Source organism: Solanum verrucosum, unplaced genomic scaffold, assembly GCF_900185275.1.
Source record: "Solanum verrucosum unplaced genomic scaffold, falcon-dt-bn FXZP01000088.1, whole genome shotgun sequence".
Classification (NCBI taxonomy): Eukaryota; Viridiplantae; Streptophyta; class Magnoliopsida; order Solanales; family Solanaceae; genus Solanum; species Solanum verrucosum.
The window spans coordinates 669490-799823 of NW_026020077.1; the positions used below are offsets into that span (position 1 = coordinate 669490).

Consider the following 130334-nt stretch of genomic DNA (forward strand, 5'->3'; position numbering starts at 1 on the left):
ATATCACTTCAAATGGTAATCAGATATCCTTGGATGTTATTTCAAAAAAAAAGATATCCTTGGATGTGTTTTCTCAAGATGTTACTGTATCTAAAACTAGTGTTGTTTAAATTTCGGTGTACATGAAGCAGTGTAATGAGTAGTTTGCTTCTAGACTTAATAGGATGACTTTACTATGTAAAGGCTCATACTAACTTGTAGAAGTAGTGTCTAGTACTCAAAAATTATCAGACTGGGAAACATCATATTTTCATTTGAGCAACTTCTACATCCATTGATATGCTAAACTGATATTTCACCAGAAGCATCTAGAATCAGAAACTGCATTAAGCTATGTTTTGACAATGAGCTTGCTGGTGCGCAGGAAGACCATCTGCTGATAGCCCACCTGATTTTGTCCCCCTCCCCCTTGTGTGGCTGTAGCATATGCTATCATAACATTTTTTTTTCTGCCCCACCTTGTCCTTTCTTTTCCGTCTGCCTGACTTCCATTTGCCAATCCAGAAATCCTCCACTTTGGGGAACGATGAAGTATCTTGCCGAGAAAATCCCAAAGGACACTTCGAGCAAGGTGCGGATCAACAGGGATTTGTACTCTTATGAAAAGTAAGTTTTCTTTTTGTGGCTTTGCAGATATGATGACACTAGGCTGCAGAATCGCTTATCTGAAGTAGATTGCTAAAGTTTGATATTGATTTTGAGGAACAGCATGTTTTCCTTGTATATATTTTGAATTTGGATTGACATATTACAAGATAGCCTCTTGACTTTGATGAGGTACAGAATTGTAATAGTAAGGGAAAGCCTTTTTGCTGCACAGCAAATTAAACCAACCCCTTTGAGCCGAAATAAGAAATAAAAATTAAAGATAGACTTAACCATCCCCACCCACTTAAAAAAAAAAAAAAGCGCAGTTATGACATCCAATTACAAAGAGTAGAAATGCAGCAAGTGTTAGATATTATTGTCTCTAGGGAAGTTTTTAACGAAATAGTTAATGCATGTTTTAAGTTTAATTAATGTCCAATATAGAGTTTCCATGCTGGAAAAATACTTATACCTGAAGAGGATTGCTGTAGGATCATGGAAACGGCCCCAACGCTGCCAGACTTTGCGTTGGCTCTCAAACCTGATGAATATCAGCTTCCTCATGTGGATGCATCTTGGGATGGTGAAACTTACAGGCAGGGGACAGCTTAACCCCGAACAAGCTCAAAGGGTGACTTATTCAGCTCATCAGATTTCAGACTCTGGAAAATCCAGACTGCTTGAAAATGCAGCATGACTGTCGTCATATCTCCAAGATATCAAACTCTTGCTATTCGCCAAAGGTCCCCTCTTTGCTGCACCTCTAGTTGAATGTGATCTCTATTTCTTCCAGTAAATTTAATCTTTATTTCCTTTTTCCTATTAGATGTATAGTCAACCCTGTGAGTGAGTTCTGTACAAGTCGCTTTGCTTTTGTTTGTAATCTTTGATCAACAGGAAAAAGGATGTATTTCTTTCCCAGCCTACCAAATAATTTCTAGTTCCACTTGTCCACCAACATGAAGCCAGAACCAATTGTGCAAGTTGTTTGAAAGAAAATGCTTTTGTATAAATTCCACAATTTGTGTCTTTTGAAGAAGCTTATTAGCTAAAAGAACCTCCTCTGTATCTTTACTTTTTTCAATTCCAATTTCTGACTTGTAAGTGTATAAAATGCAAACAGTTCTCCGGAAACTATTCAAATGCTAGATCTCTTTGGCACTGAGCCTTTAATGAGAAGTTCAGCTCCTGAAGAACTAGAAATTTGTCATCCTATGCTTGAAACTAGTGAAAGCAAGAGACTGGGAAAAGGGAGAGTTCAGAAAAGTGTTTTCTTCCTTGTAAGATTTCTTTGGCAACGACTCTTAATCAGAGTTAGATTTCTCATATGGTCACTCAAATTATAGATATTATCTCAGAAAGTTGCTCCTTTTGTTGAAAAAACTGGAATAGAAAAGAAATGCGGTTTTTTGAGATAATAACTATTAATTGAGTGAGCATTTGAAAAAATGGAGAATACTCAAGTTGTTGCAGAAATAGAAAAATTTCATATGCTTGGAACTAGCGAAAACAAGAGTGGATAATGGCAATAGAGGAAAAAGGAAGGGGGAGATGAGAAAGCCATTTTCTTCCCTTTGTTTTGGTGTTGGGTGGAAACTGGAGGGCTGGAAATCACAAGTTTTTAGTACTTTTGAATAAAGATACACACTCAAAATAATTTTTCTTCAGAGCCCTTCTCCGTGAGTTAGCTCCGCTATTAAAATGTTGCATTTGAGTGATGCAGAGTTAAACACACCTTATAATATATGAACCACATCTACTGCAACAATGAGTTGATTATGTTGGACCCATAAGTTACTGAAATTTTTTTTGCTCGAAGGCTGATGACTTAGACAGTAAAGCCACAGTTGGACTAAATTTTGTAACTCTCACCAGTTAACCAGCTTTAATCACACAAGCTGTTTTCCTTTTTTTCTTGATAAAAAAAATCCCGGTGTCTACCGTGCAGTAAAAAAAAAACCTTTAAATGGCACCACTACATTGGGAACCCTGCAACTTATCAGGTTTAATGAAAACACAATTTTTTGGTGTGTTCATATCTCTAATTATTTCCCAGAAATGACTAACTTCCACCATTTTAACACGTTCTACAAACTCTATATAAGAATGAATAGTGAAAGACAAAAAAAGAGATTACAGAAGGTAGTATTGGTGACATTGCACCTTTTTGGACCGATTCATTTTTTTATCAAGGTACATTAAGAGTAGTACCCTTTTAAGGTCAAAAATCAAAACTCTGCAGAGCCGGGTGTTCGAGGGAAAGGTATTGCATCTCTGATATTGTCTATTCCAGTCGCAAATTGCACAAGCCTTTCAAAGCCTAGTCCAAATCCAGCATGAGGAACTACAGCATAAGAAAAGGAGATGTCCAATTATAATCTTATGCCGAAAATGAAAGACTATAACATGATGGAAATCTGGAAAATCAGCATTTATATCACAAAGGTATTGCAGGCTGGGTAACTACTTGAAGGCAAGTTGCAGCCAAATTTAATTTAGCAATATCAAAGTTGGATCAAGAATAAGGTGCATGCATTACAATGCAAAAGTTCTTGAACTTTATGATGTCAAATTCAAGCAAGAAAACACCAAATTTATTTAACAAACTCAAATCACCTGAACCATAACGTCGCAGATCAAGATACCACCAAAAGCTTTCTTTGTTGAGGTTCATGTTATCCAAACGTTCCTCTAAGTATTCAAGGCGTTCCTCTCTTTGACTTCCACCAATAAGTTCCCCAACCTGAAGAAGAAAACAACCTTGAGACATTGAGCTAGAACAATTTTATACATCAAACCTGTCCATCACTTCGACTGGTTCAACTTTATCAAATAAATGGAATCTGGACCTCTAAGTCACCTAGAAACAACAGTTAACAGTCTGGCAGGCATCACAAAAGAAAAATGTTAGTGGGTTCCTGGCAATCCCAACCTGTAAGACATTGACTTTGCTCAGGATTCAGATTCACACACGAGCATTTCATGCTATGAATATTATTATTGGGTTTCGCATGAATGTCCATCTCATGATAATGGGTGGGGGTGGGGAGATGGTATCCATGACCATCCTTTAAATGTAGGATTCCATGTCTCATCAGTTTCTAGACGATAAAAACAGGAAACAGCTATGCGTAAAAGAGGTGGTTTATCTGGTGTGAGATGTCTATTTTAGTGTAAATGCATAATAACTAATGAAAAAACAATTTACTCTACATTTGTTTGATTAGTAAAAGAAAAAATATCCATGACAAGTAAAGAATTGACTAAGTTTATGGACTCTACCCGAGGTACCAACATATCCATGGCTGCAACAGTCTTTCCATCATCGTTCTGCCGCATGTAAAATGCCTTGATGTCCTGAAATTATGGAACACCGTCAATTATCTGAAGTCCCCTGCAGCTTCCATAATAAATGCAGGTAGGAAGGTAAACCTTTGGATAGTCTCTAATAATCACAGGACAACCACCAAAAGCCTCCTCGGTGATAAATCGTTCATGCTCACTTTGCAAATCACATCCCCATTTCACCTACCATATGCAGAGGCAGCCATTACAATTTAAGGAAAAGTAACACAGAAGTATGGATGGAGAGAGATTGGCCAAAAACTGCATGTGAGAAAGCATGCAAATAAAAGCACACCTACCGGGAAATCGAACTTCTTTTTTGCTTTCAATAGAAGCTCAACAGCATCAGTGTAACTCAACTGCACAAAGTTCTTCTCAACAACATCCTGCGGAGCATATGATCAACAATGAGACCAACTATTAGGTGCACACTATAGATCCCCAGCGTTGTGGAGAACACGTTGAGAAGAAAACACATCAAATTCGTAGAAATTCATACGGTAAGTCTATTGATGATCCCTTTCTCAATCCAAGTGTCAAAAAAATCCATATCTTCTTTGCAATTCTCCAACACATATTGCACCTTCCAAGCAGATACATCAATGCAAAAGTCTAGTTGTGAGAACAAAGTAGTAAATATTCACTAAGGAACAGCGAGATGTGAAAAGTAACATACTACATACTGGAGATAGGCAGTAGCACAGGCCATATCATCATCCAAGTCCGCAAAAGCTAGTTCTGGTTCAATCATCTTACACAATAGAACTTAGTGTCAACATTTTATTGGTTTCTGTCCACATATATGGAAAGAAATATACAAAGAAGTTCCACTATGTTTTATCAGTTTTAGTGTATAAGCTTACCCAGAATTCGGCTAAGTGTCTGGAAGTGTTAGAATTTTCTGCTCTGAATGTAGGGCCAAAGGTGTAGATCTGAAAACCGAAAGTCGACATTGTTAGAATATGAAAGAATGAAGACAAAAGCATGAAGGATTCTGTGTCCAAAAGATTAAGTTGGGAAAAATGGTTACAAGCCAGAGAAGGCAGTAGCATATGAAACTGATAAATGAGAGGAGACTCTACATCGGAGAGCGCAGTAGCATATGTTTCACCATTGAGTTGCCCAGACACTGTTAAATATGCTCGTTTCCCAAAGAAGTCCTGCAACACGGATGCAATTTACAAGAACTAACTAGACAGTTATTACAGAAATCCAACATCAAATGCATGCACCTTTTAACTTTCAGAAATTTAAAAGTTCACATTGCTTGTAAGGATAGAAACAGACTCGAGCCTGTTTGGACGGGCTTATAACTTTTAAATTATTTTTGTTATTTTGGCTTTAAAACAAGTGTCTAAAAGCAGTGTTTATTTCACCCAAACACTAAAAAACTGCTTAAAAGCTATTCTTATGTAAATAAGCCACCAATCCAAACAGGCACTTAAACTGCTAGCTAATAGAATTCACTCTAAAATGGGCAAAGCACCCTGTTTGATGATTTGGCTTACTTGTGACCAGTCAACAGAACCAGATTCAGTAGTAGGAATAGCACTAACTGGTGAATCTCCACCTTCATTGGAGTTTGGAATCTGTTTGGCAAATAAACATCTTACTCAAGCATGATATATTTCATAAAAAAGAATATAAGGAAAGTTCCACTTAGATATTTGAATCTAACAAAGTATTGTAGGGATTTGAAAGAATTAAAAAGAGTCAAAAATAACGTTTATATTTTGCAAAGTTATATGCACAGTAGCAAGAAAAAAAACTAATCAAGAAGAAAGAGGCCAAGATAAAGTTAACCATAAGAAACCATCTATATATCTAATAGAAGACAAATAAAAGCATTATTTCCGCAAGACTAACAAGACTAGAAGTAGATTACGCTTTAAATTTTTGTGTTAACAGTCTAAACAACAATATGACAATGCAAAGTAACATGATGTAGAATTTTGATCTTTCAATGCATCATCCTCTTAACCGTCAACCAAGTTCAGAGCTTTGTTACTTGTTTCTCTTTTCCTCCCTTTCTTAGTTCTTAGAAGAGGTAATTAATGTGAAGAGAGAAGTCACAAATCGTGCTAGACCACCAATTGGGAATTTTGGAAAAGACTACATAGATGATGTGACATATTAAATCAACAATACATACCAATGTAGTAACACAGAATTGCTCGCCAGCTCCTTCACAATCAGAAGCAGTGATTATTGGACTTGAGACCCAAACAAAGCCATTTTCTTGGAAAAACTTGTGTGTGGCATAGGACAAAGCATTCCTCACCCTCGAAACCTAAAAGAAGCTGACATATCAAATTAGGGACCAGAAAAGATAAGGATATCATCTTATAATAGAAGTTTGCATCCATAGAAACAGAGAAATCTATCAAACACAGGAAATGCAATGGCTTCCAAGAATGCAGATTTTAACTCCCAAAGAATTTATATCCTATGGGTGATTTCACTAGTCAAGTTAATCACTCCTTCACGTTAAGTCTAATGCTGTAAATAGAAGACAAATTTCCCTTTCAAAATGCCAAACCCATTGTGGTTTCATTAGCAAGATCAATGCTACCCAGCGACCCTGTACTAGCTTCTCAAGAAATGCTGAGTTCCACCTAATAGTAAACCAATAATTTAACATTTCCACAAAAAGGGGATTCGGACAATGTAAGTTAATAGGTAAAATAGAGAATCGGTATTACTTGCCTCAGAAAAGGACAACTAGACAAGAACCTTGAGAATTTTAAGAACTAGAAAAATAGCTTCCCTATGTGATATATTTGCACAAGGTCTATTGTAACTATTCTACAATTCATTCCACATCACTAGTTACATTTTCTTGTCATTATTGGACTGTGATCCAAAGAAATGTTTATTTGGTACTTATATGAGATCTGAAACTGATGGCTATACAGATAAGGGAATAAGGATGAAGGGGCTAAACAGAAAAGGTAGTTTGGTTCTAGCATCAACTGATCACAGGCGGCAGCGGCAACCATAAATATAAACAGGAATGTATATAATTATCATGAAAAATGGATGTAGAGAAAGTAATTATTTTCTTTCTATCTTAAACCATTACAGGTCAAGTAGCTAATTTTTCTTATAATAGGGAATTGATTTGTAAGTATGTCAAACAGAAAGGGGTATATCGATAACCACTTGGAGGCAAGGTAAACAAACAAACTTATTGTATGGACGACCAAATAGAATACTTCCTAATTCATGCAATTAACATCATTTTACTACCAAACTAACAAACAAACTTATTGTATGGATGACCAAATAGAATACTTCCTAATGACATGCATTTAACATCATTTACCTACCAAACTACATGAATATTCCAATACCTCCCAAGAGAATACAGGTAAAACAAAATGAAAAAATTGAAAACTAGAAATGACAAAGTGCAACTATCCCAACTCATACCGCACCAAAAGTGTTTGTTCGAGGGCGAAGGTGAGCCTTTGTTCTCAAGAATTCTCTGCTGACCCTTTTCTTCTGAATGGGGAAAGAAGGATCACTTTTACCAACCTGCAAACAAACCAACAAGAGCAAACCTACTGATTAAATGGACAGTGTCATTGGGTATGTTGTTGTTGTCATAACACAGGGAACAATTAGATAAACATGAGAACTACGCAAACACTCTAATTTTCTGACTATAAATGGCACTATGTGGGCAAGATAAGCATGCTTCTTGAAATTTATCTAAATGGAGCCGCTAAAGTGTCCTTGTAGCTTCTGCCATTTGTTTCCAACAAATTTGACTCATTTTATACTTAGATAATGAAGGATTGACAGGAAATTAGTTCCAGGGTTCAAAATTCTCAAGTCAGTAAAAAACAAAAGTGCAAACTATGATATCACATTCAGCATTCATAATTTGGTAGCTCGATATAAATGATAAATTCTTCTTTGGCATCTAGCAAGCCATAAAACAATGTCATAAGCATTGAGATCTTTTAATGACTGTACCCTCCCACCCCCCACCCCCACCCGTTCTCTCTATACCATGCTCTATGTTGAATTGTTAAATCTGTTTAGGGAGTTGATCTTATTCCGAGCTAGTACAGGAAAGAATTTGGACCACCATAGCAGTTCCCCTTGAACCTTCTCAATAACTATGTCCAACAAGCTACAAATAAATTGTTGGAGTTGGCATGTGATCAGAGTAGTTATTAGCCAAGGGCAAAAAGTTGCAGCAATATTGAAATTCTTGGTGAAAGATTCAAGTAGGCATGGAGTAACTATATCACTCTACTTGCTGGTGGAGTCTCGAGATCTGCTGGAAGACCATGAATATCATCTAACTTCAAATACATTTCAACAACTTTTTTTTTTTGAAACTGGTAACTTAAATACATTTCAATAACTAATGCACATATTGTGATTTATAAAGATAATGCAATACACAAATACAACATCTAAAATAACAATATGAATAAGCTTATTTGGAGGCAGAGGATGAATTATTATGTATGTGTATAGTTCCTCTTAGGATCTTATAATCTAGTTGCTTCTCATATCCTCTCTTCCAAAAAAAACTAAGTCAAGAATTCCCTGTCATAGGTAGATGCTCTGTAAGGATTGTTATCAAAAGAAAATAAAAATACCCTTAGAAGTAAGGATCTTTAAGCAAACTCAAAAGCTTAAGCATTGACAATTAGATGAAATTGACAAAGTCCTTACCACTACAAGTTTCTGAACCTTCAACTCAATTTTCTGCTTTGACCCTTGGCTGCTGACTACAGTACCTTCAATCCATACTGATGCACCAGTTGAAATTAATCCATTCTCCACCTATGAGAAATGTGTGGAACAAAGTAAACAAGCATTATAGATTGAAACAAGCAGGTCAACCAAGTCAGATACCAAATTGAAAACCCCATGAAATTGAATCCAAGTCTCTGACTATGATTTTTCTCAAGTTAGGGAGAGACAGCCGAATATGGAGCCTTAAATGATATCTTCCTAAGAAAGAACAAAATAGAAAGAAGATGATTTGTAAAAGATATCTACATCCATGTTTTTTCATGATCTCAAGTTTTACTGGGTGCAATCTGGAACTAGCATACACAGAAAAATATCTAGAGCCTATGACAATATGTAATTAGCACATGCATCCACAACCATGTGCCACCTTATCTGGAGTACCTGTAGAACGTACCCGAGAAAACACATGCATGACACCTTCTTAACTTGCTTCCAATCACATAAAAACTAGAAATTTCCAAGAATGGCTATCCAAGGGGAATGGCATCGGTTTGACACCCACAAAAACAATACGAAAGTGACTCTCTAAGTGGATGCTTGTAGACAGTGTCCAATGTCAAGTGAGAGTAGCTAAATGGTTTCTTCAGAAAGACCTCTCCTTCAACAATGAACCCCTCATACTTGCACCAATCGATAAAAGTAATCACCTTTCCTGAGGACCAAACTACAGTTGTTTTGTTTCTTTCATATATAAATTAGTATATGCGACTCTGCAGATATCAAAATGTACCTCCAAAATTTATGCACAACTTCTCTTTTTGAAATGGACTTCATTTACCTCCAAGTTATATGCATGTGAGCTTATGATAATAAGAAATCAGCACAAAATGTAGACTAATGTAGTTTCTAACAACTTTAAGCTAGCTGGTCACTCACACAGTAAGCTATAAACAGTCAGTACCTGATCATAACCCTCAGCATCAGAACCCATAACACATTGCATATTTGAAAGACAAGAACCATCATTAATCTGCACATTAGACAAACCAGCCAAAAATTTACAATCTCAAACCATTACATATGCAAAAAAAAAAGAAGAAGAAGGGGCAACTCCTCAGTTGCAAGTTATGACATTACATCAATAAACGTCACACTACTCTGAGCCCTAACCGTGCGAACCCATCCTCTAACCACCAAAGTCTCACCAAGACGGTCCAAACCTTCTTCCGGCCCTCCCTTTATGTCCGCAACCCTCAGCCTTTTCCGAAATTCCCTAACTTGTTCAGTTTTTACACCCTCTTTTGTCTCAATATTTTCAAATTTGGGTCTTTCAACTGCTTCTCCGGATGAAATAGCGGCGGAAACAACAGAGCAAAAGCTCCGTCGACGGCTCAAGTAGGGTGCTGGATGCAGCTTTGGAGGGTACGATGAGTAGAAATTGGGGTTTAACACTTTGATTGGTCTGCGGTAATGAGTGAAGAACCGGACGGCGTAGAGGGGTTTAAGGCGGAGAGTGGTGGCCGGAGACAGAGCACCCGCCATTTTTTTCAGCAAAAGTCTCTCTGAGTAATGCTATCAGTATCACTGCCAATGGTTTTTTACTGCCCCATATCCGGATATCCGCTCAGAATTCAAACCCGGTTTATCGTATGTACAATATTTTTTCTAAAAAAAATTAAATTATTTAGTAAATGAAAGAAGAAAAACTCATGGCTCGTGTTAATTTTAATCAATTATTTAGCAGTAGTTCAACACACAAATTAATAATAATATGTTCATAGGGTATGGAGAAAATTTTGTTGGGAGTGCCACCCCTGAATGGGTCCTGCAGTGCGCGATTCGAATTTAATGGAGCTCCAATGTGGGCTCCAGACACTGGATGGAAAATCAAAAAAAATAAATATATATGTTCATAGAGAAAATATTTTAAATCTTAACCAGGTTAGAATAAAAGTTATAGTGTAGATGATATTACAGATATATGGCTAATTACGCATTTGAAATTAATATATATATCTTTATTTTTATTAAATATTTTGTGTTTAAGTAATGTAAATATATTTTTAACTTGATTGTATTCGATATTTTTTATGTATATTTTCAGCTTTGGATATGCAAGTAAAGTATTTAAACTTATATAAAATTGTGTCTATTTATTCAACTTTATATATGTTAATAATATAAATATTAGTTGAAATCAAGTTAATATGGATAAGACAAATTGGAAAAACAAAAAACAAATTTTTGTTATAAATAGTGTAGTCAAGTGGATGCACATGTGGGGCCACTCTGCTATAGCAAACTATTTTGCCCAAGTAATATGTTTTGTATCTATAAAAGACACTACAAATGTAAATGAAAGACAATCAAGAAAATTACTAGCCTTATCACTATTTTATCTTTTTCTCTTTCTCTTCCTATTTGATTTTAATTTTATCTTTATTTTATAACAATTTTGTTTATTTAAATCAAATTAAACCAAGTACAAATGACGATTAACAACAATCTTGTGGCGATTCACGGCGGAGGAAGAGAAGGCTGAACACAATGGAAAGGGACGAAGGAGCAGTGGAAGAGGGCAAGAGGAGATGTAAAGTCCTCAAAAATCGAATTGAAACCTTTACAACTACTCAACAATCCTCATGGAAGACTACCCTTTTCAGGCTAATCAATTCTGAGCTATCTTTCCTCAACCGCGTTTCCATATCCAAGAACGACTCATCTGTCAAACTCAGCACCAACATTGGGTATCTTGAAGCAGTTGTTCACATTCTTCAACACCCACTAGTAACAGCAGTTTCACGGGTCTGTAAACCCATTTCGTTATCGTCGAAACTGAGCGTTTATATCGACGTAATTTGCTCTTTTAATGGAAACCCAGTTTGGTTTATTGTATCAGATAGAAACCCCAGGTACATTTGTTGGGAAGATTTAGGGGAAATTAGGAATTGCAAGGGTTTAAGAAGCAAAATCGTAGAACTCATGTTTGCTGCCTCAGAGTCATCTGTTACGGTGAGGCCTAGTTCTATTATCCTTTTCTTCTCAAATGGACTTCAAAGTTGCATTCTTGAGAAGCTTCGAGGGGAATTTGGAGCTACTGATCTGGGGTTTGGGTTTTGTGATTTTGATTGTGAGTTTTATGATGAATTAGAGGATGAGGATTGGGTAAGTGTACTAGGGAGGTCTTTTGAAAGGGCGTGTATTTTGGAAATAAAGGTTGGTTCTTTTTCGTCTAGTAGAGATGTTAAATTGCAGGGTAAAGATGGAGAAACATTAACAGACCTTTCTGGGAGTTTAGGGAAGCTGCATAGTGATGATGCTAGTAAAGATGTAAATTTGGGTGATTCTTTCTGTGCTCTTGTCTCAGCATTGAGGAGTTGGTCCGGATTAGATGTTGAAGAAGCTGAATTGGTCAATTTTGATACAACAGCACTAGTTGCTATAGTGTCCGGGATTAGTAATGGTGGTATTGATCGAATTCTGGCTACTCCAGAGAGTGAGCTGAGAAGCCGGTTCAAGGTCAATTATGAGTTCATGATTGGACAGGTGAAACCTCTTATCTTAAAATTTCTGGAATCCTTCCATGTTAAATTTGGAGAGTTTCTTTAATGTTTCTCTTTCATTTGCTTTATAGAGCTAACATACCTCAGAGACTCGTATGAGAGATCTACTGGCTTTAAAGCCAGAGATTACTTACATGACGCTGGTTGATTTAAACAATTTTGTTATGAGAATATGTACATCAGTTGCCTCTACAGCGACTAATAACAAATTGCAGTCTCATGCCACATCATCTTATTGTTTGTAAAAAAGAAAGGCAGCTTGGTGTACTAAGATCCAGCTATGCATGGGGTCCAGGAAAGGGCCAGACAAATGGTTTATTGTATGCAGCTGTACCCGCATTTCTGCAAGAGACTGTTTCCACAACTTGAACATGTGACTCCTGCTCACATGGCAGCACGTTTACCAGTTACACCAAGGTTCCCGTTCCATCATCTTATTGTTTGTGGTTTCACAAAACCTCTCTATTGGATTGGCAGAGCACCGAGTGTGTGAACTGGTTATTGTTATGCTATGCTTCTGCTTCAATTGATGGTCCATGCAATAATTTTACCTGAAATACATAAGCATTACAAATTGCTAGTTTTGGTGTTCCTTGTTCTGCGAAGTCAATAGTGTGACTCAAAGCACTAAAATTCGTAGTGAGTTGGAAATGATCAACTGCTTATATCTGTGGTCCTTTTGTTTTCAGTCCTAAAGAAATCACTTTATATATGAACAGCGAAGACTCATATACTATTAGCTTAACCACTGTACTTTTGCATTTGGCGAACATTGTAGTAACATTCTTTGGTTTATTGTTGACTTGGCTTCCACCAGGTGAATTCTGAAATTAAGAAGCCAATCCACATGGAGCTGATGCCTTCTATATTGCAAAAGCGAGGCATAGTTTGTGAAAGTGTTTGTTCAGAATTTCAGGAGCTTGTTTCAATGTGTGGTGGGCCTAATGAGAAGTCTAGAGCAGAGCACTTTCTGAATCATCTTAGGTGAAAATTTGATAAATTTCAATATGTTTCTTACATCAAGTTTTATTTTCCTACAACTTTATTGCAACAATCGTTACATTCAACAGTACATGCTCTGCCAGTCCCTCCGCATTCTTCCCTCCAGAAAAGAAACAGGAAGAAAAATATGAATGGTTTGCCATCCTCTAATCTGACTTCTAAATAACCTACAAGATAAATTTGAAGGAGTTTTGTTTGTCTTGCTGTATGACTTCCAAATTTTAGGTCCCAGTAAACTTTTGTTAGCAACTCTGCTGCTTCTTAAACATTATTCTTATTCAGTAGTTGTTGTAGATTTGCTGGCATGGTCCTTTGGTCAGTCTGTTACAACGGCTTAGTTCTTTGAAATCTGATGCCAAATAGTAAAATAACCTGAATCTCGTGATGGTACATTGTAGTAAGCTAGTAACACTTGCCTCAGACCTGTTAAGAGTCACACTGGGAATTTTTCCATCTCCATGTTTCTTTTGTTCTTAGATTTAATTTTATAGTTTTACTGGTTACTTAAACTCCATATGCTGATCATCTGATTAACTCAAACAGGGTTGTGCCTGATTGCCCGTCAGAACGGCTAATGAGCCTTCCAACAACCAGAAAATTGGCTTTAAAAAACAAGGTAGCTTTTGGGACTGGTGATTATTGGCATGCTCCTACTATAACTGCAAACATGGCATTTGCCAGAGCTGTTTCACAGACAGGAATGTCCCTGTTTACCATAGAGCATAGACCACGAGCCTTGGTCGGTGATTAATCCCCTTGGCAAATGGCATTTGAAAACAGATGTTGATCCTAATCCTGAGGTTACATTGGCTTAATGGAACTGAAAACTTTTCTGCGAAAAGAGATGTTGAGATACACAAGTGTGACGCGTCATTTGAACTAAGAAATTGTGAAACTTGCTTGGCTATTACACATGTATATATCAGACTAGCACAATGTTCTAATGGGCATTTTGCATGTTAGCTTGTATGATGCTTCTTTGGTAATAAACTAAGGGGCCTCAGTTATCTTAATCTTCTGCCATCTGCAGTTAGTTCTTTCTTGATACAAGTGTCAAGTAGGAGCAAGTAGCAACACATAATCTACTTTGGAAGAACAAAAGCCATGCGCTATATTTTTTTCTGCAATAAATAACTTTATATTAAAGCTGCATAACCAAGTTGTAACCAACAGCCAATGGTTGGCTTATGAACATGAATAATGAAGATGAATGTAATAGAAATCTCCTAACAAGAGTAGAGATCCCAAAAATAAAATAAAATACACAACTGAACTAGAAGTCTAAATTAAATACTAACAAACATGTTGAATACAAAGCAGAAGCTTTTAGAGCTTCAATCCAAACTTGCAAGTACTGGACTTAATTCGGACCAAACTATTAGTAGAGAGGCTATCGACAATCAGCAAGCAATCTCCCAATATTTTCACCTTTCTCAACTTGAGCTTCCCAAGTTTAACGCTAACTGGGACTTGAATCTTAAGATCTAATGGGATTCTTCCAGTTTGTGCTGCCTCTTGAATTGCAGACATCAATGTATTACCATATTGTGATTGCCCAGTTAAGGCCACATCGAGTACTGTTCTGTTCTGATGACCTTGGTAGAACTTGGGAAGAGACCCTTTACAGAGCTGTGTGTTCTTGTACCACACACTCAAATGACTTCCTTTCTCATAGTAGATACCAATCTTCTTGTTTGGGTTCACAGCAGTGATTCTGACATTAAATTTTGCATAGAGGCTCATGTCGAAATTTAGCCTCAAGTCTGATATTCTGAGGTTGTCTACAGAGTACTGAGGGATTTTTGGTTTGAAAACAAGGTAAAGAATGCCAGCAATTGCTGCAATAATGATGAGTAGGAGTATGATGAGGCTAATTGTCCAGCAAATGCATTTGCAAATGCAACTTCTCTTCTTAGTGGGTGGTCTTGAATACATTACAGGTACGGTACGTCTGAATGGCTGCTTCACTGTTGGCTGCTGAAGCCGCGCTGGATCACCTTTTTCTGATTTTAACGAGCCTCCAGGCACTGAAGGACGTGTTGTTCTTGTTGGTGGTGGTGCTTCCATGTCCACAACTGGATGAATTCTTTGATTTTCTGTCATTTGTTGTCAATTGTTACTTAACACAGAACGCTATTGCTTTTGATCAACAACTTACAAATGAACCTCTCTCACGTAATGTGCAGTATACTACTATTTATAAGTTAAAATACTTATATGTTGTTTTATATATGAAGTTTAGTTAATTAAATATCCCTAGAGAAGATGGAGGTAGGAAACTTTTTGGCCTATTTCACCTAATAACAAGAAAAATGTTGAGAGGAGAAGGAAAGTAGGTCAGCTATATGAAGAGCTTTGACTATTTTCTGTTCTCACTGCTTAATGACTCGTAGCAAATCAACCATAAACAATACTATAACTTTACTCTTTTAGTTGACCTACAAGTGTCTATTTGAAGGTGGTAATATTCTTACATATTTACCTCCATCAATTTACAGAGAGAAAAAAAGAAGGTTTAAAGGTACTTTTTTTTTTTTTTAATAACAAAAGCTGGCCTTTCATTGATGAGATAAGGATACACACTTTGAAGTTTGGCATACCAAACTTGTACCTTTGGTGCTTAAGGAGCACTTAGCAAAAAATAAGCCTATACAAAGGCCAGTGGAAGTCACTGGCTACGAATCTACGGAGGTTCAAAAATAAGGTTGGCATCCTTTGTTCTTTTTTATCTGAAGGTGGGCAGATTCATTCTATCCAAATTTACAATGCCCTTAACAAAACTAGGAAGACATGGTTAGCATCAGTTGAGAAATTTAAAGGTACTGATTAGCTTTGAGATCTTTAGCTTGAAAGTAGTTAATTACAACAACATACCCTACCCTATGAAATTCCACACTAAAGAGGATAGAGTGTACGCAAACCCCAATTGTTGTAGAAATTATCTACATTGACTGGCAAAGTTGACATTGCTTTTGTTGACTGAACTTTTTGTTTAGGTTCCTGCTAGTTAAATTCGTGTTCTTGCTTAAATCAAGCGCATTTGCAACTTGTACGATTCTATATCATTGATAATTCATCCCAAGGAAGACTGGTTTGCAAGAAAGATTAAAAAGCAGACAGTTAAAACTATGCAGTAAACTAGGTCCAACACTTAACACAGAAGTTAAGAACTTGACCATCTCTAATCACCAAAAACCTTGTCACTCTTACAAATTATTTACAAAGAGAATCACTTTTCCAGCTTCATAACCTACAGAAAATAGTCAGAAGCCCCCCACCCGTAGCATAACAAAGATAAGAGGGAAGGAAATAAAGAAAAAGGCTGGAACAAGCCAAAAGGAGGCAGACAAAGGGCTCTATGAACTCTCAACATAATTAGAGTACGGGTTAGTCTTGATGACGAGTTTCAAACATTATTACATCAGATGAAATGCATCTTCTACCCCTCCGCTAACAAATTACTTTTGAGTCAATTCATCCATCTTCACTCTCCAGACTCTGCAGAAAAAAGTAACACACTATTAGTACTTCCCAATGAACTTCCTAACGACCAAAGTCATCTATCATATAGGTCCATACCATGTATTGCTTCCATATTGTCTTCCTTGTAAACACCGAGAGGAGAGCCGTGGACAGATAGAAGCATTTCCCCAGGTTTAGGCAGCCTTAAAGTTTTGGGAGTCATCCCAACAGATAATCTGTTATTATATGCCTGTAGCCAAAAATATATTACTCTATGAATATTGTCTCTAGCACAAAATACTCGTAGAGACATCAACAAGAAACTGGTGCTGAAGCTACTTCGGAACAAAATTAGTTTCATCTAAAAGTCGCTTCATTGAACCATCACAGGCGTACGTACAGTAATGCCACTATTAACATAGCATTGATCCTAAAGCGTTAATCAACTAAACAATGTTGTATATCGTAAGAGAGTACCAAGAGGTGCAGTCATCCAGATAGAGAAATAAATAAGGAAAAACAGTGCTTCATACTGCAGGGTCTATGTGTCAAATGAAATATTTCCCAACCCATCATCCCGCTGTTTAGATGCTTTAAAGGAATAAAATGAATAAAATCAATTGTTAAGTAGAGAAAAAGATATTGCAAACAAGTAATAACAACAAACCGCAAAGAAATTATATTATAGCTACGTACACCAGGTGTCTGAAGAGTATCTGGCAGATCAAGCATTTGGGAGTCAGATGGCTCTTCCAAGACCTTCAGAAAAAAAAAAAAAAAAAAAAAAGCAAAATAAGGAACAAAAATGATTAAGCAAGTATTGTTATCATCGCAAGGGCCAAGGGCACATCAATTGCTCAATCAAAAGAAGCATGAAGAAATGTCAACAACCAGACACCTCTAGAGCTACGTGATGAGCCAGTGCAAAGACATAAATGAGTCCACCCCACATCCCCACAAAAAAAAGAAGGAAAAAAGAGTCTGAAGCACAAAAAGATTAGTTGTAAAAGAGGCTTTCAGAAGTACCAACTAAATGCTTCTTACTTCCAAATCTTAAATGCAAGAATTTAACCATACAGCCAAAAAGGGATCATCATGCAACCTAAGTTACTTGAAATGTGGTATTGAATGACATAAACTGCAGGAAATAGTAAAATGAAGTGCAATGGAACATACAAATCCCTTGATCTGGAGGTTTTCGACACCATAGCATGTTGTTTTAACTGCCAAAATGTTGTTAAACTGAGTTAGCAGAAATAAACTTGAGTGTCTAGCATTTTCATAAAAGGATGGGTAAAAAGAGATTCAAAGATACCAGATTTATTTGAGAATTCAAATCCACCAAGTGATGGCATGGCACTGGAGCAATCGGGGTACACCATGGACAGGTTATGAAGAAGAGAAGCATGTAAATTCCTTCCATCAAATTGGTCGATGCTTAAATTAACAGCATTGTCTTTCCTTTGCACTTCATACTGGCCATTTTTCTCATTTCTTACAATAGCCAGGTGTGGAAACTTTTCCTCAAAAAATTGCATTACTGGAACTTGCTGCTGTTCATTACTAAAATTTGATCTCAGCAATCGCAACATATCTTTTAAGTGTTCAATCTCCACATCACGAATAGCCCTGATAGCAGCACTTTGACGTTCAGCTGAAAAGAGATAGTGATCCAGTACAATAAGGTAAAGGACATAGTCAGTGAGATTCAATCATGATGGTAATGTGAGAATCAAAATTCATCAGGAACAAACAGATAACAGCAAAAAATTAGAATAGATGGGGAAACCATGTTTAAGAACTTCATATTTACATGCTTTCGAATATCATTTGACTGTCCAAGTGATTAGTTGGAGGAACTAAGTTTTAAAAGTGTAAATTAAGTGCTGAATAGTTGAAATATTTGGAAGGGTGATGCTATTAATATCATCCAATTTCTTCTTACTTCAAAAATTCCTACTCAAACACATACTAGAAATATTTCCTTCTACATTTAACTTTCCTAGTGAAAAGCATCTTCAATCTTCATAACCTTCTCTTAAATTTCAAAAAGTATCGCATCAATGGAAGGTAATAGACCTAGCAAATTGATAATTTTACTTCTTTGTTCAGCTTGCAGGAATATATCAGAACAAATAGGTCACACAGAGAACTTATATCATACATCAACACATAAAAACTAAACGAGAATGGATAAGAGAATATAGCTTCATGCATATGAAGTGCAACCAAGCAAATCAAAATTTCCTACTTCAAGATTTCTGCACCCAATCTATATATGCAACCGTTGTCCTTGTGGTTTTCCTCTTACTATATTTTGTTTTTCAAAAATAAACAACTCACTTTTTCTTTCAAATGTTAAGACGAACAAACATTTGCACATTTAAAAGATACCTTCTTGCTTGAATATATCATCTTCCATTTCCACTTGATGTTGTTCTTCATTAGCATCCTTAACAATTTCAGTTGTTTTGCGAGGTCTTCCTCTTCGTCTTGGCATGGAGATATATAAATTTACTGAAAGCATTTTTCTCTCATCAAGTTAATAATTACTTTTACTAGACAGCATGCATACATTTATGTTGTATGAGTAATTATTATAATCAGAAAACATGTTTAAACCGAGACAGTCTGCAAAGAGAATGATCTAATTAACCCTACTCTAGAGTTGTTAGCTAGTAAATTATCTTTCTTTGTTCTTGGTAGTAGATTAAGCATAAAGTACTTTCATCAGTTTTCTTGGCACAATCGCTCCCGAGGATTATTTGGTTCATACTGATTAAGTGGGTGGAATTGCTATGGAGTAACAAGAGGAGATTATACTCTCTCTTTTTTATAATGATGCAGTCAAGGACATCTTGCTGGACTACATTATTGTACATCTCTTTTATTAATGGGATAAAAGATGAAATAAACATCCTTAACTGCTTAAAAAGAAGATGATACATTTAAGCTATTTGTAGCAATTAAAATAAATATAAAAGATGACGATATAAATCATTGTTAATCCATTCAGAGTTACGGCCCTTTTCATTTGTATGAAGAAACAACACACATTTGTACTCGGTAAATTCCATACTCTGAAATTCTTACTCTTGGACCTTGGTTGATATAATAATATTTTATTTACAGATAAATGCTGTCAAGTGAGTAGTCTAATACTACACTCTCAATAGTTCATGTAAAAAGAGGCAAGAGTGATAAGAAATTTGGAACAATTCTTACATGACACTTTACAAAATCGAAATCAGTCGCTGAGGAACTTAGAAGGATCTGTAAAATGAATTGAAGTTCATTGAGTAACAAATCCCAGTATAATAAATAATAATCTTTTATGGCTTTTTGCTCAAAATTTTCAGAAATTGATGAATAATAAAGGCAAATCGGTACAATTTCCACAAAATAAAGACAATAAAGAAAGTGATTGGGCATGTAAATATACCAACATACAGAGCATTCAAAAATGCATCAAAATCACGGCATATAATTCGAGTAACAGATAGTGCACTTGTAGAGAGATGGATCGGGATAAAAGAGTAAGAAGAACGAACTTACATCTCAAAATTAATTTTGTGAAGAGAAAGAGAGATTTCGACGAGTTCAAAGCCGACAGGGAGTTGGCCGGAAGGAGAGACGGAAAGTGGCGGAAGAGGATTCGGCGTGATTTCAAATTTGGGCTCGCACTCAACTTAGTTTTTCAAAATGGTCCCTATCTTTATAATAAGTCTGTTTGGGATTTTGATCATTGTGCTAAAAATGAACGTTCTATCAAGGATCTTCGTACCGCCACATCACACCTCAAAATTAATAATAATATTTTCTTTTTATATTTTAATATTTAACTTAACTAGCTAAATGAAATAAAAAATCTCATAATAAATCAAGGGTATAATATGAAAGAATTTTTTTGTGAGTCTTAAACTAAACACAAAATTAAGTGAGAAGCAATGAACCAAATACTTAATAAAAGTTAATTTCTATATTACTAGTTTCTGCATTATTAATTCATGTGTTACCAATTCCACGCATCTTTATACCAAAAGTCAAAGGACCACTTAAAGAACTAATCACCAAGGGACATAAAAATAACCTCACATATTCTTTGACTTAGTTTGGTTTGAAATAAATAAAATTACCACCAAGAGACTTATGATTATCTAAAACAAGAAAAATGATAGAAACATAGGGCAGTTTGTCGGCTCTTAAACATCAATTAACCATTTCTGAATCTCAAAATGAAAAATACAGTTAATTACGTTGTCAAAGAACATAACAAGCATCCTTCAATATCACCAATAATATGACACATTTACGTAAAGGATAAAGTTACTTTTCAGACGTAAATATCTGTAATCACTAGATTCAAGAGAAACATACTTAGTAGCTGCAACTTCCCATATTTCTAAGTGATACGAAACATCACACTGCTGATTAGACCCATAATATTCCAAGCTTTTATCCGATTTCGAGTTGTAAAATGAACAATAATTTTCAAGTTCAAAGCGAAAATAAAATGTACATCTAGCAAAAATGCAAGCGAGTAATCTAAAGACTGTAATCTGGTCAAGGTACAATATCACCAATATGACACATTCAAAAATAATTACGGAACAGATGGGGAGCAGCATTCGAGGCCATTGTAAATACATAGCACAAACTATTCGGAGCCAGTGGGGTCTCACCCAGACAAGCTAAGGCATATACCACCGTCTTGTTGAATGACATATTCAGTCCCCTCCGGACAGACAGTCTCCCTTAGATTTTCCCATTAATAAGGGGGTGGCCGGATGAAATGCAGAAATAATATCAGAAGAAAAGGCGAGCATTCTCCTCATAAGAAATAAGGCACTCCTGTCCTGGGCCCTCTCATCTGGTTGTTCTCCTCAGTTTCAGAGAAGAACTTTACCTCTCTCTCCTGATAAAACCAAACAATAATCAGAAAAGAAAGTGGCAAGGAAATAAAGAGCTAAAATGCCGAGATTATAACCAAATAAAGGGGGATACGATAAAGAGTAACAGTACATTCAAAAATGTACGAGACTTCGACCATAGGACAAGTCGACAACACAATTGCCTAATATGCTTCATTTCTTATCCATTTTTCCTATCACCTAGCTTGCTGTTCCAATACCACAAGCAGTTCCAGTTCTTTCATCTTAGAAATTTCATTTCCATACCTAGTGCAACAAACATGCTTCGGGAATCAAAAGTGGGCATAAACTCTTGTATATGGGTTCAAGTCCTATGAGTTTCATCTCATCTACACTTGAAGAACATAGTTGCTTGATCTTATCTGCTCTTCTATTTCTTATTCTTTCGCTCTACTCTTCATTCTGTTATCACAAAAGGATGAGAACATTTCAAGGTATCCAGATAGACTCCCAGGTAAAAGAGATCTACCAATTTTAGCCACCCTGTCCATTACTAATTTAGATGCTCTTGCTATCTAACCCGCCAATATATTATGTGGTCTTTCTTGAGTGCAAAAGTCAATCTTTTGGTTTTTCTCCTGCTGACTTCACACTTTAGCCCAATTTTCTCAATAAAGAACTCTATTGCACAAACTTGAAGGAGCTTAGATCCACAAATGTAGTTAGTCCCCAAGAGATTATACATGCCTATTCATGTTAAGGTCTTAGCTTAGTCATTCTATTAAGCTTTCCCAACAAATAAATGAGATGTGGAGACAGAAAACTAATGCAAAACTTCGTAAAAGACCTTACTTCTAAGGGGTAATCAAGATAGCACTAATCTTTCCTTCTATGAAACCAAATACAAGCTTATGCCTAGTGATCTTTTTTTTAAAATGACCATGGTGTCCGGGCCAGCTTTTGCGCACCTCGACTAATTCCACAAGATACCTGTCACCTGCCACCAGCAACAGGTACCAGGTACCAGGTAACTCCATCCACCAAGGCTAGGACAGATGGGAAGAATCACCTAGTGTTTTTTGTCTCCACTATGCCTAGTGATCCTATTTCAAAAGAGTTAATGGGAGTGAACATATTCATAGCAGTAGATGAAGAGGAAGAAATCCTAGCTCTTCAAGCTAAAGATGTTGACATTGTCACTGCTCTACCTTTGAACATGGAAAATGAAAAAAAATAAGTTCATACAGTGAGGCAAGATTTATATATGTATCATAAGATTGAATCCTTTAGTACAAAGATTACGATGGCATTACTCACTAAGAAATTGACAAAAGAAAAAAGTAGAAGTGTGAATTAGGAAAGGAATGGACCACCAATGCAAGTAAAAGAGAGACGAGCAGAAAAGGTGAAGCATTTTTAAATCCGACGGTCAATCAGAGCAGAAGTGAAGAACATTTTCACCAGGAACTCCAGTAAAAACAACTAACCATCATCATTTTTTTCTGATGAATCAGTTAACGATTACTGTGTCACATCACCTTCTCCAGCATTTCATATGCAATGTCGAACTCTAAAGTACTAAAATCCAAAAAGTGGAAAGAGGATCAACTCATGGGCTTGGCTTGGCTTTGGGACATTCTAATTACTCCCTTTTCAATTTGTGACCTATATTTCTTTTTAGACAGTTTCAACAAAAATGTCTTTCTATATTTAGTACATTTTTAATTCCACCCTTACACTCCGAATTGCATGACATGTTTAAGGCCACAAGATTCAACAAATATCTTTGGTATGTTATGCACAATTTAAGACTACAAGATTCAGAGGATATTTATGGTAAGTCATGCACACCTTTAGTTTAAAACCACAGGAGTTAAAAGTCTTGTTTACATTTTCACACTGCCAAATCAAACTAAAAATGAGACAGCAGTGTTGTCAAAGGCACACTAAAGTCCTGAAGCAAATATCAAAACATGTTTAGCGCTTTGCCTCACTTAATGTATGTTTCAGTGTCATCATCAAGGTTCTAAGGCATACTTTTTTCTTGACAATGAACCTCTTATGAAGACGCAACACTTAACAATTGATATTTCTAATTATTGTTATTATTTTTCAATTTCTTTGTCCATATATTTGTCATTCATGCTTATAAATTATTAGTCTTGGACTAAACATATATATTTGTATGTTTTCCTCCCCTTGAGTCTTTTTTCATTAAAGCCTGCGCTTTATTTGTGCTTAGAGCCCCAACATACCTTAGAGCTTTTTTGCTTCTGAAAACAGTAGGGAGTAGTAAGTTTCTCCTAATATCAGGATGAGGCATTATGTCCAAGACCAAAAATCCTCCTATGGTCACAATATAATTGCAGACTTACTGTATGCATATATAACAACAAACATCAACTTGAATAGGTCAAATCATATGAGACAAATAAAATTAGAAGGATACAACTCTCAACGCACAATGATAAGCAGAGCATCAAGCAACACAAAGGGCACCACTAAGTAATCCTGAAATTCCAATGGGCTAACTAGTAGAAGGTCAATAATGCGTGAAAATCATAGCAATACTACCATATTCTCATTGAAGCTCAATATTGAAGCAACATTTCCACATCGGTAACAATAGTTGGGAGCAGACCACACCTGCATTGTACAGAAGGCAACAGTGACATGATTCATTATATGCTACACATCAGATGACCGACGCAATAAAGAATAGATTACTTACTGTCACCAGTCCTTTATCTTGAAACATGTACTTCAAACCTTCCTGGACAAGCTGGTGAGCCCGGCAAACTAGATCTAGTTTATTAATGTGATTGAACTGCAAATCATGCACAAAATCTTTATTTGAAACAATAATCACAACTATAATTAACATTTTAAGCTTACATACCTCAGAGGTAACCCTGGATCCAAAAAGCCAACCTGCTCCTCGAGGACTTACTGCCCATGTTTCAATATCTTCGGGGTCACTCCACATAAGGTCGCAGAAAGGCCCTTCATGGGGAATTTCACAATTACGGTCAATGACTCTGATCTGCCATATCAATTACAAAGAAAGAAGAAACATTAGCTTTGCATGTGCCCACATTTTGAACAGAAGAAAGATTATGCTAAATGGAGAAAAAGATCAACTTAGCAACAAATTTTATTAAAAGCATTGACATTGGCACAATCAATTCCAGAGAATCCTCAAGTACCACGTAGAAGAGAAAAAGGACCCTATATGATCTCCAGATACACAACATGTTGTGAGATATTAAATCAATATCATTTTTTGATTGATCTAAGTTCATGTAATTTATTAATTAAAGTAATATTCTGGTCAGTCGTTGACTAAATCAATTGAAAGGGAAACCATTTCGCCATTTCTTTATATAATTTTATTCAATTACACATAACATAAACGACTTGCAAATTTTCACTTCTTCTTCATGTATATACATACATATTATATTGGAGCCCATTTGGAGTAAGAAAGGATTGATTTCTTTCTAGTACAGTGAAGACATATAGAATCCATGACACTTGGATAATTAGAAACTAGTTACGAAAAAAGAAGCAGAAGCACAAAAACATCAAAGTCCAAGTCAACATACCTGATCAATAGTTCTAACATCAGGAGAAAGTCCACCGTGGACACATAATACCTGTATGGGAAGAGAGGTGTTTATTAATAGGATTAGAAAACATGGCAAGTGGTAATGTTTATCCTGAGTGCTAGAACATACTGTTCCGTCTATGATTGCCGAGAGAGTAAGATAGTCAAAAACATCAGTGCAGTACCGCCATGCATTTGCATTTCCATACTTCCTTTGACACTCATCATAGAATCCATAGACCTATTATAACACGTAAAATGTAAAGCTGATCAGAACATAGCACATCTAGATAATGTTTCCTTCTTATAGCATGTGTGTATCTTCACTATGAGGAAAAAAGATTCCACGAATTTGAAGTGGTCCAGGTAAACAAACCATAGGCAGCAGCATTAAGCAGTGCAAACTTGATAAACCACTTGTATGTCCTCTTATCATAAAGATAGCCAGAAGTCTGAGTTGAGAATTTTTATTTTTTTTAAAAGAACAGAAAGAAACAGTGTTTCTCTTTGCAACTAACCATCCTCAAGAACCTTACTATAACTTGTAAGATAGGATTCAAAATAGCAACCAACCAGCTAATAATATGGAGACAAGTAATCATTAGAAAATCACAAATAAAAAAAATAAAAGAAACACATTCTCCAGACACCATTTATATGAGAGAAAAAACCCTCATGAAGCATGATTTAGCCTAGGACCTATCAAATGGTTAATTAAGGCACTGCAATGACAGCAAAAACAATTGCCTCTTCAAGAAAAAAATTGAGAGAGGGGGAGGCAAGTATGAGGTAAAGAATCTCGACTACATCTATGAGACCTAGGCATTTATTACCTAAACTTCACATGTAGGCATCATAAATTTAAGGTATAGTATCCATTACCTGTGTTAGTTGCCTGCTCTCGTGATTTCCACGTAAAAGAGTAATGTTGGCTGGGTATCTGATAGAAAATAAAAGGCGGGAAAGATATAGTCAGGAGTGAATGTTATTTCACCATTTAACAAAGAAACTTCCAGAGAGTAAGCAACGCGGGCATTTGATTAACTAACGCAGCACGGATAATGTGAATGTGAATCAATCTCGAACATGAGGCAACAACTTTATACAGAGCGGAAAGGTAAAGAAGGGGAACTATCAGAATATTTGGGTAAAAACATGAAATAACAAACTAGTTTCTATCAGAGTTCTCTTGGACCTGACAAATGGTATTCGGTCCTTCTTTTAATTAGTGAAAGAAACATTGAATTCTACAAGGTTCCTGGGTCGCAAGCATTTTTTTCAAGACAGCTTCAAACTGACAGTAACAGAGGCATGTCTTTTCTTATTTAGCTTTTCTAAGAAATACCAGTCAACAAAAACCTATTCATTAGTGCAGAAAGAAACATGAACCAGCTACAGACAAGTAACATAAAATTGCATTCAAATGTTCCATTACATACCTTGCTTTAAGGAGCAACAAAATTGTAAAAACTTCTAGACTATTGTATCCACGGTCAACAAAATCTCCCTGGCAAAAAACAAAAAATCTTAAAGCCTGATGATTTAAACAGAGCAGTTACTGAAGTTCGTGAAAAAGTAATCCATAACAATTCACATCTAGTGTAATTTTACCATGAAAATGTAATTTGTATCAGGTACATGACCTCCAGTCTGGAAAAGTTTCATTAGATCATGAAACTGGCCATGGATGTCTCCACAAACAGTAACTGGACTATTGACGGGCTGCACATTTGACTCCTCTATCAGGATTTCCTTAACCTGGATAAGAATAACATGTTTTAGACGTGAATAAAGGGGTCAGAGGTTTCTCAAGGAAAATGACATCAGATGCTCAACCTGAACATGATTCTCACAAATGTTAAAAAGATGGACCACATCTGCTTAGTACCCTTTTTGGAAAAACCATTTGCCATGGTACAGTACAACTTATCAATGCTAAGAACTATCATTACAACAAGTTACAATTAGTAGGCACTAGGCAGGTCGAAGATACCAAGCTAATATACCTAGAGTTATTAATCACAAATGCAATCAGAACATTTTCCTGTGAACAATGCCCATATAAGCAGAAAATTCACAAATCCTCTTTCTGCAATGAACTATACATAAGAATATATCCTATAAAAAAAAATTACATTCTAGCAACACAGAATAGTCCCACCACATATGCCAAAAAAAGGCTAGACATTACAATTCCAAAGACTTTATCAGATTTTGTTTTTGATGACCCAGATAGAAACAATAAAGAAGATATCCCAGGCTACACAAAGCTAAATCTACTCTGACCTCCCCCCACCCCACCCCACTCAGACACACACACAGGCTTAGGACCGACTGCTGACCTCCATCATCATCATGCAGCCACAAACTTTAGCCATATCATTGACTACTCGCATTTATCAATATACAAGAAAAAGAGAAATACTCAACTAGTTCAGCCACTCTAAAAGTTTTAACAAGGAAACCTAAACAACTGTGTTCTCCAACAAAGCATCGTTCTATCAGTTGACGCTAATAACATTTTTTTCCTAAATACCACACATGCAACATTTCAGGATTCCTTAAAATGTGAACGTAACTATTCATGAAACCCACTTGAGGGAACTTGGATATGAGCAAAAAGCAAAAGTAACAAACCCAGTCTGCAACCAAAGTAATATCAATTCGCAAACAATCATATGCCTCTATGATCTCCCTTAACGGTTTCCATCAAACTCCTCTTCTCCCACACAAAAAGCCCAAAATCAATAATATCCGCAACACAGAACCCGACAAAAAATTTAGGGTTTTTCTATTAACAGGTTTAGTAAATCACAAGAATTCAACTAACTCAATATTCTTATTGGCCAAACAAACCCTAGCCAATCCAACGACAAGTTTTAGAAGTAGAAAAAAAACATTACATATTCACAAAGGAGCTGAAGCTCGTCCTCCGCCAAATGCTGCCCCTCTTTCACCGTCGTAATCCACTGATCCAAATCCATCGCCCTTTGATGCCCTGCCGCCTTCTTTGTCGCAAATTAACAAATTTCTTCGTTTATGAATGCAATAATTTGCCCAAATTGCAGCGTCGACTGATTGAACAAAAGTGTTAACAGTGAATTGAATCTATCTCGCTCGCTCTCTGTCTTCCCGCTCTGTTATAAGAACACAAATGAAGAGTAAAGTGAATCTGCCTTCAGATTCACTGGATTTTGAAACCCTGGCAAACTGGAGATTTTACGAACCCCGAAAAATGATAGGACTCTTTTGCCCTTTCAGTCGTACCCCAATTTGGAAACTGCACCACTTTAGTTACGAGACTTTTGCCTAATCAATCTTTTAAGCTAGTCAATATATTTTAATTAAATATATGATTCAAATTTTAGAGAAAATTGTGTATATTTTTATTTTATTTTTTATTAGATAACTAAGGTAATCACATATGATTCAAATATATTTAATTGATATTCTATTAGTAGCTGAGATTTTTAATTGAAAGGAAACTTAATTTAATTATTTAAAATGTTGATCATGTATTGAGCCTTAAAACAATTAACTAAAAAAATAAAAGAGTACTATGAGTGTGAGGAGAACGATACTTGTATGAAGAAAATTCTACTAATAGGTTGATCGGATTGATATTGCACAATTGTAGGAAGTACCACATAAAATATTTAAATTGATGTCTAGTAATAAATTATTTAATAGAAATCGTGTTAACGGTGTGTGGGTGTGTGGAGGGGAGAACTATATGTATATATGGCACATGTTGTTTTAACTATCCCACTATTTTGTTGTTGTTATTGTTTCCTTCTTGTAGGCTTTACACTGTTTTTCTTATTAACGTCTATGCTATCTTCATCGTTTTCTTTTTCTTTTACTTGAATTTGATGCACTTGAGCCGGCATCTTTCAAAAACAACATCTCTATCTTCTCGAGATAGTGGTAAGATCTGAGTACACTATACCCTTCTAAAATCTCACTTAATGAGATTTCACTGAATATGTTGATGTTGTTGTATATATGGTTACATGCCGAAAAGCTCACCTGTTACCATCAATTTTGGAGTTCAATTACAATTTTTAAGCTATTGATCGATCTATACATACATTGTGAAATATACTCGAATAAAAAAAAGCAATTATGTTATTAATAATATTAGAGTAATTATTATTTAAAAGAAAAAGTAACACATTTGAATAACTTTTATATAATTGGGCATCAAAGAAGCAGACTTGTATTATATATTCTACCATTAATTTCAAATTCTTAACATTAGCAGTTGTTGAAAAAGAAGTGAAATAGTGAGAACATATTTTTAGATATAAAATTAAGTTGTGGCCACAAATGTTGCTTATAATAATAAAATAAAATAAAAAAACATCTACAATGAAAAGTCTAAAACATATTAGTCACATGCCTATATGAAAGAATTAGGGAGGCATCATAATAATAGTTAGAAACACGTCAACTTACCAGCTAAAAGGTTCTTAATTCTTAGAAGGAAAATACATGCACTAATATATTCTGGGAGCAACAATTCCGTAAGAACACATAATTTCTTCTCATAAAAAAGTGGTTTTTGTTTAATTTTGAATCTCACAATGCACAAATAAATCTTGCATCTCGACTGAATAAATATGAATACTTTGTCTTTCAAACGTGAATACCAAGGTTATCTGGTGATGCTTAATAAGACATCAGTAATCATATCTTAAATTTCAAATCATAGACGAAAGAAGGAATAGCAGAGTTTTCTGCTATGTAATAAAGGTTGAAGAATGGGCATCTCCGAGGTAGCAAATTATATGAATTAGAATCTGTTGTTCATTTTGGGCAATGGCGCTCAGCTGCAATTCACTTCAACAGCAAGTTTCTTTACTGTACTTGGACACAATTGCATGTTAAAGTTTGAACTGGACATTTCTAATGCACACTCATTTTGGTTCAGGCAAACCTGCGAAACAATAAATAGCAACCTCAGGTTATTACAGAAGAGAAGAAGTAGTTGGTCACATGCTAGTTGAGCTTAGAAATCACTCAGTCAACTTAAGCTAGTATGTTGCTTTCTGGTACAGTTTATTGCTCAAGGCCTTTGTTCAACCGAGAAAATTCATGATTCACGCAGAGGGTTTTGTCAGATATTATGTTACCTTTTCGACCAATGATGCAGAATTTGGATCATGGCAGTCTCCTAGCATGTAGGAGCCACATGTACCATTAGGATTTCCAAAGCTGGCAAATTTGACAGAGGAAATATTAGTATTTGTGGGGCATTTCAACCTTAGAGTTGGCCTGTTTTTATCCTTCTCAATTTCACTTCCTTGCAGATTTTCAACATCAAAGGATGGATGGTCCTCTGAAAGATGACCACAAGCTCCAGAAACCTTTCGCATTGAGAATCTAATTTGAGAGGGATCTCCACCTGTTTCCTCAAAGATAATTAAGACATTTCCTGATGGCTTGAACCAAGATCGTGGCACGTGATACCTAATTAACAAGAAAAATAAGAGAATTTCTACTTTAAAATATGGATGTATACAAAAAGAGAAAACAACAAAAACTAGCATTAAGGTTGCAAACTGATGATACTACTTCGAACACTACTGGTCTTCTATCGATAACTGGAAACAAAGACATGCTCCTTTAAAAAGTAGATAGGAGTTTTCAAATTCTTAGGCATACAACAAAGAAATGCTACTTAAAAAATAAATAGGAGTTTTTTTTCTTAGGAATTCATGCAAAAAATATATTATGGTCTATGGACGAAGTCTGAAAAAAGTATACACTCATACTACTGAAGTACTGATACTGTTCAGGCAAACATTTGGTCTTACCATCTCTGTGTAGGTTGTCCACAGCCAGTGACACATTTATCAGGGTTAAATTTGCCTCTGTAGTCACATTGAGTAACACACTTCTCATATTTAGAAGTTCTCCTTGGCCAATATCTTCCAATTTCTTGTCCATTCAACCAAGCCATTCCTTTTCCCATATGAATCATATCAAGTGCAACAGGTTCATTACCAGGAGGCGCATCTACTACTGCCTGGAAAATCGCAGAAAAGAACCAGCGGTGATGAGAAAATTGGAAGGGGTAAAACAACTTCAGAAGCAACTATAAACAGGCTCAATGTTCCGAGCATTATTTCCTTCTTACCTTATACCATGTGAGGGGTTGTTGCTTTGGTGGCTGCGAAGTCGGTGCCCAGATTTTACTGTTCAAGTTATATGACTTCTGTATCCTCAAATGTTCTCCTTGCAATCCAATCTAGACGTAAAATATTAACTGTTAAAGTGAGCAATCAAGGTTCTCAATATTTCAAACAAAATACAGTAGTGAATGAAACCTTTTGGAACAACACTGATTGGTTTTGGGGTACCGAACTGTGAATGAGCAACACCAAGATTTATTAAATACGACGCACAATATGGAGAGAAAATTTGAGTAGGGTAATGAAACATTGCACAAGACTAACAACATGTGGGCCTCATATAAATTAGAAGAAATCACAAACCTAAGGCCCCTCTAACTGAAGGCTCAAAAAGTAGCAATAGAACTAACATGTTAGCCATTTGAGGAGACAAGGTGTTCCTCTCTACAGACAATGAAGGAAAACTTTTCCAGATTTTTTACTAAACCAAAGAGTTCTGTCTTTTTGTCTAGATATATGTCAGATCTCATCTCACTCAAGAACAGTATCCTAAATTGTTGGCAGGTGAGATTTAAGCATCTTAAGAAAAAAAAAATCTACATATGTATCCAATCTGGGATAAGGCTACATTGTCCTACAATCAAAGCTTTGACGTTCACATCAGACTCCATTACCAATAGAACAGTCTAAGGTCTGAGAAGATGGTGTTTGTTGAGGAATGAGATATTATAGTTGTAGATATATTTCTTTGCTTACATTTTCATTTGGTTCTTTTGTGCAGTATCGCTGCCTTTAGGTTCATGCTATTAATGCACAAAAGGAAATACAACTAAATAGAAGTAATGAGTCCTTTCCTCCATGTACATTCCATGATCTTCAGCCTAAATCTCTTTTCCTCTTAAAAGACAAAAGAGGTAATAGCGCAAGCGCCCACTTTAACAATGTCATTACCTCGCCATGATTAATAAATGGATTTTCCCAAATATTGGAAGAGGATGTCCAAATAATTTCAATTCTGTGACAGACCTTTAAAAAGAGGAATACATGCTTCCTGGATTGACAATGATGCAAGCTGGAGCACAAACTTAACTGAAGGAAAATGCAATACCTTATAGGTCCAAGCAGATGCAGTCAAGTCCACAATCCCACTCTTGAACCCTGCAACTTTGACACTTGTTGGACCAGCTCCAATCCATTCATAAAACGCTCCAGCTGTCTTCAAAGAGAAAACCAAGTACTGTCAGTCTAAGGAAAAGCATTTGGAATAAATAAGAGCTATGCAAAATTTGAAGAGTATAAGTCTCTTTCAACATCCCAAACATTTTACCTGCAGTTAGATTAATACTGTGTGAACTTTTGCAGAGATCCAAAATGCATTACTTATCATATCTCTTTTTTGCAAGAATTGCTGAACATCATTTATCATTATAGATAAATAAATTATGCTTTCTTTTGGAGATTTCAATTTAATTCCCCCACCAAAGAAAATGTTGAAATTTTGTGCTTTGCATACTGAATCTTCATTTTACGAATTATAGGAACTAATAGATGATGCAAATAAGGAACAATAACAAATAGAAACATGATGAATACACAACTCCGAATCTAACAAACACACCAAATCCAAAGTAACCATCTTATTTTGTATCTTGGGTTGTTCAAAATTGTCCACTTTCTAATAAAGAGAAATTCATACTGAAAGCTCTATACTTTTCAGTATTATATCATAAAAAAGTGCTAGACCAACTTATGATAATAAAAGTACAATTCTTCAAACGTCAATTTTCTCTAGACTTTTGGACCCACTTCCATTTGAATACAATGAAACTGCAACTCTTACCTTAATAATCTCATCCAGACAAACTGGGATAGGGACAGAGGGAGTATAAGAACTAAATATGTCTATCGTTATCTTAAAATAATTAAAAACAAGTCCCTTATTACTCACTCTGGTGCTTATTTCTTCTTAGATAATAGTAACTATTGTTAACTTCATATACACATAACATTCTTTGTGACCACCAATTTTCTTTTTTTGACAAATGGTTAGGTCCTTACTCTCACAAAATCTAAAAATAAAGCAATAAGCTCAGTAATTTGTGTTTTTGCTTTAACCTCCACGTCTCTACTCTCTAGCATATGATTGGCGCATATTCTGCATGGATAGTACTAGCTACAATAAATTTCATATGTGCACGTCATATCATTCATGAATTTCCTAATTTCGTGAAAAATGGTTAGTTTGTAACTCTCACATAATCTGGAGCAGAGCAGTAACTACTGCTCTGTGATTTGATGATTACTTTAGATGAAGAAAGTTGTAGCCACTTACTTGTAGGCCCACAGTCATGCTTAACAAGGCAATTTCATTCTTCCCTGCCTTTAGAGCAATAGGAGTTCCAAACTTGAACTGTGGCACTGTGCCATTTCCAGATGCACTGGCTATAGAGAAATATGCACAAGTGAACAAATTACTTAAGGGACACATGCACTTTATACAAAAAGGGATATACTTCCAATTCTAGGCAAAAGAAATTTATATAAAAAGGGGTTTCCCTTTAGTTTTTTGGGTGTAAAATTTCTCTAGCATGGAAGTAAGGCATATAAAATACAGACCTTGAAGCTTTTTATTGATGAAGACATGCATAGTATGACCCTTTGATTCAACGAAAAGCATTGCAGTGCCTCTGTTTCTAAGGAAATCCTCCTCCGCATGAACAAAAATACTGCCAATAATAAAAATTTGTGAGTTTGTGTTTATAGACAAGAAAAACGATTTCAAAAGGCAATGTCACAACTTCTATAGAAAGTAAACTAGCTTCTTTCTCCCTCATGAAAGTTCATTATCACCTTTCATCCTATTGGTTATAAAAAAAATTGAATGCTCCTAATGTAAAAAATGTATGATTGAGAAATTGCTAATGATTTTGTGTTTTGGAAACCAAAGAGAGAGGAGAGTGGCATCCATCCACTCATATAGATGTGGTTCATCCATGTAGACAAGGTATTTAATATTGGTCAAATGCACGTGCTCAGGTAAAATGATGGTAAATTGGTAATGCTATCAACCGAGAGTGAGACCAACCTTGTTGTGTACCAGAGGTAGTCTGTAGCATCTTTTGTGGTGTTAATGTGATCTACAAAGCCGTTTTTAGTGAAATCAGCAACTCCCCATACTCCAGCTGTTTCCTTGAAGACTTCCCACTGAAGAGATTTGATGTCTCTCTTTGGTGAACTTGCTGTGGGATGCAAATCTATGGGTGCCATATTGACTATAGAAGTTTGACATCCAACCTGCAAACAGAAGGAATTAAACAAGGCATAGATTGTATTATGAAGCAAGTAAATGCATTCTGAAATGTGATTAATCTAAAAACTAAAATATTAATTTTAAACTTCTGTCTAGATTCACTGGGTTATAATATCTTATTAGAAATGCCTCTATATTCATTCGTTTTATTTTGGCCTAGCACAATTATTTTTTAGTGGGGGGTGTTTTCTCTGAACAATAACCTTGAAAGGTCTCTTTTTTTCAGAAAAAAATATCATTTCACCAAGGTAGTATTTTTCAGCGACTGCAGAAGAGGCCTTAGGGCCACTATGAAAAATGAGAATTAACTGTGTCATTAAACTCTGATCCAAGTTCATTTATTTATTCTTTATTTACGATGATAAGATAAATAGAGAACCTCAAGGTGACAATAGCTTTTTAAAGGTGTTGACAATTGAAGCCTTGTAACATTAGATACAATGTTAAATAATGATTTACTTCTCCAATATTTCAGAGACAAATAATCATAATCAGTACCTCTTTTAACTGATACTATTTGTTTAAAACAGACACTTACCTTTGCTGTGTTGAATGCTACATTTTTGCAGTCTGGCAAAATGCTAACAGACCATGCTGGCAAGTGGTATGATACATGCCGGAACTGTACCACCTTGTCATTTTTGTCATCCATATTCGCGAGAAAGGCAGCACAAGCACCTGAAGCATCTTCATAAACATCAGCCTGAAGAACCAATGAATAAAGAACCGATTCAGTTAGAGTGCAAAACAGTTGGTCTTATCATAAAAAAAAACAATTAGAACCCACTGCCACTAGTATCATGGTCCTTAATTCAATACACATGCGTGTGAAAGAGGAGAAAAAAGAAAAGGACATACTCTAGACACTACATCAGAGGAAAAACACTCCAAGTCGATCTGGGAATGAAAATGCTAGTTTAGATTCAGATGGTTTTGCTGCCTATTCAAATCCAGAACTATTGGGGTATCATCTTTTATTTTGGAATACTTCATAAAAAAAATAATTAAAACGGAGCATATATCATGTCTCTGAAGCATTTTGGAGCAGAATTTTCAAGTGCCTGTTCTTGCACTTAGATTCTGATGAACATAGTTCAGCAATAATCATAACAAGCTATCAGCCCCAGAATTTAGGGTGTGAAGCGTGTTCGAAGAGTTTATGAAGTAACAATTCGACCATTTCTTGTAGCTTGTGAAAGGCACTATGCATTAATTTCGAATTCTACTTATAGTAAAACATACACGGAACAGAAATGGATCCAAATGAAGGAGCTGATGAAAATAAATGGAAGGGAAGTTACCTCTTGTAGAGGACCTAAGGAAAGAAGAGTTGGATCATTGTTCAGCAGAGCATGCTCACACAATTTTATGACTTTATGAAGTTCTTTAAGGTGACCCCATTTTGGAAACCTTGCTAGACCTGGAAGCCATATTACAAGAGATTGATACTATGTTTCAATTAAACAGAACTTGTGTTTTCTAAGCAATATATTTAACATGCACAAATTATTCTTTTAGCAACAGAGAGAGATAGGCTAACCATATTCGTCAATTGGGGCATCATAGTCATAACTTGTGGTAATGAAAGGGCCACCTGCTGTCCTGCCAAAGTTCGTCCCACCATGGTACTATGAAGAAAAACAGTTAATGTGAAAAGGTAAGATATGGAAAATCCCTTAACAAGATGTTGGTAACAACTTTTATAAGCTTATATCAAACTAAAATAAGAAATGATTTACTTATAGCTGATGGCAGGTTACAAAAAATAATACGATACCATGTAATAATTCTGCACGCTTCCTCCTTTTTGGAAAAAACGAGCCACAGAATAAGCAACATCTTCTGCAGGCCTGTGAGGATCTCTGGCCCCAAATGTCTTGAACCTGAAAATTTTTTGTTCTTTTTAATTTCAGCGTTGACTAAACTTCATCACTGCCTCTCAGATAGGCCAAGAACTCATCAACAAGATGCTTTTTTCTCCAAATATTATTGAAAAACACATCTTTTGAATGGAAAATATTAAATGAGATGGTAGTCTAAGAAATGAAAAGATGAGCAAATATTTAATGGCACAATTAAATGTAAACACACATCCTGTTAAAGAAAACATAAATGCATGTTAGCTTATAAATTCAAAACAGAGACATAGAGAACGTGAAATCGTACCATCCCGGCCAGTTCTCTGTCCAAATTTTGGGCTTGTTTGGAGAGATTGGTTTAAATTGGTCACAGTAAAATGAATTGCATGTGTCAATCTGCAAAGGAAAAACAAGTATTGATGATCTGAGTTGAACCAGAATTCCCAAAAACAGTATGATAGCCTCTCAAATTTACTTATGGGTAGAAGCTGCTTAAACAATAACAATTCAAGTTACTCAAAAAGTAGGTGAATAAGTGTTTAATTGCACAAAAAACTTGGGGGCTATACAGTTATCTTTTATTAATACATTTATTGTTGCTGCCGCCAACTCTCGCACAACCACTCTTTGTCTTTGGAGTGTGTGGATGACTAAGATCAGAAGCAAAGAAAATGTAATCTCACACTAGATTACAAGAAAGTTTGAACTTGACAAGCAAACGTATTCGTCCTGTCCCAATAATGAAACATTCATCTAGACACCCTAAATCTACAATAGCTGGATAAAAGCTTCTCTGGACTCTGTTAGATAAATGCATATGGACATGAAGCATCAAAACTTATTCGGCAAAACCTAACATGAACTGGAAAGAGTAAAAAGGCCCATCCTAGAGCATGGAAACAAGTTCTCACCACAGGATCAGGAGCATCATACTGCTGGCACATTATCCAAGGTACACCAGTATTTTGAGAAAGGGCCATTTTAGCAGCCCATAAGGCATACCTTTTCCCTCCTTCTCCATATGCATTTTCATAGTTGCCGTACTCATTTTCTACCTGCAACAAAAGATTTTGAGCAAGTGAAAACCTTCATCAACAAGATGCAGTGGCAAAAGGAAGGACAACAAACATAATCTCATCAAAGGCCTAAAACTAATTGCAAAAGAGTCATCCTGCAGTTGCATAACTTTCCTAAAAGTTCCACTAGCAAGTTACAAGATAACTATAAATGCTTGATGAGGTAAGAGGATCTGCAGTTGCATGTCTACTATGTTTCCTAATAATTCTTTGACAGTGGGTAAATCCAGTTATCAATGTTTTGGAAGCAAAAAGATTAGAAGGTGAACCAACAAACTACATGAATGATTCTAGGATAAATAAAGCTACATATATGAATCCAAGGATTGAAACATAAATTAAGATGTTGTGAGGAGCAAAACCAATGCATACTGAGAGGGGTTTTTGCATAAAATTAACTTTCAGATTCCTAACTTGCCTGTGACAAGATGATTGGACCTCCTTGAGATGCAAAGAGCCTCTCTCTCTTCATTAAGTTCACTGTATATGTCATGAACTTCTGCATGTGATACTGAAATACCAAGCAGCAGATTGATCAAAAGGAATCTTTTTATTAAAATAATGCAAATTTGACTTCATAGAGTCAACATTCAAGAGTTGATTCTGTTATAGGCTAACCTTGAATGGTTCGCTATCAGTCCGAAAGGTGGTACCTGGCACATAATGCAACCACACAGGAAGTCCACTGCATGATTAATAATTTATTAGGATTTCTTTCCTGCTCTTTAGTAATGGACAGAGAGAAAAAATACTGCTAACAGAGTTACTAAAATTTCACAAATGTTGGTATGCAGTGTCTGGAAAGTCCACTGTTTACTTTGAATTATGAAGCTCTTCAGCAGGAGTGCTTGGTACTTAACTAATTGGAATCTAGAGATTAACATAAATGTGTCAAAACATACCCAAAGTTCCATTCTGCAGCTACAAATGGTCCAATACGAAGAATCATATACATTCCAGCCTGCTGAACGATCTTACAAAATTTGACTAGATCAAACCTTCCTCCAAAGTAATACTAACAAGTTCTCGCAAGAAAGAACAAAAATATCAGTTCCAAATTTGACGATTCACTAAGAAAGCTTCAATTTATAATTGAACTAGTCTTACATTGCCCGGAGAAGGTTCGTGACCATTCCAGAAAACATACGTTTCAATAACATCCACTCCTCCTTCCTTCGCCAATCGAACCAGACCAGGCCACATCTATCAATTCCCACACCATTAGAGCAATTACAAAACACAGAAATTGAAAACTAGAAGAACAATGAGTTCGCATTAATCAGGCAAGTAATTAACTCAAATAAAAGTAGTGTAGTTCCAGTAGACTCACGGCAGGGACACTGCGAGGATAGTGAATGGAAGCGGAGATGAGCAGCTTCCTCTGGCCGTTAATAATCAACGAGCGTCGATCGTAAGTCACACTACCAGTACCAATAGTAGTAACATTGGAAGCATCTACAGATGCTAACGACGACGACATTACCGTTATCCATATCACAGTCGAGGCAAGGAAAACGAACTTGAAATTAGAGGACAAACAACTCATTATCTTCATTGCAGAGGCAAAAGCTAGCTAGCTAAGCTGCTTAAATCAGTATTCAGATTCCGGTGAGTGTTGACATTGGCCGATTAGTTTACCGGTGTTATTCACAAGTCGCCGGAGTAAAGCAATGGGAGATGAGATGCGGCAGAAAGTAGCTTAAATCGCCGTTATATAAGTGTGTGGCGCACTTATTTAAAGCTCTGCGTTTAGCTTTCTTAACTGCAACAGTAGAGGTTATTTTTTCAATTAATCATACGTACAATCTTGCATGCACAATGTACAATCTTCTATGCACAATGTACAATCACCTTAACGATTGTTTAATAAATTAACCGTCATTTGCCCACTAAATCCTCCTAATGTCGTTGAAGGAAGCTCTTATTACAATACGAGAAACTACTCACGTGTATTTTATACTGCGGAGTCAATTATGTATCATTAATTATAATTTGTAGTACTTTTTAAATAATGTTAAAATATTTATATTTTAATTGTAAGTACCCACTAAGAAAGAATTAACAAAAGTTGGTACTTCGTGCATTTATTTTTAGAGAAAATTACGCGGTTAAACAAATTTATACTACTTAATTATTCATCATAGCGATAGTTTGCTATAACTATCTCTCACGACTAACATTATACATTAAATACGTGGGCTGACTTCGAATTTGTATAACTAGCCACGTTTGTATAATTCGCAGCTAATAATTCTTTGTTTGATTTGTATTTATATACGATTGTTTGTATTTGTATATGACAGTGATTTCCTTTGGTTTTTCAATTTTGTCACCATGTACTTTTTTTTGTGTATAACTTTTTAAAGTTTGTATAAACGTGTAGTTTTTGGATTTTGTATAATATAATTTATATAATGTAATTTGTATAATTGTTTAAAGTTCATACGTTTATATTTGTATCAATTTGTTATTTCAAGTTTTATTATATTTGTATAATTTCAAACTTTATATTACCCAATTATACAAAAACACGTAAATTATTCAAACGAGATGTGAATTATACATATTATTATTCCTCTCTCGCTCGCCTCTCTCCTCCTTCTCCTAATCTCGCTCGCCACTCTCCTCCCTATAACACATAGCTACGAATCGTAATTAGCAAGTTATAACTATGAAGTGTAATTAGACTATTTTTGAGTGGATATATGAGAAAGATCCCTTTTTTTTTACTCATTTATATTCAAAATGGATATATATTTTTAGTTGTTTAGCTTGAAAATTAAAAGATAATTTATATTTTATATCTATTTTATTTTTATTATTAAATATTATAATTATTTTCATTTTATGTTTTAACATATATTATTAAAAGGTAAAATATGTAATATCAAAGGAAGTTGCGGTGATTAAATGAGAAAACGTGTTGATGTCAGCATGGTGTTCGGTTGGCGGGAAAGAAGCATCGCATTCTGAATGAAAAGTTAACTGCTCGAATACTGTTGGCGAATTATCAAAATTGTCCAAATTCTCTTCACATTTCTCTTGTCCATTTTTTTTTATTGTGAATTGGAGATTAATTAATTTAAATTTGTGCCGTGTAAGATTCTATTTGAGGAGAAACTCTTTCAACTAAAGATTTTTTAATTTAGTATTCAAATTTGAGACATTTAATTAAGGGAGAAACACTCTCATCATTCACTGTACTACATACTTTGATAGTCTCTTGTTCTATTGTCCATCTTTACTAGTTTCAACGTCTAATTTAGACAAAGATAATGTTTTGAAAAGATTGTATGATTTTCTCCTTTTATATTGTCCATTTTTATTTGCTCTGTATATTATAAATAAAATAATTATTTTTACTTATTCAATTGAAAAATTAAAAGATAATTTATTACTTGATTTTAATTAATTTATCCTTATTATCCAATCATAGATATTTTACAATGTATTTGTCAAGATATTGAATTCGTTATATTCAAAAGTGATATAGTCAGGAGCGGATCCTCGTTGAGCGAAATGATATCAAGTGACACTCTTTCAATTTTTTTATTATTGATACTATGCCCAAAGAAATATATGAAATGACACTATTTGGCAAGAATTATATGTTGGTGTGTTGTTAGTTTGAAGTTGGGGGTTCAAACACCAATCAAAGCATATTTTTTGCAAAATATATCATAGTTAGGCTTTAAATTATGGTTAAGTCAAATTGAATTCAAGACCTCTTTCAATTTAAAATTAGTCTAAATCTAAAACTAGTCTAAATCAATGAGTCAATGATATAACTCACTTATATGTATAATTAAATTTTATCTTTTCTTCTGATACTACTTTTTAAATTTTTTACGTACGTCACTCAATATAGTAAAATTGTCATTCTATTTATGTTTTTTTAAGATCATGTCAGGTGAATACTAAATAAATATAAAAGAAGTAAAATGAAAAACATAACATAACTATGTGACCATCACCTAGTCAGTACTCAGCAGCTACATAAAATGAAATTTTGTACAATATAATAAAATTAAAATAATTATTTTATAATAATAATACAAATGTAATACCCCATTGGCTACATATATTTTCTCCATTTCATGTTACTTGCCTTTGACATATAATCCTTTCTCAAATTTTAATTATCATTATTTCATATAATTAATTAATTTTACATAGATAAATAAATAAATACATAATTTTTTAAATTGGACAAGTGAAATGAAATATCTTTTTTTTTTTGGTTTTCCATCCAGTGTTCAAAATCCATATTGAAGAATATTCGAGACCTTTGATCAAAGATGAAACACTTTCATCAATGCACCACAATTCATATTGATAAAATATCTATCTTATTACTGAAAGCAAAGTAATATGAGACGGAAGGAGTAACAATGACGCAAAACAAGGTGTAAAATACCACATGATATGGTACAGTAGTTAAGATAACGTTGGAAAATGTGGGGAAGGAGAGGTCCACAAGAGATAGTTTCACAGGAACAGCTAAGCCTGATTTTGTTTACTACAAAACCCAATGGGCTGAGTATGGTTCTATGTACGTGATGACACTTCACAACTCCCTGTCTTTTTTCTATTTTTACCTTCAACCAGCTGCCCACCTGTCAATTTTTCGATTAATTTGGATTTATAATTTAAAAAATAAAATACTTTAATTAAAGATGATTTTGTATTCAAGATTTGAATAAAAAAATTAATTAATATTAAAGTAATACTTATCATTTCATGACTTTACGTTTAGTGATAGCTAGCTAGCCACCTGTTATTGAGATTGGTCCATCGTATCTTGTTTTCATCGGAACTTTAAAGAAATTGCGGTATTTGTCAAACCCTATTACAATACTTACAATTTGATTCACCTGCTACCAACATATAGAGCATGTGTAAAGAGTGTCGGAGATGGGTGATCTCTCTTTATGATTTGGATAAAAAAAAATTGTTAGTTAATTTTTAACGGTAAATTAGATTCAAAATTTATTTTTAGATGTGGTACATTACCGGTAAGAAGGGACGATGGTCTTTTTATACGATTTAGATAATTCTCACATCTTAAGCTAGATTTTTTTGGGATTGTTAGGCTCAGAATTTATTTTTTTAATAATATAATATATTTTTTCTTAGGAAAAGTGCTTTAATGAGAGAAAGACACCCGAATTTGGGTTTGTCGGACAAGTAATAGCGCAAGAATCGAAATATTTCAGTATTTCCTTGGTTCTTATTTACATGTGGATTTTACTTTTAAAAGAGTATTTTTTAGTATACTGTCCTTTCATAAAATTAATGCATAAATGACATTATTATTTCTACTTTACCGTTTGAAAGTTATTAACCTTAAAAATATATATTTGACCAACGTAAAAAAACTAAGTAAATAATCCATATTTATTGATCAAATTAGTTAATCAAATAAATTTATTCATATTTATTTATTAAAAACTTAACTTTAAAAAAAACACTAAATAAATATACGATGATAAACAAGGAGTATGTCCTCAACTTTCATTATTTATCTTTTTTTTTCTTTTCTTCCGTGAACTTTAGAATGACAGAACATTCATTACAAATTTTATAGATTCTTTAGGAAATTAAGATCACGAGCGTTTAGTCAGTCCCATTCTGCCCTGTTTCAGAAAGTAAAAATGACATTTATGCTTGCCTCCAAAAAACTACCACCCAGATGCGATGCAGTCTATGCACCTGAATATTCCGGGTTTTTCGACACTGAACAAAGATTCAAAATGTGAAAACTTGCTAAACTTCAACAACAAAAAAATAATTAATCTAAATTCATAATTTCAGAATTCAGTGATGATAATGGTAAAAATCTTAGAGATTGAACCAGTCAAATTTACATTCTGAATTCGTATCTACTAATTACCTGTCAAATTTACCCAATACGTACAAAATACTCAACCAAAATGTTGATGATAAAGACACCAAGGACTATGCATGACAGAATCAATAAAAAATGTAGTTCAAGGAGCAGAAGTGGTAGAGTAGTAAGACAAGTAGGAGTTAATGGTAAGCAACCTTCATTTCCAAACTTGTAGATTATGGGGGTTCGAGTCAACATAAGAGCAAAAAGATGGAAGCTCGGTAAATGAGATTAGATATGATTAAGTAGAGTAAGTAGAGGAATAAGAATCTTCATATGTAGCTATATTATAACCTACAATTAGAAGATATCGCAACTTGGGCTAATAGAAAAATGGGCGTTTGCAGTGTATTTTTTGGCCTCGATCTTCTACAGGAAAGAAAGCTGAATGAAAGAGATCTACCTTTTTAGCTCCAGAAATCAGTGCTTGCGAAAAGTAACAGCAGAATAATATAAGTGTATGCTCATGTTTCATGTAGATTTTTCGATTTCCTTAAGAGTACACATTATAGGGTTTTTCCCCATCATACAAGTTATACGTTATACCACAATTATTGTATTTTTACAAGAGCAGTGGCAACACAGGAAGACAGATTAGAAAAGTCATTCAATTTCTATCTGTTGTGGGGTGTCCTCTGCTTGGTCATCACTGGCCTCAATTTCTTCAGCTGTAACTCCTGAGGCCTCAACTGTTCTAGAAACCCATTCCTTCAGAGGATCTTCATTCAAATCAAGTCTTAGAAGCCCAGCAAACATCCCTCCCGCGAAGGCAACAGGTTCCTGCATATTTGGGGGAAAAGTCACATCACGAGACAGCTCGACAGAAGTGTCTTCACAGGGGATTTTTCCAAGTAATTAGAGACCTGATCATCATCTGTGACATCTAAACAGACATGATTTTAAAGCATCAAATCTTAATGCATAACCTTCTTTTTATTTTTTATTTTTCGCAACATCATATTGTCCAGCTTTCCCTAGCATCCTTCCGTGAAAGAGTTCATACATGGATTTGTGCAACTAACTTTGATGTTGGAAAATGACAGTAAATTCAACTAGGGAACAAGCTGTTTAGTCCCACAATGGTCGCAGAGAAACAATCTAAGCCTCCAAAGAGACGATTTTTACAAAGTTGACTCAACTTTCTTCACCATACTCTAGCTATTCTTCCACTACATAGTCCTATTGAATTTTAATTATCAGAATAGCGATACACTAGATTCAATTTGTTCAAAAGAAAAATTTTAAGACGGAGAATTTTTATTTCTTGAACAGTCCAGGGAGATGTGGTTGTTTGCTACCATGTTTAAATGACTAAGTAATACAGAAAAAATCTTTCCTTTTTAATTTTGCTCATACGCTTTTATTTTGGTACATTTTTTCCTTCTCCCTTCGCTTATACTTGGTCAATTCAAACTAAATTCTCTTCTTTCCTCCCTGAATGCAAACAAACTACCGACCATCAGCGAGATCATGCAACTGGTCTTTTTATTTAATTTGGAACTGTTGCATAAAAATGTAAAATGGCATTCACATTATTTGCGGTGATATCATATGATGCAAAATTTACTTACATCAATAAGCACAGATGTCATTAGCTACCGAAATAGTATGATACTGAGCCTTCTAACTATGAGAAGAACGCAAAAACTTAACAGTGACGCCACAGGCATGAACTTTACTAGAGTGACATCAGATGATTTAGTTACAAGGTAGTGTGGAACTGTTCAGTAAAGTTACATGGGCATAACTCTCAAAAATGTCATTGTGGGAGAGGGCTTCTAGAATTTTTCAATAAATCTGTAATGAAAGTCAGCACGTTATCATTATCTCAACTTCTCAGCAGATGCACCTGTCAGATTTTGTAGGGGTTGCTAAGAAGAGAACTATATGAGATGGGCACAATATCAACTCAATAAGCACTGTGTCATCTCACACTAAAAAGGGCTTTAGTAGCAGAAGAAATACTTAAACAAAATTACTAATCAAATGTCTCAAAAATTTTCTGATCAAAGTTGAGCTTAAGAGAAAAAATTAAGTCTGAAATCAACATTTAAGAATTAATTTAACCTCTGTCTATTATGATTTAGAGTTTCTTTAATGAAGCGATATGTCCATCAGGATTCTCATTATACAGTTTCTAACATTCCAAGCAGGGCTAGAGATTTCAACAGTTTCTTTCATGGTTTTTGGTGTACGCACTCTGCATTGTGTTCTTAAGCACAAGTTTCTAGTTTATATCAGGACTACGGAAACAAATTGGCAATAATTACATGCTACACTTCAATGTTCCATGCCCAAAAGCATATGAGTAACTCTTTCACCTTTTCCAAAGGGAATCTCCAATAAAATTGAATAACTCTTACCTACCAGTAAATGGGATAATTGGTTCAAGCCATGTAAACAGTTTGTTGCAGAAATCAATGTAAGAGTGCGTACAATAAAACTAATGTGGTCGGTCCTTTTTTGGAGCCAGCCCATAGCGGGATCTTAATGCAGTAGCTTCCCTTTAACTAAATGAACTAGGTTTAATTTCCATCCTAAAGTTAACTAACCACAGCTTCAACTGCACAAGGCTCATTGCCAAAATCTATAGCTTCTTAAAGAAAAAAATGGGACATTCATCATCTTCTATGTGCCAGAGCTGATGTATAGTAAACTAAATAGGAGTTCTTACACACTCCTTTGACACCAACTCTAATCTTAGTCAGGTGCATCACCTATTCACCTTCATTCTCTAAGTCTGGCAGCTGATTAACAATTGAAAGACTAGTAGTACGACCAATCATTTTAGTGCAGTAACCAAGCACTTCACTAGCAAGGACTTCAATCCAGTAACCAAGCACACCAAGCCTTAGGTTTCTTTGTTGTTCAAAGGAGCTAAGCAATACACCAGCTCATCAGCATATATCTCATCTTGGAAGCAACCACACACTACACCATGTCAAATACTGTTATACTGGAGAACTATGTAACAAAGGTAAAGCAACCATGATACTCTGAAGTTTCGAGTAGAAATGAACATTAGTTAAACAGTTCACTATGAAGAATTTCAATACCCAAGAGGAAGTTTGGATGGCTCATTCTGCTACGTTCCATTAAGAATTACATAATGCTAACTGGCCCGGATGAGCTCCCATATTTTGATTACAGAAGATATTAACAGTAGGAACACCCTTCCTCCACCCCATCCCTGGCACCCAAAATATTGAGCTATACACAACTAATGGGCACCACTCACCAGTAGATATTAATTGTCTGGAAAGGTTCAAACAATACTCCCTCCGTTTTAATTTGTTTGTCCTACTTTCCTTCGCAACTTTGCTTATTTCTTCTTTTGACAACTCCTTAATTCTAAATTTCACGTGACATGTTTAACACCATAAGACTAAAAAACATTTTGGCACATTCTACGTATGATTAATTTAAGATCACAAAATTCAAAAAGTCTTTTTTACTTTCTTAAATTTTGTGTTAAGTCAAAACCATACAAACAGAAATTGAAACGGTGGGAGTAACTAGCTTGAAGGATAATTTTCTAAGAAGCAAATATGGTAGTACTTGTATGAAATGATGAAAGTGATTTAACTAAATCTTCTCTACATAATTGCAAAAAAAATAATCCCCTCCTTTTTTGTTGTTAATACACACAGCACCATTTCGTGCTCCTGGGCGGAACTGGAATTTCATGATAAGGCAGACAAAAATTAAAGTACACAGCAGTATCGTGAGATATCGAATTGAAACAACCACACCTAACTTTCTAGATTTACAGGTTTAAGGAAATTACCTTGAGAGCTTCTTTGAGAATGGGCTCCTGTATGGGATTGAAGAAAAACGCATTGACCCGAAACTTTCCATAAGGCTTAGCTGATACTGAAAACGGTGATGTTCCAGAAGGTAACTGTTTCCCAAGCACAGCAGGTTTCCATTTCCCCTGTGTACGGAAAAATAGATTTCAGTCACTGGAATTAACAAGAGCTAACAATAGCAGTACAATGGACAAGCGACAATGAAATTAACTAACTGTGGCACAAGAAGGTGATGTAGCAACACCAGCAACAGAATAATTCAGAACCATAGACATCTTCAACTATTTGGTTCTGCTTGTGGTTCTCTATTTCTGCTCCGGCACCTTCAAGAAGGAGGTGTTACAGACGAAACGGGCAGGATAAGCGTCCGGGTTCAACCCGGGATGACAGGGGCCCAAAATAGAATACAGCCCAAAAGGACAAATGGGCTAGTCTTGAATTTTTGGACTCAATAAGTAGGGATGGGCATAAGTCAACAAAAATATGTGGGCCAAGCTACATAGATAGCCAAATTTGGGATGCCATTTCATCCATGATCTAAGTTTATGCCCTTTTTTTTTTGAAAAAATTACTTGGATGAATATTTTTTAATAAATAATTATTGATTTTAACGATATTTTATTTATTTATTATCATTTATAGTACTAATATATAGCAATATTATGATAAAACTTGCACTATATATTAAAATTGAATTATGCGTGCAATATAGGTGTTTCAAAATATATTACACTTGTTTGGAAATAAATTGACACAATGTATTAGAAGAGTATTAAAATGTGTGATAAATATATTATCCATCAATAAAATTTGTATTATATGTGTTTTGTAAATTGTTCTCTGTAATATGTATTATAAATATATTATAATTGTCCAAGTGGAAAAAAAATATTATTGCTATAAATGATAAATATTTTCTTAATATAACATATTTCTCGTAAGTTTACCTTTTTTCTTTCTTTTAAGTTTAGCTATTTTAGATTGAAGTGCAAAAAATTCGTTTAAAGTTAAAATAATTATTTGAAAATCGACATATTACTTATGCACGTATGTATATACGTGTTAGAAATTTGATTTGCTAATTGCTAGTGTCTGAAGTTTCAAATATATATGCTCGAATGAAAGAATTGTATTTTTTAAAATTTGACATGTAATTTTTGAACTATCTAGAAGTCACATAAATTATTAACACAAAAGGATTGACTAGTTAAAACCAGTAACAAAATTAGAAGTGGTACATAAGTGCCAGAAATCTAGGGTAGTTGTGCTGCTTTTCTGTCCCTACTTTGACAATTATTGTGCCTCCTCTAATTTCATATACTACTTTTAAATTCATGTAATTTTATAAAGTATTCCATCCATTTCATTTTAATTTATAATAAAAATATTTCAAAATAAGTACTTCCTCTATTTCATATATTAAGTGATTTTTTGAGAATTTTTTTATTGTTCATAATAAGTAAACTGTTCAAAATCTAGATAAATATTTTGATTTTTCTTTTTCATATTTGTCCTTTCCTTTAATAAAGTTTTATATTTTGTAAAAAAAATAAATTACACTACTTACTAAGTTATATTTATGATTTCACAAAGGATAATAGTGAAAAATATCATTTAAATTATGTCGTTGAATATTTTTCTTATTATGTGTGTATTACTTCACAAATCAATTTAATATGAAATAGAGAAGTATAGTTCCTCAATTCAAGTAATTATTTATGATTATACCATTAACAAATAAAAATAGTCAGTTTTATATCACTAAGTTTTCAAGAAAACATACTTCCTTGGTTCACTTTTACTTGTCACTTATTCTTAAAATAAATATTCAATTTTACTTATCACTTTTGACATATCAAAAAAAGATAATTTTTGTTATATATTTTATTCTAAGCATTAAATACTTAGTTTTCATTTTTTTCAAGACCTAATACTAAACATCATTTAATAGAAATAAATAAGTAAACTACGTATATTAATAATTATTTTCTTAATGAATATCACAAATTAAACAGTGACAAGTAAAATAAACGGAAGGAGTAACGAAACGACTCAAGAAAATGCCTTTTTCCAATTAACGTTTGTCGGGATTGTTCCTAACAATGGAAGAACTTGTGATGAAGCATTAATATTTAATGGGAAAGCCAACAGTATTGACTAGTCCAAACCTCGAGCCTTTAAAAACAACCAAAGCTTACAAAACTTGGAGGACAATACAATATCCAAAATTGGGAATCGAAAGAAACAAAGTCAAAATCATATATTCTTGCGTTTTAATTTATTTATCTTACTTTTTGAAAAAAAAATATTTTTTTTTTCTGAGCAAATCTATAATTTAAGAACACAATATTAAAAAATAGTTTGATATATACTATATATTTTTAGCTTAAAATATCAAGGTTAATTTATTTAATTTTTAAATAATTTTATATCAAATTAAAATCAGACAAATAAATTAAAAGGAACCAAGGAGTATTTCTTAAGATTGGACGAACAAAATTAAAGGAATCATATTAGAAAACTCAAAATGGAGCATATATTATCCATCTGTCTTTTCTCCAATTAAAAGTTTTCTCACCTGATCTTCCGTTAGATCGAAAAAGTAAATCTCGGAAGACGGTAAATTAGATAACAAAAGAGAGAATATATATTTTTTTTAAATAATAACTTATTCTGATTTGGTCAATTAATTTATATTTATACACATATATGAGTATTTTATTATATAAAATATTAAAAAGATAATCTCACAAAATTTACATGGAATACAAAGAAATTTATATAAATGTCATTTGAAACACTTGTGTCTCACTATCTATCCTTAAACAAGACTCTCAAAACACTATATTGTGGATGACAAGTACCAAGTGAGAAGGCTATGATATAACTTGAAAATTTTCATCTTCTCTTGTTAAAAGAATGTAATAATATGAGTGAAAATCATGAAAATTCATATTTTAATTCTCAGGAAAGATAAATAAAATATTAGATCATTTCATCTCATCAATTCAAAGGTCGAAAAAGATTTTACAAACCCTAACCCTAGTCAACTCTTGCTAAAAGAGATATGGCTACAATAAAATATAACGCACATTTGATCATGTTTCATTGTAAAATTTGAAAAAATAATTTTTGCTTTTAAAGTGAATAAATAATATAAAAATTGAAGCTGTATTTGTTTAAATTGAAATTATTTTTGATTTTTAATGATACAAAATATAAATTTATACTTCACATTTTTTTATTAATATGAATATGAATATATATTAAAGAGCAGAACAGTAGAGACAAAAGTGTAAATGACCATCAGATTGCCCCGTTGTCCGTGTCCTCGTACTCCTCCTCTAAAAGGAAAAAAAAAATCTATTTGATATGAGAGTGAAATAATTAATTTCTGTTATTAATAAACCAATATATATTAGCATTTCCAATACAAAAAATAATGATATAAATCGACAATTATGAGATCTGCAGGCAATAAGAATTGGAAATAAAATATTCAGATTAAACTATGATAAATCACAGCTAATTTGAGTCCCAATTATTAAAATGTGACTTAAGAATTGCAAGGACAAAAAGATAATAATACAAATACCAATTGAGAAGAGATCTAGGCTGATTATTATCTAAAGTTTTAAAAAGAGAATACAAATCTGAAACTAAGATCATTATAACTGAACGAATAATATCATATCTAACAACAAAAGAATGTGAAAAATACTTTCTTTATTAACAGAACTAACTATGATGAGTTGACAAAAAAAAATATTAGAACTTTAGTTTTGTCATTCTCCAAACAATAATGTTATGTGATTTTTTATTTTATTTTTATAATCGTGGTGTTCAATCAGCTTTCTTGCATCTTGACTAATTTCACGAAATATCTGTTATCTTCCACCAATAACAAATTTTAGGTAACTCTATCCATCAAAATTAAAACAGATGAAAAAAATCCCCTAATATTTTTTTTGTCTCGATTAAGTTTTGAACCTGAGATCTTTGGTTCTCAACAAATAATGTTATGTGATTCTTTATTTTTATTTTTTTGGTTACAAATGTGAAATATATTCCCATTACTTAAGCTACAAATAATACCTCAGACGTGGGTATTACAGATCTTGGGTCAACGAACGCTTATTTGCCCTTCACACCACCCTCTTTTGTTTGCTTCTGCCTTTAATTCTCCATTAGTTATTTCATTTAAATTAATGCTCTAATATTTACAGTTGTATTCAAGTAATGAATTTTCTACGGAGAAACCAAGAATTTTAGTTTATGAATTCTGAATTATAATTATTTTTATTATTATATTTAGTAAAAGTTATTTGTATGTATTAAATGAGCTTTTAATACAAATATATGATTTAAGTCAAAATTATAGAGTTGTGTAGAACATGTAGCAGCCAATGTAGCTCCACAATTGCCAACATTTGAGGTGGTGACGAAATTAGGATTTCAATTTTATGAAGTCTGAATTTTATGATGATAATTTTAAGTTGTGTTCTAAATTTAATATTTGTACATAACTAATGAATTTATTAACATAAATATATTGTTTGAGCAAAATCTATTGAATTCGCAAATGGACTACTAGCTCCAATCCTGAATAGGGGTTGTGGCGAATTGATAAATATTTTATCATCTTTAACTGGAAGTCTCAAATTCGAGAATTAGATATGAAGTCATCTTTATTTGAAAATATTTACCTTCAATATAAGACTTTCGGACTCAAATCTAGAATTAGTTAAGCTCCAATACAAGTATCTAAAAAATCAAGTGGGACCTAAAAAAAAGAAATTCTCTGATTAGACTTACTTAGGCTAATAATTATGAATGTCAACTGTTCATTCAACTCTTCTCCTTATCATTAGCAGATGGTTCATTCTCTTCACAGTCTCATAATTCCATCTGTAATGGAAGTTTATTCAGAATATTGTGTGTTAATCATCATCACTCTGTTTTCTCTCATTTTCATCATCAAATACTACAAGAAAGCAAAATCCCAAATTGGAAATACAAAAAAATTCCCTCCTGGAAGAAGAGGCTGGCCAATTATTGGTGACAGCTTTAATTGGTATAATGCTGTTGCCAGTTCTCATCCTCCTTGTTTTGTTGAACAACAAGTTCAAAAGTAAGTCCCAAAAAAAAAAAAAAACTCTTTTTACTTGAATCTAATTATACCAAATCCTCTGTTTTTTTTTTTTTAATATAAACTTCTTAATAGGTATGGGAAGATATTTTCATGTAGTTTACATGGAAAATGGGCTGTGGTATCAGTGGACCCTGTTTTTAACAAATTTGTAATGCAAAATGAAGGGAAATTATTCCAATCAAGTTATCCAAAATCTTTCAGAGATTTAGTTGGGAAAAATGGAGTGATCACAGCACAAGGAGAACAACAGAGGAAACTTCACTCTATTGCATCTAATATGATGAGATTAGATAAACTTAAGTTTCATTTCTTGAATGATATACAAAGAGTTATTCAAGAAACATTGAATAATTTTCAAGATAATGAGGTTATTCTTCTCCAAGATGTTTGTAGAAAGGTATGTTAATTACAACCCCTTTGGTCTCGACTAATTCAGATTCGTGTTGTGTAATACTTTCTTAGCATTTTTTTTCGTTCAGAAACTTAAATTCGAGAACTCTGATTAAGGGTGACGAACCTGAGGGTTATGTATAACTTCTTGTTTAATGGAAATGACAATACATTGAATTAATTTTCAGTTGGCAATTAATTTGATGGTTAATCAATTACTGGGAGTGTCAAGTGAATCAGAGGTGAATGAGATGGCTCAGTTATTCTCAGATTTTGTGGATGGATGCCTCTCTGTTCCAATCAATATGCCTGGTTTTGCTTACCATACTGCTATGAAGGTAAAATAATTCTATTTTTTTATGAAATTCTTTTTCTAGAACACAAATCGATTTTCGATTTTCAAAAATATTTTTCATGAAAAACATTTTCCCAGAAAGGGAAAAATGAATCCTCTCACTTTCAAATGGAAGTCATTTCAAAATTATTATTTTTTCGGAAAATGACTTTCGTCATAGCAAAAACTAATGTATCAAATTTGCTATAGAAAGTAGCTCAGTTGGTTGACTAGCTGAACTTTTGCCTTACTGGTGATGATAGTTCGATTCACCTACCCATTTAAAAAAAAGAAAGATAGTTGTTAATCATGAATTATTATGTGGGAATTGAATGTTTCCTTTTAAGATATAATATATAGTTGAAAAGCCATCATAGAATTAATCATGAAGTGTATCTCATGTCTTATTATTAATTGATAATGAATAGGGAAGAGAGAATATTATAATCAAGATAAACAAGATAATTGAGACACATAGAAAGGAAGCATCCAATGGGAATGGTGTGATTTATAGATTGCTGGAGGAAGAAAGCTTACCAGATGAAGCTGTTGCTGATTTCATTATAAACCTCTTGTTTGCTGGCAATGAGACAACAGCTAAAACCATGGCATTTGCTGTTTACTTCTTGACTCAATGTCCCAAGGCCATGAAGCAACTACAGGTACATGATTCATGTGTCCTTCATTTACTAGAAAATCGACACGTTGATTTGCCTCCCTTCAAACATGTCTACATCTGGTCATGTTGACATTCAACAAATATCTACCATATAAAGCATGACAAGTATCATTATATGTTGCATGTTTGAATGTAATAATGAATATCACTCTAAGAAGAATTTAAGTTATATACGTGGACAATGTGGAATTTAAGTGACGTTACCAAGTTATAGTATATTTTTCAGGTTATACCTTATTAGGTTTATAAGTTGTCAGTGCACAGAACTTGAACGCAAAAACTTTAAAACGAACAAAGAGAAGTAAGTCAATTGCTTTTAATTTTTATCTTGTGTCCCTAAGGATAGGATGAGCAAGAGAGCTTTAGAAATGAGAAGGGTAGCAACTTTGATAATGAGGAGATGCTCTCTTGGCAAGATTACAAAGCCATGCCTTTTACTCAATGTGTAAGTACTTAATTCCTTCTTCTTTCTCATCTTTTGTCACGAGTAGAATTCATAAACTTAAAATTCTAATTTTACCTCTTCGGTCTTGTGATAAAACTTGTACATATTGACAGGTAATAGATGAAACTCTTAGGCTAGGAGGCATTGCAATATGGTTGATGAGAGAAGCCACAAACGATGTCGTATATGGAGGTATGCCTAGTTTTTTCTTTGCTCAATCCATAAAAATTCCACATCTATTATTATTAAAAATTATTACTAGTGTGAGTGGAAGTATTGCATCAAATAAATAAAAAACGTCTCAATGATTAAGCTTTTAGATGAGAAATGTTTTATGCAATTTTATGTGATTTTAGATTGCAAAGGTGAGTATTATGTTCATCGACAAATGAAAATATTCTACGTGCTTGGTTCAAGAAAAATTAAATTTAACTTGAATACATAGCAAATAAAATAAATAGCGGGCAAATATATAATATATATAGAATTAGTATATAGTATATGTATATAGTATTTTTTAGCCAAGGGGCCAAATGTGTAATTTCTCTTAAAAAAAGTCTCACATTTACATTTTCCTAGTTACTTAAACACCATTCATCTTCATAAGGTAATTAAGACTAATTAGACTGTGTTATACATCACTCTCTTCAAACCTCACTTATGAAATTACACTGATTATTTTGTTATTGTTACTCACATTGTGTTTTTATGGATGTAGATTATGTTATCCCAAAAGGATGCTTTGTTGTTCCATTTCTCTCCGCAGTTCATCTAAATGAAAACATCTATGATGAACCTAGAATTTTCAACCCTTGGAGATGGATGAATCCTGAAAATCAGGTTAACCATTTAACCAATATTTTCAACAATTTTTTTATGGTTATGTTTGTAATTATATAAATAAATGTACTGATGAAATTATTTTCCTTTAATTAAATCACAATTGAAAAAATAGGAAAAAAGAAATTGGAGAGGTAGCCCATTTTTTGCCCCATTTGGAGGAGGTGGACGCTTTTGTCCTGGCGCTGAATTGGCTCGTCTTCAAATTGCACTATTTCTTCATTACTTCGTCACTACTTATAGGTATGCGCTTTATCTAATATATGTGTCAGTGAAAAATAATCAATATCTGATGAAATAGTTAAAATATGCATAAATTGGCTCAGACATCTCGATTAGTCTTTGCTAACAAAGTGAATGCTTACTAAATTTGTAGGTGGAAACAAGTCAAGGAAGATCGTATGTCTTTTTTTCCATCTGCTCGTTTGGTCAATGGCTTTCAGATACAATTAACCAGAAGTTAAGCACTGCCCCACACAATAATTATTATGTATTATTGCTTTTATTAATGTTTCTGAATTCCAATTTGCAATTAAATCATGTACAATTATACTCTAGCTATTTGTTTTTTTTAATTTTCATGTTGTGATATAAAATGTTGTACTGATAATAATCTATTTGTTAGAATTAATTATCAGTAGTGTGATGATTTCTTTGTAAGAATTGATTATTAAGATTGTACATTTTTCTTGTATACTGGTTTTAAGTGATTCCACGTGAACAATATTTATAGTGAAAGTGAAGAGGAAACAAGCCTCCAACAGCATCATGTGACATGACCAAACTTAGAGTTAATTGTACAATTAAATTAATGCTAACAATAAATGTATGAAGTTTGTTGCCATTTTGAGCATTAATTTTGTTTGTGTACTAAGTTAGTTAAATTAAATTTCCACTCTCTAAAATAGTAAAAAGGTATTGGAACTCGCAATTTGTGTGGGGTGACATAATCAATTTATGAAATATAATGAAAATATAATTCACCTTCTTTGCCTGGATTTGGGTGGATATTTAATAATCATTATATTTTGATCCAGTCGAATTCTTTATCTAAAAGTTTTGCTAGTTTTCAAGTGGTTCATGAAATGATAAAATATGACAAAAGTTATACATATATTATTCTTTTTTATAGAAATAAACATATTGATTCATGCACATAGAATATCAAAAATTTTTTTATTCATATTTAAGTAATTTTCAATAATACCATTATCATTATTACAAATATGGAGGGTCGTGAAGTTTCTTGATTCTTTGGTACTTCAAGATTCAAAGAGCAAAATTTGTTCTTTCAATACCAAAAATGATAGTCAAGAGCTCTTCGATGACTTCCCTTGCATTATCAGACAACTTTGATCAGCAAGATGTAAAATTAATATATATTTTAAAATTTATTCGTGTTCAAGAATTTTTATTCTTCTCGACATTTATTATTTCAACGATTAACTTACCTATATAATGAACACTTAAAAATATGCACATTTTTTTTTAAAAAAAAAAGTACTACTCCCTCCATCCCATTTTATGTGGCACTTTTCGGATTTCAAGATTTAAACAAGTCTATCTTTAATCGTAAAATTTTCATAGATTTTTTAAACATTTTGAATTTTCAATTATTGTTACTTATAGTACTTTTTACGTAGTTTACAAATATATAAATTTTATTTTAGAAAAATTGAAGATTTCATGCGCAAATTTTCGATCAAACTTAAATTGTTTGACTCTCGAAAAATGAAAAATACCACACAAATTGAAACAGAGGGAGTACTAGTATATAATAAGATCACTTTGTCACGTGTGTTGTTAAAACAAACCGTAGATTTGGATTATCAAAACAAAGCTTACAGTCGGGTCAGAATAGCCAAGCAAAGGGGGCAGAAGAATAGACCCGATTGCAAGAAATAAAGCCCTAACCATCTCCGATTGGTACTCCGAGCAATTGCAGCCATGGCCGGAAGAGAAGTTCGAGAATATACAAATCTCACCGATCCTAAAGGTACTTTTCCCCATAACTCTAATGCATTTTTTTTTACTGATGATTACATTTTTTGTATTCGTTGATTTCGAGTTTCATTCAAACGAATTGCAGATAAGAAATGGGGTAAAGGTAAGGATAAAATTGATGACGAAGAAATCGCTTTCCACCGCATGGTTTCCAAGGTTAGCGAATCACGCTTCACCATTGTTATCTCATGAATTTGTTTTCAAGCTTCGAATTTACCTCCAGTTCTATTTATTTATTTGAATGGACAATTGATATGTTTCTGCTAAGATATTTGGATATGGATGAATTTCCACTGCATTGAGTGTTCTGATAACCTGCCCTGGCAGGGATCTTGGCATTTCCTACTGGGTGATTAATATGTTCAGATGCAAGATGTTACTGGGGAACGTGGAGGTTACCTTCATGGAAGAGGCGGTATTGAGTTTTGCTCTTTTGGATGCATTTTCCTTTAATTTTCTTCCTGGTTTTGGTGTGCCATTAATCATATATATGATAAAGGGAGTTGTAGTTTATTGAGCATTGTGTAAGTTTTGCAAAATGCAGCCCTGGACAGCGATGACTTGCTCTATCTTAAGGAACAGATGGAAGCTGAGGAGGATGCAGAACGTCTTCTGCGTCGTACTGAAAAACGTGCATTCCAAGCATTTAAGATATCCTTTTATTTGTTTTCTTGGATCATATCTCATCTTGCATGTGTATCGTTTGCTTGTTGGCTTTGTCCAGTGATGGAAAATTTTAAATGATGTCAAGTGAATTTCATTTACATATAGAACCGTTGAGAAGGTTCATATTGATGATTTCTCGCATGGAATTTCTTTTACCAGCACAATACAAGGCTGTGACTTTGAAAAAAAGGGCATTGGTATCTATGGTAATCATGTGATAGATTGTGGTTTCCTTAACAATTTGAAACAAAGCTGTTGCTAACTCGTCACCTGCATTACTTCCTCTGCCACTTCGTGTTGAGCCCAAACCCAAGAGTGGGATCAGGTTTCAGTTTATCTCTTTTACTCCAAGGCAGATTATTGCTTTGTGGTTTTACCCTTTTTTTTGTTCCTTTTTTATTGGGTTGTCTGCCCAAACAATCTTTTGAATTAATCCAACATTATGAGATTGATTTCTTGGCAACAGGCAGCAAGATTTACTAAAAAGAGTTGTAGAAGTCAAATCCAAGAAGCCAAAAGTTTCTAACTCATCCAATGGGAACAATTCCCCTGTACTTCCAAGTACACGGGCTATGTCAAGTGGCAAGTCTGGTGCTGATAATGAGGAGATAGAAACTTTGCTGGTCAGGTCAAATGAAGCTGGTGATAGAAAGATAGATAATCCAGTAAAAAGCTTGCTTTCAGTATATGACAGTTCTGATGATGATGATGACTGATTTTACAAGGATTTATCATGTTTATGATGTTTAGTTTAGTGTTAGAATTAAGAATCATCAGTTGCGGGTACAGTGTGCCCAAAATGCAGTGTTTGAATCACAAACATCATTAGTTGTTTTACTATGCACATTCTGATCAATGCGTCTGACTTGTTTGCTTTAACATGGGTACCGATGATTGACTTCAACGATTGACATTTGATAATGAAGCATTTCTACACCCCTGTATATGAGGGAGGAGCCTGAATCTTCATCTGTGTGCCCACAATGCAAGTGTTTGAATCAACGAACATCATTAGTTGTTTTACTATGCACATACTGATCAGTGGTTCTGACTTGTTTGCTTTAACATGCTTACCGATGATTGACTTTAACGATCGACATTTGACAATGAAGCATTTCTACACCCCCTGAATGTGAGGGAGGAGCCAGAATCTTCATCTGTGTGCTGTATATTACATGGATTGTCGGTGCTAATATGTAGCAATTTGTTCGTTATGTGAATGGTAAATTCACCATTGGATCAAACCTAAATTGTAATGCTGAGAGGACTGAAAATTGCATCAATAATAAGAAAACCGTGAGAAGCATGGCTTAAATGTAGTTAACGAATTATACTGTTCACAATAGGTAAAACTGTCGGTACATCTCGTGTCAATTATTAGGTTTAATAAAGTTGAAAAGGGTTAAAACATAATTGAAAAAGCATCTTTTAATAGCACAGATTGCACACAGGGAATTAACTTTTAGGTCGTTCTCAACTTTTTCCATTTACAGGAACACACACAACTACAATTACATTCATGATCTCATGAAGAGTTCTATTGAGTAATGAAAAGTTCATGCTTAGTTATGAAATAACGACCGATAATGTTTGCTTTCTCTACAATAAACTGCTCATGAAAGGTTCCCATCCGTTTGCTGGGTATATCAATAGAGAGATCTTTCAAGTTTGGCAGACCCTCAACTTGCATACCATCTCCACAAATGAGGAATTGATTTCCAACTATAAAAGATCCAGAGACACGAATTGCTACTCCGTCTTGACCATTAGCTCGACATTGAAGTTTCTCTACAACATGGACAAGCTTTTCTGGAGGCCATTCTCCAGCTAATGTGTTCCGTATGTTGGACAAGGTTGAAAAAATATTGTTGGGACCAATGGATTCTATGCCGCCAAAACTTAGAAGTCAAATGAACATAAATGTAAGTCAAGAAGATAAAGAGCTTTAAATTTGATAATAAATGAGTGCACAAGAGTTCTTATATTCCACAATATCTCAGTGTATATACAGATACTCTGGTCATCATGTTGGTACACCCACAACAGTTTCACGAAAATGCAATTCAAGGCATGCTGCACAAAAGGGCCTCAAGATCCTCAGATCCCACAATATTCCCAAGTAAGACCTAGCTGCTAAATATAAGAGCCTTAAATTCCTCAGATCCCATAATATCCCACAATATCCCTGTGTGTTTATATGCATGCTTGTTACGTGCGTTAATACACACAGACAACTAAAGACAGACATATGCTAAAAATCAACTCTCCTTGCAACAAACAAGTGTAGATTTAACATAGCAAATGTCATATACCTGAAAGTGGAGCATTCATTATATAATGTCTTGGTATGCTGCCAAAATTCATCAGATCCATCAAATAGTAAATAATAATGTATCGTCAGCATCTGAACAACAAACAACAAACATGAATTTAGCATTACCTACTCTAGAAATTTTGACCTGTTGTAATTTTAATTGATAGCGAGTGAACAAAATTGAGACAGCTTGATTCTTAGATTTTCACTAAATGAAAGAAATCAGAGTTACTGAAAAGGCAAATATGAAGTAGGAAAACTCACATCTGCCAAATCCTTCATCCTCTGTGTTGGATCAAAAATGTCTCTGACAAAAGTACCCAAGTCTAATGCAGAATCACTATACTTGATAATGAATGGATGTGACAGTAGCTGCAATCAAAGAGCACACTAAGCCACCAACCATTCTTAAACCAGTCTACCTTGTATATCATAATATAATGATTATATGTTGTAAAGGTCCTGAAGGTATAAGTCTATGCAGAAAACTCTATGATCATTGAAGTAACTGAACCCACCCGTTTCATACAGGTTAAATAAAATTCAATTCAAGTTCTAACAATGAAAAGCAATATGAAATAGGTAGCTCCGTGTTTCAATAAATATATATGCACACACAATATCCCTCCAGCTCCAACAATGGAAACTATATAAATAATATTAAACCCCTTGTGCCTGGCGGTTAGGCACCCCTACAAATTTTAGACAACCAATCCATCAAGAAGCACCGGTTTTCATTTAATAAGACGAAATCATATTTGTCTACAAGAAACAACCAGTGTATTATAGAGAAAAGGTCATGTTTCCCAGTTCAAGTTTTTAACAATTTATAATAGGGCATCTTACATAAATCCCACTAATTTAGATCCTAATTATTATAATTCCCAATAGTTTGTAATATTACTTTTTATACCATAATTTGACCTCGAGATACATGTATCATTAAGGGCAGAGATACAAGTATCCAATAGTTTTTAAAGCTAAGTTAAATAATTTCTCAATTTGAATTAAAGGGGTGTAACTTATTTCCTTTATTAAGGATTGATTGTTGACTAATTAACAACCCAACAGATTTACAGGATCTTGAGTATTAACTCTAACAAGTTTTCCTAAAATAACGAAATCATAAACCCAAATAATTTTGTTATTGTACTCTTCATCTTCTTCATCGGTTCCTTCCTTTGTATCCACCTGAATCCTACGCCAACTTTTTAAAACACATATAAAGGGGAATACATCGGCAGGTTGAGGTGCAATTTAAAATAGTCTAATTATGATAATGGAACTGAATAGAATGAAATTAGTACAAAGAATCATGTAGTTTTCTCCTTTCATATTGATCTCGGCTGAACGACCAAAATCCTTGTCATATGCATCAACCAGAAAGGTTCTCTATTGCCCTTTGTAATGCTATATGTATCTCGAGCATGAATCTCGTAGCTTAATTTTTAAAAGTTTATACAATCGAACTTCAGAGAAATATGAGTTTTATCTCAGATACATGTATCAATATGTATCTCAGTCTTAAAAAACTGTTAGATACATGTATCTCGCCACTAATGATACATGTATCTCATAGCCTAATTTGTAAAAGTTTATACAATAGAACTTTAGAGAAATATGAACTCTATTTCAAATACATAAATAAGATGTAAAACCAAGATACATTAGAATAATGAAAAAAAAGTAATTTACATCTTTGTATACTTGTGATTATCAAGATTTAGTTTTGAATTAGGGACATGGAATTGAGAGGATTAAGAAAGAAAGGGAGAGGGTGAAAGTGTTTGAAGATCGTGGGGGGTGGGCTGGGGGTGAGAGATACGGAAGGTAATGGGATTTGGGGAGGGAGCAACAGATCGAAGTGAGAGAAACACTTTTTGAATTGATAATTTACCATTAATTAATAAGTTTAAATTTTAAGATAATTATTTAATATCATATATAAGAGATTTGTGTATCTAATTAAATATTTTAAACTATATGGTATAAAAAATAAAAGTGGTATTGTGCGTAATTTTTTTAAACTAGAGGTAAATTAAGTATATATGGTACTAAAGTATGTCTAACTAGGTAGTTTTTCCTTTATAATATTGTAAGGGCTCGTTTGGTGTGAGGGATAAGCATAAATAGTCTTGGGATAAAAAATAGTCCTGGAATAAAATTTAGATGTCTTGTTTGGTTGACATGTTTGGGATAACTTATCCCACCATTTATAGCATAGTGATGGGATAAGTTATCTCATATACATGGTGGGATAGGTTATCCCAGGATAACTAACCCCAGGATAGTTAATCCGGGGATAACTAGTTCCCAACCAAACGACCCCTAACTATCTAATAATCAATAGTATGCACTTGACTGGAAAATGGTAAGACATATTAATAACTAAAACTGAAAATTATTCCAAGTGATTTGAGTAAAATTGACAGTCTGGTTCTGTTTCCAGCAGAATCACAGTGCCTTGGTAGGTGCTAAAAGACGGGGACCGAAATACGCACTACCTATTGATCGTTACTATCAAGCTCAAATAAACCACTCGGCTGAAAATTATTCCAGGTCACATCCCTCGGGTCAAGAAAAATACATCTAACCTATTCAACTGTAAGCAATGGTGTGATGATTCCCTCATCATACTGACATATTGACTTTTACTTTGTATCTTTCATGCTCTTACTAATATACTTTACCATACAATTCTCAGAAATGCAGTCAAACTTATATCATATAGAGTGGGAAAGAGGGCTGATATTTCTTTTTTTGTTGTTCAAGATCGGCATATAAGTGTACAAGTGATCAACAAATCATTACTAGAGGTACATCTGACTAATACTTCTTCCACAGCTCCATTGCCTATTTAGAATGTGTAGAACATCCACCCTTTCTTGTGATTTATTTCCTTGTAAAAGAAAATGTGTACTAACCTGATCTGCTGTCGGCCTGTCATCAGGATTTTTTTTGAGGCAAGCATCAACGAATGAGCAGAATTCTGGTGAATAGTCGTGTCTTGACAGTGAAGGAGACGGATCATCTAGGATCTGCCATCATAATATTGGAAAAACAAGGATGTGATGATGAGATCTTTACAGGAGTTTGAACTCAAACTTGCATATTATATATCCTGGGTGAGTGGAGGGACGTTACGTTACATATCCTGTTAAAATAATCAAGAACAGAAAGACAAGAAAGAAAGCAGTAGAAGATTGACCTGCAACATGAGATTGACAGGTCCTTCATTTGCTGTATATGGAAATTCACCTGTACCACACTCAAAGAGTGCAAGCCCAAGGCTCCAAATGTCAGCTGGATAAGAGTAATTCTCATTCCGTATTCGTTCCGGCGACATGTAAGTTACTGTTCCAACAAAAGTAGCACACTGGAAAACAAAATAAATTAGAAGAATGAATCTGAAACAAGATACACTAGAAGATTCATTATCCATTTCCTGCATAAAGAAAAGTGGTATTCAATATAACCTTCATTAACTAACCATAGCAATTGAGCTTTCTAAACCAGCACTAATTCCAAAATCAGTTATTTTGGGCTCCCCCTTGAGATTGACAAGTAAATTTGCTGGCTTTATGTCTCTGTGGACTAAATGTCGAACTCCGTGCAAATAACTGAGACCCTTAAAGAACAGCAAGCATCTATAAATAAAAATAAAGGACAATACTAAGATAACCACTAAAGAAAGATGTTGAACAAGAGTCCTTACATGCAAGAGCTTTTGAACCATTGAGGAAAGGATAGGTTCTGGAATGCTCTTCCTAATTTTTATGATATCCGCAAGAGAACCCCCATCCATGTACTCTAGAGCTATGCTTATCTGCCCAGAATCAGGAGTATAAAAAGCTCCATAGAACTCGACAAGACCTTGGTAACATGGTGCCTCACACAATGTCCTTATTTCAGTAAGTAGTTGCTGCCTTTTCTCCTAAAATGCAAGAGGAAATATTTCAGTGAACAGAAAATTGGACATTTTCCTATTTTCTTATGGCCAATTCCTTCTTAAATTATTACACGGTCACGTAACATTCAGTTATCAACACGCACAAAAATTCTTTTTAACATAAGATGATCTATTGATACTACACCCTTTATGCTTCATGGATGCATATGTTATAGTTTGCTACACCGAAATAGATGAAAAGCCCAAAATAGTCCTTATCTTTGGGCTAAGACTCAAAGTCATCCTTGTTTTTTTACATGGAGCACTAATAGTACCCATGTTTGTAATATTGATGCAGAATTATGGTCATCCCCCAAACTTTCATCTATCTTTTAACGTTGATCTTGTCCACAATTTAGTGTATGAAATGTTCAGTCGTCTTCCTCTATGTTTAGTAGAAACAATAACTCCTAAGAGAGAAGGTGAGAAGAAGAGTACTCCTTGTTCTGTACAGTCCAAACATCATTGCAGGCTTGCAGCTAAGCCAAGAGTCTAGTTTTGCTTGTTTTTGTCTACTCACTAGGGGTACTACCTTGTAGACATATTAGGGATTGGGTAAAGGAAGCAAAAATCAGAGGAAGGAGCACATTAAAATTACAGGGCTTATAAAGGAATAAGAAATTAAAGATAGATAGAGTTAAACAAACATTAATATGGAATTCACAAACCTTCTCAAAAATATTTATCTTCTTCAAAGCAATAATCCTATGAGTTGGAATATGAATTGCCCTCTGAACAACACTACTGGCACCGGCACCTATGGCACCAAAGACCCTCATCTCATGGGAAGCACATCTATATGTCTTTTCACCATGATCTGTATCATCAACAGGCCACTTTTGTAATCCCAGCTCATTGATATTGTATACTCCATATGATTGACTCAACAAATTCACAGTTCCGGCATCCGATAGCTTCACAAAAACCCCAATATCATCCCTCCGGCCATCCCTCATATAAAATTCAGTTCACAACAAAAAAGAAGAACTTACAGAGTACGAATCAAAAGGATCGGATGTAGAGGTAGGTGAAAAACCCTTGTCAGCATCAAACAAAGGCACAAGTTTCTTCTTCAATTCCTCCAGTCCAGCCATCACACACTAAAAAATCTCAACAACTAATAAGGGCTCAATTCCAAATTAGTTGGACATCAATTACACATCATGTGAACTGAATTTGTAGAATTGAAGCAATATGAAGAAATATGAACAGAAAACCAAAAGCGCCTTAACACTTAGAGATTACTTATTAGAACAAAATCAATTCAATTTTACGGCCTTCATGGACGAACCAGTTCCACTTGATGAAAACGATCTGCTCTTTAGCTTCTTCTATGGTACAACAAAAGAAGCAGAAATTACAACGACAAATATAGAACGCAAGCAAGCAATCAATCACCTGCTTAGATGATCAAAAGTACAACGATAAAGATGATGGATCGGTAGACGTTGGATTTGGAATACAAAATGAGAATATAAATAAAATTGGTTCTTAATATATATATATATTTTATTAAAAAGTTTAATATAAATAGCTGCCCACTAAAAAAATAATCATCAGATATGAAGTATACATATAAATATAATAATGGTGTACAATATATGTATATTTATGGATAAGTTAGTTTTGCAATCCTTTATAAATTTATTTTTAGTTATATGTTATTTTGAGGTATTTTTATTTTTATACAAAAGATATACTATGAAGTATGTGAATAGGATGCTTGGTAAGGAGTGCGTCGATAAATTTGAAATAATCAAATTCTAATATGAATTACCAATTACCGAATGGAAAACAAAAAGTTAACATAAGAGAGATGCTAAAATCATATTTTTTTTCAAAAATGCAAATATTTTTAAGTGAGGATCAAGTGTGTGACTTCCTTTTTTTCTTTTCCCTTTGCAATGTTGTCCCCATACATTTGTCTAGTTCAAAAAAGTCACTACTATTTATCTATTTTTATTTTTATTGGTTTTGTCATAAGAAATTTATTGGAGTACCATTGGAAAAAAAACATTTCTTCTAAGACACTATAGCACCATTGAAAAGACATTTGTTTTCACTTTTCTTTCTTGCAATTCTTTGAGAAATTTTCTTGCAAAAAAACTGGGAAAAATTGCAACTTATTTACAGGATGACTATATTTAGTTTGCTTGGATGCTGCATTAGCATTTCTTTCATCTAACTTGCCATCTTTGGGTAGAGTGATGAGCTCATTATTTACGGAGTTACGAACAGCCCTGTATGCTCATCTTGCCATCTTTAGGTGATTTTGCACAACTCCAGCTTCCCAAAAACAAAAGTGTGCATATCAAGGAATAAGAAGAACAAATAAAAATGGTTAGATTGTTTAAGAGCTATTTACATGAACATGCATCTCCAGTGAGGATAGAATTACACCATCTCCTATATAAACCATTTTATATCCAATGCAGCTCATCTAATACAACAATTATCTCCTACCAAGAGGCTCCTATCTTGTAAAGAGAAAAGAACTGCTTCAAAACAACAACCCCTCATCATCAGGTTCTCTCACTATTTGATCATTTATTCATTGCACAGACGTGCCTGCATAACATTATACTAACAAGATCTCTCATGTTGACGTAAATGCAGTCCATCTCCTTGTTTTTGGATAACTCTGCAGAACCACTTTGGACTTTGGAGGAAGCCATCAATACAGGACTCTTGGCTACAGTAGGAGATGATAAAAACAGTACCATATCTGAATGGAAAAATTCATAAACTATAGACCACCTGGGGGCTAATTTACTGTTTCCACCACATGTTGCGGATTCCATCTGCAAAAGATTTCATATTTTTCCACATGGATGGTTTGCTTTCAGCTTGTATATCAACCTTGCGCTCATTCGATAATTTCCTATATGAAGCTAGTTCATGTCAGATAAGGCGAAAACAAGACTCATGCATAAAAGATTTTAAATGAAAACCAATAAACTAAAGCAGGATTGGAGACCTCTGATTGTCTGTTGATCTGTCAAATGCAGGCACAAGTAAAAACGTAATATGAGTTGCTTTAAGATGCCCTAACCTCAGAGCAATTCCAAGTTTAACTGCATTGAACAGATACAATTTTGCACTTCTCGACAAATATCATTTGTTTTATTATTCTTAACTCTTGGGTTAGGAGGAATTCCTATATAACTGAAGTGACACAGTAAAAGCATTTTCTGTTCTTTTACTAACTGATTTATGTAGCTCTGGCCCTCTTTAGTATCACCTGGTAAGAGGCTGTTGATTGGAATAAAAATTCTCAGAAGGATTAAGCTCGAATAAATTTCCAGGGATCCTCTTCCTTTCGAACTACAAACATGGGCATCATTGACCGGTCGGGCCTATTCTTCGAAAAAAGTTTTTACAAGATCCTTATCTATCAAATTTTAACTAGATCGTAATGGTATCCCTCAAAACATCGTGTTTCACTTGTGTGTTTACAACATCCATTGCTTCTGTACTAAGTTGATTAAATGGGACTGCAAAGACAACCCACCACGTAAATCATTATTTGCCCAAATTTGTTGCTTGAAATAATCAACTTTTTCATTATTTGCTAGTCTGGTTCTGCACCTGGCAACTTATGTAATACTGTAACACATTCAAATGATACTTCAAACGGAAAGATAGCGGGGGGATTGATGGTTGTAGTGAGCCTGAGACATGACATGCATCTTTCAAAAAAATCAACATAAATGAGTTTTTTATTTTTGGGGGGGTTGATGGTTGTAGTGAGCGGTGAGCCTGAGACACGACATGCATCTTTCAAAAAATATCAACTTAAATGACCAGGTTACCTTGTAGGCTTTTCAGGTTCAGGTGAATGTATTTGCTCATCCATCTGCTTTCGGCCATCAAATTTGAAATCTTCCATAGGGGAGTCTTTCTGTTTTATGTTATTCTCAGGTTCCTCGGAATGTGAAAAAGATTTTACCTCCGCTCCAAGAACTTGTGCAGCAGCATCTTTATTATCCTGCATTAGAAACTTAATTATTTTACCACATGCAACATACAAGTGAAAAATTGGGGACTCAGAAAGGAAATAGATAGTAAGATAGCTTGCCATGTCTTTTTTCTCTTTAAAGGCCTGATTCTATGGAGTCCTCAGAAGAGGATTCAAAACCATATTCCAAAAATCAGTATAGTGGTGGATAACAATTACATCATTGAACATCTTAGGATTACTATTAATTCAAAGTCAAGAATTGTTGGTCAAAATTGTGATCAACCTTCAATATCTCAGACAAACTCAAAGAGCATTTAGTGATTTTCTAGTTTTCCTCTAATTTCAGTCCAGTTCACAAGAATCACAGCAGATAACCTTGATGGAATTTTTTCTAATCAGAAGAAATTGATGAATTCTATTTGATTAAAATCCAGAATCTTGCAGGAAACAGGTCTATAGCATACTTACACTTCCAGAAATTCTTGACACCTCATGCAACGAAATCTTCTCTGCTGCAATTGGAGTTTGTAGCTTTGCCTCTGCCTCACGGTTGCTACTAGTATCCTCACATTCATGTTCGAGACATGTTGCACTGCTTAATTGCAGCTTTACCTCGACCTTGCTCTTATCCTTCCTAATTGCAGCTTTTCTTGCGGAAACTTCTTTAACCACAGAGTCTTTATCTACTGGCATTTTAGCATTGTATTGCATTTCTTGGACAATCTTCTTGACAGTGTAATACCCGCCACCAACTTCTTTCATTGCCGCATAAGCAGATGGAAATTTTCCACCATTCATGGCTCTATATCTGCAAAATGGATAAAAGATGATTAGCTGATCTTAAAATTCAAAACTCCACTGTAAATCCTGCAAACCAAATTAAGGACCCGTTTCAATGCTTACATATTAGCTATAAACATTCACTCTTTGCTTTGGCTGGAGCCGTCTAGCTTAGTGATGTCATGTAAAGGTGGTGTAAAGGAACAGATATAGACCTAACTAGTAGTCTGATTGACATAAAAGCTCCTGGGTAGCATCCTTATTGACAGCCAGGACTACTCACAAATAAATTCCAACTCAGTTAAGACACAGGTTTGATGACTTAAAATACAGAGGATTCCGCAATCCAGAGACAACAATACCTTTAGGGAACTCCTAAAGGCCATCCAGAGGCTCTATTATGATTGTTAAATAAGAAAGGGCCAATATTCAGTAACATTGACAAAGAAAATACTATATCCAGTATTTCTTCATCTTTCTGCACTACCACTAGAGATTTTCTCCCAAGTATGAGTAAATAGAAGAAAATTTAATCAAAGGACACTCCAAGGTGATCAATAAACCTATGTATGTCTCATTTTCCATGAAAATAAGAGTAACATATTCTTGTTGATTACTGGCACACCTCCAAAAATAAAAACTCAGTTTGCACAAAAAAAAATCATTTTTAACTTCTAAAATTCTGCCCCTAGGATTACCAATTCACTTGGCCATACTCCTATATTGTAGCTTTCAAATATCAACCAAATAACCAATTCAAGAACGCTATTTTTTTTTTTGCTTATCATCAACTCCGTCAGGATGACAAAAGTTCATAGGTCCACTTACACAGAATGTACTCAAAGGTCATGAAGCAAGCTGAAGATACAATAATATGGATGATTGTTACAGCTAGCTCAAGTTTCAAAAGTAAAACAGAGGTCCCTACTTCGGTTAAGCAAATTCAAAACATAAAATGAGCCCTTTCTATGGATAGGTAGAGCAGCACCATAATCAAGTCACAAAAATATCTAATACTAGTGCATGCCTTCAGAAAGCTAAGGACACTTGATAGCTGGCTGTAGTTTTTAGGAGAAGGTAGTTCCAAGAACATGAAATATCTTGGTTATGAGCTCCCAGCTTCTGACCAAATGGAAAGTGAGAAGGGATCTCATTAGTGTGGGCCAATCAAGAGAAAAGAGCATCATACAACCATTGAAACTCTACCAAGTCATTGATATAGTATACAAAAGGGTCATATAATAGGTTTTTGCAGCCAAATTTAGAAGTAGAACTCGAAAGACATCAGGGAAATTCTTTTTATGAAGTATCAGGGGGAAAGATACAATTGAGAACAATGATTTCCAAGAAAACACACATTGACTATCCCACTGCCATATTTGGATACATGATAAGTAACAAAAAATATTCACTTATGAGGGGGACGGGAAGGGAAATTATCCATGAAGTAAAATATTATCCACTATATTCAAAAACCCTAATGTAACCTTGCCTTTTTCCTCTAAAATTAGTCAACCATCAATCACCAAATTGAACAAAACGGATTAAACTTCATGTGTAAGACATAAAGTTGAACAGCATGACTTGGCTTCCCCTAATAATGATAAAACTAAGGCAGATATATCCAATTTTATATTGCCTCCACAAATTCGCATATACGGAACTTTGTTAATCCTCCTTCACACTCGTACGAACTTGTAAATGAAATTCAGAAAATTCTTTATGCCTATTTGGTTAGCAGTAGCCCTTTGCATCAGTCTTTCAAAACTCGTCAAGGGTTGCATTTGAAAATAGAAATTGCCAGCAAAATCCCTGTCATGCGTCTTAAATAAATATATAGCACCAAACTTCATAACATATCAAATACTTGACGAATAATATGAAAAACTACTCTGGAAACTAATGGGTCCAAAGTCTAACTTGTAATGCATTTCTGTTACTTGGTATCAGGTCGTAAAACTGAAACAGTCCTCTCCACTATCCATGCTGATTAACAACAACAATTATTATGCCTCAATAACAAATTTGTTGGGATCAATATATGAATCCTCAAAATTCATGCCATTGGAAAGGTATCGACATTGCACTGCAAATAGGCTTCTCCAAAGATGTTGGCCACCTTTTTTTAATGCAGAGTTACCAGCAAACTGTGGAGAAAGTTTGTGGCAATCTTTGACATGTTCTAAATCATGCCAAATACATTATTGAGCTAATACAATGCTGGAACAGAGAGGGGACGTCCAAGAAATCACAAAAGACTTGGAATAGCATTCCTCAAGCCATTCATGTTTGGCTTGAAAGAAATGGCAGAATCTTTTAAGGTCATAAGAGCAACATACATACCCTTAACAAAGATGTCTTTTTTTTTTTGCTAGCTTTTTTATGCAACCTGGTTATGATGTAGATGCATATTAATATATAACAGGGGATCTGCATAATCTGTCATTATGTCTGGCTCAGTGCAAGCATTTATAAAATCTCTGATTACTTATATAAAAAAAACTCTCTATGGCTTCAAAATAGAAGTATTTCCTAATTAAGTGTAACCAAATTGTTCCTATTATGTTAACTTTCACTCTTTAGTCAGCTTGTGGCCTAATTTTGAATTTGTACAGTCAAACCAGTGCCACAATAGAGTTGCTCATTTGGTTGATGCAGGTCACAGGTTCAAGGATTAGAAACAACATTTTGCAGAAAATTAACAGAAAGGCGGCATACAATATATTTTACACTCCCCCTACACTTGAATAGGATTCAACAATTATTGCATCAATTAAACACAAAATAGAAGCAGAAGTCAACCTAAAAAAGAGGGAAAACGATATACTACTTGTTAACAAAACCTTCCACCATTGCTATCCTTTCTTCCATTAATACTTTTTTCGGTTTCCTTCTATCTGCCGCTGAATCAGACGGAACGGTGGCCGCAAACGACCTCCACCGGCACTGAGTCTTCGATCCACGAACTGAATTTGAAGCATCTCCAACTACTGTCATACACATCAGATTCAGCATGCATTTGAATTAACATTTTCTCAGATATTGAAGATCACATAATACTACTACTTCTTCTATACACAGATTAACAAAAAATTACTTGTAACAAACCTTGTTTGGATACAGTAATGGAGAGCCGCCGAACAATCTGCATCTCAAATCAACACAAAATTGCTGTATAATAATATTTGGTGCTATATTTGAAGTGTAAGCGTTGGCGAGGGAGGGTTTAAGAATCCAAAATTACTCGTGTTTTTCATTTTGGGGACTGAGGTTTAAGACAGCTTTTCTAAAAATTCTTTTTATTGTTATTTTTATTTCCCTCCCTCTCTTGTACTGCTTTAATTTCTAGTAAAAAAACAATTTAATAACAGATAGAGTGAAGTCCTTTTTTTAATAAGTTCTCTCGGCTATAGTTTGTCTAATTACTCTTTATAACTATACTAGATAAATTACTCGTGCTTCGCACGGGATTGAACTATTTTACTAAGCTTACATATGATCATTCGATAATATTCATATTTTCAATATATACGCTATATTGTCAAGAACATTTTATTTTAAGGCAAAACATTCCTCCAAAATCTTAAAGTGCTATATTATTTTTTTGTTATAGAAACATTATGAATCATAGAGAGATTTTAAGTATAAGAAAGAACTCTAAGAAAATCTCCATAGAAATAGTTGGTCAGAAGTAATGAAATTTGCTAAATTCAAAAAAGTTATAAAGAACAACATCAGACGTTAAAGACGAAACCAAAAAGCCTCGAACAACAACACTCCCAAGTAAAGTGGAACATCACGTCCATACAAGAACATAATTAACTAAACTCAAATGGAAGACCTTCAGCTCCTTTCTTATGAACCTCCATCAATTTGTTTTTATTATAGTATGACGTATCATGTATATGTTAAAATTGACCCTAAAATTGTTAGTATCATAACTGTTTTTCCCCATTGTCTCACAGTAGTCATTACTATTGCTTATGTTTCATATTACCGACCCCAACTTATTTTGAATTGAACCATAGTTATTTTTATGATTATAGTATGCAGTTACAAAGAATTAATGCAATTATCGACCAAGCAGTAGGTGACATCTAAATGGAACTGTTCACAACTGGATATTCTAAATCAAAATTTTGACACATAACATATTAAAATCTCATAACATAATTTTGTGAGCACTTGAACTCGCAAATATCCACAAATAATAATAAAAACAACCTTACTGTCCTAGCAATCAAGAAGAAAAAGGCATGTTGATAAAAATATTTTTCAATAACATAGTCTATCAGGTTGTATCCAAGTTTATAGTTCACAAATTTAATTGAAATAATCCAAAAGAAAGAGTTGTTACATCTTTATTTAAAAAAACATAAAACTTTATCAAAATAAAGAGTTACCACTAAAGTAAAAATGATCTTTAACAACAATTAATAGCTTAATTGTCGGTAAATATGTATTTTCAGAGGCAATTGGTACTCTTTAGAAATGTCCCTAAAGATTATAGCAATATTGAATCTAATTACAATTAATTAATGTCGGTAAAGGCTCTAGCACTCTTCGTTAATGTGCATATTTATTGTCGATAAAAAATATTTTTGTTATAGTGGATTTTGGACATTTGTTTGTTTCAAGAAAACTTGATCTTTTATTATGCCCAAAAAAGAAGAGATGAAGAAATATGACAAATTACTTAACATGCGACAAAAGAAGTGGACTAATTGTGTCTATACTAATATTCTAGGAAGAGTGCAATGACATACGAATTGTTTGTACCTAAGAAAAACAATCAAAATAATATACTAACTATGGCAAGCAAGGGAGCAATCTGTTTGGTTCTTTTAACAAACTTCATCATTGGTACCGTATCAGTTATCACATATTTGTTGTTGTGTGCTATCAAATATAGTACAATCCACAAGCAACTTTCCCAAAAAGTTTATGAAAAAACCTTTAGAAAGGGACAAAAGAGAAGATAATATTTCAACCATCCTCACTGGAATTTTTAACAGAGTTCAAAAAAAGTCACCAAAATAGCAAATAAAAATGCAATAGATACATGAATCACAATGACTTACAGTAAAAGATTAAGCTTCAAGAAATATGAGTAAGAAAACTTTAAGGAATAAAACACACTTCATAAGAAGTTTAATTAATTTATATGAATTGGACTCCCTTATGGCAAAAAAAAAAAAAAAAACTTACAAATAATAGTGGAAAAAATAAACTTTTTGTTTACTAAAGAACCAAATTTAATAAATTCAACCATTTCAATAGTGTTAAGAGTTGTGGAATGAGAGATGCAAGAGTAGTAATGTTGCATTGCAATCAAAATCAATTTTATTTGCTTATACGAAGAAACTTGTAGAAAGGGACAAAAGAGAAGATCAATTTTTATTCATCTTTGCTGAAATTTTTAACAAAGTTGAAAAAAAAGTCACCAAAATAGCAAAAAAAAATTTGTCATAATTACATGAATCGCTATGACTTATAGTAAAGATTAAGCTCCATGAAATAAGAGGAAGAAAACATTGAGGAATGAAACAAACTTCATAAGAAGCTTAATTAATGTATTTGAATTCGACTACCCTACAGCGGAAAAACACCTACAAATAATAGTGGCAGGAAATCCCTCTATTTATAGACAACAAAGGATAGTGTGAATAAATACTTATTGTGCCTTATTGAAAAGGTTACAACTCTTTGGAAAAGTTACAACCCTTCGGAAAGGTCAAAACCTTTCATAAAAGTCACAACTTTTGATGTAAAAGTCGCAACTCTTCATAAAAGTCACATTTTTTCATAAAAGATACAACTTTTGATGTAAAAGTCGCAACTCTTCATAAAAGTCATACTTTTTCATAAAAGTTACAACTTTTCCTGAAAGTCACAACTTTTCCTGAAAAGAGAAGGCTAGTATTGAAAATAAATAAATTAAAAGGGAATTCTGGTTTGTGGTAGCGCCACATAGGCGGGCCTAGGGTTCTCTTATATATATATATATATATATGATTTTTGTTTGCTATGAATATTTCTATTTATATATTTCGTTAGTCAATATACAAATAAAGTAAGTATATATAAATTTTGTATTTAGGAATTTATGATTTTTTCCAGAACTTATACAAATCAAATGTATCAACACATCATATACAAACAAGATAAATGAAACGTATACAAATAGCTACGGTAAGCATATCCAATTTTTTTATTTATACAATTAGAAATTAAATTATACAAATTATGAATTATACAATTAGGAACCGAATTATACAAATTCTAGACGTGGCCCACGTAAATATTGTTCTATGTTAGTGACAAAAAATAATTTCTTCAAACTACAACTAATTTAAATAATTAATTAGCATATGATTATTTAGTCGCGTAATTTTTCCTGTTTAATTTTCTTTTTAAGTACTCAATATGATTGGTGTTAAATTATTTTTGTGATAGTTTCAAATATATACAATAAAGTAATTAGTTTATAACAAATATAATTATAGTTTTATTTACAGAAAAAAATAGTTAAAAGTCATAGAAAGTATACATTGACTATATAATATAGTCTACAAATACATGAGGTATACACTAATTATACATTATGATACACTCAAAAAACTGAATATAACTTAATTGTACATAAAATATACAACTGACTTTTCAATCTCGATCAACTCAAAATCAACTCTAAACAGTCTCAAATTTTAGATATGAAATTTTCTGAATGTTTCTAATCTTTTGATATATAATTTCCTCAAAACGATCCGCGTTTGTCATATGTTGAAATTTTAAAAATGACAAGAAGAAGAAGGAAGAAAAGACGCAAAAGAAGGAGAAGGAAGAAGTTGCAAAATAAGGAGGAGGAGGAGGAGGATGACGACGCAGAAGAAGAAGAAAAGGTAGCGTGGTCATTTTTGGGGAAAAAATATGATTAAATGGTCATTTTAGGTAATTGTTATAAATTAGATTAAAGGATGATAAATAAAGCTTATGCGCTAACATTTGTATAATTTGTCCATTATTATTTTTCGTATCTGATCAGTTAAAGTATTTTTTATTTTTTGGTTAACTGGATAGTATTTGCAAAAAAGTTTAAGTAGCAACATAACAAAATAAGGGAGTAGTTTGGTTGCTATCAAATTACTACTATGAATCGAAATTTTATTTTAAAAAATATTTTTTTAATATTTATCCATACTGTCTTATTTGTAAACACGAAAGAAAATAACAAAATTCTTATGTAATCAAATAATTGCTTCAACCCCTTTCTTGTCTAAGAGGTCAACCACTTTATTCTGTTTTTTTATAGGTATGTGAAAGTTTTAGATCTCCTAATTATTGCATCAATGATTTATCTTCACGAATTATAAAAGCTCTAAAATTTATTATTATAATTGATAAAATTAGCTACCTTAATTGAGTTCGTGGAGATTTTTAAAGGCACCAAATTATTATCCTACGTAATCTTGAGTCCCTAAATAAGAGCAACTAATCATGTCAGAGTATTAGTACTAGTTGAAATATCCTTCATAAAGTTTATTATCCAATCACCTCGATCTATTATTACATATAATTCTTCTAATACCCTATAAACCGGAATTACCTAAGAAGAGCCATTAATATTAAATTTATAATGACCAAATAATAAAGATTTTCATTTTATGTTAATAGTATGCTTAATAACAATTCATAAGTATTGATGGAAGTAGGTACGCTCCCTCTCCCTTAGCATCTCCCGAGCAGGGGCGTAGCTATTCCATTTGGACATCCTTCGTCGGAAAATAATACCCTATATATAAGTAAAATAATACACAAAGTGATTAAATAACATATTTTGGACACCATTGACAAAAAAAGATGTTATAGCCTAGTGATTTTAGATGTCTTGAAAAGAGCCATTAAGTGTTCATGTGTTTGAATTTCACTAGCAAGAACTTTTTTCCCTTTTTTTTTGACACCCTTTGTGAATTCCGGGCTCCGCCACTGTTCCTGAGTCACCTCTACTCCTCATTTTTTGGTTTTTGCTCCATTATGTTTGACTAAATTATATAGAGTATCTTTACTAATATTTTTTTATGTACTTATTAGATATTATAAAATAAGTAAGGTAATATACTTTTTCTTAATTTTTTTTTTCTCATATCAAACACAACCTAAATAAAATTCATTTTATCGGGTACAAAGAAAAAGAAGAAAAATGATACCGTTAGAATTGTATTAATAATACTTATTATTTGAGAAACGCTGAATTAGCATTCCAGAGTCTTTACAATGGTTAGGTGACTTTGTTTTTTAAAAGAAATACTTGTTGATTGAAATAAGCTGGTTATGCAGAATTTATGTATGTTGGAAGGTCTATTAATTTATTGAATATCTTATTCAATGTTTGATATTTATTTTAAAGTTTAATCAATTTGAATTTATGTTAGAAAATTCATTTCTTATTAAACAGGATTTTATTTTTTAAAGATTAGAATTTAAATCTAAAATATTTAATTAAAAATGAACAAAAATTTATCACAACATTTAATATTAGTAAAATAAATTGATCGTCAAAAAACTTTGGTGGTCACTAAGAATCATTACAAAGATGAGAATTTCTCAACTTATTTAACCGGTCTTTACACAAGTTAATTAGTTCAGTAACCGTACCAAATGTCACAATTTAAAACTGCTTGCTATTAATTCTAATTCAATGGTTTTTGGGACAAATGTTATCGAGTTATTTGTGATATTAAAAATTTAATCTCAAAAATAAATTCAGAAATATGCCTAATAATAAACGAAACATAATAAAACACCACGAAGACTTGGATTCAAATCCCAACCAATGGAAAAAATAATAACCCAACAAATGAATAGAAGTTCACATGCTTAAAAAGTTCTAATAAGTAGAGTCAACATTCCATATGATGATGATTCGATTTGCCTAAATCATATAATAGGTAAAATTATCACACCCATATTTATAAAAAAGTAATAAATGTCTGATTAAATAATCAATTTATACTTATATTAACTTGGTACTTTCTTTTTAAATAAAATAAAATTGAGGGTAGGAGAAATGGAGAGGGGATTACAATGTGGGGAATCGAACTCTCACCAACAAGGTAGGAGTTCAGATAGCTAACCAACTGAGCTACTAAAATCCCCTCTTGAACACTACTGGTATCCCAGGAAAAAAAAACATAATAATATGATATTTTGCTAATCAAATACCAAAAATTGTATGTGGAAATGCCAACATATATGGCCACTTTTTTCAAAGGAAAATTGTGCCTATTGTACTCTAGTCTAGACCCTCAAACTAAGAATATTAGTACAAAATTCTTAGTTGCCAACCACAAAAGAAAAAAATGAACTTATTTGGTAATGGTATCATTTGACTAATTCCCCTTAAATAACGTAGATAAATGATTAATTTCATTGACACTGCAAAGTCTCAATTGGCGCACACAAAATGTCAAAAATAGGAAGGAAAATTTTCAAATTTCAACAATATTTTGTTATAATGCTGCCAACTCTAATCACTCTCATTGAAATCAACATCACACCCAATGTATTATCATATAAAAACAATATTATAATATAGTAGTATATAATACATAATATACACTATCAAAAAAAACTTCTATCTTATCTATGATTAGGACTCCCTTAAGGTGTTTTTAATATATAGTTGTCAACAACCACCAATTATGCACCTAAGTATATTGCCCAATCATCAATAAAGTGGAGGAAGATTTCAAGTTCAAATATTAGTGGAGACAAAAATAATAATAAAAATTATTTTTTCACATCGTATTATGTTTTGGTGAAAATAGTTATTCAGTACCTATATTCATCGAAGGTAACAACTAACAAGAATTTGATGGTATATTCGAAGTGTGTGTAAGCTGACCATATATCATGAAATTTCAAGTGAATTTATTTCCACTTTTCTTATGTCTTGATAAACAAAGTTACGTGTACTCTTTAAAGGTGACAAGAACCAAGTGAAATAATTGAGGTGCGAACAAACTGATCTGATACTATCTTTATAAAAAAAAAAGTAAATGGTTAAAACACACCTAAATTATCATTTTTTTGCGAGTTTCATAACTCAATTATTCATTGTTGTCTTTACCTGCCTAAAGTATCATTCCATTTGTATTAAAACACAAATCATTGCTTGAGTTACCAACTTAGTATCGAGATATGTTTTGTAATATGAAACTCGTAAAAAGATAATTTAAGTGTCTTAAAAAACCCAATTGTCATGCATAGTTCAACTCCTCGACCCAAACCACCAACTAAAAACAAGAATAAAAACTTTGACAAACATCATGTCTTGTTTAATACTAATCTACATAATAATCATATTCTTTGTTCTGTCCGCTTTCACGTCTTCCTTTGGGAATCTTTTAGCAGTTTTGTCTACAACGTCGTCAAAGCTGTCTAAAATAATAATGGAGAACACTATAACTATTTTTTCAACTTTTTGATGTGTTTGACATTGTTTGAATTATACCCCCAATGTTCAATTTTACTTCACCTACTGCATACAACTGGTAAATTCTCAATCTATTAGAGTATTACTTACTTATCTATTATTCTTCTAAGTCAAGGTTGCCACGACCAGAAATGCGTAGGACGATCCTATTTTTCGCCTTGTTTCTGGTGGTGGAATCAGCTGAATTTTTCCCAAATGAAAGAGATGCTTTGTTGCAGCTGAGAGATAGTGTAAATTCAAGTGTTCTTGATTTACATTCACATTGGACAGGGCCTCCTTGTTACAACAACCAGAGTAAATGGGCTGGTATTTCGTGTTCTAATGGGCATGTAAATCAACTTGTTTTAGAAGGAATTCAGTTAACTGGCTCACTTCCACCAACATTCTTGTTGCACATAACTTATTTGACAAAAATCAGCTTTAGGAACAATTTATTGTATGGTCCTGTTCCCAATCTCACAGGACTAATCTACCTGGAGTTTGTTTTTCTGTCAGATAATCGATTTTCGGGTTTGATTCCGTTTGGGTACACTGAGTTGAAGAAACTAACAGAATTGGAGCTCCAGGGGAATGATCTTGAAGGTTCAATTCCACCATTTGATCAACAGACTTTGATTGGTTTCAATGTGTCGTCGAATAAACTGGAAGGACCTATCCCTGAAACTCCTGTCCTGAAGAGATTTTCGAAGAGTTGTTATGAGAATAACGCGAATTTGTGTGGTGAAGTTGTAGGAATACCTTGTTCAATATCACCTGCAAGTCCACCTAAAGCACCAAGTGAAAAGAAAAAGAATGGCCTTAAAGTATGGAGTATTGCTTTGATTGCAGCAGCAGTAGCAGTGCTTGTTCTAATTTCAATCATGTTCATTTTGTTCCGTTACTTTAGAAAATCTAGAAGAATGGAAACACAAGGAGAAGACAAACAAGGTAACAGTTTTATTGTATCATCTATGTTATCCTAGCTAGTGCCAGTTATTCTGGGAGGAAAGTTATTACTACTTAGATTGAATTAGATGATGAGGTTATCTGGTGTAGGGCTGTTTTCGTGATACGGAACGAGACAGGGGAGAGGAAGTTGACTGTATTAGAGGGCTGACTGTATTTTTTTCGAAATAGTTTAACCATTTTTGTTAATCGCTAAAAGAAGGTCATTCAGAACTCGTTGGCTCCAGAATGGGGCAGCTCCAGAGGTGCTAAAGATGGTTAATTTGTGATAGGAAGAAAACCAATACATGTCCATTATGAAGTCGAATTCAATCATTTCTAGCTCAATAAGATGAGAACTAGTATCTCGCCCCTGAATTGTGGCTATACAACAACAATAACATACTAGTATAGTCCCACAAGTGAGGTCTGGGGATAGTGAAGTGTACGTAGACCTTACCCCTATGTTTGTGGGATAGAGAGACTGTTTCTGATAGATATTGTGGCTATACAACATAGAACTAGATTAGCTAATTCAATTAAACTTAAAGATCCATGTGATGATGGAGCAGTTTATATTGTTATTCTTTCCTCTTTTAACATTTCCAATTTCCATTTTGACAGGTAATATTTCAATAGAGAATGTGGTAAAGAGAAGTTATTGGTCCAAGAGTACAGAAGATCCAGAAAAAACATTGGACTTAATTTTCTTTGAAAAGGATATGTCAGTCTTTGACATGGATGACTTGTTAAGAGCATCAGCTGAAGTTTTAGGAAAAGGAAAGCTAAGCACAACATATAAAGCAATCCTGGAATCTGGTTCTGTTGTTGCTGTTAAGAGACTCAAAGAAATGAATTCTTTGAGCAAAAAGGAATTCACACAACAGGTGCAGTTGCTTGGGAAATTGAAACATGAAAACCTTGTGGAGATGTTGTCCTTCTACTATTCCAAGGAGGAGAAGCTCATTGTTTATGAATATGTTCCACAAGGAGACTTGTTTGGGCTCTTACATGGTTGGTTCATCAACTTTCTTTTACTTTTGGGAAAATGTCTAAAGTTAACCCCTCCTGAACGAAATACCTTAATTTTATCTTTCGTTATACTTTGAGGTTATTCATATCCTTATCCTTAGTAAAACGTCTCGTGTTATACTTCGAGGTCATTCATATTCATTTTGATTCTAAACTATGAACTCATGATCAAATGACTTTTGAGGTGGGCTTTCCCTTCTCTATAGTGCTACTGTGAAAATTGAAATTGCTTAGAGGTAGGTGTAAGGATTGCGGACACTCAACCCCTTGTGGGATTATACTGAACATGTTGTTGTCGTCTTATAGTAGTAATAGAGGAATATCTTTTACCATTTTCCCATCTTTTTTCCCCTTAAGATTCAACCTTGTAAAAACTTATGATTCTTGATTTCAGAAAACAGAGGAATTGGGAGACAACCACTAAACTGGACAGCAAGAATATCCATCATAAAAGATGTAGCAAAGGGTCTAAATTTCTTGCACCAGTCCTTACAATCACATAAGGTGCCACATGGGAACATCAGATCAAAAAATGTTCTAATCCAGCAAGACCAAAGCAAGAACTACCATTCTAAGCTGACAGATTATGGATTCTTTCCTTTGCTACCATCTAAAGAATCCTTAAGAAAAATAGCAGTAGGAAAATCTCCAGAGTTCTCTCAAGGGAAAAAGTTAACAAGAAAAGCTGATATCTACTGCTTTGGTATTCTTCTGTTGGAAGTTATCACTGGAAAAGTACCAGGTGAATTGTTTTCACCAGAAAATGGAGTTACTAGTTATGTTGATGATGATTTGTCAGAGTGGGTAAGGACAGTGGTGAATAATGATTGGTCAACAGACATTTTGGATATGGAAATACTTGCACAAAAAGAAGGGTATGATGAAATGTTGATGCTTACTGAATTGGCTTTGCAGTGTACAGATGAGGCACCAGAAAAAAGACCTAAGATGAGTGAAGTGCTGAGAAGAATTGAAGAGATTGAGCTTGAACCAAAGAATTTAGTCACTGATGTGGAAGATGATTCAGTCTCTTACTTGAAAACTTGAACTTTCCCTCCTAAACTGTAATCAAGCCGTAGCAGCAACAACAATATATCCAGTATAATTTCATCAGGTAGAGCCTGAACAATATATTCAGTATAATCTCATCTACTGGAGTCGGAGTCTGAAGAGAATTTCAAGTTGAGTCTGAACAATACATCCAATATAATCCCATCAAATGGAGATTACCGTAACCCAATCCTAACATGGGAGTAAAGAAAGGGTAAAATATGCACATACTTTACTCTGATTCCAACCGGTGGGATCTTTGAGAAAATAGAGTATGCGCATACCTTACCATTAGGGGTAGAGAGGTTGTTTCCTAAATTGTAATCAAGAAATTAGATTAGAAATTTAGGAACAGGCTTTTAGCAGAGTAAACTTTGTTTTATGATATTACTCATTCTTCAAGTTAATTCTTTGTAGATATTGATTTTGTTTTTTCCATTATTCATCTTTTACTTGATGAAAACACCCTTTTGAAGGAATAGCATATAGTACAGTTCTTTTTTTCATCTCTTTTGAGTCATTAATTTGATTAAATTCCATACAAAAAACTGGGAGGTGTGATTGTCCCAAGTTCGATTAAAGGTGTAGTTAGGTCACAACAACGTATAATTAATCAACTCATAATGATCCCTCGATGTGAGTATTCCTAAGTATTGGATTCAGATAAACTTAAATGAACTGATATAACCAGTAAATATTCAATAGCCAACTTTAACTTATCACTACATCCTGAAAATAATACTATACTAATATAATCTTCTGATCACAAAAAAGAAAAGAAAAGTGTAATCAACTTAAAGAGTAAACTCAAGATCATTTATAAAATTAAAAAAACTTGGAATGTGTTCCCCATTAATACATTGTACTAGTAGCCAAGAAACTCCTGAAGTGGGACCAATTGATTTTGGCTGCAAGCAAAATGGATGACGATTAGAATAAAGCCCAAACTTCTTTTCTTGCAATTTGTGGATGAAGATGAGATTTTGAGGAAATAAAATAGAAAAAACTGGAACATGGTCTTCATTTAATCCTAGTATGGATGGACTTTGAACTAAGTGTTAGGTGTAAGAAGAAAACGGTGTTTAATTGGATTTGAAATAGACACCTATGTAGTACGTGTCAATTTTCATGCAAACTTTCACCCAAGTGTCACACTTAATTCCGAACTTCATTTTTCTATAACACTATCTCCTTCTTGCTTAAGCTTGATCATCTTTATCTTCTTTCATTTCTTGTGTCACTTCATAAGTTTTATCAGATTAAGAATCTTGATTTACAGATTTGATCTGTAGTACTAATAAAAGTTTCTCAACATTGACAGCAAGTTGATTATAATTATGGCTATGCCAGCAAGAAGATATGCTTTTGGTAGGGCGGATGAAGCTACTCATCCTGATTCCATGAGAGCCACCTTGTCTGAGCTCTTATCCACCTTCATCTTCGTTTTCGCCGGTGAAGGCTCTGTTCTTGCAATTGGTAAGATATAAAAGTGAAGTTTGTTCTGTTCTAACTAAAGTTGTCAACATGCATAACATGATGCATGTTGACAACTTTTCTTTCTCTTTTGTATCATTACTATATCCGTGTGCTTGTTATCTCTCACTAGCACTGCTACCTGGTTACTCTGTCCACCAAGGTTTTGTTCGAATTTGAATGATGGTTTCTAGTGATTTTTACTCACCACAAAGTTACAATCGTTTTGACTATCACAGATGTTTTACTATGGATTTTTTGTTGTGCAGACAAGTTATATCTAGATACGGGGTTAGGGTCATCAAGACTGATAGTGATAGCGCTGGCGCATGCGTTTTCCTTCTTTGCAGCTGTAGCTTCTAGCCTGAATGTTTCTGGAGGACATATCAACCCAGCTGTTACCTTTGGTTCACTTGTGGGAGGCAGGATTTCTGTTGTTCGTGCTATCTATTATTGGGTTGCTCAGCTTTTTGGTTCTGTTTTAGCTTCTCTTTTGTTGAGGCTTGCTACAGATGGCTTGGTAATAACGAAAACAATCTTGTTTTTCTGTTTGTTGTTTTGAGATTGAGGTGTAATTGTGTTGGTGCAGCGGCCACGGGGATTCTCGGTTGCAGCAGGGGTGGGCAACTTGAATGCACTTGTGATGGAGATAGTGATGACATTTGGACTAATGTATACAGTATATGCAACTGCTGTTGATCCAAGGAGGGGAAGCTTGAGCACCATTGCCCCTCTTGCCATTGCATTCATTCTGGGGGCAAACACCCTGGTGGGAGGGCCTTTTGAGGGGGCATCCATGAACCCAGCAAGGGCATTTGGACCTGCTTTAGTGGGTTGGAGGTGGAGGAACCATTGGATCTACTGGTTGGGCCCTTTCGTTGGTGCAGCTCTGGCTGGACTTATATACGAGTATGGGATCATACAGCATGAAACCGTTCCACGCCCCACTACCCACCAGCCCTTGGCACCAGAAGATTACTAGCCCTTTCATTTGTGAATAAAAAAGGATCGTGTTTAAAAACTAATGTGATGTTTGTAGTCCAGTTTATGGTTGCTTTTTAATTCCATTTTCTGCGTTTAATACTTCTGTATGTAGCTGCACATTTCCTAAGTTACCCGAAATCAAGACGATGATCCCAGATCAGTAATAGCATGAATAAAGTCTACTTTTATCTGTCTTATTTTTTATTTATTGGAGTCTGATTACGTTACCATTCTATGTTTGCGTTTACTTGCATATATAGAGGAAAGAAACTCATGGCAGGATACATTTTTCAGCCATTTCCTACAAAAGTTCTGTACGAGTGACAATGGGAGAACTGAATGAATGTCATGACTAATTAAATCAAATTACAAAATGGTAATAGTACAAAAGAATGGGGTAGGCCTTGGAACAATTTTTTTGTTCTTTAGAGATTGCTAAAGTTTACGATAGAATCTGGCAACCCATGGGGCAAGTTCAGTTACATCAGGGGTTCTAGGATTAGAGGCATAATAATCAGACCAGTAACAGGGAGACATATTCTCTGTGAGTTCACCTTTAGAGTAAATGCAAAATGGCAGCCAATCTTCTCCTCCGTTCATTCTTCTTTTCCTCTCTCTTGGATATGCTAATGGCGCCTGCACATACCTGCATCAGATAAATAAACCTTTTAACGTTTTGAATTGGGTGTCATAGGCCCTAACGTAACAAGTTCAACTCCTAAAGTTGTGATTTCCCTCCCTCTCTCTCTTCACCTGTCCATTACTGAAGTTACTTGATCTTTGACAAAACCCGATATAAGTTATTCATAAATTTTATAACCAATATACTTTTAGTAAATTCAACCTTGAAATGCCAAGCAATAGGAGTTTCAGCTTTCTCTCATCAAAACTATTTCAAGGCAGAAAACACATCTTAGCTTATTTGATATATCGATTACATTTATGTCTTCTCGTCATCATATTCTAAGATCAAAAAACAAAAAGAACCATACACACTAAATTTTGCTTCAATTGAAAATTGGTTACAAGTAGTAGGCGTTTATGTGAATGAACAGTCTAATGCATTTAAGAACAGAACACACCTGATACCATCAAGCAGGACATCCCAGCAGAAATGGGTGTGACCAAAAATATGACAAGCATTTGTGTTCCCTCTAGCTCCGTGTATGTATCTTATACGGGCCTCAAGAAAGTCAGAACCAATCATTTTTGGAAGGTTAGGATAGAAAAGCATTCTCTTCTCTGGACAAAGCTCTAGTCTGCAAAAAAAGATGACAAATAACAGTTCCAGACAGGGTAAAACAACGTCATCATCAGCATAAGATGTTTAAGGACTCCAATCATCAACATAATCTTTCTGAACCTTGGTTATTTAGTAAGCCTGTAGTGCCAGTGAGGTGGAATGCCCACTACCGTGATGAACCATAAGTTTTTAAGTATGCATTGTGCCCTGCCCCTACCATACCCCCCACCGCCCCCACCCCAAGGCAGCCCAAAGAAAAGGTAAAATAAGTTCCTCTATCTTGATGCATGTATTGATGAAAGTAGCAATAGAGACGCTTAGCTTTTCAACACAGAGCAATCTCTGACTTGGGAAATGTGTCCCCTTCTCTCTTTGCTACACTATGCTCTTTCCAGCGAGTCCCCTCTATGGTGATACTTTATTTTATTATGGGTGACAATATTTCGTTTCAGGGGGGAAATCTTTCGAATAAATTAATATAAAGAGAATTCCTATAGATGGTTTGTGTTCATTGAGCGGGGCAGAAGATTCTCCAGCCAATTAAAGATGGACGAAAAACTTGTTGGTATGTGATGTTTTACAAAACGTTTCAAGGGGATATGGCAAACTCTATGGGGGATGGGAAGGAAATTATAGTCATATTTCTACAGAGTCTAGAAGAACTACATCACTTATGGCAGGTACATCAGAGTGGGAACATGGTTCTGTGACAGGAAAAAAGCCAACCACTGAGATATCAAACATTTTATGTTTATCTCTGAAATGTCAAATTAGGTAATCTATAATGGAGAAAAGGGGCAAATTTTCAGGACTATCTAACAAACATCAACCTCATTAAATCCTACTAGAAGTCTCTATTGTAGCGCGAAACTGAGATTTTTCAACCATAACCAATCAAATTTAGATAGCAACTCAGAAAATTTTGGAATTGTCTGAGCTACTCACTAACCTTGGAATAAAGTGTGAGAATGAAATTATCTGGTTGCAGCTTGCCAGCATTTCCTGGACTGCATCCTTATTTTTGTCATTCATGGCATCAAAATGTGTAGCAAGGGAGTTATCTCCATTTGTGAGTCCGTCGGGCCACTTGCATGCACGGAAGTCCTTACATGCCTGTGCCAGAAAAGATAAGAGTGAATTACAACAGTAATATTGCACTGTACTAGCAGTCTACCATAGAACACAGAGTCAGTAAACTACGAGTATCATATAAACCAACGTCTATTAACTGTGTAATAGATAGGAAAACTTCTTGAAAGAAAAAAAAAATTGTCCCAGAATTCCAAACTCACAAATAACACAGAGAAATGCTACAATACAAGTAGTAAAATGAACAGGCTCAGAACAGAGGAAGTGCATCCAAAGCAGCCAAAAACAGAAGAGTCACTAAGATAGTTAAATAAATAAAATGCAAAAGAAGATGAGCAAGTAGCTTGCAAATGTCAACTATTATCCCCATATACTCACCTACACACAACAGAAAGTTGAAGTCACCCCAAGGTAATAAGCACATTTTCCTTGGACTAGCCAGGAATTTTTTACTGATAAAAACAAAGTGCAAACGGATGCACATCACTTCAGAGCACTGAGTGTGATGGAAGAGCTAACAAAGCACTTCTCATTTCAGTTTCCGTTGTCAGTAAGCTAAAGATTGGCACATTCAACTTGCTCATCTTTTATCTATCTCTTTTGAAAGAAAACAAGGTCGAGGAGGGAACAACTAACATATTGTCAAACAAAAAGATTTTAAAATCCTTACAAATGAGAAAGAAAGTGAATCACCAGCTCCAAAGAAGGAATGCGGATGCCAGGTATGTCCTTTTCCTTATCAAAGCTCTGGGATAAAGCAGAAATGACATCAAGATGTGCACAGAATGACCCAGCTGCAAAAATAGTTTTGCTATTTCACAGCAAGATTTACCTCGTGATACCATGAGAATAGAGGAATAATTGCCAAACCATCAATGACACTAGGATTAGTTTCCACTCCAAGTCTCTGACATGCATCAAGCATTTTATCCAGCTTTTGAAGAGAATCAATCTGAATACAGAGATGCATCACATTAATCATGTGATATTGCTTTTAGTTTAACAAAAGCAATAATCTACTTCAGTGCATATTGAAGAGGGAAAAGGGAAGAAGAGGAGAGGAAACACCACCAATATTCATTCGTAACTTTTACTTTTTTCTGCATGGACAAAGCTTTTGAGACCTAACTTTAATAAGACTGTCTAAAAGGCAATGTTGTAGATTGAGAAACACATATGCATAATAAAATGCAGCTATAAATGCTTCAAAAGGAGAATTTCTCCTCAGCTTAAAGTCCCCATAAGCGACAGGATCCCATAATGTCACAAAAGCATTTTAACAAGACACCGCCATGACATATGAATGTAAAATAGCAACAACAACTAGTGGCATATGATGCAATTCAACGCATTACTTTTGAACTAAATTCTGCAAATAATATCGTCATGGAACAATATGAAGAAAAGACTGCTTACATAATTCTCTTTCTCCCTACGGAGCCAAAGGTCGTGGTTTCCGGGCACAAAGAACACATGCTCAAAACTAGCCTTCAAGAGGGACATAGTTAACACAAACTTCTCATAAGTCTCCGCAACATCACCTGCAACGAGAAGAACTTCCTTTTTCTTCCCCTTTTTTGGTAAGCCCTTTAACCATGCCATGTTCTCCGCGTACTCTGTATGCAAGTCTGAAACTACAAAAACCTCCAAACCAACTGTGTCTACCCTAGCAGAAGGGATAATCTTTTGCCTTGTAATATCAACATGCTTCATGAGATATCTCCCACAATTCTGGATTCTCATACATTTGTGAAGATATCTTGAACATCCAGGCTGCAGATTGAAAGTTGAGCTGGCCGTAATTAAGCATAGAACCATGATGCTGTTTTCCTCTCCTTTCCTATTTCCTCTACTATGGAATCAGCTAATCCTACATCAACACATCAAAATATTTATTCTGGAACATGAATAATAGACTATTGGTCAATGAAGTGGGTTAAGAATCATGAGGTCTCAAGTTCAAATACCAGCGGAGGCAAAAATACTAGGTGATTTTTTCCCATCTATCCTAGTCTTGATAGACCGAGGGTATCACGTATGGTGTGAAATTAGTTGAGGTGCGTGCAAGCTAACTCAAACACCATGATTATTAGAAAGAAAAAAAACACATATAAAGTTGTTCACCATTATATATGATGCACATAACATTTTTAGTTTGTGTAAATTCAACTAGTGAGTATTGCTTTCCCTAGAAAAAAAACCCTTCATATCAAAATGCAAATTTAAATTCACCCATCACATTATGAACGGGTAAAATAACAATAATGGAGGACAACAATGCCAGCAACATGGAGCGAGTGATTTTATCCACTAAGGCTTAGCTATTTTTGTCCAGGGCAGAATTTGAACTTGAGACCTCGTAATTCTCTTTTCACTTTATCCGCCACACGATGGAACAATTGCTAATTCTTAAAGCTAATAATGAAGATATCTTAATGTCGAAAAATGAAGATCTAATATAAAAAGGATATAAAACTAAAAACAAGTTTGTAAAAGACTACAAAACCAAATCTGCGGATACAAATAATGAACTGAATAGGAATTCTACGTAAACAATTATAGTGGATAAGGTAATAACTACCAAATCCTGTAGCTAAAATTCTGTAAATCAGTGAATTGAATAAGAATCGCTAATGATGATAATGGAGAATAACAATCTATAATGAAATCAGTCTAATCCATTGACCTAACAACTTGTAAATCACCAAAAGGAATATTGAAACAGAAGATAAAAGTACCATAGCATCACTGCCAAATGAGCCTCGATCGTCTGGAGACCGGAGATGGTGAAGAAACTAGTTTCAGAAGCAATTCAATTATCCTTAACCCATCGGGGAAATGGAAAAAAAAAAAAAAAAAAAACTACTTATTAGCCGTTTGGTCACAAAAAAAAAAAAAAAATCATTTAGAATTTTAGCAGAAGTATTTCAATATTAAAAAAAATTATGAAACTTTTGCTTTCTTTTTTGAAATTTTTAGTATTATTGTTATTTGAAGAGTTAAATTATAGTATATGTTTTTATACATCTTCATCCACTTTTAATTGTCATGTTACGCTTTTCAAAAATTAATTTGACTAATTTTCAAAGTTAAATTAGATTACATTAATTTAATATTTTAAACAAAAAAAAATTATATTAAAAAATTATACAATAAGTACTATAAATTGCATTGCATATCAATATGATGAAAAAACACATTGTAAAATGTTGGTCAAAATTCTTATCGTTTGACTCTAAAAAAGAAAAACATGACAATAAAAAATGGACAAGATAATAATTATAATCCGTTTAAACATTTTCAATATTGAGTTGATTAACTTTAGTACTTTGAAACAATTAGGACTAAGATTTTTTTTTTTTATATATATATTTTAAAAGTATTTAACAATGTAAATTATTTGTGGGTTTTTTTCTTTTTAATTGAGAACTTACTCAAATGAAATCATTATTGGTTACATGTGATTGATAGGATATTGCCCATTGCCACATTATTACTTAACACAAAATTCAATCAATTCTCAAAGTATGATACAAAATTTTATATTAAAAAATAAAAATATCTAATTGTACTTCTTTCGTTTAAAATACTTGACACGATGTCAAAAGTTAATTTAATTAATTTTTAAAGTCAAATTTAATTAATAATTTAAAATTAAAATTTTAAGAATATACACAAAGTACTATACGATGCGATTATTTTCAAACACAGATGAATTTCTCTTTTATTAATATTTATTATTAATAATAAAGTAAACTTGCTTAGTTTATAGAAAATTCATTGGAATATTTATGATGATAAAAGTTCAATTAATATCCACAAAAAAAGTTGGAAAATTTTAACCAAAAGTGTCTTATGAATAATTGTTCATTTTTGTTCAATTAATTTTTTTACTATAATGTTATAATAATATCAAACAAGATAACAATACTCTCACTAGTCCCTTGTATATACCTCCAACCAATTTTGTAAAAAATAAAAACTTGAGGACTGTACTCGGCTTTTTCCTCAACTTCAATGCCCAGCCTTAACGTTTGCTCCATTTCTTCACCTGACTGTCTCGTCCATCGCCGCCGACTTGAGCCCTTGAACTCTTTGAGCTCTCTTATTCCCTCGGCCTAATTTTTTTTATTCTACTTGGATATTTTGTTTCATCAGATCTGGGCGTCTCTTTTATGTATGTATCTCCTTCGTCTGCTTTTGGTTCTTCGTTTAATCTTGCCTGTTATTGGAATTTGTTTCTTTTTTGTGCATCTTCAGTATGTTTTCGTACCTGAATTTGGGGTTTTTTTTGGTTCTTTGGAAGCCCTTATTTTTTGGGGTCTAGGGTTGAGCCGCCCTTGTAAGGAACTCACCGGGATGTATAAACTTCTCAGCTTTAGGGATTAGAACTTAGTTAGAAGGAGAATCTGCTTTTAATCTGTTGTGAATCCTGAAATGAGTTTTCACCATTGGAACTTACTTGTCAGCTATGTTGGTATGTGACTCTTCAAAAAATGCAAACTGCTGTGTGTTGGATCCTGCAAGTTTCAATTGTTAGTCTGATAACTTGTTGTGCCTCTAGCAGTTAGCTAGTTCTATTCTATTCTGATAGAATCAAATTACTGTTTGTGCCTTTCTCTACTGAATTAAGGTCTAATATGCTTATGATTTCTTGCATTACCAATAAAGAGAAATGTTTAAATAAAGGAATACAAAGTATGTTTTCGTTGATGGGAGCGGATTCACTCCAGTAAGTTTCAGTCCAGTATTCTCCAATGCAGTATATGATATAGGACACGTATAGAAAAAAGTTTTAATGTTCTTGATTCAGTTTGTAATGATATTCAAATTTTATTTGAGTTTACAATTAAAAAAATTAGAACTACAATGCTTCTCCTTCCTCTGGTTTGTCTTCATTTTTACTCTCTTCAAGGTCGTCTTCTTATTTCTTCTGGCTAGTAATTTCTCAACAACAAGAACAACAAACCCCAGTGAAATTCCACAAAGTGGGGTCTGGGGAGGGTAGAGTGTATGCAGGCCTTACCGCTACATCTCCGAGGTAGTAGCTAGTAATTTCACAAAGAGCTTAATTTTAAGAGAATTGACCACCTTGATTTTTCTGCGTAAAGAAGCACCCGACATAATCATATTATGAAAAAAGGTAATATTGTGCTAACAATTACAAAAGAGAATGGGCTGAAATTTTCCAACTAATAAAGTAAAGGAGTGATCAGTGATAATTTGTCAATGTTTTCTGGGTAGTCTCAGTAGGGGATTGCAGTATATTTTGTATTGTGACCGTGCTTTTCTTTTTCTTGTTCTGTTTTGGCAGAGAAACCACTTTTGGCGCTTTGCAGAAGACATAATTGATAAATCCGAAAGAGTCATGGTCCAAGGAGATGAGAAGGAGGGTATGCTTCGTAAGCTGGAGAAGAAATCCAAGAAAAGCAAGAAGAATGCTGCCACCAGTGGTCTTGGAGGAGAGAGTGATGAGTGTGACTTTAAGAGAAAGAAAAAAAGAGAAGGTGGAAAACATTCTGGAAAACCCAACAAAGTCAGTGATGAAGATGTTGTGAAATGTGTTGAGAAAAAGAATAAGCTGAAGAAAAGCTGCTTGAATGAGCCTTTAGACACCAAAACTAGTGCAACTGAAATGCAGGACAATGACAAGGTAGTTGAGACCCTTGGTGAGGTCTCTGGTGGAGACGTTGTGGACGTGATTAGAAGGAAAAAGAAATCCAAGAAAAACATTAAGACTATCAATGGTGTAGAAGTGACAAACACTGATATTAAAGCTAAGAGTGATGACTTTGACATCAAGAGAAAGAAAGAAAGAAAACATGGAAAACGTTCTGGGAAGTTTAGTGAAGACAGCGATGAGGTTGCTTTGAGAATTGTTAAAGGGAATAAAAGTAGGAAATTGAAGAAAAGCTGTGGGGATGAGCTGGAGAAAATACATGATACTAAGGATATACAGGAAGATGCTGCTGCTGAAGTCAATGAAGGTGATATTTCTTCACCTATAGAGATGGAAGATAAAACCAAAACAGACAAAGGTAAAATCAAAAAGAGAAAAAGAATAAAATTAGGACACAGCTCTGAAGATCCTATACATGAGAAGAGTGAAAAGAGAGTGCGATTTTCTGGTCAGGTTCAAATTTTCCCTTCATTGAATGATTCAAGTGATGAGAAGCATGAGATCGAGGAAGAAAATTTAGTGCATGGCAAGCGATTCTCAAAGTTAGAAGATGAAATTATCAAAGAGGCTGTTCATAAATACATAGAGGTACACAACTTAGGTGAAGAAGGGCTGAAAAAGGTTTTAAATGCTAGATCTTATCCTGAAATTAAGGGTTGCTGGAAAGAAATAGGGAGTGCTCTACCATACAGACCTTCGAAGGCATTTTATTCTCGTGCCCAGGTCCTGTTTCGGAGGAGTGAATCACGTAAATGGACTGAAGAAGAGTATGAGATGGTACGGAAGTTCCAGAAAGAGCATGGAAACAATTGGAGGGTCTTAGCCGATGAACTTGGAAAACATCGGTGGCATGTGAAGGATACATGGCGAAGGCTAAAACTGCCCAATCAGAATAAAGGACAATGGACTCAGGAGGAGTACCAGAATTTGTTTGATTTAGTAAACACCGATCTGAGACTGAAGCTTTCTGAAGAGAAGAAATCTAAGCATGGGATGCTACGGGATAATATTGCATGGGGTGCAATAAGTGAAAACTTATCCACCAGAACTGATGCAAACTGCTGCTTAAAATGGTATGATCAATTGACATCACCCATGGTGGCCAAAGGTGAATGGGCGGATGCTGATGACTATCGCCTAGTTGATGCACTTTTTGAGCTGGATGCAAGCTGCATAGAAGATGTGGACTGGGACAATCTTCTTGACCACAGGCCTGGAGAGATATGTCGAAAGAGATGGAACCAAATGATTCTTCACATAGGTCAACTTGGAAACAAGTCATTTGCTGATCAAGTAGAAGTTCTAGCTAAGAGATACCGTCCGGATTTGGTCGAAGTAAGAGAGGCTTGGGACAGTAAACCAATCGTTCCATGATATGCCCATCACTCAGCAGTGATGTGTCTGAAGAGAGTTACTTCACAGCAACACATACTATTGGCAACCTCCCCCTCTCCATTTTAGTAATTATTAAAAGATTTTGTAGAACATTTAGTAGACATAATTCGGAGGAGGTCCAGTGTTGTGTGGTGGAAAGAAAATGGAGAGATTTTTACAGTTTGATATTGGACAGTTGTCTGTACTCTGTAGGGCAAGAGATCAATCAACTTCAACTTGAAACTGAAGGTTCTGACAATGTGTTGTAACCATGGCTTTTGTGTTTCTATCACAATTTTATTATATGTAACGCATCTTTATTTTCCCCCCAATTTCATAACATATGCATGTGTTCAGTACCTCAGCTAATCTTGAATATCATGTTACTATTAAAACTTGTGTCACTAAATCACTCAGGACACCAGATGCTCCAGCTGCTCTACTGGGGTAGAGAGATATGGCTAGCAATTATTGATAGTAGCTAATTGGAAGTTTGGTGTTGCTTACTGAATCTCGCAGGCAGTTTCTTTTATCCATATTATTATTTGTTGATACACTTGTTTTATACATTGCTATTTTGTAGTCTCTTTTCTTTTTGACTTTCCTATGTCAGTGACTTTTCTTTCGAGCCATGGTCTATCAGAAACAACATTTTTACCCGCAAAGGTAGAGGTAAGGTCCACATAAATCTTACCCTTCCCAAATCGCACCTGTGTGATTAAACTGAGTATGATGCTGTTGTATTGGTTCGCACCATAAAAAGATTGTGACATGGTGAATGATTAAAAAAAAGTTAAAATCTGACTTATGGAGTTACAGCAGAAGCTTGACACAGTTGGATTCACAACAAGAAGCATATATACATTTGTTGATTTTAGCGTTCTGCATTTGGAGCAACATTTTGCAATATCTTTACATTGTGAACAAAATCTCAGCATAAACTGTAATCTTAAAAAGTATATTGGGGACCCTTTAATTACCTATTATAACATAATCATGCAAAGAGCTGAGTATTAAAATGTAACATCATTTGGTACTTGCAATCAATTTTGATCATGTCATAAGAAATGATAAATTCCAGTACATGTAACGTCACAACGACAGAAGCATATACTGGAAAAAAGTAGAAAAAGGAGGAACCGAAGAGGAATAGCAGGGGATTAGGACGAGCAAAAATTATCTTAAAAAAGGAAAGAGAATTGTATGCATCTGCGTTTAGTTGCGTGTTCATCTTAATACAGAACTCTTGACGTAAAACATAAATTTATGTGTTTTTATTCACTAAAATTGCAACAAATAGTAGGTCTGAACTCATAAACGTATCTTTCCATATGCCTATGGTTGTAGAAGGAGGTCACATGAGAAGATATACAAGTATAATTACGTAGACTCGTATGTATACATATAGTGACATGACATACGATAATGCAAAGGACAAATGAATAATTCTAGGCGTAACAATATTGAAGACTACATTTAAATATGTATATTTAGAGTTCACATGAGGCATCATGAGCAGTGCCTTACTGTCCCCTAAACAAAACAAAACAATGCCGACACTGTCGTGCTTCAATCTGAAGCTCCACACTCGTCTTATTTCTATACTTAGATACATATTAAATTTTTACTATTTTACATATGTCCCAATAGTAAAAATTCAGTGGTGGAGATGGTAGTCTGCATGTGGATTTTGCTTATTAAATATGTATAAATATTAAATTTAGAATTCAGTTATTATCATTTAAAATCGTAATTATAAAATTCATAATACATAAAGTTAGAATCTTAATTTCACCTCTGGGTAAGATTATGATATCTTTACAACTTCCAAGGAATCAAATACACCCACTAAAATAGTTAATAATGGTTTGTTTTAAGTTGCTATCGTCCTTGCCAATTTAAAAAAAACGAATTTTGATTTGTTGAGAATTTGTGGTAATATATCAAGATAGTGGCATTCAATTTACATACTAAAAAAAATACAATGCGTCCTTGACAAGATGAGGAATTCTTTGTAACTTCCAAGGAATCAAATACACCCACTAAAATAAGTTAATAATGGTCTGTTCTAAGTTGCTATCGTCCTTGACAAGTTGAAAAATGAATTTTGATTTGTTGAGAATTTGTGGTAATATATCAAGATAGTGACATTCAATTTACATACTATAAAAATACAATGCGTGACAAGGATTTCGATCCTATCTAGGTTGTGATTTGGCAAATATAATGGAGTAAAGTGCATTTCACCATTTCATTAAATTAATATACTTATCTTAATTTTAAAAAAAAGTTGGACTTCATATTCAACAAAACAGTTACAAAAGTAATGTTGGTCTTGGTCCACCATTATGGTTAGAGGAAATGTTATAGATCACTATAGTCTATAGTAGTAAAACATTTAAAAATTTGTCTGACAATAGATAGTAAGGGCGTAAATGCTGACATAATAAGAACTACCTGTAACAATTTTCTTGAAATCTTGAAAGTTAAAGATTTGATGAGTTGTGTTTGGACCGCAGAGGCTGAGCCAGAATTTAAAGTTTATGAATTTAGAATTTATATTCTTTTAAGTTACTGTGTTTTACATTAATAATTTATACATTCAATGATTTTTTTACTATACATTCAAAATTTAAATCAAAGTTACTGAATTCGATCGAACTTATAACCAACACACTAGCTCCGCCCTGGTATAGGTAGGGGTAGGGGTGGGGTGGGGTGAGGCAAAAGTATACATTGCATTGTGGCACCACAAGTCCACAACCACAAACTAGAGTGTCACTTGTCATGATATATATCTCTATAAATAGAAAAATCTGCCCAGCCAGATTTACTTGTCCACCTCAAGCAGTAACAACCTTTCCTTATCAGCCCACACCTGATAACGACACGAATTTAAATTTTTTTAAAACTTAAAATTTACAAAAAAAAAAAAAAGATAATTATTTACATACATATATTAAAATTTCCATCTACCGACTGCCCACATAGCATTAAGAAATACTACTATATATAAATAGCTCATTCACACATTAAAACCCCAAAGTTTAGCTTCAATTTCCCCTTTCACTTAAAGGGGCTACCTCTTTCTTCACATTTAAATATTACCGTCAATTTTTGTAGTCAAAGCCAAAACCGAAGCCTACCAGAAAAACCACAGAAGGATGTCATCAACTTCACCACTTCTACTATGGTGCTGCTTGTATTTGTGTCTGGCAACAACGACGCCGACGATATATTCTCGTTTACAGCCACGAAATCTGATCGTAGATTCAAATTCCAGTGCGAAAGAGTTCAACCGCAGAAACCTCTTGGGCAATGGCCTTGGCCGAACTCCGCAAATGGGGTAAGATTTTGTTTTCAAAGTTACTTATAATCTACCGTCGGTGTACAAAACTTATAACCGTATTATTATTAGTGTAAGACATTGTTGATTTTGTTTGAATAATATAGTGTGTGTTAGTAAGACATTTATAAAAATAGTGTTAAATATGACGTGTTAGTAATACTTTTATTAATTATGGTGAAATTATTTCTTCTACTGTATCTAATTTGGTGTATTAGACATAGCATACATTGCAAAATTACCCTTCATAAATATGATGAAAAGGATATGAAAAAGATTTTGAGAGACAATAATCGTGTTAATACATGCATTAAAGCATTTTGCATTACTAATCTCATGAATTTCTATGTATTAGATGTTATACCTACCTTAATACCAGCCAAATAAAATATATTATTAATTATACATAAACTAAAAATATATATCACACAAACTACCAATAATACATAAATCTAATACATACTAAAGCAAGCTATCAAATTGGGACCCTTTATTGTTATAATGAAAGAGAAACCATGAAGAAATGCTATGTAGGTGGGAATCATAATGAAAGCTCGTGAACTTGTCAAAGTTGTCTCTACATGTTTGTTGTACCAATAAAATAATTAATTAAGCTCTATAAATTCAAAAACGTTTTACGTACAAGAAAACAAAAAAAAACTTCAGACGAGCCAGTGATTTATTAATTAGCACATAATTTTCTTGGATTTTTCATATATGTGGACCCCATCCATTCCCATAAGAAAGGCGTTCCAAAGAGGACGTTATGAAAATATTACTTATTAAAAGTCATAATAAAATTGACTTATACTCCCTCCATTTCAAATTAATTGCATTGTTGAGATATTTTTCATTTTTCAAATTAACTTAATTGTTCAGTTTTCAAAACTACATTTAGAGTGTTCTTCCAATTTTACCCTTCATTAGTTAGTATTGGAATTAGTGATTAATTAATATTTAGTTATTTTAATCATAAATTTGACAATAATTAATAAGGGTAAAAATGGAAAGTTATGCCTAATTTATGTCTTAATCTTCTTTTCTTAAAGGGTGTGAAATATCTCAACAATTCAATTAATTTGAAATGGAGGGAGTATGAAAATATAATTAATTCATTATTTTTTTTTGTTTTACGACAATATATATGTCCTCTTTGGTGTGCCTATGTGTGTAAGGAATCAAGAAAACGCCCTAAATGATTAAATTTATGATCTACATTTTAACATATTTCAATTTAGTCTATTTATTAACTCAGCCAGCTTCCATTTACGATATTCCGTTCAACTTACCCATTTAACACTTCTAAAAATAATGATTCAAACTGAAATGTCATAATAAATTATTTGTAGAAGATGTGTCTTTTCTAACCAGTAAGCACGATATAGTAGAATAACAACAAAGACTTTTAAATATATAATAGCCCTTTTTAAGTAACTTTTTACCGTTAATCATGCTCAAAGTCAAAAGTTAGTGAGCACTCGTTTGAATATGAATATTTATTTTCCTTGTTAATTTTTTACTAATATGTCTGAATTAAAATATATAATTATATTTTTATAAAAAATATTTGAAATAATGTTCATACAGATGGAGCAGCTGGAATCATTTTGGTTGCAATATAGATGAGAACATGATAAAGGGAACAGGTCAGCAAAATTATTTTCTACTTTGAAATGGAAAAGAGAAGTGTGATTAAATGAAATGAAATAAATATACATACTTGTACCATATAACATTTCCTTTGCTAGCTGCACAACAGTTGTCACTTTTTTCTCTTTTTGCGTTTTTGATGTGGCAGCTGATGCAATGGTATATACTGGACTTGCTTCTCTTGGATATGAGTACATCAATATAGGTAACATATTATATTAAAATTCAATATAAATTTATTTTATTAAAATATTAATAAATATAACATTTAATAGAATACTAGATTATTCTAGTATATATGTATCAACAAATATTTTTTAAGAATATTATTGTGGTTGGTAATGATAGTGACTGGTAATAGTGACTGCGATCGTAGATGTCGAATGCCATCGGCTAATGGTGGATAGTAGCTAGTGGTAGTCGGGGGTAACGGTTGATAGTTATAATAGATGATAGTAATAACTAATAATGGTAGTGAATAGTGATGGTGATTGACAATATATAATGTGGTAATTAATGGTGGTGAAAATTGTAAATAATGGGTAGTAATAGTGACAATTGATTATAGTGATTAATAGTGACAATAATTGTGACTAATGATGATGGATGGTGACACATAATTAATAACGGTGTGTGACAATGACAATAGTTAATGATGAATGATAATGACAGTAAAAATGAGTGAATGAAATTGATGAACTACTATTTTTGTGAAAATATTCGAATTAATGTCTTAATGATATTAGTTTTTTATTATAATAATTTCCACCGATTAAATACTTACAACCTAAAAAAACACGCACATTAAATAATTAAGGTTTAGACATAAGAAATAAACAAATTGAATGAATGAGATCTATATGATTATAATAATTAAAATATTTATTAAATGCAATAAATGAGGCTTCGAGGCCATACTGTTTAGTAAAAATTTGCTTTTTAATTTTATTCCTAATCAAATCATTTATCGTATATTATTCCTTCAGATGATTGTTGGGCCGAAGGCAATAGAGACTCGCAGGTACTCTATGGGTTGTCAGTAATTTAATAGTTTTTGTTCAAATCATAGATATTATATACGTTTAAAAAAAGTTTACTATTATGTATAAATATTTGATCGTAAACCAAATTATCATACATTTTAACAGGGAAATATGGTTGCTAAAGGTTCAACTTTTCCTTCTGGGATTAAAGCACTAGCAGATTATGTTCACAGCAAAGGATTAAAGCTTGGAGTTTATTCTGATGCTGGGTAAATCTACCAATTAACATTTTTTAAAATAATAATTAGTTACAGTTTTAGTCATAATTTTTATTTAAACTAACCATTTTATTATTATTACTATTATTGTAATGCAGGACTCAGACGTGTAGTAAACAAATGCCAGGTTCATTAGGACACGAAGAACAAGACGCAAAAACTTTTGCTTCCTGGGTATGTGTTTGCTTGGCCTACATTATACACACATTTAAAAAAAATAAAAAATCATACATAATTGTGGAGAATGGAGATTATATTTGAGTTTATTATTTTTACTTTTGCATTTAATCATCAATAGTTAACTTGTGTTATTTTTCTTAGGGTGTTGATTACTTGAAGTATGATAATTGTAACAATGAGAATCGAAGTCCAAGAGAAAGGTACTTACCATTTGCCTCTCGAAAAATAACTTATATGCATTCGATATTTACATCAAATCAATATATTTTGTTATAGTTAAGTAATAAATGAGATGAAAGATGACAATAGTTAAATAGTTAAGTGATACAAAAATTTCATGTACGCAGATAACATATGTTTTGAATATATTGATTTGATGTAAACACCATGGAGATGAATTAATTTTTTATTTATTTTTACCATTTCCTCCTTTCTCAACAAGAATATATATATATATACCTTTTGTTTCTTCTTTTACTGAGATATATTAAAATGCCCATAATTAACAATATTTGTTTCCTTAAATGAAACAGGTATCCCATAATGAGCAATGCTTTACAAAACTCTGGAAGGGCTATATTTTATTCCATGTGTGAATGGTGAGTGTATTTCTTGAATGCAAATAGCTAGTCAGTTTTATTGTTTATTTTTCTTAGTCGATATATATAAACAACTCACTAATTATACATTTATTATATATATTATATATTCATTGACTATTTTTCGTTAGTTAAGCAGTTTATAAGCGACTATTTAGGTTAATTCTTTCGGCCACATCTAAAATTATAGACTAAGAATTTCAATATGTTATTTTCCCAATTTCAGGGGAGATGATAATCCTGCCACGTGGGCTTCCTCTGTTGGAAATAGTTGGAGAACTACTGGAGATATTACTGATGATTGGAACAGGTAAAATATAGAAATTATAAAAATAAATAACTTGAAGTGTTATTCAATTATTCACAACTAGTCAACTACTAGAGACTATAAAAAATTATTTGTTTTCGTAAATTCTTCTACCCATTTTTGATCGAATCAGATTAAAGACATTTAACTTGTACGTTTTTTTTTTTAAATCCTTTCTTATAAATATTCACATTTTTATCATATTTATTCTTTAGAGTTTAAACAATTCTACGCGAAACGTTATGACAATGAATAAAATAGTGATGTTAGTGTGTTTCGCGATGCAGTATGACTTCTCGAGCAGATTTGAATGACCAGTGGGCATCTTATGCTGGTCCAGGTGGCTGGAATGGTATAAATTAATTCTCAAAAATTTATGTATTTTATTTTTCATTAATTATAAAAACTAAAATTAAATTTCTTATTAACTTTAATTGAAGTGATTTTAGTTACATGGTTTTAATTTGTTATTTCAGATCCAGATATGTTAGAAGTTGGAAATGGAGGAATGGATTTTGGAGAATATCGTTCTCATTTCAGTATTTGGGCATTAGTAAAAGTAAGTTCTAATTATTATAATTTGAATTTTTAATTTAATAAATTTTTGGAAAAAGATGGAATTTAATTTGTCATTGATATACTTGTGTTTTTTTTGTTTATAGGCACCTTTAATTATAGGTTGTGATTTAAGATCAATGGATAATACTGCCCATGACATTCTAAGCAACTCAGAGGTCATTGCAGTCAATCAAGGTAAAAGATTTTGCCTTTTTTTATTTTGATTCCGTTTGCGAGTGATAAAATTAACACATGAAAACATGATTTGTTTAAATTTGAGCGGATTAATGACCTAATCCAATTCAATTTTTAGCCGCCCCATTTAACTCATCTCATAGTTGCATATATACTCATTCATGCATAAACCATAAGGAGTCTCAAGTTCTGCTTGACAAAATGTCTGAAGTTACATATGAGTGAAGTTCAAGTATTTCTATCTTAAGTTGAAGCAAATACGGTTGGCCTTCAATCATTTTTGCCTAAACTTCAATCATGTACATTTTTGCCTAAACTTCAGTCATTTTTATTCAAATGTTAACCATATGATACTTCAGATAATGTGTTTTGAATTTTGAAGTATGTCATAAGTTATCCAAAAATGGGTGGACATATATATAAAAATAATCTTAAAAAAGGACCACAAAGTTAAATGACTATGTCAAAATCAAATACTCGTGCACTTCATCAATTATTTTTATTCTCTTCCTAGTTCAACTCAATCCGTTCATTTAACACCCCTGATTGTATTCTAATAAGATGAATAGTACGTAGTAGAAGACAAGAACATAACATGTTTTTACTTGTTAACATTGAGATCAGATAAACTTGGAGTTCAAGGTAAAAGAGTTAAGCAGTATGGAGATTTGGAGGTAAATATTTTAAATTATAATTTGTATTTCCAATTAACTCTTTTTTAAATTACAAAAACCAGTAAATATATACACTTGAAACAGGTTTGGGCAGGGCCTTTAAGTGGGAAAAGAGTAGCACTTGTGCTATGGAACAGAGGATCATCAAAGGCTGATATAACTGCTTATTGGTCTGATATTGGCCTTGATTCTTCCACTGTTGTTGATGCAAGAGACTTATGGGCTGTAAGTCTTTCATTTATTTTACTCTACTTTATTAAATTCCTCATATTTGATATTACGATCAATTAATAAATTAATATTAGGCCTAACTTAATCGTAGAAGTTAGCTTAAGAGGAAAGGGTTGTCTAAGTCATATTAAAGAGACCACACATCTTTTAAAAGGGCCAGAGTGGAACTCTTTACTCGATCACTATTGTTAGTTCTATATAGGAGAAATTCAAGTCTAATTTTTAAAAACTATCTACAATTAGTAGAAAATAGCAAAATCGAATTGAAATTTTAAGTCAAAATATTTAGTACGTACTAGTATTTGTTTTCTTAGTGCTCCTTGAACTAATGTCTTATTATTTTCGAGCATTAAGCTCAAGAATATGTTTATGCAATTATGTGTTAATATGATCGAATCTCTTATTATTATCGAGCATTAAGCTACAAAATAGTAGCAAAAAGTTTTAAAAAATTCTCATGATATTTAGTATCCCCTTTGGGTCATGAGTTGTTTATATATAGTGAGAGAAAAAGGGCAAAAAGATGATTCAACTAAATGTGTCCATATATTTGGATTTTACCCAAAATGTGTTGAGTTGAAGGTAAAGAGCATCATATCAAAGACGATTCTATTTTTAGGATTCAAACAACAAGAGATCTCTTACTACAATATATATTGACCGGTCGACTATTTGCACAAAACCACAATATTAATTAATCATATGTTGTGTAAGTTCCCAATTTTAATTTAATTGACACTTTCTAATTTATCATTTGGATTGAATTGTAGCATTCAACAAAAGGATCAGTTAAAGGACAAATATCAGCCAGTGTTGAATCACATGATTGCAGCATGTATGTTCTTACTCCCACAAAATAAGTTCAACCACATTAATCAAATGTTATAATTGATATGGAAAAACACCACATTGCTGGAGGAGTACTCATACATCATTTAGTTAGACTAAGAAAAATAAATTAAAGGGATTTTGTAATTATTATTAATTAGTATATTCTCTTTTATTTTATATAGTTAAGAGCCAGTTTCTTTGTATCGTATCGAACTTAAATAGTGAATTTTGTGTGGGGAGAATTTGATATGAGATATATATCATTATGTTTTATATCTTTTTTTGTATCTGCTTTTCGGATGTAAATTAAAATAACTAAATGGGAATTTAATCATGTTAAAATATGAAAAGATTATGACATACTCTATTATTTCCTCCGTTTATTTTTAATTGTCCAATCATTTTTTTTAAAAAAAAAACAAGAGATAAGTTATATTTTATCACTTCAGTTCTAATTTACAATTATTAATTATAATAATGTCCCAAAATAATGAAATAGATTAAGAGGGTGTTTGTATTAGCTTAAAAGTTGGTCACACCTACTTTTAAGTTAGTTTTTTACTTCTGAAAGTGTTTCGCAAATATAAAAATAACTTAAAATAAGTTAGGAAGTGTTTGACAAAGTAAAAAATGACTTAAAATAAGTCAAAAATCAAAAGTAGGTCTCTCTCTACTTTTTATTTTTCGACTTAAAAGTCATTACTTAAAGCTACTTTTTAAGTCGATCCAAACAGGCTCTAAGCCTCTTCTCAAGTATGATTGTCCAACAATGTCATAAAAAAAGCAAGAAATAGTAGTATTTGAGAGCTTAGGAGTTATTGATTATAAAACTTGAGTGTAATAGCCTGTGAATACAAATGAGGGATAGGAATACATTCAAAATTAAACCATAGGTAACACCTTGAGTGAATTTCGTTATGTATTAGACTGTATAACTAATGGAGAGAATCTTAAATTATTCAAAAATATAAATTTTTTGAGCTTACCTTGACTTGTTATCAGAATGTTTCCAACCTTATAACTCCAGAACCTATTTAATAAGAATCACAAACTGAGAACATGTATAACAACACCGGACAAACTCACATGGAAAACTAATATCACATTTGTCGTTTCATGTTTTTACTTCAATATCCACGTGTCATCATCTAATACACTCAACTACCAAGTTTGTATTTTACTTGCACCTATCAAGTTAAACCTATTTTAATTTAATTTCTACATTATTAGAGATAGCGTTCTTTTTTTAATCCGATTTAGGTTGCGCAAATTTTTACTCCATCAATTTAAATTAGAAGTGTCAAAGGGAGGATTAAATTTGAGTGAGTCAAAATGGGTTAAACTGATAAATAAACGGATTGGATTTATGACCTGCAATTTAACCTATTTCAGTCTAAGTAACTTTCAGTGGGTTATTTCAATTTTCAAGTCAATAACCTGACTATTTATCAATTCAATTCATTTTGACTTGCTCAAATTCAGAGTCAAGTCATCCATTTGACACGCACCAACTGATACTTACCACGTGTCAATTATTTTTATTTTTATTTTCATTTTCATATATGTTAATGTTATTTCTTATTCTATTTTGTTTTCTAAAAAAAATAAAAAATCTCTATTCTTCTTCTTCTTCAATGTTCAACTGCCGTTGGTGACCTCTTCTTTCACGCTGCCGGCGATTCTCCACCATAGCCACCACCCACCACACTTTAACACCATCTCAACCATTTTCTCTAGCAAATCAAAAATACAATTGAAAAATAAAAAACACTATCAAATCTCCAGCGCTTCTTCTTCGATCGTTCAATCATTTTTGTGTACTTCGCCTTTAATTTTTGCTCAAAATCAACATTTGTTGTATCTACAAAGACTGAAATTCTCTCTAACTCAGATAGGGTATTTGTTACTGGGTTTGAACGTGACCCCGACGATTCTCCCTTCGTCGTCGTCAAATCTTCGATGCTTCTCTCACCGGCCCTTTCCGATCTTCCTCCGCAACCTCACTTTGCTTTCATCTGTTTCTCTGTCAATAATCTCATTTATTAGATCTCCCTCAGCTAAAAATGAGTCCGAGAACTCTTCTGGGTAAGAGTAGATGAAGGACGGTACAAAATTAAAAAAACAAACATAAAACCAATAAAGTAAAAGGAAATAATATTTTAATTGAATAAATATTAAAATAAATAAATAACATTTCTTTTACTTTGTCTCACTCGCTAGTGGCGAGTGAATTACACTCCATGTGCCACATAGGATCATAAGGGGGTAATAAATCCACTTTGAACAAGAATAAGGGGGTAGTAGGACCATTTCAAAGATTTCGTGTCTTTTTAGAAAAAGTGTTATAGTTGAATGGGGTAATGATGTATTTTCCCTTAAAAAAACAAACTAATCAAGCTATCCACTGTAAGATAAATCACTAGGGTTTAAAAGATAAGGAATTTTCGCAAATAGCCACTTTAATAAACTTAATTACGTTCTATATAGTTTGCATATTTACGAGTTGTGGCTACAGTTTAAGTTATCTTGTTTGTATAATTCGTGGATTTGTATAATTTGCGGGTACATTTGTATAATTCAATTATTTTTGTATAAACTCAAAATAACGAATTTATACAATTACAAACATCAAAAGTGTAAACATTTATACAAATTATATTATACAAATTTTGAATTATACAAAAGTTATATAAAATCTGAATTATACAAACGTGTGAATTATACAAAACAAGTAGTTGAGCCGTGTAATTATAGCTAAAAGTAGATCGCGAATTGTAATTAAGACAAACTATAGTTATGTTAAGTAATTAACTAGTATATGTTTGCTTATACACGTAATTTTCCCTTAAAAGATAGCAAAGCCCAAGCCCAAGCCCAACGAAAGGAGCTTTTTAATGGCTCTGCGTTCCCAAAGTGTTTTCTCTCTAGCCGCAGTAAAATCCTAAAAGCAGAGGAAGCTACAGGAGAGTAACAGAGCACAACAATGGCGACGATCACACAGCAACCAGGGACATTGACGACGAAAGAGGCTGACATACAGATTATGTTGGCCGCTGAAGTCCACCTCGGCACCAAGAACTGTGATAATTCAGTAGGTATTTACATTAATCTTTCTAGTTTTTACGTGCACTTCGTCAAAGCTGATAGATTCCTAAGAATAGGATTGAAAACTAGAAAAAAGTAAATTCGAAAAGTATTTTCCGTTTTGTTTTTCTGATTTTAAAACAAATATTTTTGACTTTATACTACTAGCACTAAGGCTGGCAACGGAACCGGGAGGTACGGTACCGGTTCCGGTCCGTTACCGGTTCCGGATAGTACCGATTCGGTTCCGTCCCGTGGTGCCCAGTTCCGTTCCGGTTCCGGTCCGTCCCGGTTGCACATTCAGATAATCAATGTGCAATCCATTTTTCTCTTGATGTGTTTTCATATGCTACGATTTTTCATTTGTGGAAGAATAGCAGATGCAGAATCAGTTGACACTGAATTACTTAGTTTATTATGTCTATTTTTTGTCTCTGATGTTTATTCTATCTGTTTGTTGAAGGTAATAAAAGTAGGAAGTTGAAGAAAAGCTGCAGGGATGAGCTGGAGAAAATACATGATACTGAGGATATGCAGGAAGATGTTGCTGCTGAAGTCAATGAAGGTGATATTTCTTCACCTATAGAGATGGAAGATAAAAACAAAACAGATAGAGGTAAAATCAAAAAGAGAAAAATGGTAAAATTAGGACGCAGCTCTGAAGATCCTACACATGAGAAGAGTGAAAAGAGAGTGAGATTTTCAGGTCAAGTTCAGATTTTCCCTTCATTGAATGATCCAAGTGATGAGAAGCATGAGATTGAGAAAGAAAAGTTATTGCGTGGCAAGCGATTCTCAAAGCTAGAAGATGAAATTGTCAAAGAGGCTGTTCATAAATACATAGAGATACATAACTTAGGCAAAGAAGGGCTGAAAAAGGTTTTAAATGCTAGATCTTATACTGAAATTAAGGGTTGCTGGAAAGAAATAGGGAGGGCTATACCATACAGGCCTTCTACTGCAGTTTATTCTCGTGCGCAGATCCTGTTTCGAAGGAGTGAATCACGTAAATGGACTGAAGAAGAGTATGAGATGGTACGAAAGTTCCAGAAGGAGCATGGGAACAATTGGAGGATCTTAGCTGATGAACTTGAAAAACATCGGTGGCATGTGAAAGATACATGGCGAAGGCCAAAACTGCCCAATCAGAATAAAGGACAATGGACTCAGGAGGAGTACCAGAATTTGTTTGATTTAGTAAACACCGATCAGAGACTGAAGCTTTCTGAAGAGAAGAAATCTAACCATGGGATGCTACAGGATAATATTGCATGGGGTGTAATAAGTGAAAACTTGTCCACGAGAACTGCTGCAAATTGCTGCTTGAAATGGTATCAGGGCTGGCTGACTCAATAAGATGGGGGCCTCAAGCTCAACTTAAGAGAGGGCTTCTAATATTCATACTTTTATTTAAAATCTATAATTTCAGCTTTTTTAGATGCGAAGTTATTAGTTACTGTTTTAGAATTGATCTGTTTTAATAATTCCTTTTCAATTGATAATATAGTCAATTCATTCAATCTCTCTTGAAACATTGTTGATCTTAAATAAGATTTAATCAATATTAATTTCGAAAAACTGCTCTGGGCTAAGGTAATGGTTACAAGCACTGTTAATATTATTCTATAAGCAATATATGTATTTTGAAAAAAATCAAATCTTTTTATTTGATTGAGTACTTTTATTAGATCATTATCTTCCATTTGTATTGTTTCTCTTAACACTTTTAATTCAAAAAATAAATTTAAACCATTAATAGCAGAATAACTATTACTCTGAAACTTGGGAACAAGTCATTAGCCGATCAAGTAGAAGTTCTAGCTAACAGTAAGAGATACCGTCCTGATTTGGTTGAAGTAAGCTAAGAGAGACCTGGGACAGTAAATCAATCGTTCCATGATATGCCCATCACTCAGCATTGATGTGTCTGAAGAGAAATTCTATGATTTCGATTCTTTCTAAGTGATTAGGTCACTCCTCTTCTCTCAGATTGGGGAAGTATTTCACAGCAACACATACTATTGGCAACCCCCCTTTCCATAATTCGCAAGAGATATATAGGCTGTAAGTCTTTCATCTATTTACTCTATACTAGCTATTTGCACAAAACCACAATATTAATCATATGTTGTATAAGTTCCCAATTTTAATTTATCATTTGGATTGAATTGCAGCATTCAACAAAAGGATCAGTTAAAGGACAAATATCAGCCAGTGTTGAGTCACATGATTGCAGCATGAATGTTCTTACTCCTTGAAAATAAGTTCAACCGTTATAATTTATGTGGAAAAATACAACATTGCTGGAGTACTCATACATTATTTAGTTAGACTATGAAAAATGAATTAAAGGAATTTTATTATTTATATATTATTATTATTATTATTATATTATATTGTTAATGTGTTCCTCTGTTTTTTTTTTTGGTTTCCCACCTTGTGTCCGGAGCCCACATTGGAGTTCCAACTGAATCCGGATCGCGCACTGCAGTGCCCATTCGGGGGTGGCGCTCCCAACAAGATTTTCTACATACCCAGGGCTCAAACCCGAGACATCTGATTAAGGGTGAAACACTCCCACCAGTGCATCACAACCCATTGTTTCTTTGTTTTGTATTGAACTTATATAGTGCATTTTGTGTTTGGGAGAATTTGAAATGAGATATATATTAGTATTTTTTATATTTGGTCTTTGGACGTATATTAAAATAGCTAAATGAGGATTTAATCGTATTAAAATATAAAAAAGATTATGACATACTATATTACTCCCACCTTTCACTTTAACTTGTTAAGTTCAGAAAATTAAGAGATAATTTAAATTTATCACTTAGTTTCTAATTTATTTTTATTTTTAACTAAAGTATTTTTTTTTTCAAAAGTAATAAAATAGACTAAACCTTTCTCACGCGTGATTATCCAACAACATCATCAAAAAAGCTAGAGATAGTTGTATTTGAGAGCTTTGGGAGTAATTGGTTATAAAACTTGAGAATAATAATAGCTCCCAAGGACAAGATTCACGCAAGAATTTATCTAGCTTAAAACTAAACCTTAGATAATGCCTTGCTTATCTCAACTTGTCACCCAAATGTTCCTAGCATTATAACTCCAAAACCTGTTCAACAAGAAATATAAACTCGGACCATATGAGAACATGTATAAGGACGACATCGGACAAACTCACATGTAAAGCTAATATCACATTTTTTGTTTCATGTTGATTTATGTTCAATAACCACGTCATCATCCAATACACTCAACTATCGAATCTTATTTTACTTTATTAACTAATAAATTTAGTCGTGCTTCGCACGGTTATAAAAAATCTCATTAGATTTACAGAATTAATGCTTTCACTATATTTGAAAATTAAAAATATTTTAAAATATTCTTTTTTGAATCTCAAATTCATTTAGATTTTAAGTTTTGCTACTTCATTTTATTGTTAACACTATGTTTTATTAAAGAAAATTCTAACCTTTCATCTCCTAAAGCTTTTCCCTTACTTCCATAAAATAACATGTAATATCAATTTTAGTATTACAACTCCTAAGCATTTTTTTAAAAAAATAAATAAATTATGTGTGTTCATTGCTCGTATGTGTGTATAAATAAACGTGCTTCTCCAATCTCCATAACATAATATTTAAAAATGAAAAAAGTCAGATGATAAAAATTAGTAACTATTATTAATTTATAATTCACCAAGTGAAAGAAACTTTTGATAAAAGATGTTTATAATATTTATTGAAAGATAATTAATAAAAAAATTTAAATAATTTCTGAAATAACCTTTTATTCATCTTTCCACACGTCATAAAATCATAATTTTGTTAACTCTTATTAGTCATATAATTAATTAATTATCTTTTAGTTACGTGAATTTTTGTTTGAACTCTCCTAAGCAAGGCTTCAGGTTCAATACCTAATAAGAGTTTGTCGAGTATCTTGTTTGTATATAACTATTTATTTTAGATGTATAATATTAAATAATTATTCATATTTTACTTCACATTTTTTTAGACCAAAATAAAATACACGGACTGAAGAAGTATTTTCCTTCCAGTCTCACTAGACTGTATGTTTTAGTTTCTACCTCAATACATATCAAGAAAAATCAAATTAAAATCTAAAACAAAATTATTGTCTTTGAAAGTTTTACAGAAGCAAAGTAAAAGTTATGTACTTAGTAGATATCACTATTGATTGTGATATGGATTAGTGATATAAACACTCTTAGAATTTTTTTAGTTAGCAAAATCTGTTTGTTACTTATTGTTAAAAAAAATTGGACGGTTAGTCACGATCAGGGGTGGATCTTGGAAGGCCGGGGTGTCACGGACACGTCTTCGTCTGATAAAATTGCTATTTGTATAAAAATAAATATGTAGCACTATTATATTTAATGAGATTATTTTCAAAATGAAAATCTACCCAGAAAAAGTTAATATATATATATATATATATATATATATATATATATTAAAAGATGACATCGCTTGCAAAAAAATCTTGCGTACACCACTGATCATGACAACTAAGTATAGAATCTAATAATAAAATTATTATCATCCATTAAAGTGGAATATGAAAAGGACGTTGTAGCATTTCATAAAATATAGAATATGAGAAGATCGTAACGATTGGGCACAATCATTATTGTTTCTTTCATTAAAAATATAAATAATGAGTGAACTTTATAGTAATTTACTAACTAAAAAGTGAATAAAGAGCAAAAGAAATTAACCCAAAATAAGATACCAATAAAAAGAGAGTAAAAAAGTAAAAGAATTTGAAAAAAATAAATAGTACTGTTGCTATTCTTTTAATCCTTTAATTAGAAAATAAGATAAAAGATTAAAAAAAAAGTATAATTGATATATTGAAGAGAGACACACAAAAATGCAATAAATGACAATATTAAGATTGAAGAAATAAAATAGTGTAATTGCTAAATTTATTACATTAAATTTATTTTTAAAATAAAATTTGACCAATGATTCCCTCTATTAGTTGGAGACCATTTTTTTTGCTTTTGATATACAGAATGTAAAATTTTGTAATAGCATCTTGTCCTTGAGGATATACCTCTTCCATTTTGAGAAATAACTATCTAAATGTACTAAAATAAGCAATAATAAGTGTGTATATATATATTTGTAAATCATTTAAATTTCTACTTTATCAAACTAATTTGACTATCTCTTGAAGATCTTTGCCGCCGTCATTAAACTTTATTTGTCATATCTTGATGAATTTGAATCAAATTAATCTAACAGTTTCTCTTTGGTGAATCTTACACTGTGATCAAACTTTCTTTTCATATTGATGAACTTGTGTTTGACAATATGAATAAGATTTTTTTTGAAGAATATATCTATAATCTTCATAAAAGATATAATAAATTGTCACATCACTTTTTCTATGTCACCTCTTTTGATTATTAATCACATGATTAACGAACCAAATGAAGGAAAAAATTAAAAAGGAAGAAGATATATTGATTAAAAATAAAAATAAAAATAAAATAAAAAAGAGAAAATGAAACTGAGTAGCTAACAACTCCATAGAAGATTGTTATTTATAGATGGATTGAAAAGTTTTTGATAGAATGAAGTTGAGGAGACATGTTATTTAAGTAGAGATTGCAAATAGGTAGAGGGTTTTTTTGTAACTCATGAAATATAATTAGATATAGTAAATATGATGATTTATTTAATTATAAATATATAATTGTATAATAATAAATGAACGAAAAAAAGAAAAGAAGAGAAAAATAAATAAATATGAATGAAGGCCATAAAGAGGTGTTACATTACCTTGTTTACATCTATGTTTTATAGATATATAGATTACACCTATTAAGTTACCCTATTTTAATTTAATCTTTATGTGACTAGTGAAAGTGTTATTTTGTAAATCCGATTAAGGTTGTGCAAATATTTACTGCATCAGTTTAAATTAGAAGTGGCAAATGAATGATTTTACAAGGTGCTACAAAAAAATGTAAAAGAACAAATAAAATAATTAAATTTTTTAGGGTTAGGTTGAATATGAGTAAGTCAAAACATGTTAAGTTAGTAGATGAATGGGTTGAGTAATGACCTATATTTTAGTCCATTTCAGTTTAAGTAATTTTGTGTGGGTTATTTCAAATAAATTACCCGACTGTTTATTAACTCAATTCACTTTGTCTTGTCTAAATTCAAACTCAACCCGTCTTTTTGATACCTCTAATTATACCATCTAAATTTTTATGACTTGATTTCTCAACTATAGATAATTATCTCAAAAAGTTATTTTTCTTTGTTTTATAATAAAAATGTCATTTATTTATTATCATTTCACCTAAAAAAAATCATTCAAGATTTTTTTGGATAAATACTACTAATGTGAGATTTTTAAGTCATTTTTTTAAAAGTCTACCATTTTAATTAGTAAATTGACCCGTTCCACTTGGTTGACCCGCTAAAATTAAAATGGGTCAAACATATTACCGTAGGGCGGACCTACCCTTGGTCTTCATCGGAAAATTGTGTTGTATATAGAGGTCAAAATTTAGTTTAATAAATATAAATACATGAATTGACACCTCTTGAAACAAGTTGAAGGTTTAGTCTATTGGTTAGGAGATTGCAAAAACTCTATGAGGTCATGTGTTCAAGCCCTACAAAACCTCATTATATTTTTTTTTTACTGCGTCCACCACTGCATAGAGGACCCCTTTTTATCTTTTTTACATATATAAATTCCCCTTTCCTCGTTCTCAATTTAGGGCTATTTTTGCATCTCATTCCTTCCGATCGTAATTAAGGTTATCTCAAACTTTTTGCTTAAAGAACTTTTTTTTCCAATTGAGAGAGGTGAATATAAATTTGACTCATTTAATTTTAGCATAGCACACAAGTTTAACAAGTCAATTTACTCCTTAAAATTGATATCATTTCATGTTGTTAAAATGTTACCTTACTAAAATTAAAATAATCAAGCATTACTAATATTTTTTTTAAAAAAATTAATCATGTTTCCATTGTAAGAGCTGAATCACTAGGGTTTAAAAGGTAGCAAAGCCCAAGCCCAACATTAAAGCCCAACGAAAGGAGCTTTTTAATGGCTCTGCGTTCCCTTTAGTGTTTTCCCTCCAGCCGCAGTGAAACCCTAAAAGCAGAGGAAGCTAAGGGAGAGTAACAGAGCATAACAATGGCGGCAATCACACAGCAACCAAGGACATTGACGACGAAAGAGGCTGACATACAGCTGATGTTGGCAGCTGAAGTCCACCTCGGTACTAAGAACTGTGACTTCCAAATGGAACGTTACGTCTTCAAGCGTCGCAACGACGGTATACTCTATAGTTCACTATACTAAACTGCAAATATCCTCATTTTCATTCTGTTCCAGATCCATAATGATAATTTAGTAGGTATTTACATGATTTTCCCCTAGTATTTACGTGCTGGTATCGGAATATATGGTTATAAATATGTACTTCGTCAAAGCTACTAGATTCGTTAGAATAGGATATTGATACTTACTAGTGATTTGAAGGGGATAAAAGTGAATCCATATACCTAGTGAAAATATTTTCTTGTTTGGTCATAGGCTGCATGTTTAATTTAGTTATTATGTTTGAAAAATAATAATCTGACTCTATAGTGCTAGTACATTCAGGTAATTAATGTGCGATCCATATAGATTATGTGTTTTACTATGCTATGATTTTTTTTTATCTGTGGACGAATAGCAGATTCAAGATCACTTGACAATGAATTACTGTTTATTATGCCTATTTTTTGTCTGATATTTATACTATCTGTTTGTTGATTTATTATTAGGTAAAATGATATGTTAGTTGTGATGAATCCTGATTCTAATTAATTTGTATTCTGGCTGGGCTATATATTTGACTTCATAATCATGGTATTAGAAGAGTAATGTATCTCTTAGTTTAGCAAGAACTAACAACTATCCTTGTATCTTGATCGATCCTTTATTCCCAGGTATCTACATTATTAACGCTGGAAAGACATGGGATAAGCTGCATATGGCAGCTAGAGTTATTGTTTCTATTGAGAATCCTCAGGACATCATTGTGCAATCTGCCAGGCCCTATGGACAGAGAGCCGTCTTGAAGTTCGCACAATATACTGGTGCACATGCCATTGCTGGCCGTCACACCCCTGGTACCTTTACCAATCAGCTTCAGACTTCATACAGCGAGCCACGACTTCTCATTCTCACTGACCCTAGAACTGATCACCAGGTTGATACTGCTGTAATATCACTCATTTCTTTTTTAGCTGGTTGACATTTTATAACTAGTTTGAGTCATTTGCAGCCTATCAAGGAAGCTGCACTTGGAAACATCCCCACTATTGCCTTCTGTGACACTGATTCACCAATGCGCTATGTTGACATTGGTATCCCTGCCAATAACAAAGGGAAGCACAGTATTGGTGTTCTCTTTTGGATCTTAGCAAGGATGGTACTGCAGATGCGCGGTACTATTAGCGCAGGACCCAAGTGGGATGTCATGGTAAAATCTATCTGGAAGGATATCTATTGGCTCATAATTTTTTCCTTAGTTGCTGTACTAGTTTAATTGTTCTTAAGTTTGAATAATGATTTCAAGTTTCATTTTCATTTGGTGTTCCCAGAATTTAAACACGTGTTGTATGTATCTTGTAGCAGTTGAACATCTATCAATTCTCACATTTAATTTCATTCTCTGTTAGGTGGATCTCTTCTTTTACAGAGAGCCTGAAGAGGCAAAAGATCAACAAGAAGAGGAAGTACCTGCTATTGCTGATTATGCAGAATATGGTGGTGCTGCTCTTGGTGGTGACTGGACTAGCAGCCAAATCCCTGATGCTCAATGGGCTGCAGATGGTGCAACATCTGTTCCTGTAGCTACCGGTGGCTGGTCTGGAGAAGCAGGTTAGTGACATATTTTCTGTGAATGCATTTTTTTGAAGAAAAAAAAGAATATGATATCTGTCGTGGTTGAGTAACTTTTCTGACGTCTGCTGATTTGATGTATTTTTTCTCTTCTATATATAATGCCATATTTTGTCTCCATATATTTCAGTGGCTGAGGGAGGTTGGGATGCTGCAGCTCCTCCTCCTGCACCTGTTGGTGTACCAGAAGTGACCCCTACCCCAGCACCTGGCTTGGAATGAACTTGACTCCTTTAGAAAGTTCTTTTTGGTTAAAATTAGATATGTGAGTTCTTATAACAGACGGTTTTGTTTACGATGCAATTTTATTAAAATTTTGGACCTGTTGATGTACGAAATTATTTCAAATCATTTATAGCATGTCTTTTTAGTGCAGCCTTCTTTTTGAGGACTCAAGGTTTGGAAATTTGTCGGAAATGATAAGAGTAGCTGTTAAAACAAGTCTTGCTTACTGTTTCTGCTTTTTAAAGCCTGTTTGAATTGGTTTATTTTAAGTATTTTAATCTTTTTAGAGTGTTTGTGTAAATTAAAAGAAGTGTTTATTAGTATATTTGGTATTAAGTTAAAATGATTAAAATTTATCAAAAATCAGAAGTTAGAATTTCTGCAAGCTTTTTTTAAAGTTCAGTAGTCTGATTGATGTTGTAGACCAGTGCGATGATGGGTTGGTTACCTGAGTTCTTTTAGTTAATGAGTCGTATATTGCAGTTAATAAGTTTCTTTTCTCTCGTTTGCAATGTAATTCCCTTAATCTAATATTACCGTAGTGTTTGCTTAATGCTTTTTGGTGTTATTTTGTTGCCAAAATGTTGAAAGATACACTAGCATATCGTTGAAATCGTCCAGCCTTTTGTTAGATACTCCCTCTGTTACATCCCCTTAAAGAAGTTTTTATAAGGGATGTGTTTTACTAAACTTGTCTTAGTATTGATGTTTTGGAATTCTAAATTTGACTATTTCGTTTTTTAACACTACAAACGTAAGTCGTATGTGATAACTTAATAAGTAAAATTTCTCAAAATGTGATCCGGAAGGATAGAGCGTGTAGGTTCTACCTCCATTATTTCTTGGAGGTAGAGATGTCTTTGAAGTATGTGATAACTTAATGAAAACGTTAAGTCAATTCAGACCAAAACTTGACGTTATGAAAACTTAACATGGAAGTGCTCCTTTTAACAGTGAGAATGTCCTATTAAGGACACATTCAATTTTACAATTTTGATTGGGAGGAGATGAGAGGTTCTCAAGATCTATAAGGTATAAAAATGAACACAATAAACCTGCATTCCAATTGGTACGTGTTACTTTGAAGACCTTTTTTGTATTAGACCATTCTATTTGCATTTAACAGACCATTTTTCGTTTGATAAATCTGATTTGGTACAATTGTATATATTCATCGTTTCTGCAAGACTATGAAGTTTAAATCATTATCAACTATGTGACTGTACTTGAAATGGGTTCCTAATGGCTATGATCTTTACTTTTACAAGTGAGAAGAGAACCTCGACCAAGGGGATCAGGCCACGAGTATGGATCCAATTTTCGTCAGCTACTTGAATAAGTTATAGCCGAGGGAACTGCAGATTTACGAATATTCCTTGTGGCTTCTCATCCTTGTCACCAAGTGTCTCCCTTTCTCTTCTATGTGACGCTTCTTCTCTTCAAGCTTTTCCCCCATTTTTTTCCGCAAACCAAGCATCTTAGCCCTTGCACCTGTTCTTTTTGGCTTCATCTCATCTTCTGTAGAACTATTTTGTTCCTCTAGCATACTCAGTGAATGAGAAGGTGACGGTGAGTAGCTTTGCATGTTTTCCTCTGTGCTCATGCGGTGACTCTCTAGCTGTTCATTGTGGCTCAACAAAGGGGCATGCAAGTCCGCTCCAGAAGACTGGCCCATATGAACTGATAAATATACCTGTGGGTCCGATGACTTGCGTTGTAGTGTCTCTCCGTGATGTTTTTTAGACTTAAGATGTGTTCGTTCTGGACTAGTAGTGAGGCTTCTGAAACTAGGCTGAACCTTAGGAGCTGAGTACAAAGAGTGTGGATCCAGGGACTTGCTCTTTTGAGTAGCCCATCCACCAACTCTGTTCAGTTTTTCTTGTTCATTTTCAGCATTACTGCTGGTACTTCTCCTATCTGCTTCTTGTTTCTTAGCATTACCTGCAGATTTGTTATGAATCCATATATATGGAGCATCTTTTAGGGGAACCCAGTCATCCTTTTCCGCTATCATCCAAGGTATGCATACATTCTCACAGTTTGGAAGCACAACAGATTCACGAATAGCAGCCTGCATCAGTTTGCAACAGCATCAGCTCAACTCCCAAGAAAATTTAAGCAAACAATGTTGCCGGTAGGTGCAGAGAAGAGAACATATATGGAAAAATTGCCAACACGTCCCCTGGTGTAAAATCTTAAAATCGATAAGTTGATTTTTCTTTTGTAGTCCGCACGATTTGCAAAAAATTCAGGTCATTGAGTAAGGTAGTGCTACAGAAAGACAAGAAAAAGTTCTAAAAGTAATAAACTGGCTAGACGAGCATTAGTGTATTCTACTTGCACACTATCTATTGGTGCCATATAGAGTACCATCATCCTCTCTCCCCACGAAAGAAGTAACCAAATCACTCTCTGAGTACCTTTATAAATTTCACTAAATAGATACTGTGATGATCTATCTGAGACCAATTTAACGTATCATCCATCTACACAAAATCAGCTCATGGATCTTATGAGGTGGATACTTTGATTGGGCCAACTAAAGTCAAGCAGCTTTTATGATGCTTTAAGTTGAAGAAAATCAGGAACGAGAAGAATAGCAGATGGCAATAGCACCTCATGCCCTTACATGGGATTTTTGGTCAGTTGTCAAGAGTACGGAATAGTTGTCTCCTAAGTTTCAGGCCATTTTGGCGTACATTCTACCTTTGTCATTCACAGAACCTAAAAGCTTGTGTAGCTGACTGGCAACCTCAATTTACTTGATGAATATCATTCAAACAATAGAGTAGATTACTTTTAAAACTGACCTTAATTCGACTGGTTATGAACAACAAAAGGTGTCCACTTGAGATCTTACGATCCCCAACAGAAGAGTTCAAATGGATATCAATATCTGGCATCGCTGTGAATCCAAACCATATTTGATCTGAAGGTGGTGGCTTTACGTATAACCTCAGTGTTCCTCGTAGAGATGCAACCCTGATCCCTAACGAGAGTGGAACCTGAATGTTGAAATACAATGGTTAGAAATCGATGAGCTGCTTCCACTAGCTACAAGATGGACACATAAAATTTTCCATTCATTACTGCAAAGCCAACATAAACAGGAAAAAAGGAGCATAAGTTTCTGAATATCTTAGTAATACAGGCAATAGGAAAATATCAGTGAAGCACAAGTTTCATAATTGTATAATGAGTCAATCCCATTCTCACAACAATTTATTTCCCAATTCTACCACCTTGCATCCTCATTTTAACTATCGTTTTCTATTTTCATCAATTGTCAAAGAGAAAATACCAAAGGTCAACTTATGACATGAGTTTTAGTTACTTCCTTTTTTCTGTAGCATAACAAGGAGACAATTATTATAGATAATTATGATCGAAAGCTAGTGTTGTACCCTAGCCATGAATTTTGCAATAGGTTCAAAAGTATTGTAACACGTTTGTTGCAGCAATTGACATCCACCAGCAAGTTAAGCGTTTAAACACAGCAAAGCCAGGAAGTTTATTTCAGGGAAACCCAAGGTTAAATTGCTAGAGATAAGCAGAACATTATAACCAACCTGTGAAACCTGCTTGGCCACAGAATGTAAGATTGATTTCCACTTAGATCCAGGAAGTGAGCTACTAGAGCAATTAGAGCTTCTGCTCGCGGTTGAAAAGTTACCTGATTAATGCACTTTAGATTACTAACTGATAACGATATATTTATTTTTCCACAATGAATAACCAAAAAAGGTTTTGTTACATACGTGCAAGTATATCACCATCACTTCTTTGGTCCATCTTATCTGTGTTCTCATCAGAATGCTTAAATTGTTCACTGAAGCGTTCAAAACCTTCTAACAGATCTGATTTGACGTTATCAACAACACTTGAATCTAAACTTGCTTCGTCCCCCTCATGTAAATCAAGGTCTTGAACTTCAAGCCTCGTTTCAAGGTCTAATATTGCACCACCAGAGTACTGAACATCAATTTCGAAAGCCCAGAGCTCGTTCATATCTGAGGGAAGAACCCTCATTGCATGTATATAGGGAGGGAGGTCACCAACATTAACAGCAGCACAAGTTACTTCACCTATGTAACTGGGGCTACGAATATTGGAGAGGGTTCTCTACAAATAAGGAGAACACTGAGTTATAGCCTTATTACAAAACATATTTCTCTTCAAGTGATCATGAAACTGTCACATTAAAATATATGCACAGAAAGCTTCAAAGTGAAATGCATTAAACAAACTTCTCGTCTTAAACTGATAAATTCTCTTAGTGTCATAGCAGGGGAAGAAAAGTAGTTCAATCCTTCAAGACGTTACTTAAGTAGAAAGGTGGCAAGTAATGAGCCAAGTTCATTTTCTTACACAAAAGCTTTCTGCTGATATATCACTAGCCATTTATCCAAGCGGTGGAAAAATTTCTTAAAAAATGTTACACATACTTAGAAGTATCAAGTTGTATGGCATTTTATAGGAATGAGTTTCAGATTAGAGACAACAAATTTTTTGGTTGTTTAAAATCCAAAAGTTATTCGAGTCTCTGCTGAGATTATAGAGGCTCTGATACCAAGAAAAGTAAGAAGAAGAAAACTATATATTGACGACTTCATTAATGACATTACACAATAAGGGCCCCTTGTGTGGGAGTCTTTACTTAAAACAATAAGATATGTACTTATTCTCTACTTGATAAGGTCAACAATTATTCTTTACTAAATGTAAGGTAAATAGTTGTTCTCCTACGATAAAGTAGAGTAAATTCATGTATATCATATATAATATTCTACCATATTCAGTTTATCAAATCAAATGATCCAAGACAAATTGTGCATTGAACATTTTATCATACAACCGCATGAACTATATTTTTATTTTCAACATTTATTCATTTCCCAATTAACTTGGGTTTCAGGCATAGAAGTTGTTGTTCAATTTTTATTTTATTGAGTTTGCTTGTTTTGAGAACATAGTATAAATATCAAAGGAAACCTACTGACACTCAAAATCTTGCTATAAAACTGCTATCAAAATGATGGAAGGGAAGGTTGCATGCCATGCCGCCACCAAAACGGTCGCTGCAAGAGGAGCGATGCTGGTCGGCTAAAAGAGAGAAACAACACTGATCACCAGAGAAGGGAGCGGTGTTGAGAGGAGTGGTGCTCCACGGCAAAAGGAGGAGTGGCACATTGGGAGTATAGGACACCGGCCACAAAAGAGGGGGAAAAGAAGATCAGTGTCAGGAAAAAGAAAGATAAAAAGAACATTGGCAAGCACGTAAATATAATTGAGTCTCTACCAAGATTGTAAAAGTTTTGATACCATGTAAAGAATAGAAGAGAGAAGAAGAAGAGATGAACTGAGGATTTTATTATTGACATTACATATTAGGGTCGTCTTCTTTTATTTTTCGGAGAAAGGTAACAGTATATACATCATTAACAAGATAGTGTTGGCAGCTATATTTACAATTACAGAAGACCTTGTTCATCTTACAAGGAATCTAGAAATTCTACAAAGGTTTCTGCATCATCTACATAATTTTCTTTACAACAAAAATGAGAAGACAAAAAAATAAAAATTCATTTTAGTCTTCTCTATATATACTGGAGATTTTATTTTTGACATTACACATTAGGGTCTTGTTATACAGGAAGCTTCATCTAGTACAATTATAATATAAGTCATTATTATCCTACAATTAAGTAGAGATTGCCCAAGTATATCATATAACATCCTTTTTCTTATTAGGGCAGGAACACTATAACTCCTGTAATATGTACTACACAAAAAAATATATTCTACAATATTCAATCATTCAAATACAATGAATCATTGTATCTACAGAAATTCTAACATAATGCGACATTATTTTTTCTGCATTTCATGTCTTGAAAAACTAATTAATGAGTTTTGGCATGAACTGGACCCAAATAGACGGAACAGATACAGAGAAAACATACAACCAACTACAACTACCTTGGGATTAAGGTGTGGTAGTTTTTTAGTTTTTTTTTTTTTGAGAATGGTAACTTGAAGGTGTAATAGTATTAAGTTGTTAACGTCCTAGAAAAGCAATACAAGTAACTTGATAACCAATATCTAGCCTAATCAACTAAAAAAGGATTAAACTATGATGACAATTGAAATTACTTTACATCTCATAATGAAGTAAAAGGAGCACGAACCTGAATCCGTTCTTGCAAAGAACTTTTCATCTGCTCATTTCTTTTAGCATCAAAGAACAACCGTGATATTAACAAATTCCAACAAAGGGATCCTTCATCACCAATAACCCTGTCATCAGAATCTGCATCAGAAATGACAGACCCAGTAGATGAAGGCACTATAACATCCTCATTGGAAAAATCAAGAGGCTTTCTTGTTGGAGCAACCTTCATGACACTACTAGCCAAGTCAAGGTCTTGGAATGAAGGGCCTTTCTCAATCAACTTTCGTTCTTCATGGCCTAATTTTGAACTGCTACTTGCCTTATTTTCTGGAGCATTCTTGGAAGCTTTCTTGGTTAACTTTTTTAGAAATTGACGAACTTTTGACGAGGAACCATCTGGCTTACTTGATTTATCAACTACTTCAGCACCAAACCTTGAAGATGGTTTCATAAATGAAGGATATGCTGCGTTTAGTGACGTCAGGTAATTCTGGAACTCTACATTTAACTTTGCCAACCACTTTATTTTTTCTTCATCCTCACAGGAAGCAAGACGAAGGGCTTTGCACCATGCTTCCTTCTCCCAAGATGTTTCAAGGTAAATGTAAAATATTCTACTTCCTTTATATACAGCAGATGCTCCACTTTCAACTTTAATTGGGTATCTTTTTGCCCTGTAACAAAATTGAACTGCTAAGCTACAGTTGGTGTTATCATTTCCTATATAAAAATTAAAGAAACATTTATGTGCCAGAAACTTTTTGACAAATTATATAAGATAACTTTCAAAGTAAAAAGTTCCCTTATACTACCTTCTTTAATGAAGTTAAAACCTGTTTGAATTGATTACATCTTGGAATGGTAAGACTGAGCAGCTTGCATTCCAACTTTTCATTCATAGCTACTTGGGCATAATTTTATTATGCATGAAAACATCTGCTTATTGATTTCTCTTATTTTGGACAACTTGATACTTATACCATTAGAAATGGTAGGCCACATTTTGGTCTTATGTTACTTTCCATTGTTTGTCTTGGAATATAATAGCATAAAAGAAAATTACTTGCCATTCAAAAGGAAGTCACCCAAAAGTAAGTGTTTAACCTTTTATTTAGTTATACATTCTCAATAAATTTTTTTGATAGGTAACTACATACACACTTATTGCCTAACTAAATTAATGCCACGCAATGGGGTGCTTCTAGTGTTGGAGGATTTTAAGTCCCAAATTGAGTGTCCTAACTTTTATGGTTATTCACAGGTTCTATTCTGTAAAGAGAAATTTGACTATATACAGCACCCTCTTTTTTTCTGGTGTTTGTAATACTCTAAAAGATATTGAACTACTTTAGAGTAAAGAAAAAGGGGAAGAAACCACAAGCTAAAATACTAGTATGAAATTTATCATATTCAATCAATTATTTGAAGTAACAAAAGGCAACAAATAGACTTACTCATGTTGCCTCTTATAACCTTAAATAGTGAAGATAGTACACATTGTACAAGGTCAAACCAGGATATGAAGGAGTTGTTCACTTTTACAGCAAACAGAAAAAGTAAATCAAATACAGATGGAAATAAGGAAAGGCGCAGGGAATGGAGTTTTAAGAACAGGAACATCGGACCTATGCCCTTGGGCTGTTGAACAGAATTCTTTCAATTATCCCATCTCCCACTAGAAAAGAAAGTAGTATTCAAACTCCCCGGGGTGTCTGTGGAGTAAAAAGACTGAGTTCTAGCTATGTCTCTTGCCTGTCCGGAGTGGAGACAATCTAGCAAGCACTATGCCCATTATATATCTTTTAGCTTCAAGCTGAGATTTGTAAATAGAACAAACATCAATTTTTGGGTAAGCAAAAAATAAGAAGGCATGTGATAGGCATTTTACCAGTCTATATTAGGATAAGTTTAAAGTCAATATGTCCAGATGGTCAACCAACTATATAAAACAAAGCTAAATACATGGTGCACAATACAATCTGACATGCATCTTCATTCTAAGCAAAACTTGTCAGCAGAAAGCATTTGCAAGGAAAAATTCTATTACATAAAGAAGATATATCTCTAGGTAGCATGAATTTACCAATCAATTTTTTATTTCTAGAATATAAAGGTAACTAGGTATCTGTCTTCTGGTGCATATTCTTTTATTGGGATTTGCCTTCATGTAGCTTCTAAAAGCTCAGAGAATCATATTCTATGCTTTACACACTGCGGATCAGGAAGAAATACTTTTTGCTAAAATCAAATCAGCTTCTCACAACCAGATGAATTCAAGCTAAGAAGAGGTATAAAGCAGTCAAGTTCTCTTTGTACCCACTCGAGTTTTCCTGCTGCAGAGCCCGGAGACACAAAATTAGGATTTGCTTATAACTAGAACAGAGCCAAGAAGGTTCTTTTTAGATCTTATGCCTCCACAACACAAATAATCTACCATGTCCATAAAATTGCTAGAACAGGATGGATTACTCTTCGATATTTCCAACTTTTATGTTTGACATAAGTAGCTCAAGTACCATATTTAACCAGTGAAAGATGCAGGAAGAGTTTTAACTCAGACGCACTTCAAAAAGTAAAGTCAAATCAGGTACTAACTTACCATTTTCTTGTGGACAAGCTTGAAGCAGAAACAGCTGCAACCATGCAACCTTTGAGTGGAATTTCAGTATGGGAACCATCCGATTCTATTAGGATGAGAGAGTTTTTTTTTATTTTTCCAAATTTCTGAGAAGGTATTACCTCTAAGATCTCTTTCTGGGCTTTGTGCTGCTTTGTAGCTTTGTCCGTGTTTAAAGCTTTCAGGATTCTTTCAGATTCTAGAACCCATACTATTCCCTGGGAACAAACACACATACTATACTATAAGTTATACTGATCAAGCCCACTGAGGAAAAAAGGCACAGTGCTTGAATAGAAAAGAAAACTTCAGTTAAATTATACAATACTAATGAAAATAGCACCACAGATGTTTCAAAAAAAATATTAGTACAATAACATAAATTCCATTCCCAGATAATTGCAGATCAAAAAATTATCTTCTCACACACCATGTAACACATTCATTTAAAGAGATGATTCATTCACTGTTTTCTAGTAGCACAAGAGACAGAGAGGTGGTTAGTCGATGATTAGAGCACTGCTCTCTAGCTGGAATCTGTTAAATTGTCAGAAGGTGATAACATGAAATGGGAACTTTTTCTGGTCCATTTACTCTTATAATAACATTTACATTGTCTTCAAGAACCACTTTTCCTCTCTCTGTTTCTTTATATATATATAAGGGAAAGATGACAGACTGCTGCTAATAATCATTGAAGTGTATAAACATCACATTCATTTGTAAAAATCTTCTCACCAAGAAATACCAAAACACTGCAACCTTGGGCATTCTTAGAGCCTCCTGCTGTGCATGGAATGGTCTATACTAGATTATACTTGGAATACTCTGAGGTATTAGACTATTAGTTCTACAACATTGGGATGGTTTCCACCATAATGTCTGGAAATGAAACTTTTCAAAATAATTTGTGTGCAAAAAGTGCAGTGTGAGTTTTGAAAGTTAGGAAGTCATCTTTGCTAGAGAGCGTTTTATCCCCGATGTGGGAGGCTTCTTACACTTGTCAAAAATGTTGAATAGTCCCAAAGGTTACCAACAAAGTGACTTGTGTCAAATCTTCAGACTTGCAGCAAGACACATGTCACATCCCTATTGAGTGAGTCTTTTCTCGTACGCCTATACTACCTGATTATGACTTCTTCATTTTAAAATCAGAAAAAGAGTTATCCCAACCATCAGTCCATCATACCTACCTCTTTCCGACTAGCTGGTTTTATTATTGAAATTTTGTTGTTCCTGCATCCTCCCGTGGAGTTAGGCTTGTTTAATCTTAGATAGTTTCTTAGGACAGTGCCTAGCATGACTCAAGCCACTTTGTATATTTGCTCATAAATAGTACTCCCTTCGTCCTAATTTATGTGGCACCGTCTAACTTGACACAAAGAAACTGACTGACTTCTCAGGTTAGTCCGGGTCAGCCTAATTCTACAATACTCTTTTTGATGAAATCCTTTAGACGATTAACTACTCAATTCACAACCTCAATACGCAATTCAGACAATAATACAAACACAATGTGTGCAAAAACAAGGCACCAATAAAATTGTGTAGGCAAAAAATCACACACATAATAAATTAAACATTAGGGCAAACAATAAGCAAGAAAAATGGGTACCTGCCTGCTTGTTGTAGAAAGATGGATCAATATCCCCAGCAAAACACAAAGACCCTTCAGGTGGTTTCCCTTTATCAACCCTTCTCATAAGCCACCATATAAAAATAACAATTCCTAAAGCTTCCACTGCAAGAACAAATATCCCACCAAGAACAAACACTGTTAACATGATCATCATCATCTTTTTTTCTCCCCCGAGAAGAAGAAAATTTAAGAGAAATCTCGAATTCTATAGGGGGGAGAAAAAAGGTTATTGGATACAAGGATTCCTGTCATGCATGGCAACAGAGAAATTGGCGCTAAAGGTTTGCTGTAATTAGAAGCAACCATTAAAACATATTTTGGGCGAAAGTTACGCATTATTTTTATTCTTACGTTGAAATTTGAGATACAAAATTAAAACTATTAACTCTATGATAGATCCGTCAACCTTGGACTTGCACGAGAAACGGAGTTGAGGTCCATACTAATTTATTTTACTATACATAAAATTGAAAATTAGCTGACGGAGCAAACGCTTGGAGTTGGAATTGCGTTGATTCATTTTGTACCATTATATCAATGTGTTGTATATGTTGCTTTGATACAAAATGAACATATATTAAATATTGGTGTACATCTATTTTATTATTAAAATAAAATATTAAGTGCATATGTTTGTGGATTGACAAGAATGCGGTCATTATTCTAGTTGTAACTTATAGGTTATTTCACTTACCCTAGTAACTATCTCATCATCTTCTATTCATTGCAAGGAATATTTTTCTCTTTATAAATAGTGATGGTCTTGCTTTGTATTGAGTAGAACAAGATATATAGGAAAGATGAGAAGTGTGAATAATATTAGGTGTATAGTAGTGAAAGAGAGACTTGAAAAAATATATTTTAAGGGCCCGTTTGGTCATGCGATATGAAATCATGATATGGTATCATAATATAGAATCATGAGATGAAATTGAATTTTTGTTTGGACATGCGATATGAAATTTTTGTGTTGTATATTTTCTTTTAAATATAAGAATCTCATAAGTTGTAAAACTATTAAACCAGTCCCAATTGTTTATTCAATCTTACCAAATAAACAAAAAATTATAAAATCGCATAATAAATTATTACAAAGTTATTTGTTTCCCACTTAAGTAACTGTTTCATCAAACTTTAATTCAATAAAAAAATTGAACATAAATTGTAGTGAACTAGTCTTTAATATAATCTTCCCACATAATACGGACAATCTCCTCACGTTGAACTTGCATTTCTCGATCATGTGACCGAGAAGACGAACTAACATTGTTACTTTGAACCATTTGTTGGTCAATATCATCCGCAACTATATTTTCATGTTCATAGACAATAAATGTTTCATCACTCCTTTGGTATTCTCGCAAATAATCATGCAACACTGCACAAGCTATGACAATTTTCACTTGTGTGTCAATATCATAATGGTTCATGCCTTGTTTTAGTATTCTGAATCTATTTTTCCAAGCTCCAAAAGTCCGTGGGATTGTTTTAACAAAATATAAACTTGTGGATCAATTTTTGTATTTAAAAAATCTCATATCATGATATGGAATTCCCATATCATGATTTTTGGAGAATATGAAATTTCATCTCATGACATGGAATCATGAGATGGAATCAGCGTGAATCGCATGTCCAAACACGAATTACATCTCACGATATGATATCGCATGGCCAACCGCCTACTAAATCTTCAACTATATTCACTATATAAAAGAGAGTAATTATATGTTGAAGGAAGGTGTTCTTTAACTGAAACTTTGAACTCTTCAACTAATTCAGAGTTCGCTTGAGTTGTACAAGGTTGTTGGGATGTTGTATCCTGAAGGAGACAAGTCAAGAGTGATACTGCTAGATTAGTGTAAATTATACCGCAGTGGACTTGAATCTCCTTAAAGAGAGTGAGATATATGCCCCTCAACTAAATTTCTTTTAATTCATTTTTGTTTATTTTATTTTCAATTGTAATTTATTACACTTATGATATATTACACCAACATTAAACATACAGAACTAACTGATACGTTGATATAGAGCGAATTGATACATTGAACTATTGCTACATTTGGTAATCAGTCAATTTATCATTATTAATAATAATTAGGATTCAAAGTATGGTTGTTTCAAAAAATTTCTCAAAGAAACAATAATTTAATTTCATAGTACATATTATTTTGCTAAACCTACTCCTTTCATTTCAAAATAAATGTGTCTTTAAGTTGGATACACCTTTAGCTTTGTTCATTTTCATTTTATTAACTGTAATGTTTTTGGTTGTCTTGTACTCTCTCCGTCTTAATTTATATGAGTTATTTTAATTTGGTACGGAGTTTAAGAAAGAAAGAAAAGATTTTTGAAATTTATAGTCTAAAATGAGTCATTGATAGTTGTGAAGCTAGAAATCATTTCATTAATGATAAAATAGACACTTAGTTAAATTATTACTAAGTATAAAAATGTGTCATACTTTTTGAGACCGACTAAAAAGTAAGTAAATTGTATAAATTGGGACAAATGGATTAGTATTTGTAAGCAAGTCTGTGTACTTTCTTTGTGGATAAGGTTTTGAGTATTGACAAAGATACATGGTGATGGTATTGAACATATCCCCTTTACTTACTATTGACGAACAATTGAACTATTTATTTTTATAAAGTAAATGTATTTTTACTAACTTACTCTTCATAAATACTTTGAAAAATATATAGTTTTTAAATATTTTTTTGATTACGTAAAATTTTCTTTATTTAAGCAGCACAATATAAAATTGGAACATCAAGCGAAAATCGCTTACTATTTGAAACAAAATAAAAAGATTTTTTAAAAAAACACTTGTTTTGAAATTATGAAGTAATTAATTTGCTGGTTGTTTGATATTTTTTTTTTGCTATTTTGGTCCCCCAAATCATCTTATTATTTCTTATTTCTTCTCTATGTTTTCCATTTGCTTATTTAGTCTCACAAGTCTACAATTTATCTCATGTCTCCATTGATTTGACATTTTTTGTTTTGAAATACTATTCTTTTAAATTCATATATAACTTTTTGTTATAAAAGGATCTTTTGGTATTTTCATTTTCAATCCAATCGTTTTCTTTCTCATTGGAAATTGGCCTCGTGTACATTCCAGCTTGAAAAAAACTTCACAAGAGATCTCATTCAACAAAGAAATAGAAAGTCTAGCTAAACTATTAGCTATTTAGTTCAAACATCTAGAAATATATATAAAACTCGACATGATCAAACATGTTCAAGAGCATCCAAATATCTTCACACGTCATTTCTATGTTTCACGATACAACCACTTATTTCTGGATCATATCGACAACATTCTTAGCATCAGAAAAAAAATTTACATTCTTCCATCCATTACTAATAGCATATTCAAGAGTCTTCCTAATAAGCAATCATTTTAGCAGTCATGACTTTTCCGACGTAATTGCATTGTTTACGAATATAGGATTGCAGACTAATGATCGTAGACCAATACAATTCAATTGTTCATTAACTTCATTATTTTCATTCTAAATTTCAACTGTATTATTTAATTTAGATGGTCCAAAATGTGGACCAAAGATAGGGATATAACTACACTTATAATATGAATATGGGGGACCAAACTAGAGATGTACTAATTGGATAGTACTTTCCAGCTTCCACCAATCTTTAAGTTTAAGTCTGGCTGGCCCAATTATAGTATCTGATTAT

The 130334-nt window shown here is 33.6% G+C and overlaps 20 protein-coding genes across 29 annotated transcripts in view; 10 read left to right on the top strand and 10 right to left on the bottom strand.

Annotated features, from left to right (window-relative positions):
- Window positions 1–1649, top strand: part of LOC125824115 (uncharacterized) — a 7034-nt gene extending 5385 nt beyond the window's left edge. For both annotated transcript variants that reach the window (XM_049503473.1, XM_049503474.1), the window contains exons 12-13: window positions 505–606; window positions 1080–1649. In XM_049503473.1, the coding sequence (XP_049359430.1) occupies window positions 505–606; window positions 1080–1200 (223 nt within the window). In that variant the 3' untranslated portion in view covers window positions 1201–1649. The remainder of the gene's footprint in view (window positions 1–504; window positions 607–1079) is intronic.
- Window positions 1–19193, bottom strand: part of LOC125824126 (uncharacterized) — a 34296-nt gene extending 15103 nt beyond the window's left edge. Inside the window, exons 1-6 of one of the 2 annotated variants that reach the window (XM_049503486.1) lie at window positions 19074–19193; window positions 17995–18333; window positions 17856–17902; window positions 17376–17438; window positions 16797–16929; window positions 16680–16715 (exon numbers count right to left, since the gene is read on the bottom strand). In XM_049503486.1, the coding sequence (XP_049359443.1) occupies window positions 16702–16715; window positions 16797–16929; window positions 17376–17438; window positions 17856–17902; window positions 17995–18333; window positions 19074–19179 (702 nt within the window). In that variant the 5' untranslated portion in view covers window positions 19180–19193 and the 3' untranslated portion in view covers window positions 16680–16701. Of the gene's footprint in view, window positions 1–16380; window positions 16716–16796; window positions 16930–17375; window positions 17439–17855; window positions 17903–17994; window positions 18334–19073 lie in introns of those variants that run through there. The other variant, XM_049503487.1, reaches the window with a different exon arrangement.
- On the bottom strand, window positions 2548–10288 carry LOC125824108 (asparagine--tRNA ligase, chloroplastic/mitochondrial). Its single transcript, XM_049503466.1, has 15 exons — window positions 9790–10288; window positions 9614–9682; window positions 8629–8739; window positions 7366–7470; window positions 6086–6223; window positions 5442–5522; window positions 5016–5093; window positions 4797–4865; window positions 4610–4684; window positions 4433–4516; window positions 4233–4319; window positions 4021–4116; window positions 3871–3945; window positions 3205–3331; window positions 2548–2932 (listed from the first exon to the last, which is right to left on the bottom strand). Exons 1-15 carry the CDS (start codon window positions 10192–10194, stop codon window positions 2817–2819), a joined length of 1716 nt encoding a protein of 571 aa, XP_049359423.1. The 5' UTR covers window positions 10195–10288; the 3' UTR covers window positions 2548–2816.
- LOC125824114 (uncharacterized) lies at window positions 11163–14230 on the top strand. Its single transcript, XM_049503472.1, has 3 exons — window positions 11163–12198; window positions 13033–13199; window positions 13761–14230. Exons 1-3 carry the CDS (start codon window positions 11200–11202, stop codon window positions 13966–13968), a joined length of 1374 nt encoding a protein of 457 aa, XP_049359429.1. The 5' UTR covers window positions 11163–11199; the 3' UTR covers window positions 13969–14230.
- Window positions 14487–15376, bottom strand: LOC125824125 (NDR1/HIN1-like protein 6). Its single transcript, XM_049503485.1, has one exon. It carries the CDS (start codon window positions 15318–15320, stop codon window positions 14544–14546), a length of 777 nt encoding a protein of 258 aa, XP_049359442.1. The 5' UTR covers window positions 15321–15376; the 3' UTR covers window positions 14487–14543.
- Window positions 19194–21127: 1934 nt separating the features above from the next.
- LOC125824120 (phytochrome-associated serine/threonine-protein phosphatase 3-like) lies at window positions 21128–28444 on the bottom strand. Its single transcript, XM_049503479.1, has 10 exons — window positions 28061–28444; window positions 26769–26915; window positions 26597–26664; window positions 26040–26097; window positions 25288–25398; window positions 25156–25206; window positions 24450–24593; window positions 24282–24377; window positions 24125–24196; window positions 21128–21594 (listed from the first exon to the last, which is right to left on the bottom strand). Exons 1-10 carry the CDS (start codon window positions 28139–28141, stop codon window positions 21511–21513), a joined length of 912 nt encoding a protein of 303 aa, XP_049359436.1. The 5' UTR covers window positions 28142–28444; the 3' UTR covers window positions 21128–21510.
- A 1243-nt stretch (window positions 28445–29687) lies between these two features.
- LOC125824105 (beta-galactosidase 10) lies at window positions 29688–39223 on the bottom strand. 2 transcript variants are annotated; one of them, XM_049503459.1, is made up of 19 exons: window positions 38870–39223; window positions 38647–38742; window positions 38442–38554; window positions 38158–38224; window positions 37958–38050; window positions 37375–37518; window positions 36771–36859; window positions 36382–36487; window positions 36145–36232; window positions 35906–36024; window positions 35143–35307; window positions 34380–34588; window positions 33911–34020; window positions 33627–33736; window positions 32403–32510; window positions 31300–31410; window positions 30977–31188; window positions 30293–30629; window positions 29688–30096 (listed from the first exon to the last, which is right to left on the bottom strand). In XM_049503459.1, exons 1-19 carry the CDS (start codon window positions 39092–39094, stop codon window positions 29986–29988), a joined length of 2613 nt encoding a protein of 870 aa, XP_049359416.1. In that variant the 5' UTR covers window positions 39095–39223; the 3' UTR covers window positions 29688–29985. The 2 variants fall into 2 exon arrangements, with proteins under 2 accessions (XP_049359416.1, XP_049359415.1); XM_049503458.1 differs by having other exon boundaries at window positions 37375–37514; window positions 37954–38050; window positions 38870–39207.
- Window positions 39224–43878: 4655 nt separating this feature from the next.
- On the bottom strand, window positions 43879–47614 carry LOC125824138 (UPF0426 protein At1g28150, chloroplastic). The gene is made up of 3 exons (XM_049503499.1): window positions 47454–47614; window positions 47217–47363; window positions 43879–44209 (listed from the first exon to the last, which is right to left on the bottom strand). Exons 1-3 carry the CDS (start codon window positions 47511–47513, stop codon window positions 44033–44035), a joined length of 384 nt encoding a protein of 127 aa, XP_049359456.1. The 5' UTR covers window positions 47514–47614; the 3' UTR covers window positions 43879–44032.
- Window positions 47615–52112: 4498 nt separating this feature from the next.
- Window positions 52113–55564, top strand: LOC125824113 (abietadienol/abietadienal oxidase). Its single transcript, XM_049503471.1, has 9 exons — window positions 52113–52369; window positions 52463–52787; window positions 52969–53118; window positions 53543–53776; window positions 54140–54238; window positions 54352–54430; window positions 54957–55078; window positions 55194–55321; window positions 55455–55564. The coding sequence occupies exons 1-9, from the start codon at window positions 52113–52115 to the stop codon at window positions 55540–55542; spliced, it is 1482 nt and encodes a 493-aa protein (XP_049359428.1). The 3' UTR covers window positions 55543–55564.
- A 1334-nt stretch (window positions 55565–56898) lies between these two features.
- Window positions 56899–58627, top strand: LOC125824140 (uncharacterized). 2 transcript variants are annotated; one of them, XM_049503501.1, is made up of 6 exons: window positions 56899–57074; window positions 57168–57238; window positions 57449–57497; window positions 57627–57733; window positions 57997–58073; window positions 58215–58627. In XM_049503501.1, the coding sequence occupies exons 1-6, from the start codon at window positions 57026–57028 to the stop codon at window positions 58462–58464; spliced, it is 603 nt and encodes a 200-aa protein (XP_049359458.1). In that variant the 5' UTR covers window positions 56899–57025; the 3' UTR covers window positions 58465–58627. The 2 variants fall into 2 exon arrangements, 1 of the variants encoding a protein (XP_049359458.1); XR_007442756.1 differs by lacking the exons at window positions 57997–58073; window positions 58215–58627 and having other exon boundaries at window positions 57410–57497; window positions 57627–57782.
- A 646-nt stretch (window positions 58628–59273) lies between these two features.
- LOC125824110 (mitogen-activated protein kinase kinase 3) lies at window positions 59274–65473 on the bottom strand. 2 transcript variants are annotated; one of them, XM_049503468.1, is made up of 10 exons: window positions 65250–65473; window positions 65004–65111; window positions 64680–64925; window positions 63778–63996; window positions 63553–63690; window positions 63271–63438; window positions 62987–63100; window positions 60327–60434; window positions 60061–60152; window positions 59274–59646 (listed from the first exon to the last, which is right to left on the bottom strand). In XM_049503468.1, exons 2-10 carry the CDS (start codon window positions 65103–65105, stop codon window positions 59286–59288), a joined length of 1548 nt encoding a protein of 515 aa, XP_049359425.1. In that variant the 5' UTR covers window positions 65106–65111; window positions 65250–65473; the 3' UTR covers window positions 59274–59285. The 2 variants fall into 2 exon arrangements, with proteins under 2 accessions (XP_049359425.1, XP_049359426.1); XM_049503469.1 differs by having other exon boundaries at window positions 65410–65428.
- Window positions 65474–66551: 1078 nt separating this feature from the next.
- LOC125824123 (uncharacterized) lies at window positions 66552–72037 on the bottom strand. 2 transcript variants are annotated; one of them, XM_049503482.1, is made up of 6 exons: window positions 71861–72037; window positions 71583–71742; window positions 68441–68780; window positions 67824–67999; window positions 66769–66892; window positions 66552–66652 (listed from the first exon to the last, which is right to left on the bottom strand). In XM_049503482.1, exons 1-5 carry the CDS (start codon window positions 71901–71903, stop codon window positions 66781–66783), a joined length of 831 nt encoding a protein of 276 aa, XP_049359439.1. In that variant the 5' UTR covers window positions 71904–72037; the 3' UTR covers window positions 66552–66652; window positions 66769–66780. The 2 variants fall into 2 exon arrangements, with proteins under 2 accessions (XP_049359439.1, XP_049359438.1); XM_049503481.1 differs by lacking the exon at window positions 66552–66652 and having other exon boundaries at window positions 66668–66892.
- Window positions 72038–79378: 7341 nt separating this feature from the next.
- Window positions 79379–82278, top strand: LOC125824107 (probable leucine-rich repeat receptor-like protein kinase At1g68400). Its single transcript, XM_049503465.1, has 3 exons — window positions 79379–80174; window positions 80796–81185; window positions 81598–82278. The coding sequence occupies exons 1-3, from the start codon at window positions 79379–79381 to the stop codon at window positions 82248–82250; spliced, it is 1839 nt and encodes a 612-aa protein (XP_049359422.1). The 3' UTR covers window positions 82251–82278.
- Window positions 82279–83439: 1161 nt separating this feature from the next.
- LOC125824124 (probable aquaporin TIP3-2) lies at window positions 83440–84903 on the top strand. Its single transcript, XM_049503483.1, has 3 exons — window positions 83440–83729; window positions 83996–84246; window positions 84316–84903. The coding sequence occupies exons 1-3, from the start codon at window positions 83591–83593 to the stop codon at window positions 84706–84708; spliced, it is 783 nt and encodes a 260-aa protein (XP_049359440.1). The 5' UTR covers window positions 83440–83590; the 3' UTR covers window positions 84709–84903.
- A 235-nt stretch (window positions 84904–85138) lies between these two features.
- Window positions 85139–88924, bottom strand: LOC125824119 (uncharacterized). Its single transcript, XM_049503478.1, has 6 exons — window positions 88459–88924; window positions 87875–87994; window positions 87736–87789; window positions 86903–87066; window positions 85793–85969; window positions 85139–85356 (listed from the first exon to the last, which is right to left on the bottom strand). The coding sequence occupies exons 1-6, from the start codon at window positions 88858–88860 to the stop codon at window positions 85146–85148; spliced, it is 1128 nt and encodes a 375-aa protein (XP_049359435.1). The 5' UTR covers window positions 88861–88924; the 3' UTR covers window positions 85139–85145.
- A 2108-nt stretch (window positions 88925–91032) lies between these two features.
- On the top strand, window positions 91033–94328 carry LOC125824109 (uncharacterized). The gene is made up of 2 exons (XM_049503467.1): window positions 91033–91219; window positions 92357–94328. Exon 2 carries the CDS (start codon window positions 92411–92413, stop codon window positions 94094–94096), a length of 1686 nt encoding a protein of 561 aa, XP_049359424.1. The 5' UTR covers window positions 91033–91219; window positions 92357–92410; the 3' UTR covers window positions 94097–94328.
- A 2732-nt stretch (window positions 94329–97060) lies between these two features.
- LOC125824118 (alpha-galactosidase-like) lies at window positions 97061–104204 on the top strand. The gene is made up of 15 exons (XM_049503477.1): window positions 97061–97442; window positions 99030–99088; window positions 99241–99297; window positions 100079–100113; window positions 100241–100344; window positions 100452–100527; window positions 100675–100733; window positions 101067–101132; window positions 101359–101442; window positions 101727–101791; window positions 101916–101998; window positions 102102–102192; window positions 102817–102866; window positions 102951–103091; window positions 103868–104204. The coding sequence occupies exons 1-15, from the start codon at window positions 97261–97263 to the stop codon at window positions 103955–103957; spliced, it is 1242 nt and encodes a 413-aa protein (XP_049359434.1). The 5' UTR covers window positions 97061–97260; the 3' UTR covers window positions 103958–104204.
- A 2707-nt stretch (window positions 104205–106911) lies between these two features.
- Window positions 106912–108368, top strand: LOC125824020 (DNA-binding protein LIV4-like). Its single transcript, XM_049503377.1, has 2 exons — window positions 106912–107023; window positions 107476–108368. The coding sequence occupies exons 1-2, from the start codon at window positions 106912–106914 to the stop codon at window positions 108366–108368; spliced, it is 1005 nt and encodes a 334-aa protein (XP_049359334.1).
- A 5726-nt stretch (window positions 108369–114094) lies between these two features.
- On the top strand, window positions 114095–116357 carry LOC125824121 (40S ribosomal protein SA-like). The gene is made up of 5 exons (XM_049503480.1): window positions 114095–114357; window positions 115016–115278; window positions 115354–115551; window positions 115751–115952; window positions 116104–116357. The coding sequence occupies exons 1-5, from the start codon at window positions 114216–114218 to the stop codon at window positions 116193–116195; spliced, it is 897 nt and encodes a 298-aa protein (XP_049359437.1). The 5' UTR covers window positions 114095–114215; the 3' UTR covers window positions 116196–116357.
- Window positions 116358–117526: 1169 nt separating this feature from the next.
- LOC125824106 (uncharacterized) lies at window positions 117527–126935 on the bottom strand. 4 transcript variants are annotated; one of them, XM_049503460.1, is made up of 7 exons: window positions 126607–126935; window positions 124970–125205; window positions 122387–123044; window positions 119957–120320; window positions 119768–119871; window positions 119009–119203; window positions 117527–118269 (listed from the first exon to the last, which is right to left on the bottom strand). In XM_049503460.1, the coding sequence occupies exons 1-7, from the start codon at window positions 126781–126783 to the stop codon at window positions 117562–117564; spliced, it is 2442 nt and encodes an 813-aa protein (XP_049359417.1). In that variant the 5' UTR covers window positions 126784–126935; the 3' UTR covers window positions 117527–117561. The 4 variants fall into 4 exon arrangements, with proteins under 4 accessions (XP_049359417.1, XP_049359420.1, XP_049359421.1 ...); XM_049503463.1 differs by having other exon boundaries at window positions 122387–123090; window positions 126607–126787; XM_049503464.1 differs by having other exon boundaries at window positions 126603–126787.
- Window positions 126936–130334: the final 3399 nt, after the last annotated feature.

What these genes read in the sequence shown, in the direction of transcription:
- LOC125824110 (XM_049503468.1), bottom strand. Translation starts at nt 65,105, where the DNA reads ATGGCTGGACTGGAGGAATTGAAGAAGAAACTTGTGCCTTTGTTTGAT. An exon ending in ATCCTTTTGATTCGTACTCT is followed by an intron (nt 64,926 to 65,003) that starts GTAAGTTCTTCT and finishes GTTTTTGTGAAG; the next exon opens with CTATCGGATGCCGGAACTGT. An exon ending in TGGTTCAAAAGCTCTTGCAT is followed by an intron (nt 63,691 to 63,777) that starts GTAAGGACTCTT and finishes CTGTTCTTTAAG; the next exon opens with GGTCTCAGTTATTTGCACGG.
- LOC125824109 (XM_049503467.1), top strand. Translation starts at nt 92,411, where the DNA reads ATGGTCCAAGGAGATGAGAAGGAGGGTATGCTTCGTAAGCTGGAGAAG.
- LOC125824113 (XM_049503471.1), top strand. Translation starts at nt 52,113, where the DNA reads ATGGTTCATTCTCTTCACAGTCTCATAATTCCATCTGTAATGGAAGTT. An exon ending in TCCAAGATGTTTGTAGAAAG is followed by an intron (nt 52,788 to 52,968) that starts GTATGTTAATTA and finishes ATTAATTTTCAG; the next exon opens with TTGGCAATTAATTTGATGGT. An exon ending in CTTACCATACTGCTATGAAG is followed by an intron (nt 53,119 to 53,542) that starts GTAAAATAATTC and finishes GATAATGAATAG; the next exon opens with GGAAGAGAGAATATTATAAT.
- LOC125824119 (XM_049503478.1), bottom strand. Translation starts at nt 88,860, where the DNA reads ATGGTTCTATGCTTAATTACGGCCAGCTCAACTTTCAATCTGCAGCCT. An exon ending in GCATTCCTTCTTTGGAGCTG is followed by an intron (nt 87,067 to 87,735) that starts GTGATTCACTTT and finishes TTTCTGGCACAG; the next exon opens with GCATGTAAGGACTTCCGTGC. An exon ending in TTCTCACACTTTATTCCAAG is followed by an intron (nt 85,970 to 86,902) that starts GTTAGTGAGTAG and finishes CTTTTTTTGCAG; the next exon opens with ACTAGAGCTTTGTCCAGAGA.
- LOC125824105 (XM_049503459.1), bottom strand. Translation starts at nt 39,094, where the DNA reads ATGAAGATAATGAGTTGTTTGTCCTCTAATTTCAAGTTCGTTTTCCTT. An exon ending in ACAGAGAACTGGCCGGGATG is followed by an intron (nt 36,488 to 36,770) that starts GTACGATTTCAC and finishes AAAAATTTTCAG; the next exon opens with GTTCAAGACATTTGGGGCCA. An exon ending in GCATGACTGTGGGCCTACAA is followed by an intron (nt 32,511 to 33,626) that starts GTAAGTGGCTAC and finishes TTCTCTTTGAAG; the next exon opens with ACAGCTGGAGCGTTTTATGA.
- LOC125824108 (XM_049503466.1), bottom strand. Translation starts at nt 10,194, where the DNA reads ATGGCGGGTGCTCTGTCTCCGGCCACCACTCTCCGCCTTAAACCCCTC. An exon ending in GTAGTGTGACGTTTATTGAT is followed by an intron (nt 9,683 to 9,789) that starts GTAATGTCATAA and finishes TCTAATGTGCAG; the next exon opens with ATTAATGATGGTTCTTGTCT. An exon ending in GTTCTGTTGACTGGTCACAA is followed by an intron (nt 5,094 to 5,441) that starts GTAAGCCAAATC and finishes TCCGTGTTGCAG; the next exon opens with GACTTCTTTGGGAAACGAGC.
- LOC125824107 (XM_049503465.1), top strand. Translation starts at nt 79,379, where the DNA reads ATGCGTAGGACGATCCTATTTTTCGCCTTGTTTCTGGTGGTGGAATCA. An exon ending in ACAAGGAGAAGACAAACAAG is followed by an intron (nt 80,175 to 80,795) that starts GTAACAGTTTTA and finishes CCATTTTGACAG; the next exon opens with GTAATATTTCAATAGAGAAT. An exon ending in CTTGTTTGGGCTCTTACATG is followed by an intron (nt 81,186 to 81,597) that starts GTTGGTTCATCA and finishes TCTTGATTTCAG; the next exon opens with AAAACAGAGGAATTGGGAGA.
- LOC125824118 (XM_049503477.1), top strand. Translation starts at nt 97,261, where the DNA reads ATGTCATCAACTTCACCACTTCTACTATGGTGCTGCTTGTATTTGTGT. An exon ending in AATCGAAGTCCAAGAGAAAG is followed by an intron (nt 100,734 to 101,066) that starts GTACTTACCATT and finishes TAAATGAAACAG; the next exon opens with GTATCCCATAATGAGCAATG. An exon ending in ATGCAAGAGACTTATGGGCT is followed by an intron (nt 103,092 to 103,867) that starts GTAAGTCTTTCA and finishes ATTGAATTGTAG; the next exon opens with CATTCAACAAAAGGATCAGT.
- LOC125824123 (XM_049503482.1), bottom strand. Translation starts at nt 71,903, where the DNA reads ATGCAGATTGTTCGGCGGCTCTCCATTACTGTATCCAAACAAG. An exon ending in TGTCAAGAATTTCTGGAAGT is followed by an intron (nt 68,000 to 68,440) that starts GTAAGTATGCTA and finishes TTTCTAATGCAG; the next exon opens with GATAATAAAGATGCTGCTGC. An exon ending in GAACCTGAAAAGCCTACAAG is followed by an intron (nt 66,893 to 67,823) that starts GTAACCTGGTCA and finishes AGCTTCATATAG; the next exon opens with GAAATTATCGAATGAGCGCA.
- LOC125824125 (XM_049503485.1), bottom strand. Translation starts at nt 15,320, where the DNA reads ATGACAGAAAATCAAAGAATTCATCCAGTTGTGGACATGGAAGCACCA.
- LOC125824114 (XM_049503472.1), top strand. Translation starts at nt 11,200, where the DNA reads ATGGAAAGGGACGAAGGAGCAGTGGAAGAGGGCAAGAGGAGATGTAAA. An exon ending in ATGAGTTCATGATTGGACAG is followed by an intron (nt 12,199 to 13,032) that starts GTGAAACCTCTT and finishes GGCTTCCACCAG; the next exon opens with GTGAATTCTGAAATTAAGAA. An exon ending in CACTTTCTGAATCATCTTAG is followed by an intron (nt 13,200 to 13,760) that starts GTGAAAATTTGA and finishes TAACTCAAACAG; the next exon opens with GGTTGTGCCTGATTGCCCGT.
- LOC125824120 (XM_049503479.1), bottom strand. Translation starts at nt 28,141, where the DNA reads ATGGATTTGGATCAGTGGATTACGACGGTGAAAGAGGGGCAGCATTTG. An exon ending in ATGTTAGAACTATTGATCAG is followed by an intron (nt 24,594 to 25,155) that starts GTATGTTGACTT and finishes TTGATATGGCAG; the next exon opens with ATCAGAGTCATTGACCGTAA. An exon ending in TGAGCTTCAATGAGAATATG is followed by an intron (nt 21,595 to 24,124) that starts GTAGTATTGCTA and finishes TGGTTTTATCAG; the next exon opens with GAGAGAGAGGTAAAGTTCTT.
- LOC125824124 (XM_049503483.1), top strand. Translation starts at nt 83,591, where the DNA reads ATGGCTATGCCAGCAAGAAGATATGCTTTTGGTAGGGCGGATGAAGCT. An exon ending in AGGCTCTGTTCTTGCAATTG is followed by an intron (nt 83,730 to 83,995) that starts GTAAGATATAAA and finishes TTTGTTGTGCAG; the next exon opens with ACAAGTTATATCTAGATACG. An exon ending in GGCTTGCTACAGATGGCTTG is followed by an intron (nt 84,247 to 84,315) that starts GTAATAACGAAA and finishes GTGTTGGTGCAG; the next exon opens with CGGCCACGGGGATTCTCGGT.
- LOC125824020 (XM_049503377.1), top strand. Translation starts at nt 106,912, where the DNA reads ATGGCGACGATCACACAGCAACCAGGGACATTGACGACGAAAGAGGCT. An exon ending in GAACTGTGATAATTCAGTAG is followed by an intron (nt 107,024 to 107,475) that starts GTATTTACATTA and finishes TGTTTGTTGAAG; the next exon opens with GTAATAAAAGTAGGAAGTTG.
- LOC125824106 (XM_049503460.1), bottom strand. Translation starts at nt 126,783, where the DNA reads ATGATGATGATCATGTTAACAGTGTTTGTTCTTGGTGGGATATTTGTT. An exon ending in CTTTGCAAGAACGGATTCAG is followed by an intron (nt 120,321 to 122,386) that starts GTTCGTGCTCCT and finishes CCTTATTTGTAG; the next exon opens with AGAACCCTCTCCAATATTCG. An exon ending in TGGCCAAGCAGGTTTCACAG is followed by an intron (nt 119,204 to 119,767) that starts GTTGGTTATAAT and finishes TTCAACATTCAG; the next exon opens with GTTCCACTCTCGTTAGGGAT.
- LOC125824138 (XM_049503499.1), bottom strand. Translation starts at nt 47,513, where the DNA reads ATGTCTATGGTTCTGAATTATTCTGTTGCTGGTGTTGCTACATCACCT. An exon ending in CATCACCTTCTTGTGCCACA is followed by an intron (nt 47,364 to 47,453) that starts GTTAGTTAATTT and finishes TTCCGTACACAG; the next exon opens with GGGAAATGGAAACCTGCTGT. An exon ending in TTCTCAAAGAAGCTCTCAAG is followed by an intron (nt 44,210 to 47,216) that starts GTAATTTCCTTA and finishes CCAAATATGCAG; the next exon opens with GAACCTGTTGCCTTCGCGGG.
- LOC125824140 (XM_049503501.1), top strand. Translation starts at nt 57,026, where the DNA reads ATGGCCGGAAGAGAAGTTCGAGAATATACAAATCTCACCGATCCTAAA. An exon ending in TTACCTTCATGGAAGAGGCG is followed by an intron (nt 57,498 to 57,626) that starts GTATTGAGTTTT and finishes TGCAAAATGCAG; the next exon opens with CCCTGGACAGCGATGACTTG. An exon ending in AAACCCAAGAGTGGGATCAG is followed by an intron (nt 58,074 to 58,214) that starts GTTTCAGTTTAT and finishes TCTTGGCAACAG; the next exon opens with GCAGCAAGATTTACTAAAAA.
- LOC125824121 (XM_049503480.1), top strand. Translation starts at nt 114,216, where the DNA reads ATGGCGGCAATCACACAGCAACCAAGGACATTGACGACGAAAGAGGCT. An exon ending in ACCCTAGAACTGATCACCAG is followed by an intron (nt 115,279 to 115,353) that starts GTTGATACTGCT and finishes AGTCATTTGCAG; the next exon opens with CCTATCAAGGAAGCTGCACT. An exon ending in GACCCAAGTGGGATGTCATG is followed by an intron (nt 115,552 to 115,750) that starts GTAAAATCTATC and finishes ATTCTCTGTTAG; the next exon opens with GTGGATCTCTTCTTTTACAG.